This window comes from Heloderma suspectum, chromosome 6 (assembly GCF_057233095.1).
Source record: "Heloderma suspectum isolate Gila_16-S chromosome 6, 16-S_ref, whole genome shotgun sequence".
In the NCBI taxonomy this organism is placed as follows: Eukaryota; Metazoa; Chordata; class Lepidosauria; order Squamata; family Helodermatidae; genus Heloderma; species Heloderma suspectum.
In genome coordinates, this window is record NC_139463.1 from 90,294,247 (window position 1) to 90,435,778 (window position 141,532).

At 45.7% G+C, this 141,532-nt stretch overlaps 3 protein-coding genes across 3 annotated transcripts; 2 read left to right on the top strand and 1 right to left on the bottom strand.

The window, feature by feature from the left end:
- The first annotated feature begins 18,794 nt into the window (after positions 1 to 18,794).
- On the top strand, positions 18,795 to 62,860 carry LOC146341783 (vomeronasal type-2 receptor 26-like). Its single transcript, XM_084807676.1, has 7 exons — positions 18,795 to 19,073; positions 19,232 to 19,354; positions 22,494 to 22,721; positions 23,286 to 23,389; positions 58,546 to 58,666; positions 60,985 to 61,102; positions 61,956 to 62,860. The coding sequence occupies exons 1-7, from the start codon at positions 18,795 to 18,797 to the stop codon at positions 62,858 to 62,860; spliced, it is 1,878 nt and encodes a 625-aa protein (XP_084663802.1).
- Positions 62,861 to 73,013: 10,153 nt separating this feature from the next.
- Positions 73,014 to 81,572, bottom strand: LOC146341784 (vomeronasal type-2 receptor 26-like). Its single transcript, XM_084807677.1, has 4 exons — positions 80,786 to 81,572; positions 76,325 to 76,617; positions 74,415 to 74,541; positions 73,014 to 73,915 (listed from the first exon to the last, which is right to left on the bottom strand). The coding sequence occupies exons 2-4, from the start codon at positions 76,391 to 76,393 to the stop codon at positions 73,014 to 73,016; spliced, it is 1,098 nt and encodes a 365-aa protein (XP_084663803.1). The 5' UTR covers positions 76,394 to 76,617; positions 80,786 to 81,572.
- A 36,517-nt stretch (positions 81,573 to 118,089) lies between these two features.
- On the top strand, positions 118,090 to 138,244 carry LOC146341785 (vomeronasal type-2 receptor 26-like). Its single transcript, XM_084807678.1, has 7 exons — positions 118,090 to 118,128; positions 119,025 to 119,215; positions 120,117 to 120,408; positions 121,522 to 122,388; positions 124,074 to 124,301; positions 128,497 to 128,623; positions 137,343 to 138,244. The coding sequence occupies exons 1-7, from the start codon at positions 118,090 to 118,092 to the stop codon at positions 138,242 to 138,244; spliced, it is 2,646 nt and encodes an 881-aa protein (XP_084663804.1).
- The last annotated feature ends 3,288 nt before the right edge of the window (positions 138,245 to 141,532 follow it).

Consider the following 141,532-nt stretch of genomic DNA (forward strand, 5'->3'; position numbering starts at 1 on the left):
TCTAAAAATCCATGATGGATTTGAAAAGGAGACTGAACCATAGTGATTTGAGATAATGATAGGCTTCACAACCACCTCCCTTAGGTACTGCACTTTGGGAGGCATAGTATGATGCAGAATGCTTAATTAAAGGAAACATGTTTTATGATCTCATTAAAAGTAACTTTTATTCTTTAGGAGGGGCACATCAGCGAAGAACCATCTAGAGGAGGATGTCACAACTTGTGATCCTCCAAGTCAACAGTTAAACACCATCTATCTTAGGCCACTCCTTCATGGATCACTGCCTTGTTGTGGCGAAGGGGCTTGCGTAACTCAGTGAAGCCATAAGCTATGCCGCGCAGGGCCACCCAAGACGCACAGGTCATGGCGGAGAGTTCTGACAAAATGTGGTCCACTGGAGAAGGAAATGGCAACCCACTCCAGTATTCTTGCCAAGAAAACCCCATGGAACGTATCACAAGGCTAAAAGAGATGACGCCGGAAGATGAGCCCATCAGGTCAGAAGGTGTCCAATATACTACTGGGGAAGAGCAGAGGGAATTTCCAAGTAGCACCAGAAAGAGTGAAGTGCTGGGCCAAAGCCGAAAGGACACTCAGCTGTGAATGTGTCTGGTGGTGAAAAGAAATTCCGATGCTGCAAAGAACAATATTGTTTAGGAACCTGGAATGTCAGATCAATGAATCAAGGTAAGCTGGAGGTGGTCATACATGAGATGGCAAGACTGAACATTGACATCATGGGAATCAGCAAACTCAAATGGACAAGCATGGACGAATTTAATTCAGGTGATAATCATATCTACTACTGTGGGCAAGAATCCCTTCGAAGAAATGGAGTAGCACTCATAGTCAACAAAAGGGTGGGAAAAGCAGTACTGGGGTACAACCTCAAAAACAATAGAATGATCTCAGTACAAATCCAAGGCAAACCATTCAACATCACAGTAATTCAAGTCTATGCCCCAACCACTGAGGCCAAAGAAGCTGAGGTTGATCGGTTCTATGAAGACCTACAACACCTTCTAGAAGTAACACCAAAAAAAGAAGTCCTCTTCATCATAGGGGATTGGAATGCTAAAGTAGGAAGTCAAGAAATCACCGGGATAACAGGCAAGCATGGCCTTGGTATACAAAAGGAAGCAGGACAAAGGCTAACAGAGTTTTGCCATGAGAACACGCTGATCATAGCAAACCCTCTTTTCCAACAGCACAAGAGGCGACTCTACACATGGACATCACCAGATGGTCAATATCGAAATCAGATTAATTATGTACTTTGCAGCCAAAGATGGAGAAGCTCTATACAGTCAGTAAAAACAAGACCTGGAGCTGACTGTGGCTCAGATCATGAGCTTCTTGTTGCAAAATTTCAGCTTAAATTGAAGAACGTAGGGAAAACCACTAAACCATTCAGGTATGACCTAAAACATATCCCTTATGAATATTCAGTGGAGGTGAGGAATAGATTTCAGGGATTAGACCTGATAGACAGAGTGCCTGAGGAAGTATAGACGGAGGTCCGTAACATTGTTCAGGAGGCAGCAACTCAATACATCCCAAAGAAAAAGAAATGCAAAGAAAGCAAAGTGGCTGTCTGATGAGGCTTTACAAGTAGCTGAGGAAGAAGGGAAGTGAAAAGCAAGGGAGAAAGGGGAAGATATACCCACCTGAAAGCAGAGTTCCTGAGAATAGCAAGGAGAGAAAAGAAGGCCTTCTTAAATGAACAGTGCAAAGAAATCGAAGAAAACAATAGAATGGGAAAGACTGGAGATCTTTTCAAGAAAATCCGAGCTATCAAGGGAACGTTTTGTGCAAAGATGGGCAAGATAAAGGACAAAGAAGGCAGGGACCTAACAGAAGCAGATGAGATTAAGAAGAGGTGAAAAGAATACACAGAAGAACTATACAGGAAAGATCTGAATGTCCCCGATAGCCATGACAGTGCAGTCACTGAACTTGAGCCAGACATCCTAGAAAGCGAAGTCAAGTGGGCCTTAGGAAGTATTACTAACAACAAAGCTAGAGGAGATGACAGTGTTCCAGCTGAGCTATTTAAAATCCTAAAAGATGATGCTGTTAAAGTGCTGCACTCAATATGCCAACGAATTTGGAACACTCAACAGTGGCCACAAGACTGGAAAAAGTCAGTTTACATTCCAATTCCAAAGAAGGACAATGGCAAAGAGTGTTCAAACTATCATACAATTGCACTCATTTCACGTACCAGCAAAGTGATGTTCAAAATCCTACAAGCTAGGCTTCAGCAGTATGTGAACCAAGAACTACCGGAAGTACAAGCTGGGTTTCGAAGAGGCAGAGGAACTAGAGATCAAATCGCCAACATTCGCTGCATCATGGAGAAAGCAAGAGAATTCCAGAAAAAGTCTATTTCTGCTTCATTAACTATGCTAAAGCCTTTGATTGTGTGGATCACCATGAACTGTGGCAAATTCTTAAAGTGATGGGAGTACCAGGCCACCTTACCTGTCTCCTGAGAAACCTGTACGAGGGTCAAGAAGCAACAGAAAGAACTGGACATGGAACAACTGATTGATTCAAAATTGAGAAAGAAGTACAACAAGGCTGTATATTGTCACCCTGCTTATTTAATTTATATGCAGAGTACATCATGAGAAACACCGGGTTGGATGAATCACAGGTCGGAATTAAGATTGCCGGGAGAATTATCAACAACCTCAGGTACGCAGATGATACCACCCTAATGGCAGAAAGTGAAGAGGATGTAAAGAGCCTCTTGTTGAGTGTGAAAGTGGAGAGTGCAAAGCTGGTTTGAAACTCAACATTAAAAAAACTAAGGGCATGGCATCTGGCCCCATCACTTCCTGGCATATAGAAGGGGAAGAAATGGAAGCCATGACAGATTTTATTTTCTTGGGCTCCAAGATCACCGCAGACGGTGACTGTAGCCATGAAATTAAAAGACGCTTGCTCCTTGGGAGGAAAGCTATGGCACACCTAGACAGCATAGTAAGAAGCAGAGATGTCACCTTGCCGACAAAGATTCGTATAATCAAAGCTATGGTTTTCCCAGTAGCAACATATGGCTGTGAGAGCTGGACTATAAGGAAGGCTGAGCCCCGAAGAATTGATGCATTCAAACTGTGGTGCTGGAGAAGACTCTTACGAGTGCCCTGGACTGCAAGGAGGTCAAATCAGTCCATCCTAAAGGAAATCAACCCTGAGTGCTCATTGGAAGGACAGATACTGAAGCTGAATCTCAAATATTTTGGCCACCTAATGCGAAGTGAAAACTCCCTGGAAAAGACCTTGATGCTGGGAAAGTTTGAAGGCAAAAGGAGAAGGGGACGGCAGAGGATGAGATGGCTAGATAGCATCACCGATGCAATGAATATGGACTTGAGCGCACTCAGGGAGAGAGTGCAGGAAAGGAAGGCCTGTCGTGCTATGGTCCATGGGTCACGAAGAGTCGGACTTGACTGGACCACTGAATAACAACATCTTAGGCCAATCAGGTGCTTGAGCAACACCCTTGTCTTTTCATTATGAGGTCAGCAGAAAGTATCAGGTGCTCTGCCATCCAGTTGTAGGCCTCCATATTAAGCTGGTGTCCTACGTTCAAGTTCATGGGTCACTTGTCTGCAATATTAGATAGACTCTGGAGACATTGCATCATTCCTCATTAAGAAGTCTTTCAGTACACAGGTGACAGTGCAATCCTATACATCTTTCCTCATAAATATATTCCATTGATTGAATTCAATGAGACATATGTCCGAGTAAGCAGGTATAGGATTACGGTTTTAGGATTCAATCCAGATTTAGGTGTGCTGAACTGGATTGGCGGAACTGGTCTTCCTGCCCCCTCCTCTCTCCTGCAGGCCCTCTAGCCCACTGAATATTCTATGCTATGGCTTGGGGACCCTGATGAATGGATTGAGTTGTGCTGCAGGGGAGGGAACTCCAGAAAGTGGATGAAACCATGTTCCATGCTGGTTGGGAATGCTAGGATTTGTCGTCTAGCACAACTGGAGCAAACCAGATTGTGAAATGTTGCCTTAGGCTCCAATCCTATGTATGTTTACACTAGGGATGTATGAAAATCACTTACCTATTGGGGATTATGCTGATGGTTGGGGGGGAGGCGTTCCATCCCTCCACCCGGAATCCTCGCCGGGGGGGGAGGCGCTCCATTCCTCCCCCCCCCCCCGGAATCCTGGCCAGCCAGCTCTGCTCTGCAGAGATTCTGCGGAGCCGCCGGCCGGCTCCGCCTGCGGCCGGACATCCGGCCACTGGCTAGTAGGGACGGAAATGGCGGCGGCCATAGCTGCCGCCGTTTGCGTCCCTGCAGTCAGCCGTGATAGGCTATGCAGATGTTCACATAGCCTATCACAGCTGATTAAAAAAAACCAAACGTGCATATGCAAATGGTGTCGCCCATGGGCGCCGCCATTTGCGTTCTTTATTTTGGCACATCTTAGTCTACGTAAACATTTACGTAGACTAAGATGGCAAAAATAAGGGGAATTCAAATAGCATAGACGCTATGCTATTTGCGTTCCCCTTATTTTTGCTGTCTTAGTCTACGTAAATGTTTACGTAGACTAAGACGTGCCAAAACAAGGAACGCATACGCATTTTTTTTTTTGCGTACGCGCTTTTTTTGTTTGTTTTGTTTAAGTCAGCCGTGATAGGCTACGTAAACATTCACGTAGCCTATCACGGTGTTTTTTTAAAATTTTGCCGTGATAGGCTACGTAAATCTTTACGTAGCCTATCAGGTTTTTTTGTTTGTTTTTTGTTTCTTACTGGAAATGGCAGTGGTGGTGGCCGGTCAGAAGACTGGCCGCCGCCGCCGGAGCCGCCGCTCCCAGGAAGATCCGCCCAAAGTAAGTCCCATCCTGGGGGGGGGGCAGACCGTTCCGCCACTGATTTCTGGGGGCCGAATGCGCTGGCATTTGGCCTCCCTGAGATCCATGGCAGAATTATCTGACATCCCTAGTTTAAACAGAAAAGAGTCCTACAACCCCTAGCATGCCCCAGCCAGCATGGCTATCTGGGGCATCCTGGGAATTGTCGGACTTTTTTTTCTGTGTAAACATGCATAGGATTTCAGCCTTAATTGATTATTTCTCTAAACCCCTAATCCTATGCATGTGAGCTTAGGATCCTGTCATACTGATTTCACCAGGTTAAGCAAACATGCTCTAATTGCAGCTTAATTGCTTTCACTATTTCATAACTGTATTTTCACATTTTGATAGTTGCTGATTACTATTAGATAGTTATCCATACTATCATCTTTATGATGCTTTACTCATTATCATTATCAGGCTTGATCCAGTGGTGCCTTCTGCCAGTGGGAGTCCTATTTTATGAGTGGATGAGCTTTTCCTGAACTAGTGCAAGATTCTTGCATGAGAAAATTTAGCCATTTGCTTCTGCTCGTACAAGGTGTTGTGCAACTCTTGCACAAGTTCCTGCACGACATCTCAAGATGCATGCTTGCATTAAGTCCTTGTTGCTGTGAAGTCTTCAGATAGCTCTTCCACAACAATATGTAGAACATCACCTCCACTGCTGCCACAAAACTTATTTCCCTTCTTTATCTTTTGATCCAATCCATATGCCTTGAGGAAAATTACCTTTTCAGGGTTTGTTTGTTTTTTTTCTCCTGGGAAATATTAAGAAAAAAAGTTGGAAAGTTGAAAGTAACTCACAGTGGGACAAATATTCTTAATTGCGTTTATGTACTGACAGGCTTTTTAGTGGAAAATCTCTCTAGGAAAGATAGATTAGGAAAGCCTTCCCCAGCCTGGAACTCTCCAGATGTGTTGGGCTACAACTTCCACCATGCCCCAGCTAGCATGAATGTCTGGGGCATGCTGGGAATTGTAGTGCAACATGTCTGGAGGGTGCCAGGTTAGAGAAGGCTGGTTTAGGATGCTAGTGTAGATCACACTCAAAATATGAACTTCAGTAATTACAATGTTAAGAGTAATTGAGGAGGTGGTTAGAAAATGAGATTACAAAATGAAAAGGCAAACATCATAATGTTGTTATTTGGATCTGTGATATAGCAACAGTTACAATATTTCATTGGATGGAGGACCTGTTGCCCTATGTCAGGGATCGCCAACCTTTTTGGACCCGTGGGCACATTTGGGAATTTGGAAACCACAAAATACCTAAGACACTGCTCTGGCTTCTACCTTCATGTCTATGGGTCTTGGAGTATGTCTTATTCAACAATTTTCATTTGTTTGTTTTGCATCTATTGGACACTGCAAAGTCTCTTTAATAAGGGATTGTCTAATTCAGCTAAATGCTGGAAGTGCAATACAAATAATGCTTCTTTTAAACATATGTTTCGGCAATGTCCAGTAGTTGTTTCTTTTTGCGGAGAGATTATTACATGGGGGAAAAAAAATGGTTCTAGGACAGTCTTTAATGGGGCTGCAGTGGCTTAGTGGTTAAGATGCTGAACTGCAGACTGGGAGGTCGGCAGGTCAGCAGTTCGAGACCCAAGTGCTGCGTGATAGAGTGAGCTCCTGTCTTCAGTCCCAGCTTCTGCCAACCTAGCAGTTTGAAAGAAAGAAATTGCAAGTAGATAAATAGGTACCGCCTCGGCGGGAAAGGTAACAGGGGTCCGCGCACCTCGGTGTTCAGTCATGCCGGCCACATGACCACGGAAGCATCTTCGGACAGCGCTGGCTCTTTGGCTTAGAAATGGGGATGAGCACCGCACCCTAGAGTCGGACACGACTGGTTGGGGACACCTTTACCTTTTTAGGACAGTCTTTAATATTCATGATATACATGCTCTTTTAAATTATTTACCTGCTTTATGAAAATTAACAAATGGCCAATGTAAATCGATTCTCTGCACCCTTCTGACAGTTAAAAGACTAATATTACAACATTGGAAGGATAAACACTCACCTCTGATAATGCAATGGATCGAGGACCTTATAACGCTTTCAATATTTGAAAGGGTGGCATATAGACACCACCTTCAAATGCATAATAATTTGGATATTTGGTCCATTTTTGCTGAAGCCCAGCTAGAACTGCTAGAAATTTGTATGCATTTTGTACAAATCCATATATGTATATTTTTTTAAAAAACGGAAATAAAATAAAATTAATAATAATTAAAAATGGTTTTAAATCCAATGTGATTTTTTAAAATTATTAAATTCTTTGTTTCTGTTGGTTTGTTTAATTTCGTTTCAAAAAGCATCTTATAAAACATGAATAACATCTTTTAAAAAATGGGGGGCTGCAAGACCACACATTCCCCATCCCTGCCTAGATGGAATTGTGGCTGGTGGGTGGTGGTTGGATGGAGGAATGTGGTCTCAGTGGAAGGCAGAAAGAGAAAATATTAGCAAACATTTCAAGTTTGTCATGGAGCTTGTGCTGATGGTTTTATTATATTTTGAGATACAGTTGTGATTTTAGACTTAACATTTTAATGGTGTTTGTGTACTGAATTGTGGTTTATCTAGGTTGTTAGTTATGGGGGGCGGGAATCTTCACAACAACAGAATGAGAAGCGCTTTGGAGTATTATCTGAAATTTCATGCAATTTAGGGATGTTAGAGAATTCCGCCATGGATCCCAGGGATGCCGAATTCCAGTGAATTCGGCCCCCCAGAATCCGTGGCGGAACGGAGCAACCCACCCCACCACCCTGCGAAAGCCCTGCGAAACCTGGCTGTGGCTCCGGCAGTGGCAGCAGCTCCGGTGGCGGTGGCGGCAGTGGCGGCGGCTCCAGCGGCAGCTGCTCTGGCAGCAGCAACGGCAGCTCCAGCGGCTCCGGCACCTCTGGCGGCAGCTCCGGTGGTGGTGGCAGCTCCAGCAGCTCCAGCCGCTGCCAGGCTGTGGCTGCAAATGGCGGCCACTATGCTGGCCACCATTTGTATCCCTGGCAAGCCCTGATTAGGGGTGCACAAAAGTCACTTACCCGGTCTCGCAGCTTTTCGCGGTGGGGGGGAGGCACTTCGCTGCTCTCCCCCCGAAGTTCAGGCCGGGGGGGGAGGCTTCCCGCCTCGCCCGGCCGAAATTCAGGCCGGGGAGGAGGCGCCTCGCCCGGCTGTGAACTAAAAAGTAAAAAAAAAAAAAAACGCCCCCGTGATAGGCTACGTGACGATTAACATAGCCTATCATGGCTAGATCTGCAAAGTCAGCCATGATAGGCTACATAAATCGTCACGTAGCCTATATCGGGTGACTTTAAAAAAAAAAAGCGTGTACGCAAATGGCGGCCCCCATAGGGAGCCGCCATTCACGTTCCTTATTTGGTCTCTGTAGTCTACGTAAATCTTTACGTAGACTACGGCGAAAATAAGGGCAACACAAATAGCGTTGCCCTTATTTTCGCCGTAGTCTACGTAATCTTTACGTAGACTACAGCGACTAAATAAGGAACGCGAATGGCGGCTCCCTATGGGGGCCGCCATTAGCCATACGCGCTTTTTTTTTTTTTTAAGTCACCCGTGATAGGCTACGTGACGATTTATGTAGCCTATCATTTGCTGACTTTGCAAATCTAGCCGTGATAGGCTACGTTAATCGTCACGTAGCCTATTACGGGGGCGTTTTTTTTTTTTTAGTTTTATTGGAATGGCGGCAGTGGCAGCCGGTCGAAAGATCGGCTGCCACCCCTGACGAAGACCCGACGAACCACCGCCGGGACCCGTCGCCGGGAGGGACATTCGGGAAAGGTAAATCCCATCCCGGGGTGGGGTGTGGGGGGCGGGGGGGTGCGGAGAATTTCTCCCCGAAACTTGTTCGGGGGGCCGAACATGTTGGAACTCGGCCCCCCGAAGTTTCGGGAAGAAATTCTCCGCCAACCCTAGCCCTGATAGGCTACATAACTATCTACATAGCCTATCACAGCTCAGGGCAGGGATGCAAATGGTGTAGCCGCCGCCATTTGCATCCGTATCTTTAGCCATGATAGACTACTTATATATTTACGTAACCTATCACGGCAAACAACAGGGGCGCAAATGGCGTAGCGGCTGCCATTGCACCCCTGTCTTTTGCCGTGATAGGCTATGTAAATATATACATAGCCTATCGTGGCAATAGGAAGGAATGCAAATGGCGGCTGCTGTAGCCGCCTCCATTGCGTCCATGTCTTTAGCCGTGATAGGCTACGTATATATTTATAAGTATATGACATACGACATATAAAGAATTGCATGGTTAATACCATTCCATAATCTCTTCTACTCCCTACCAGCATGCCAAACAGCTGTTTGGAAGAGTCATGGTGGTGAGCCTGAATCTGCTTGGAAAAAAGCATTTACAGACCTGTTCCCTAGAAGAATTTACCCCCTCCACTAGCCCACCAAACATATATTTGTGTGTGCGGGGAGAGTGGGGGAGGCACTGAATCTACCGGGAAACAGGGCTGGGTGAAGAATGCCCTTTCACTTGCTTAACCACATTCTCAGCAATGTAATACTGGGCCCCGTATTCATAACTTTTCAGGTTCAGGTGGATAATTTCTTGAGTAGAGCTGAGAAACTTACAGAGATCTCAAGGCTTGGTCATGTTTGCTGACACAGTCTTTGTTTTCCCAAACTGCACTTTGGCACATTCAGAGGTGTACTGTGAGTGGTAAAAATAATAATTAAAAAATAAAAATAAAATCCTGCCAAACGATCTTGTTCCTGGTGCCCTATTAAACTGGGGTCTAGAAGATAGACTGATAGTTGTTGGGCTGGTTCATGTGCATTTGTCTTGATTTTTCCTCTCCTAGGGGCTGCAAAATTAATTTTTGTGGACAGTTTGAAGACGGGGTAGTTACCGTTTCTCTTTTTACCAGTCAATGCAGTGGATTGTCTTAACTTTTTAACTCCTCCCACCACACACATACACACACACACACACACAGACCCTTTGTCAACCAGAAACTGTGGAGGGGAGGAGACTGGTGCAAAGAAAAGGGTGAATGAAACTCTTTTAGTTGCCAGTTGGTGTTGACAGTCATTATATATGTGCCAGGACCCTAAGATCATCCTGAGAGGTCTTTGTCAGGGTTCCCCCGCCAAATAAGGTGAAGCGAGTGTCTACTAAGGAGAGGACCTTCTCAGTGGTGGCACTCCAGTTGTGAAATGACCTTCCCAGAGAGGTTTGCCTGGCAACTACATGGGGGGGGGGGTTGCACCAGGTGAAGTTTCCCCCCTGCCCCCACCCTTCAGTTTTAAAAATCATGTTAGTGCATTGTTAGATTTTTGGACTGCTGCTGGCCTTTATCTTGGTTATTACTTTGGTTTTATTTTGTTCTAAATGTATGGGTTTATATTATGTTTTGCTATGTTATTGCATTTTATGGTTTTAAGCTTTGTATTGTAAACTGCCCCAAGAGCTTCAGACCTCATGGTGTTTGCAGTAAAGCTGGGTATTGCAGAAAGATTCCAGAAGCTCAACACTGGGTATTGCTGTGAGTCAAATGGGGGAGTGGTAGGAAATTGGACCAATGGACCCTTTCTTGCAAAGACACACATACATATACTGAAACCCAAGAGAGGGCACAGGTAACTTAAATCCCATATCCTCTTGTTGAGAGCTCATTAGGGGTGCACGAAAGTCACTAACCTGGTCTCGCAGCTTGCTTCGCGGTGGGGGGGAGGTGCTTCGCTGCTCCCCCCGAAGTTCAGGCCGGGGGGGGAGGCTTCCCTCCTCGCCTGGCTGAAATTCAGGCCGGGGGGGAGGCTTCCCGCCTTGCCCGGCCGAAATTCAGGCCGGGGAGGAGGCGCCTCGCCTCGCCCGGCCGCAAAATAAAAAGTAAAAAAAAAAACGCCCCCGTGATAGGCTACGTGACGATTTACGTAACCTATCACGGCTAGATCTGCAAAGTCAGCCGTGAGAGGCTATGTTAATCGTCACGTAGCCTATCACGGGTGACTTAAAAAAAAAAAAGCGTGTACGCAAATGGTGGCCCCCATAGGGAGCCGCCATTTGCGTTCCTTATTTGGTCGCTGTAGTCTACGTAAATCTTTACGTAGACTACAGTGAAAATAAGGGCAACGCAAATAGCGTTGCCCTTATTTTCGCCGTAGTCTATGTAATCTTTACGTAGACTACAGCGACCAAATAAGGAACGCAAATGGCGGCTCCCTATGGGGGCCGCCATTAGCCGTACGCACTTTTTTTTTTTTAAGTCACCCGTGATAGGCTACGTGACGATTTACGTAGCCTATCACGGCTGAGTTTGCAAATCTAGCCGTGATAGGCTACGTTAATCATCATGTAGCCTATCACGGGGGTGTGTTTTTTTTTTACTTTTCTTGGAATGGCGGCGGTGGCAGCCGGTCGAAAGACCGGCTGCCGCCCCTGCCCCTGTCGAAGCCTTGCCGAACCGTTGCTGCGACCCGCCGCCGGGAGCGACATTAGGGAAAGGTAAGTCCCATCCCGGGGGGGGCGGGGGGCGGGGGGGTGGGGGGGCGGAGAATTTCTCCCCAAAACTACTTCGGGGGGCCGAATACGTTGGCACTCAGCCCCCCGAAGTTTCGGGGATTATTCTCCACCATCCCTAGAGCTCATCTTTTCTGGACATGGAACCCAATCACAGCAGAAATATTAATCTCCTTCATCCATGTAGATGGTATTGGTTGACAGTTGGGTACTTGTAATATGGAATGGTAGCTTGAGTTGCATGATAGCTTCAGTTGTTATAGACTCCATGGGCCTGTTTAGACACGTACAGGGGAGGGTGGTTAGGGTAACTTGAGGGGGGGTAGCAAAACCACAATGTGTGTGCCCATCACACAACTGGGAACCATGTGGTGTCACGTGGTTCTGCTAACCATCACCCCTCTGTAGTTGTCTGGCAATCTGCCCAGCATGGTTACTGAGCATCCTGTCATCCCCTGCAGCCCAAACAGGCTCCAGGCGCCTGGTCCAGCATCTGAAATGACTGCACAACCTTAGAAAGTTCGTGGTGGCTAGAAAGTCACCCACACCAGCGGAAGCTGTAGCTGGCGGACTCTGTGGTTGCAGCCTGGAAGTCCTCTGGAGCCTGTTCTAGCCAATGGGGAGCCCGCCAGATGACACTGCAAGCCACCCCAGAGCCCCTTAAACCTTTTGCAAGGGGGAGTAGCAAGGGTGGCTTAATAACCATAAGGAATGTTGTTTTCTTCCCCCCCGCAACATGCTAAGCCACCATGGTTAGCGGAAATTCCCCAACCATCATTGCTTAGCATGACATCTGAACAGGCCCCATTTGTCTATTCCAGTGAAAAGAAAAATGTGGAACTTAAGTCTACCACTCTGCCACTAACAGTGAAGCTGGAACTAACCACAGCAGAGGATACCATACCACATACATATTGCCTAAATAATATGTCTGCTAAGGGCATGGCCGCTAGCAGATGTAAGTTCCCAGAATTTTGTTGCTGGAGTGAACATGGAATGCCCTTAACAAAACTTGCTAAACTGAAAGTTCTATCATCATCATCATATGCAGACATGTGCCAATTCCTTTGTGCTATGGCCCAAAGCAGCAAATAGCAATTATATTATATATTTCAAGCTATTTCCCATGTCAGATGCAATAGAAAATACTGAGACACTGGGGGGCATGATTATCTCTCCTGTCATTGTCAAAATTACTGGTTTCCTTTCTTCCTGCTACTGAATGAAATTGAATTTCAAAGGGATACTTACAAGACCAACAATAATCATATGTGAATGCTGCTATATAAACATATGGATCAAAACCTGATCTAGTGATAGGCAGCTCTCAGTCTTTCATAGGAAAGGAGAGAAAATAATATGGCTAATGTAAAAATTTGGACAATATGTAGCAGAGCACTTCAGATTTGCAAGTGATCCAAAGGGAATGAATTGTTCAGAGACAGTGACAGTGAAATTGCAATGGAGGGAAACTTTGGTATGGCAGAGGCACTGATGCAAAGATATCCTTATGACAAGTTTTACATCAGTGTGTCCACAGCATCACAAGCCATTCATGTAAGGATGAAACAAAACTGTTGCTATTCAGATAATGCTGCAGATAGAAGCATAATGACCTAAATCCTGATGGAGACTGCTGACATTAAAACGGTTGGCATTAAGATGGTGGTGCTAAGAGTTTTGCTGCTTGTTTTACTGTTTGATATTGTACACAAGACACCATCTATTAATTGCACCATATCTAATGATCTGCTTCCTATACCCCATGAATTTTATCAGCCAGGTAACGTTATCATAGGTGCAATTGCTTCTCGAGTCTTCTTCTTTCACAACAGCCCCTCTTTTGTAGAGCAGCCCACACAGATGTTGATCGATGAACCTATGTAAGGAATTTTCTTTCTTTCTCTAACATCTGAAGTTCATGGTAATTGGGAAAGATAATTAAACAAGCGTTTGCTTATATAATATGACCTACTTTCCAGAGTGAGAAAAGAAGCATTCTAGAACACATTGTGGGTTGTCAATTGTTTTGTTTGCCCTGCCTTTTGAATTATGCTGTTGAGCATAATACACTTCCAAAATATCCTGACAAGACCTATTGAAATGAGAATTGTACTGAACAGCTGTTAGGTGGAATTAGGGATGTCAGAGAATTTCATCACGAATCTCGGGGAGGCCGAATGCCAGCGCATTTGGCCCCCAAAATTGGTGGTGAAACGGTCTGCCCCCTGCCCCCCCCAGGACGGGACTTACCTGGGGCGAATCCTCCTGGCGGCGGCAGCTCCGGGGCCGGTTCGGCAGCGGTTTGGCGGCGGCAGCTGCGGTGGCCGGTCTTCCGACCGGCTGCCACCACCGCCAATTCCAGTAAAAAAAAAAAAACAAAACCCAAAAATGTGATAGGCTACATAAAGATTTACGTAGCCTATCACGGCTAGATTTTTAAAAAATACCATGATAGGCTACATAAATGTTTACATAGCCTATCACGGCTGATTTAAAGGGGAAAAAAACCTGCGCGTATGCAAATGGTGGTGCCCATGGATGCCACCATTTGCGTTCCTTATTTTGACACGTCTTAGTCTACGTAAACATTTACGTAGATGAAGACGGCGAAAATAAGGCGAACACAAATAACGTAGACACTACGCTATTTGCATTCCCCTTATTTTTGCCATAGTCTACGTAAATGTTTACATAGACTAAGACATGTCAAAATAAGGAACACAAATTTACGTACGCATTTTTTTTTCTTTTAAATCAGCCATGATAGGCTACGTAAACATTTACGTACCCTATCACGGCTGACTGCAGGGATGCAAACGGCGGCGGCTATGGCCGCTGCCATTTGCACACCCAGCCGGCCAGGATTTGGAGCGGGAGGGACGGAGCGCCTCCCCCCACGGCCAGAATTTTTTGGGGGAGGGACGGGGCACCTCCCCCCCCACTGCGAATCAATTTCGTCATAAGGTAAGTGACTTTCGTACTTCCCTAGGTGGAATATACTGGCAGTTGATTTTAAACACTTAATTCACTTTCACTAGGGATGTACAAAACCCACTTATCTTTTTGTGGAATCTTTCACGGTGGGGGGGGGATGAGGGGGATGCGATCCAGTCCTCCCCCCCAGAATCCTCGATGGCCAGGTCTGCTCTGTGGCCAGGCCGCGGAGCAGCTGGCCAGGGCCGTTGCAGCCGGATTTCCGGCTGCGGACGGGCTGCTGCAGACGCAAATGGCGGCCGCCATAGCGACTGCCATTTGCGTCCAGCCAGGCAGATGTGATAGGCTATGAAAGGATTTACGTAGCCTATCAGGGCTAACCCCCCCAAAAAAACCCACAGCTTACGCAAATGGAGGCGGCTATGGTGGCCGCCATTTGCATTCCCTATTTTTCACCAATTTATCTTAAATAAATATTTATGTAAGATAAAATGGCGAAAAAAAGGGGAAGGCAAATAGCGTAGTGGGTGCTATTTGAGTTCCATTATTTTTTGCCGTTCTAGCCTACATAGTATTTACATAGGCTAAAATGGTGAATAAAAAAGGAACGCAAATAGCGCCGACTACGCTATTTGCCTTCCCCTATTTTTTCAACATAATAGTCTATGTAAATATTTATGTAGACTAAAACGGCAAAAAATAAAGAACACAAATGGTGGCCGCCATAGCTGCTGCCATTTGCGTATGCCATTTTTTTTTTTTGTTACCCAGACGTGATAGGCTACGTAAGCCTTTACGTAGCCTATCACGTCTGGGTAAAAAAAGAAGAAGACCAGACTGGAAATGGCGGCCACAGCAGCCAGTCGAAAGACCAGCTGCCGCCGCCGCCACCGCTGAAGCCGCTGCCATCTGGAACATCCGCCCCAGGTAAGTCTCATCCTGGGGGGGATCCATTGGGGGGCGTGGGGATCTGCGGGGTGACGGGGGTGGCAGGCCGTTCCGCCATGGATTGGTTCTCCCCCCGAAGTTCAGGCCGGGGGGGAGGCGCCCAGCTTCGCCCGGCCGAAATTCAGGCCTGGGGGGGAGGCACCCCACCTTGCCCGGCCGAAATTCAGGCCGGGGAGAAGCGCCCCGTCTCCCCGGCCGCGAAATACAAAGTGAAAAAAAAAACCATGATAGGCTACATAACAATTTACGTAGCCTATCACGGCTAGATTTCCAAAGTCAGCCGTGATAGGCTATGTAAATCGCCACGTAGACAATCACGGGTGACTTCGGGAGAGTGATCTGGTAGTCGGGGGTATATCCACCACACCCTTGTCAAGGCAAGATCACTATCTGGTGATGTTAGACTTCTCAGTTCCACAACCCTTCCACAGGGGTGGAGGACCCCATTAAAATGGTCCGCCCCAGGCGTCTTATGGATCCGAATGGATTCCTGAATGCTCTTGGGGATTCTCTGGAGCACGCAAACAGCCACTCGGTCGAGACCCTGGTGGGTGGGTGGAATGCCGCAATCACTGAGGCATTAGATTGGGTCGCTCCGAAACATGCTCTCCCCCTGAACAGGGCTCAGACTGCACCATGGTTCAATCTGCAGTTACGAGCTCTGAAACAGGAGGTGAGGTGAGACAGCTAGAGCACCGGTGGCATAAGTCTCGCTCCAAGAACAATCAGACACAGGCTAGAGCTGTATCTTCAGCCTATCACATGGTGGTGAAGGCAAGAAAAAAGGAATATTATGCTGCCTCTATCGCATCTGCAGAGTGCTGTCCCAGGAGGCTGTTCCAAGTGGTCCGGAGCCTGGTCAGTCCAGTTGCTCCAGAACTGCTGGAGCATTCTAAGGCCTCCTCTGAGGCCTTGGCAAGGCACTTTGCAGATAAAATTGATCAGATTAGGGTATTATTATTCCATGCACTGTGGACACAGTTAGTGAGCAAGAGGTGGCCTGTGGCAAACCGGTTTTGTAGGGTTGGTTCCAGCTTCTTCCTTCTGATGAAGTGGACAAGGTGCTTTCATCTGTAAGGCCGACTGCCTGATTACTTGATCCCTGCCCATCTTGGCTCATTATGAGCTGCAGAGAGAGGCTGGGTGAGGGGATCAGGATGGTGGCGAACGCCTCCCTTGAGGAGGGAGTGATGCCATCAGCTCTCAAGGAGGCAGTGATAAGACAGCAAATATTTGTGTAGCCTATCGTGTGAAAAAGCAGGGACGCAAATGCAGCCCTTTGCATCCAGTCAATTAGCCCATCCAGGGATATGGCAATGGCGGCCGTATTGCTGACGCTCAAGAGCTGGCCAGCGGGGAGGATCCGGCCGGTGAGGATTCCTCCAGGAGGTGGAGGTAAGTCTTCTGATCCTCCACGGACTCAAGAGGCAGAATTCTTTTGAATCCAGCCTCACTGGGGTCTGTGGAGGATTTCTCCCCCGTCCCTACTTGATCTAGCAGATTACCTAGATCCATTTCAATCAGGCTTCAGGCCTGGGCATGGGACAGAAATGGCCTTGGTCACTTTGGTGGATGATATGAGGAGGGCTTTGGATAGGGGCGAATGCCCCTTCCTTGTTCTCCACCTCTCGGTGGCTTTTGATACCGTTGACCATGGTATCCTCCTGGACTGCCGGGAGGGGTTGGGCATTGAAGTCACCATATTACGGTGGTTCCGGTCCTTCCTCCCTGGCAGGTACCAGAGGGTAGCACTGGGAGAGGAGGTTTTGGACCCATGGCTGCTCACTTGTGGAGTGCCACAGGGTTCCATCCTCTCCCTGATGCTATTTAACATCTATGTGAAGCTGCTGGGGGCTATCATCAGGAGGTTTGGGGTGCAGTGTCATCAATATGCAGATGACACGCAGCTCTACCTCTCATTTAAATCTTCACCAAGGTTGGTTGTAGAATCCCTGTCCAAAAGTCTGGAGACGGTGAGTGGCTGGATGGGGAGGAATAAGCTGAAGCTGAACCCTGACAAGACCAAGGTACTTTTGGTGGGAGCCCAGAGGAGGTTGGGGGATGTTGACCTTGTGTTGAATGGGGTATAGCTACACTTGAAAGACCAGCTCTGCAGCCTGGGGGTCATTTTAGACTCCCAGCTGTCCATGGAGGCTCAGGTGTCAGCTGTGAGTCGGACAGCGCTGTACCAACTCCATCTGATACGGCAGCTGCGCCCCTACCTTCCTGACCATTTGCTCCCATCAGTAGTAGATGCCCCGGTCTCCTCTCATCTAGACTACTGTAATGTGCTCTATGTGGGGTTACCCTTGAAGACGGTTCGGAAGCTGCAGCCGGTACAGAACTCGGCAGCTCGCCTGATTAAAGGCAGCCGCCAGCATGATCACATCACTCCGGTGCTGAAGGAGTTGCACTGGTTACCAGTTGTTTTCTGGGCCAAATTCAAGGTGTTGGTTTTGACCTTTAAAAACCCTATATGGTTCTGGCCCTGCCTATCTCAAGGAGCGCCTCCAGCAATACCAGACAGGCCACTTAACAAGATCAGCCTCAGATGGCCTTCTCTCTGTCCCATCAGCCAGGACAGCTAGGCTGGTGAGGACAAGGGAGAGGGCCTTCTCTGTGGTGGCCCCCACTCTGTGGAACTCCCTCCCTAGGGAACTCTGCCATGCCCCCTCTTTAATGAGCTTCTGCCGTGCATTAAAAATGTGGTTGTTCAGGCAGGCTTTTGGGGTGTGTTAGGGTATATTTAGAAATATGATGTTTTAGTGTAAAATTGTATTGTTTTAAAACTATTTGTATTGCTGTACATCGCTCAGAGTGGCCGGGTGACCAGCCAGATGGGCGATTAAGAGATTAAATAGATAGATAGATAGATAGATAGATAGAGATAAGGAAGGGTTTCCCCCACTATGTTTGTATAGCTCTGAGTCTAGGATATATAACCACTTCACACTTGCTTGAATTTGCTTCATTTTATTGTATATTTATTGTTTGATTCATGTTCCCCATACAGAGATTTTAGGTGGAAAGCAATAAGCATGTATAATGTCAAATTACAAGAATAAAAAGATATAGGAAGAGAGTTCCATGGTACATTTTTTGTCTGTTTAGAGATTACTTTTTAAAAAGGTTTGAATGTAGCACATTTCATACAAATGACCAATCTGATTTTGCCTGTGTAGTTTCTGTATTGAAACATATTTATTCCAGTGAGTGTAGAAAGCATCAATGATAGCACAACAGTAGCAATGATTTTGAGCATTTAGAGTTTAGAATATTTCTTTCCTCTTTCCTTTCTTTCCTTTTTTTTCTACTTGGCCTACAAAAATCTGATAATTACTGCATCCTCTGAATTAACTTGACTCTAAGATTCCGTGTGGATTTAAGCTGCGCCTCAGCCTTAAAAGCCTGCTGAGATATGATGATGAAGGGTTAAAGTGCACTTTCTGTTATTTCATTGAGCTGGCAACTGTCATTGCAGTTCCACGCCAAAGATGTACCAGCACATCCTGGCCCTGTCATTTGGTGTAAAAGAGATCAGTGAGAATCCCAAAATCTTACCAAACATCACTCTGGGTTTCCACATTCTCAACAACTGCTATGTTGCAAGGATGACCTATAAGGCTACCCTGAGTCTACTTTCCACACATGATAGATTTGTCCCGAACTTCAGGTGTAATGCTCAGAAAAAAATAACCGCTGTCATTGGAGGACTTGTGAGTGAAGCCTCTGCCATTATGGCTGACATCATTGCCATCTGCAAGGTTCCACAGGTAGGCCATTTGCATTGAGTTCTAGAAATTCCATGGCATGTAAATAAATGTTCCCTTTTAATTGATCTGAACACCACTTATACATTTTCTTTCAGCTCAGTTACGGGTCATTTTCCCCAGCACATGGAGACAAAACATGATTCTCATTTTTGTACCAGATGGTCCCAAATGAATCACATCAGTACACAGGGGTTGTCCGGTTACTTCAGCATTTTGGATGGGCATGGGTTGGGCTCTTGGCTGTGGATGATGACTACGGGGACAGTTTTTTGCAGACAATGGTACCATTGCTTTCCCAGAATAGCATATGTTAAGCATAGGGATGTACGAAAGTCACTTACCTTTTCGAAGGGTGACATTGGCGGTGGGGGGAGGTGTTCCGTCCCTCCCCCCGAAATTGTCTCTGGCCAGCTCTGCTCCGCAGAGATTCTGCAGAGCCGCCTGCCGGGGCCGCCTGCAGCCGGACATCCGGCCGCTGGGCAGCCTGCAGGGAAGCAAATGGTGGCTGCCGTAGCCACTGCCATTTGCATCCCTGTATTTTGCCGTGATAGGCTACATAAATATTTACATAGCCTATCACAGCAAAACAAAAACAAAAAACAGCAGACGCAAATGGCAGTGGCTACGGCGGCCGCCATTTACGTTCCCTTTTTTTTTGCCGTTCTAGCCTATGTAAATATTTACGTAGGGTATTATGGTGAAAAAAAAAAAAGGGAATGCAAATGGTGTAGTGGCCGCCATTTGCGTTCCCTTTTTTTTTGCTGTTTTAGCCTACGTAAATGTTTACGTAGGGTAAAACGGCAAAAAAAGGGGAACACAAATGGCATAGTGGCCGCCATTTGCATTCCCTTTTTTCCCACCGTAATAGCCAACATAAATACTAACGTAGCCTATCACGGCCTCCACAGGGACGCAAATGGCCTCCCTGCGTTAGCCGTGATAGGCTACATAATTTGTAATTATGTATGTAGCCTATCACAGCTATAATGAAGAAGCAAATGGCAGCCGCAGACGCGGCTGCCATTCGCAAGTCAGTGCGGACGGCAGCAGGTAAGTGCTCCGTTTCACGTGCCTTTCGTGGGGTGGGGGGCTTCATTCTGCCATGGATTTTGGGGGGCCGAATGCACTGGCATTCGGCCTCACCGAGATCTGTGGCAGAATTCTCTGAGATCCCTAGTTATGCATTCATTCTTAGATTACCGAAATGGACCTATGTGGATGAGTATACAGGCTTGATTTTAAGACTATTAAAGAAATATCCAGTTCTCCTGGACAGAAAAGCCACTGCATGTTTTGTACATGGAGAACCTCCATCTTGGCATGATTTGAGATTTATGTTCTTCTCAGCACCAATTCATTCATTGCCAGCCTTGGGTAAACTGTGGATTGTGACATCCCAATGGGATTTTGAATCACTGTCTGTTGAAAAGATGTAGGATATGCAGAATTTCCATGGTGCCATATCCTTCACAGTTCACTCAAACCAGCCACTTGGATTCCAAACATTTGTTCACACTGTAAAGCCTAACTGGACAGTAGGAGATCATTTTTTTCAGGATTTCTGGGAGCAGGCATTCAGCTGTCCATTAAAAATTCCCAGTGTGAATATGAAGAGCAAGAAATTCTGCACAGGGGATGAAAAGCTGGAGACTCTTCCTAATGCTTTCTTTGAAATGAACATGACTGGCCACAGTTACAATGTCTACAATGCTGTTTATGCTGTGGCACATACTTTGCATGCCATATACATATCCAGCTCCAAATGCAGAAGATTAATGGCCAGGGAGATGCTGGCCTTTCATAATGTAAAGCCATGGCAGGTGATAACAGCTCAAGCCTATTTTTGACCAAGGAAATCAGCCATCCCGCCCACCCCCTGAACACACACACATAGACCCTACACACAGAGGAAACAATGTTCCTTAGAATAATGCTACATCATAATATACTGTAGTTTGTATGGGACATTCTGGCCCAAATTAGAAGGGAACAATACTGCTGTGCTGAAGGCAATATAGCTCACACTTGAAATAGTGGTGACACCTTTTTTCCTGTAAAATGAAAAGGAGGAAGGGGGGGAGACCTCAGCCAGCTCATCAATAATTAGAGAGAGAGAGAGAGAGAGAGAGAGACTTGAATGCTTTGAGACTTCACCACCCACAAGCATTAATCTAAATTTGAGGGCTATTCCCCTCCCATGGCCCCCAAACTCACTTCACCAAATACTTCAGTCCAACACTAGTCTACAATGCTTATGCTGTGGCATATGCTTTGCATGTCTTATATATCCAGCTCCAAACATAGAAGGTTGCTGGAAGTAGGGAGACTCACATATTAAAATGTGCAGCTATGGCTGATAATTACACACACATGCTTACGTGCACACACACACACACACACACACACACACATGCAGGCTCGCATATGATTTAGACTTAGAGCAAACTATGCCATCTAAGTATGTAGTGGGGAAAAACTGTGGTCTCAAATCCCGCTGGATAAGTATTAGTTGAAAGAGGGAGGCTGGACTTTTGGAATGTGCAGCCATGGCAGATAATTACATCTCAAAGTTCCAGCTCTGTTTTTCAACAGAGCAGCATAGCATCCAGAGTTGGACAGAATTATGTCTAGTTTTCCAAGATATAAAGAATATTCACTCAGCTTTGTGAATATGTTTGGTTAAATAGCCTAATTAATACATTATTTCAGGTTGTTGGTTTGTTTTTTAACACACTTCACCACCAATCTAGAATCAAAATGAGGAAGACAAATTAGCAAAATCAAATCACTACATATGCAATCTGGAACAGGAATAATCAGGACCATCTCAAAATGTTGCAACACCTGAAGCAGAAGGACCCAATTCCTACTTCTCCTCTCCTCCTCTGCTCACCCTTTGGTAAGTTTCATTAGCAGTGGCAGCACAGGTGATCTCAACCATGAATGCTGTCCTCAGACTGAAGCACGATGAGTAAGGTAGCACATATTGTTTGGAGTAACTTTAAACAGTGCTTTCCAACGTTGTCGCAAAGGTGCAACAGAGGTGGTCTTATTCACAGTGCTTCACTATGAGGAAGTGAATCACAGGGCGGGTGATCCAGAGAGCCATACAGGAGCCACACTGGCCACTTCTATGCTGTGGCTAGTGCTCCAGCAGCACATAGCAGCTCTCCACAGCCAGGGGACAGGTAGGCATGCAACTTGCTGGCTTTGATAACAGTGTTCACAGGAGGAGCCATCTGGGGGGCATGCACCACCTGTCCAGATGCATAATCTGAGGCACGTCTCTCAGCATGCCTTATGGGATGGCCAGCCCTATGAACCATGTGCTTTTAGATGAGTTAGTAGTACTTTGTTAAGCTCCTTGTAGATATTTCCACACCTTGTGCTTCTTCTCTTTTTTTTTCATTTTCAACCCAGTTCCATCATTTCCTAAGGAGCATCTTGTTCAACAACAGTGCTGGAGATATTGTGAGTTTTGATGAAAATAGAGAATTAGAAGCTGGTTTTGATGTCACAAACTTGGTAACATTCCCAAATAACTCTTTTGTGAGAGTAAAAGTTGGAAGACTGGATCCTCAGTCTCCTCCAGGGGAAGAGTTGACCCTTGATGGCAATCAAATTGTGTGGTACAGAAGTTTTAATCAGGTGAGACAAAGAGGCAGTTCTACAAAACTGCAGTACTCCAATATATGAAATAATTGAAGGAAGGTTCATTTTGGCCAGATCTGAGTTCTGAAGTCCTTCAGCTACTATACTGTGCTGGGTACCTCCCCCCCCCCCTTTTAAGTAGTTCTTCCCTATGCAAGAATCTTGAGATCTAACTTGTATTCTTCACCAGAACATTGCCACTATTCCGGGGAAGATCACATTCAACTTTTAACTTCACAAACACATGTCAAGCTATAAACTCAAGACTTTGACTTCCTTTCCTATGACCAGGTTCATTTGATTATTTTATGTATTCAGTGTGTGTGTGTGTGTGTGTGTGTGTGTGTGTTTATACCAGGGCATAATAATGCTAAGAGAGAGCTCATTTGCATGCAAAAGGGGTGGGGTTTATGTGGTTAATCTAAAGTGAGGGGTGTAGGCTAGACTTCCTTCCTGTCTCCACCCTGAGGCAGCATATAAGCAGCTGTGCTGCAGAGCTGAAATCACTCTGGTCTTCAGATGGACACAGGCTACACTCATGCTGTCTATTCCTCTGTCCAGCAACACCACTTCGAGAATGTCTTTCTCGAGGACGATGAGGACCTGGACGTCTCCTGGTCCCGAAACAATCAAGAGTGGCACACTGAGCATCTGAAATTTAGCAGGTGGGATCCCTTCCATGGGGGCAGAGAGGTCCCCAAATTCCATGTACTTCTGTGGAAACAGAGCAAAGTTATAGGCCTTTGCTTTGAGAGTTTTTGTTGAAAAAAATCAAATTTTACCTGTGCCTAGCACAAAAACTACTGGGCTAAACTGTCTGAAATTTGGCAGGTGAGATCCCCTCCATGGGGGCTGCAGGTCCCCAAATGTCATGTATTTATCTTAAAAACAGAAAATGTTATGGCCAATTGTGTTTCCCGATGCAAGTCAATGGGAGAATGTCAAAAACGAGTGATTCGGATATCCGAATCTCGCGTCAGACTTGGATCTGAGTCAGATCTGAGTGATGTGAGGGTCTGTGCACAGCCCTACTTTTTAGGGTTATGCCCTCACAACGTGATGTACAGAACCAATGAGACAAGGTTCAAAAGACTGTCTATCTATCTATCTATCTATCTATCTATCTATCTATCTATCTATCTATCTATCTATCCATCTACCACACAATACTTGAAAAAAATCTGCTCTTGACATCCTAGTTCTTCAAAGTCTTAATTCAAGACAGCAATGGAAAGGAAAGTCTTCAAGGCCCATCTAAATGTGAGGGCTGAAGGGGCTTGGCGAAAGTCATTGAAAGGGAGTTCCACAATGTTGGGGCCACCATGAGAAGGTCCTGTCTGTAGTGTGTGCCAACATAACCTGCCTTAATGATGGGCACTGGAAATGGATCCCTGAGGAAGACTTCAGTGATTATGTGGGTGGAGAAGTTTCTTCAGATAATGTTGTCTTAAGCTGTTCGGCTTTGAATTGGGATTGGAAAACCCATGGGTAACCAATGTATGATGCACTCAGACATTCTGTCCGCCGCCCAAATCATCTGGGCAGTTACATTTTGTACCAGCTGTAGATTCCCAACCAAATTCAGATGCAGTCCTACCCCATAGTATCCTAAAACCAAACTAAATACATAAGGGGAGGATAGTTCTGTTCCTTCACAGACACCAAGGATATTTCTGTTTCTGTCCTGAAGTGTCATGGAACAAAATAACCAGTTTTCTTCCAAACTTCTTGGTCTTGAAAATCTGCCCATGTAAGCCAAATCAACCTCTTTGAAATCTTCTGTGTAGATTCCAGCTTTAATTCTGCTAAAATGTCATCCTACTTCTATTATAGGTACTACACTGGTTTCCCAGCAGATTCAGTCTGCCTGCTAAACAGCTGTTTGGTTGTCTTGTTGGCAGGGCTTTAGAATTCATCTGAGAAACCGGCAAATGAGATGGACTCACATCCATCACATAACTTCTTTGAACCTCTTTTTCATTTAGCCATGCAATCCTATATATGTCTACTCAGAAGTAAATCTCACTGAGTTCAATAGGGCTCACTCCCAGGTAAGTAGGTATAGGATTGCAGCCTAAATGAAAAAGAGGTTCAAGGAAGCTCTTTTTAGGGATGACCTGAAAACAAAAAAGGACACATATAGGAAGTGGAAAGAAGGCCAAGTAACAAAGGAAGAGTACAGGCAGGTAGCACAGAATTGCAGGGATGGCGTCAGGAAGGCTAAAGCGGAGAACGAGGTGAGGTTAGCGAGGGATGCTAAAAACAACAAAAAGGCTTTCTTCAGCTACGTGCATAGTAAAAGGCAGAGGAAAGAAATGGTTGTTCAGCTATTAAATAAGGATGGCAAAATGATAACAGAGGACAAAGAAAAGGCAGAGGTGCTCAATTCCTACTTTGGCTCAGTCTTCTCCCAAAAGAGGGTCTATGACCCCCCTGGCAAAGGCGAAGTACAGGCTGAAGGGGCAGGATTGCAGCTTGAGATCGACAGGCATATGGTCAAGGAACACCTCATTACTTTGAATGAGTTCAAATCTCCAGGGCCAGATGAACTGCATCCTAGAGTAATAAAGGAACTGGCAGAAGAACTCTCAGAACCGCTGTCTATTCTCTTTGAGAAATCATGGAGGACCGGGGAAGTGCCAGATGACTGGAGGAGGGCTAACGTTGTCCCTATCTTCAAAAAGGGTAAAAAGGAGGAACCTGGGAACTACAGACCAGTCAGTCTGACATCAATCCCTGGGAAAATTCTGGAGCAGATCATAAAGCAATCCATCTGGAAGCACCTTGACAACAATGCCGTGATTACTCGAAGCCAACATGGATTTGTCAAAAACAAGTCCTGCCAGACAAATCTGATCTCATTTTTTGATCAAGTCACCTCCCTTGTAGACCGTGGGAATGCTGTAGACATCATATACCTTGACTTCAGCAAAGCTTTCGACAAAGTGCCCCATGATATCCTGATGAGCAAACTTGCTCGAAGTGGGCTAGATGAAACAACGATCATGTGGATCCACAGTTGGCTACAGAATCGGACTCAAAGAGTGCTTATCAATGGGACCTTCTCAAGCTGGGGGGAGGTAACGAGTGGGGTACCGCAGGGCTCAGTCCTGGGCCCAGTGCTCTTCAACGTTTTTATTAATGACTTGGAGGAGGAGGTGCAGGGAATGCTGATCAAATTTGCAGATGACACAAAATTGGGAGGGATAGCTAATACTTTGGAAGACAGAAACAAAATTCAAAGTGATCTGGATAGACTGGAGTGCTGGGCAGAAAACAACAGAATGGCATTTAATAGGGACAAATGCCAAGTTCTGCACCTAGGAAAAAGAAACCAAATGCACAGTTACAAGATGGGGGATACGTGGCTCAACCACACTACGAGCGAGAAGGATCTTGGAATTGTCGTCGATCACAAGCTGAATATGAGCCAACAATGTGATGTGGCTGCAAAAAAGGCAAATGCTATTTTGGGCTGCATTCATAGAAGCATCGCTTCCAAATCCCGGGAAGTACTAGTTCCCCTCTACTCAGCACTGGTTAGGCCTCATCTGGAGTACTGTGTCCAGTTCTGGGCACCACACTTGAAGAAGGATGCAGACAAGCTGGAGAGGGTTCAAAGGAGGGCAACAAAGATGATCAGGGGACTGGAAACAAAGCCCTATGAAGAGAGACTGAAAGAACTGGGCATGTTTAGCCTTGAGAAGAGAAGACTGAGGGGAGATATGATAGCACTCTTCAAGTACTTGAAAGGTTGTCACAGAGAAGAAGGCCAGGATCTCTTCTTGATCATCCCAGAGTGCAGTACACAGAATATTGGGCTCAAGTTACAGGAAGCCAGATTCCGGCTGAACATCAGGAAAAACTTCCTGAGTGTCAGAGCAATACGGCAATGGAACCAATTACCTGGGGAGGTGGTGGGCTCTCCCACACTGGAGGCCTTTAAGACGAGGCTGGACAGCCATTTGTCAGGGATGCTCTGACTTGGATTCCTGCATTGAGCAGGGGGTTGGACTCGATGGCCTTGTAGGCCCCTTCCAACCCTACTATTCTATGATTCTATGATTCTATGAAGCTAGCAAGTATGGATAGCAGTGATATTGGAAGCATGGGTGCAGACCTTCACACTTGGAGGGAGAATGGATTGATAAATCAGGGAAAAAAAATAATTGTTTTATTAAATTATAATTAATATTTTATTTTACTGTTGTAGATCTGGTACTAAATCTTATCAATGGCACTTTAAAGTGCCACTGATGATAATTGACTTCCCTTTCATTTACACTAAAGTCATATATGCGTCCACTCAAAAGTAAGGCCCGCTGGATACAATGGGGCATCCTCTCAAATAAATGTATATAAGATTTTGGTCTCGTTATATTATTATGAGATGGGGCATATCTTCTGGGATCCATTAATTAATTTGAACTCATAACCTTGGCATTAATTTTATATTTAGAGTTGATATGGGGTAAGGTCTGGGCTGCTTCATTGCCAGCTGAATGATATCTGCAATTCCATTTTTCCATTAAAGAAACCTATGAAATTTGACTTCCGGCCAGGACCGATGTTGCTGTGATAGCTTCCCATGGGGCTCTGTGGACGCTTTCTCAAATAGTTTTTTAAAAGGTTGAAAAACCTTTTCATTCCCCCCTGGAATGGAAAGGGGGGGCAAGGCATCAGCTCTGGGCAACATCTTGGAGAAAGGTAACTCCCACGTGATGGGGGGGGGGGAGGCTGGATTCCAGGATTATCTCCCTAGAGCTTTACCAACACTGAGAGCCAGTGTAGTGTAGTGGTGAGAGTGACGGACTGGGAGCCGGGAGATCCGGGTTCTAGTCCCCACTTGGCCATGGAAGCTCACTGGGTGACTTTGGGCCAGTCACAGACTCTCAGCCCAACCTACCTCACAGGGTTGTTGTTGTGAGGATACAACGGTGAGGAGGAGGATAATGTAAGCTGCCTTGAGTTCCTTGCGAGAGGGAGAAAGGCGGGGTATAAATGCAATAAATAAATAAATAAATAAAAAGCTGTACTGAGACTCCTATTTTATAGGAGAAAAACAGGGCTGACGTGTTCCATATAATATATGCTTTAAGAAATATCAATAACCTTTGAGGGATGATTTTAACAATATTTGAGAACATCTGAGGTCCTGTAAGATCTGTTTGAGAAAAACATGTCTGTGCTGAGGAGAAAAAAGGAGCTCGCATCTACTCCCCCCGAACCCTCTGTGTCAAAAGTGTCAAGAAGAGAAGATATAGGTGAATTATTTATGCTGATGAAGACCTTATCTTCGCAATTTATGGAGCAAGTCAAGAGACTGGATTTAATCCAAAATTCCATCACCACCCTGCAAGGAGCTGTAGATTTGATTAATGCATCACGGCAAAAAATGGAATAGAAAATTAATGAGCTTGAAGACCATGTGGCTGGAAACGAAACCATGACACAAATTTATTTTAAAAACACCTCTGACAGAATTTCTCAACTGGAGGCCTTCATGAAGAGATCCAATGTATGTATTTTTGGGATTAAAAATTTGCCTAACAATGTAAAATTGCTTGTTTTTGTGGATAAACTTTTGCATGAAATACTCCCTACCCCATCTGATTATTTACTTGATATTGAGCAGGCATTTCATGTGCCAAATGCTAAAGGGACTGATTACACCATCATAGCTCAATTTACAAAAGTCTCCACAAAGACTGTTATCCTGTGACTGGCTAGAGAGGCTTGAAGCCTTTCCTGGAAACAAGATAAAGTTATGTTGTTTCCAGACTACACCAAAGAGGTGGCGAATAAAAGAAGGCAATTTATCAAAGCAAAGAACTTGGCAAAACAAATGAATTTACAATACTACCTAAAATATCCTGCTACTCTTTGTATTGTGTCTGAAGGTCAGATGAAGAAGTTTCAAAATTATGAAATGGTGAAGGCTTGGCTGAATGTAAAAAAGCGTGAGAATTTTGTTACAACCCCATGAACTGGAATCTTTAAACAAGCTTTGTTAATGGTTTCTATTTAGCCTATATGATCCAGGCTAACTCAGAAGATAAATGATTATATATATATTTGCTTACTTTCTTTAATTTCTATTTTTTTTCTATTTTTTTCTTGCTTTTATCTTAAAATAGATAATATAACTAGTATAAAATATATTACTGAATGTTGAAGGTTTCTATTAAGTCTTATTATTATATAATATAATATAATATAATATAATATAATATAATATAATATACACACACACACACACACACACACACTCACACACTCCTAATAATACTAGGCTTTGGGGAATGAATTTTAGACCTCTTTCTTTGATATAAGATTGATGATATGATATAGAAGTGTAAGGTTGTTTATTAAATTGTAAAATGGTTAAGGTTATAGATATAGTCTTTAAAATAGAACAACATTGGAGACCGGGGGTTATTGGAGCTTAAACTCAATTTGTTAGGGGGGAGGGAGAGGGAGAGGGGAGGGAGGGGGAAGGAATTTTATTCTTTTCTCTTTGCTTCCTTTCCTCCTCCCTTTTCCCTTTATCTTTTTCTTTTTTCTTCTCTTTTTGTTATTGTGGTGTCCTCATCAGAATATTGTATTGTGGGGAAATTGAAGCATTGATGAGGTTGTTGGTAATTTTGGTACTGTTTATTTCATTCATATAAAATAAATAAAAATATATTAAAAAAGAAACCTATGAAATTCAATAAACAACAACAACAACAAAATAAGGTTCAAATGAAAACAAAAGAAAAGGAGAAGTTAAGTCTCTACAGTTTTCAACCAAGCACTGAAACAGAGGGAAATTGCCACTAGGGCTCACAAGGCTTAACACCACATCCTCCCTAAGGAGGCAGAAAGTGCAAGTGAAATTCTCATTCTCCCAAAGCAAATAAACAACGCAGACAGTATGGGGACTATGATATGCAGAGGTGACTGTGGAGTTGTAGAAAACTGATAATGAACAATTTATGAGTATCTACTTCTTTCTCTCTCTCTCTCTCTCTCTCTCTCTCTCTCTCAAGCAGTCTTCCTCAATCTGGTTCTCTCCAGATGTGTTAGACTGTAGGTCCCATCTTTACCAGCCAGCATGGCCATTAGATATGTATATGGCATGCATTGGAGGGCACCAGGTTGGGGATCCTCTTTTCTAGAATTTTGATGGAACATATATGGTCCACAAAGTAACTCCAAAACAGGTGCAGAACTTTATATAGACTATCTTAAACCAAATGAAGAGACAGTTAATGGATCTTGAAATCCTTAGCTTTAGCTCACCTTCTTCCTGGTTTTGGGTGCTTGGTTAAAACTGTGTAGTCTTAACTCTTTCTTTCTTTCTTTCTTTCTTTCTTTCCTTCTTTCTTTGTAAACTGTAGGTCTTTTATTTACAGAATTATTTCTTGGGGAGCATGATTTCTGCCATGAAAGTGGTCTTCTTCTTCTTATATAATATATATATATATATATATATATATATATATATATACACACACACACACACACACACACACACATACACACACACACACACTCCTAATAATACTAGGCTTTGGGGAATGAATTTTAGACCTCTTTGTTTGAAATAAGATTGATGATATGATATATGATATGATATGAGAAGTGGGGGGCTTCTCAGGATCACCTTTGACATCTCACTGACTAATTAAAACTACTAGGCAGTACTTGTAAGCAAGCATTTGTTCTGGTCACTATCCATGATCAGTGAATCACTATTTTATCTCAGCATCAGTGTGTGTTTGTTTGTTTGTCTGCAATAGCGTTTAAGAAGTACTAACTGCCTTCTCCATACAAATGCCCTCACCCGGCGCCAGCTTGTCTGGCTAAAAGGGGGGGGCATTGAGGGTGAGTGGGGTGACATGACGCAGGGGCCTTTGATTGGTGCACCCCAGTGGCACCACCATGCAAGGAGGGGCAGGCTGAGTTGCCTTAAACTCAGCCCCCTTCTCAAACTCAGCTCTCTGGCTCAACGCAGCTAGAGAGAGCTACAGCTCCGCCAGAAACGACCAAGGACACCGGCCTGCTGGAGACCGGTGACGTTGCGCACGCTGAGGGCCCCGGCTCTTGAGGCTGCAGTGCGCCCCTCCTTTCTCCTCGGTCACGACGAGGGACTCTGGCCTGCTGGAGAACGGCTTCGTCCTCGTTCCAGCCGCCTGGACCCAGCGTGCTTCTGCGTGCCAAAATCTTCACTTGGTGATATTGTTCGCCTCCCTCCCTCCATCGTCGGCTCCTTTCCTCTCGCCCGCCCATCCGCTCGGTCTCCTCGTGTACTCGCTTTCCTGCCAGCTCGCCCGCCCGCCCGCGTGCTCACTCACGCTGCCCGCCCGCTTGCCTGACGGGCCCGCCGGGCCGGATCACAGCCCGCCTGCCGGCCTGTCTACCTGGCTGCCAGCCTTGCTGGCCTCTTCCTCCTCGCCTTGCCAGCCTCCCTGAGGTGTTGCTCCCGGCGGGAGGCATTGGCGGGCGGGTGAGCACGGCGCCGGTGTTTGCCAGCGGCACACTCCAAGCGACGGTCTGACTGCCCCCCCCACTGGTCAGCCGAGCCTGCCTGTTGGAGGGGCGCCTGGCTGCTGAGCCGAGTCGGGGCGTGTATATCACGGCCCGATTGGTCTCCTCCCATGGGCTTGGGACGTCTCCCCCTCCCACCCAATAAATAAATAAATAAATTAATTAATAATAATAATAAAAAAATAGGAAGAGCTGCGGCTCAGTGGTAGAGCACATGCTTGGCATGCGGAAGGCCCCAGGTTTAATCCCCAGCGTCTCCAGGTAGGGCTACGAAAGAATCCTGCCTGAAACTTTGGAGATCTGCTGCTGCCAGTCAGTGTCAACAATTCTGTGCTAGATGGGCCCAGGGTCTGACTCAGTATAAGGCAGCTTCCTATGTTTGTATGAAAAGAAAGCTTTAATTAAATAAATAATATTAATATTAATAATAATAAAAATTCATTAAATTACAATTATTAAATATTTAATTAATAAAATTGCGTAACAGCGGCCACTGCCTGTTTGGCACCTCCCGTGACAGGGTGCCCTCGGCTGTGGGCGCCCACGCTCAAACGCAGCTCCATCACCTTTGGCCCTTGGCTGCGCCTCTTGAAAATCTGATTTTCCATCTAAACGGTAGTGCAGCGCTCCCATCTTCATCCCCAGGCCTCTCTGTCTCGGTCTGGAACTCATACCCACAGATCTTAAGACTGTGGGGCGGCTGCCTATTGTCTGGGGTGCCCAGTGGCTTTATTAACTCTTTGATGGTGTCAAGAGCTCCTTAGAGGGCTCTCTCAGTCTAATCCAGTAGCCAAGTCCAGACACAGACAAAGGGATTCTTTTCAAAGATTTATTCTTCCTTTGCAACTTAACCACTCTACAGGTATCAACTAGATCTGAGCAGCAGCATCCCTATGCCCTAAGTTGGAACAGTTGGTCCCCGTTTGAAAAGCAATTACTGGCAGACCACTGAATATAAGGACTAGGGAGAATCCCTCCCCTTTTCCCTTGGATCCTCGGGGCGCAGCCGTTGAGTGTGCGCCTTCGCTAAGTCTGCTATCTGTGCTCGGTCACTCCCTTGACTGCTAACTAAAACTAGGAATGTGGGGGGGAGGAAACTCCGTCAGCTGTTGGTCCTGGGAAAGAGGAGCGTGCTCCTCTCCCAGGAGCGACTGCTCTTCCTCAGCATTAGAACTACTCTGGGATTCTATGGGCTCAGTGTCCACCCTGACAGATAGCTTGCTTAATTCACCTCCTGCATCATGCCTCCTAAGAAGGGCCAGGGTGGTAAGAAAGGGAATGGGAGGGCCCCTCCCCCCCTCCCCAAATGTCAGCTGCCAGGGCCCAATTCTGACTCTGATGTGGACGCAGACCCGGTACTGGCATCAATTTTTTCTCGTTTGGAAGCTGCTGAGCGTTCCTCGGGGATCCCTCCTCCTCCCCTGGCCAGGCACAAAAAATCCTCAGTGGTCCAGCACAAGCGAACACAACAGCAGACCCAACGCTCGTTGCTCCTTTCTATTTCAGATCGCCTGGGTGCTATTGAGGCATCCACCTCCTCTTCATTGGCTCTTCCAGAAGGCTCACCGCCTTCAGCGGAGCTCTTCCCTTCTGCTGCCTCATCTTCTCTGGGCACACAAGCAACAACCTCAGTTTTTTTTCCAGCTGGGGATCAGAGTGTGCCCATGATTGGTACAGCTCGTCTCTGGGTTCAGGGCACCCGGACGCCATTGAGGCCTCCATCTCGCCTTCGCAGGTTCACCATGGCAGCACCCCACCACTGTAGGCAGTCCACCTTCCTGCAGCATCTCCGTCAGCAGTGATCCAAACAACATCCTCCTCCTTGGGGTTTTGCCCAGGCGACACAGCACACCTGAAGGCGGTCCGCCCTCATGAGGCATCTCCATCAGGAGCAATGCAAGTGGTACCGCCTCCCTTGCTCCCGGGGACCCAGACACGGCTGCCCTGGATATGGGTGAGATGACTGCACCTCACCCCAGTTGTTCAGACGGGTGACCCTTAGGGCTGTGGGGTTGCTGCCTTAGCTTACCTACCTGGGGGCGGCTGTCCCTCCCAATGTCATCTCCCTATATGACGCTCGGGCCACCTGCAGCTCCGTCAGTCACACCCCAGTAACCCCAGCCACTTAATGCATCATCTCACAGGGTTTTTTCCTGGATTAATTAGGATCCCTCACCTGCCCCCGCCCATTTTGGACATCCATGTAAGGGGCATATCAGATCCTTACGCTAATCTGGCAAGTTGTATTGTCACCAGGGCTACTCCTTCTTGTAATGTCTTTCGCCCGAGGAGATGTGTGAATGGCTTGTTTAGGCCTCTCGCAGGAGGGCCGCCATTGCCCTTCTCTGCGTAAGGACCTGTTTGACCAGGACCTTTCACTCCAATTTTGACTCCTTCCCAGCTGGGGTCGGCAACAGATCTGGCAGTGGCCACATTCACCAGGTGGTCTCCCGCGCTGGCCCTCGGCCTATGGCGGGTCTGCTGCTTCAGCACTGCTATCTCTGCTGGGAGTAAAGCCCCAGTGTGCACATGCTCCCAGGACACCTGCAGTTTTCATCGTGAATGCTCCCTTGTCGCAGTCAGCACTCTTGCACCTCTTGTCCAATGCTCGGGGAGGGTAGGGTCCCCTTGGAAAAGCCAAGGCAGTAGGAAGCTCTGGATGGCCAGTGCCTCGTAAGGTTGGCGCTGATACTCCAGCTTTAAGACACTACCCAACTGGGGGAATGCGTCTTAACTTGGAACACGGTTTATGCTAGGTTCTAGGGCCCCTAGTATTTTTTCTTTAGGTCAACATAGACCATCCCTACCTTGTAAGCAACATTTCTCCTCGCTAGGCGTTGACAGGTTCAGGAGAGGTTAACAATGCAGTACTGGCAGAAGGGTTTTAGCCCCCCCCCCTTTTTTTCCACACCCCGTTAGCTATTCTAGGGATCTCCCTTCTCAAAATGGTGCCCAGGAAATCCTCTAGGGAGTTTATCCTGATTCGTAACCTCTCTTTCCTGAGGGCCAGTCAATTATCACGAGATCCCTGATCATCTCTGCTCAGTGTGTCACACCTCTTCGATGAGACAGCTGTCTTTGTCTGGCATCCCAGCCACGGGTCCCTGATGGGCATGTGCTACATGGAGTCCAAAGATGGTGGTCATTGTTCTGACCTAACACAAGTATTGCTTCCCCTTTTCTGTTACTTTGGTGCCCCTTAGCTCACAAAGGCTGAGGGCCTGTCTCCCACAGCAACATTCGGTGAAGCCAATCCGATACCCTTAGGTGTTATTCTCACCTCCCTCAGGACAATTTTCAGGTCCGTTAGGCACAGCTCCAATTAGTTACACATCAGGCACGGCTTCAACTTAGTAGGGCTTTAATGGCACCTCCTTTCGGAAGCGTAAGCCTCTCCTCAAAGCCGGACTGCGGACTCACATGGTTCCGCCCCTACCCCAAGGGCTTTCAGATTCTTAGGGCAGGTCCAATAGTGCAGTGGGTAAAGGCCTGTAGAGTGGAGGCTGCCGCCCCTGCCAAGCACATTGAGGGATAACCTTATAGCCAAGTCAGTAACCCCCCCCCTTCGCTATGACAACATGACCACGTTATTCATTCTCCGTCCTCCCGAAATTGGAGGGTCATGTCATGTGTCAGTGTGTTCGCGCTCCAGAGTCAGTATTACAACATCTGGTTCTGGGTCCACCATGTGCTGGGTTAGGCAAACCCAATTGTCGATGCCTTGTCATGAAATTAGGTCAACATCTTCCGGGCCTTAGCCCCGTGGGTGCTCCATTCCCAGATCCTATCCTTGCAGTACTATGGGAGATCGGGATACTGAAGCCAGGCATGCCAGCCTGCATTCCATGGCTCTCCGTACAGGAGCCGCCTGCGACAGAGCAGGGTGTGTGTGCCGCGCATTAGGCAAAACCTCAGCAATAGGATTCATGGCCCTTATCTATATATCATTGGCCACAATTTCATGCCTCCGTAAGGAACAACAGACTATTTGGGACCATAAGTCGCAAGCTGGCCATTTAGCCTTCCAGCCCACAAAGGTGGGTTTCACTGACTCTGTGTCAGAATTTAGGTTTCGGCGTGCAAGATAGTGTTGGGCACAGATGTTTGCCTGCATTAGTAAATTAACCACCCTCTCTCTCCGGATACCCCTTTCGGGCTCCGGGGGTAATGGCCCTCCATTTGAGCTTTCCAATAAGACGTTTCCCTGTTCCACGTAGCAGCCCTAACGGAATGCAGGGTTGGTCTGGGCTCACAAGGCCGACTTGTCCCGGAGGGCCTTGATTTGCTGCAAGGTACAGGTCTGGCCCAAAGTAATCCATTTACATATTTGGTGATCAAATTGATCGGCATGGCAAGGGCACGGCAGTGGCCCACAGCCAAATGCAAGTCAACGGATTATGCTCTGGCGGCACCTTATGGGTTTTATGGCATGCCACGGGTCTGAGGAGGGGCCTCCGTTTTTATCACCTCAACCGTTTGCTGTTGACTTAAGGGCAATTGTGTAGTTTCCCTTAATGTGCTTCTTCCTGAGACCAGCAGACTCATTGTACGCTGGTACGGGTGCTCTTACATGGGCAAGTTTTGATGTTTGGATCTTCATGAAGAGCTTGTATGTCTTCTTCAGAATTCACCTTCTGTCACCCTGTCACATTAAGATCCAGTGGCTCCATAGACGTGGCATACGGTGGGAGTCCCCTCCTCACTCTGTCCCACCAAGTTTGTCAGTCTTCCTCCTCAGGTCCAGGTGCTGCACATTGGAGGGAATGACTTTGGCTGTAAGCCAGGTGAGGACCTGATGGAACAGGCCTTGGTTGAGATACAGGTGGTCCGGCATACCTGGCCGGAAGTAGCCTATTGCAGCCCTCACTGCTCCCATGGATCAATGGGAAGGAATGGAATGATGTTGCCAGTGGCGGGGCACATTGGAAAGTGCACAGAGAAATGGCTTATTGCCAGGTGAATGAGGTGATGGAAGCACCACCCGCCAGGGAATTCTGTGGACATGGAGGGAGCGTTACAGGTAGGACGGTGTCCACCTGTCTCATTTAGTGAATAACATATGTCTGTCTGATCTGCAAAGGGGCCTGCGGGAAGTTCTTCTGCGCAGGTGGGGGGAGTTTCACAAGCTCTAGGCTTGTGACTCCTGTGGCGGCTAGGATGGGCAAAACAGGAAAGTAGGGATGGTGTGCATGCAGAGGCACCTTATGGTGACAGGTGACGCTTGAGGGCCCCCCGAACGGGTTGTGCAGCTCGGCGAGGGGATAAGGGTTGCCTGGGAAACCAACCCTACTCACTCACCCAGGTGTTTCGCGGCACGGGGTTGGGGGTGACACCGGAAGGTCTACCTCCCCCAGAAGGGGCAGTCCGGAGGGATGGCGAGATCACCGCCACCCCTCAGGCTGGGTATGTTTTCGCCCAAGAAGTGCCAGCTAGCCGCTGACACAGTTAGATGCCCGTCCTAGTTACCCCTTTGCAGCTATTTCAATAAATGTGGCCCAATTTTCAACCCAAGCTTATTGTCTGCATCTTCTTTAACCCATCTCCGCTCACAAGGAGCACAGACTAAACCCAGTGAAGTCATCGTTCTTTGTCAACAGCCTCTCCTTACTGATGAGTCTTTCTCAGTACACATTTCCTTAATGCTAATTTCCCTCTGATGTTTCTGGACAGGTGCTGCCCCTTTCTGTGTGCAATGACAATTGCTTTCCTGGCTATAGCAGAAAAAAAGAAGGAAAGAGAGAAATTTTGCTGCTATGATTGTGTTCCCTGTCCAGAAGGGATGATCTCAGACAGGAAGGGTAGGAGACATAATGTTATGTATGTTAGCCAATTGGCCAGAAAGAAAATCCAGTCTAGCCTACTTTTTATTACTGTTTGATATATGGAGTTCTGCAAGTGAAGCATTTTATAGCATTCAGAAATAAAACCATCACTTAATAACTGCTGAAGAACAACCTGGTTATAAAGGCATGGTTAAATGTGCTGATCTAACAACCTGAAGAAAGAAATATTCCATATACATCTCACCAAAGGTTTTGTTAAATAACTCAGATATAATTATTCCTGCAATTTGTGAACTGACTGTGCGTGGATGGGAACACCCTCCATTCTTTTGTTCTTCTGCTTATTAACAGCATACCTAAGCACAGGAATATTAGTATCACTGTAAATTAAACCCTATTTGGATGGTACGATTTTGAAAGAGCAACCCTCAGATGTCAGTATTGGCCCAGGCTCCTGTCTTTCCATCCCTAAAGTGGCTCCAGGCAAATAGAGCTGAAGAGACAAGATAGCAACAGATCATGGCCCAGCCTACATTTCCTGGCTTCAGCTGCTGTTCTCAAAATTGCAAATGCCCCCCGCCACACACACACACACACATACAAACACACAATTACCAGAGCTACCACCAGGTTTGAAGGCTCTGAACAAGGTGCTCTCCAGTGACTCCACCAATGCTACTCTAGCGCCCACATTTTAGGTGTTCAAAGTGCATTATACAATATCCCAACAACCCTAACAATTAAGGTTTAATATAGGTCTGTATTATTTTCCCATATTTCAAATGGAGGGAGCAGACAGAGAGATAATGGCATGCCAAAAATCACAGTTAATGCCTGCACTGAGATCTGAATCATGTTCTTTCTGGCTTATTGACAGTGTCACCTGCTCTTTTACACCAGCTCAGTATAATTGTAAAAGAGGTTTTGATTTGAATAGCTGGAATGCAAATGTTATATCATGAAGGATATCAGACATGGGTATTTCCCTAACTCCACAGATTAGTCATTTTATCAGAACCACTTAAGGGCAAAGTATTTGCTTTGGGGTTAGCTTCATTTTCCATCATGTTTGCTAGTTGCAGTTAGTTTTGTCCAGGCAGAAACTTGAAGATGGCTTGGATGAACTCTAATAACGTTCTCAATCCCTGTTTCACTGAGTGTGGAATTATTGCAGTAGGTGGTCCTTCAATAATACCTCTTTCAGGATGAGTGACTCCATGCCCCCAACAGATTGGTGGAAGTCTTGAAACATTTAAACAGCACTTTCTCTCTCTCTCTTTTTCAGATATGGATGCCTATAGCAAATGTCCAGAAGATCAGTATCCCAACAAGTGCCAAAACCAGTGCATTCCCTGTGTTCTGAGCTACTTCTCTTACAAAGAACCTTTAGGAATCATCTTTATTATATTGGCTATTTCTTTCTCTTTGATTACAACTTCAGTATTTGGAGTGTTTATGAAGCACCAGGACACTCCCATAGTCAAAGCCAGCAATCATACCCTTACCTACATCCTCCTCATATCCTTCCTTTTTTGTTTCCTCTCATCTTTGCTGTTCAGTGGACAACCTGAAAAGATTACCTGCCTTCTCCAACAAACGGTTTTTGGCACTGTCTTCTCTGTGGCCCTTTCCTCTGTGTTGGCAAAAACCACCACTGTGATTCTGGCATTCATGGCAACCAAACCAGGATCCAGAATGAGGAAATGGGTGGGGAAAAGACTGACAAGTTCTATTGTCCTTTCTGGCTCCTTTATCCAAGCGGGCATTTGTACAGTTTGGCTAAGTACATCTCCTCCAATTCCAGATATGGACATGCACTCACTGAATGGCAAAATCATAGTGAAATGTAATGAGGGCTCAGCTGTCATATTTTACTGTGTCTTGGGTTACATGGGCTTCCTGGCCATTGCCAGCTTCACAGTGGCTTTCCTAGCCAGGAAGCTGCCAGATACTTTCAATGAAGCCAAATTTATCACAGCATGTTGATTTTTTGCAGTGTTTGGTTCTCCTTTGTTCCAACCTACCTGAGCTCCAAGGGAAAATACATGGTAGCTGTGGAGATCTTTTCTATCTAAACCTTCAGCGCTGGTTTATTGGTTTCTATTTTCCCCCCCCAAATGTTACATCATTATTCTGAGGCCTCAGCAAAACAATAAGGGACATTTGATAAGGAGAGAAAAGCACAAGATGTAGGGTTGTCTCTGTATTCTGATCTAATACATAGTTCATTGGACATGTCAGCTGAGTGAAGACATAATTACAACCTTTGGCAACTCTAATTCCTAAAGTTCCCTGGTTGAATCTAGTATGATTAAACTGACTAAGAATTTGTTTAAATTTCAAGAGTATGCTCTTCTTCAGTGTAATAATAATATAAACTATGCTGTAGAACTTTCCCACAAATATATTTCAGCGTGATCTGTCTTTCTTCTAGGAACATGGGAAAACCTCTCTAACCCTGTTGCAGCTCCAGTCATAGGCAACTCACTTTTTCAACATCTCTCTGCTTGGTTCTTTAATGACTATATATTGAATGGGAAACTGTAGTTGAATCAATTCTCTTGCCTTGTCTGAGGATTGGCTTCACTAATGTCCTCTAATGCTTGATAGAAACATGCTAACCTGTTTTTTAAAGAGTGTAAAAGAAGTACTGAAGCAGGGGTCTATACTTCTCCACTTATAAAAGCCAGGAATCGCTTTGAAAATGGTCTGGAAATTTCAGCTGGCCCAAAATATGACAGAAGGATTGTTAACAGGGACTGGTCAGGGTAAATCATATTATGCCAGTACTTTTCCATGTTCGGTCCCAATTCAAAGTGTTTGTATTAATATCCAAAGCCCCAAACAGCTTGGGGACAGGTTACCTGAAGGATAGTCTCCTCTTACATAGACCTGTCCAGACCCTAAGATCAACTTCAGTGGTCCTTCTCTGGGAACCTCTGCAAAAGGAAGTGAAGTGGGTGGCTACTAAGAAGAGGGCCTTTTATGTTGTGGCACCCCGGTTGTTGAGTGAGCTTCCCAGAGAAGGGTCTGTTAGCATACCTATGTCGTACTCTTCCTGGCACCAGTGAAGATTTTATTTTCCAGGCATTTTAGGCTTTCAGATAATGTTTTAAATGCATTACTGTGTTTTAAAATTTTGTATTGCTGCTAAGTTGTATTTTGGCTTTTACTTCTCAGTACACTACTTATACTGTGCTTTTAAACTTTTATAGTGCATCTTATGTTGTATTTTATCATTGTAATTGTTGTGAACTCCCAAAGAGCTTTGGCTACTAGGCAGTTTATAAATGCAATAAATAAATAAATAAACAAGCAAGCAAGCTTTTTTTTTTTTTTACGTGTAGGCTGCCTGATGGATATTAAAAATAAACATGAGTGCTGGTGGTGTTACGTCTCAGGAATATAGACAAAGGGAGTCCTATTGGATGGGGTTGGAGATGTAAGCATGCTGGTTTGTCATGTCTTGCTAACAAGAATTGTTACAACATACAAGATGTTCTCTATTTCACTCTTCCTACTTTGGTAAGTAGGAGCTTGTGTAAAAGAAGACTGGATCTCTGGTCTCAATTAACCCCCTTTGATCCACTGACCCCTGTCTCTCAAACCAGCTCAGCTTGGCCTGTGAGTACACCCCAACCCCCTCCCTTCCCAGTGGAGGAGATGGTAGCCACTGAATTTAGCACTGACCCAGAAAAGAGATAGCAGCAGTGATTCTGAGGTAGGTGTTTATTTACAAATAAGGGGTAAGAGAATTAGAAGAGAGACAAGACAAAATACAATTTATAATTTCCCCAAATATCAACTCCCTGTTTGGAAACCCAGCATAGACTAAAACAATAAAAGACTACATAACGCTAGTCTACTCACACCTCCGAGTAAGATCATTAGTTAATGCCAACGCTCCAACACCTCCCACCAGGACCAGATGGAAACCAAAGGACGAAGAAGAATGGCTGCAGGTCTATTCCAAAACCAGTCCTTCACTCTTTCATCCCCCGTCCCTTCACTCAGGGAGGATGAGCTGGGTTTTTCCACACCTCTCCAGCTGTGCTGGCCTCTTGGCAGGCCAAGTTATTTTTCAACCTTGGGCCCCTGATAAGGCCTCCGTCCTGGCACCTTTGATAATATGATGCTACGATTCTGTGATTCTGGTATGCCCACATCTCTGCCTCCCTCCAGGTGGCCTGGCTTGTAAATCTTCCTGCAGGATCCCATTGTCTCCTACCCTAAAACACTAAAAACACCATCTAAAACTATGCAAGGTAAAATAGCAGACGCTACGCTATTTGCGTTCCCCTTATTTTTGCCGTCTTAGTCTATGTAAATCTTGACGTAGACTAAGACGTGCCAAAAGAAGGAATGCAAATGGCAGTGGCCATGGCCGCCTCCATTTGCGTACGCGCGTTTTTTGTTTTTGTTTTAAGTCAGCCGTGATAGGCTACGTAAACATTTACGTAGCCTGTCATGGTTTTTTTTTTAAAACTTAGCCATGATAGGCTACGTAAATCTTTACGTAGACTATCACTTTTTTTTACTTTTTTTTTTTTAACTGGAAATGGCGGCAGTGGCAGCCAGTCGGAAGACCAGCTGCTGCAGCCACCAGAGCCGCTGCCACCAGGAAGATCCACCCCAGATAGGTCTCATCCCGGGGGGGGGGGGGCGGGGGCAGACCGTTCCGCCACTGATTTCAGAGGGCCAAATGCGCTGGCATTTGGCCTCCCTGAGATCCGTGGCGGAATTCTCTGACATCCCTAGTAGCCACCGCCATTTGCGTAAATGTTTTTTTTTAAAACCCAGACATGATAGGCTACGTAAGTCTTTATGTAGCCTATCACATCTATGTAAAAAAAACAAACAAACCAGAAGCGACCAGACTGCAAATGGCGGTGGTGGCAGCCGGTTGGAAGACCAGCCGCCACTGCCGCCGCCGCCGCTGGAGCCACCGCCATCCGGAACATCTGCCCCAGGTAAGTCTTGTCCCAGGGGGGATCTGCGGGGGCGGGGGGGTGGCAGGTCATTCAGCCATGGATTTCGGGGGGCCGAATGCACTGGCATTCTGCCTCACTGAGATCTGTGGTGGAATTCTCTGACATCCCTAATCCTGGCCCTGTTATTTGCTGTGAAGGAGAGCATCGAGACTCCTAAAATATTAGCAAACATCACTCTGGGTTTCCACATTCTCAATGGCTACTACATTGCAAGGATGACCAATAAGGCAACCCTGAGTCTACTTTGCACACAGAAAAGCTTTGTCCCCAACTTTATGTGTGATGCCCAGAAAAAAAACAAAACTGCTCTCATTGGAGGACTTGTGAGTGAAGCCTCTGCCATTATGGCTGATATCATTGCCATCTACAAGATTCCACAGGTAGGCCATTTGCATGGGGTTCTAGAAATTCCATGGCACATAACTTTTAATGCATTTTTATCCATTTGAACACCACTTATACTTTTTTTTTTCAGCTCAGTTTTGGGTCATTTTCCCCAGCACATGGGGACAAAACATGATTCCCATTTTTGTACCAGATGGTCCCAAATGAATCACATCAATACATAGGGGTTGTCTGGTTACTTCAGCATTTTGGATGGACATGGATTGGGCTCTTGGCTGTGGATGATGACTATGGGAACAGGTTTTTGCTAGGGATGGCGGAGAATTTCTCCCCGAAACTTCGGGGGGCCGAGCGCCAACGTGTTCGGCCCCCCGAACAAGTTTTGGGGAGAAATCCTCCGCACCCCCCCCGCACCCCCCCCGGGACGGGACTTACCTTCCCTGAATGTCCCTCCCGGCGGCGGGTCCGGCTGGCGGTTCGTCCGGTGTTCGAGTGGGGCGGGAGCGGCAGCCAGTCTTTCGACCGGCTGCCGCCCCCGCCATTGCAATCAAAGAAAAAAAAAAAAAACCGTCCCCTGATAGGCTACGTGACAATTCACGTAGCCTATCACGGCTAGATTTGCAAAGTCAGCCGTGATAGGCTACATGAATCGTCACGTAGCCTATCACGGGTGACTTTAAAAAAAAAAAAAAAGCGCGTATGCGAATGGCGGCCCCCATAGGGAGCCGCCATTCCCATTCCTTATTTGGTCGCTGTAGTCTACGTCAATCTTTACGTAGACTACGGCGAAAATAAGGGCAACGCTATTTGCGTTGCCCTTATTTTCGCCGTAGTCTACGTAAAGATTGACGTAGACTACAGCAACTAAATAAGGAACGCGAATGGCGGCTCCCTATGGGGGCCGCCATTTGCGTACGCGCTTTTTTTTCCTTTTTTTTAAAGTCACCCGTGATAGCCTACGTGACGATTCACGTAGCCTATCATGGCTGACTTTCCAGATCTAGCCGTGATAGGCTACGTAAATCGTCACGTAGCCTATCAGGGGACTTTTATTTTTTACTTTCGTGTTCGCGGCCGGGCGAGGCGGGAAGCCTCCTCCCCGGCCTGAATTTCGGCCAGGCGAGGCGGGAAGCCTCCCCCCCCGGCCTGAACTTCGCGGGGGGAGCAGCGAAGCACTCCCCCCCCACCGCGAAAAAGCTGCGAGAAAAGGTAAGTGACTTTCGTTCACCCCTAGTTTTTGCAGACAATGGTACCATTGCTTTCCCAGAATAGTGTATGCTATGCATTCATACTAATACACTCATACACATGGGTGGTGGTGGTACTACCTCTCAGGAATATAGACAAAGGACATTATGTAGCCTGTCCTATCTCATGGGGGTGAAGATGAAGACATGGTGGTTTGTCATGGCTTGCTAACAAGATCTGTCACAACAAACAACACTTTACCCATATCACTCTTCCTAGGTTTGCGTAGGGATGTATGGATTCCCCACTGCCCATTCCAGTGAGAAATCTGTGTGTGGGGGGAGGCAATCCATTCCTCCCCCCTGGAATCCTCGTGGAGAGGCTCCGCTCCATGAGGATTCCGCAGAGCTGAGGGCCACCCTGTTCTGCCGTCCGCATGCCCCTGATTCCCCCATTTTTTTCAGCTCCCCGAGTACTGCCAAAAAATCCTTTTTGCACACCCGCTGTCATTCTCCATAAGAGTAAAGCCCTTCGTGAGAATTCCCCATGTAACTTCCGGTCACCTGACCTCACTGGACCTCACTGCACCTGACCTGACCTCACCTGACCTGACCTTACCTGATCTCACCTAGGGATGCATGAATCCCTTACCTGGCTCCACGCCAGGGCATCTGCTGTGTGGGGGAGATGCTCTGTCACTCCCTCTGGAATCCTCCACGGGCTGCCATTTGCATCCTTGCAAGCAGCCGTGATAGGCTACATAAGTAATTATGTAGCCTATCATGGCAAAGAGCAGGGACACAAATGGCAGCTGCTACGCAAGTATTTATGTAGCCTATCACAGTAAAGGCAGCCATGCAAATGGAGGCCGCTATGCCATTTGCGTGGCTGCCTTTACCGTGATAGGCTATATAAATACTTACGTAGCCAGCACGGCTGCAAGAACGCAAATGGCAGCCGCAGCAGCCCTGCCGCAGCCAGCCGGAAGACCAGCCGGAGCTGCCGCCAGAGCCACCACTGCCACATCTGCCCCAGGTAGGTTCCATCCTGGGGGGATTCTGCAGGGTGGCGGGGGGCAGGAGGCCATTCCACGATGGATTCTGGGGGATTCTTTAGAATCTGGCCTCACTGGAATCCGGGGCAGAATTCTCTGACATCCCTAATCTCACCTCACCTGACCTCACTGGACCTGACCTCACCTCACCTGACCTCACTTCCACAGACAATAAATTGAAAAGATGGAGGATTTCCGTGGACTTTGCGACTAGGGATGTCAGAGAATTCCGCCACGGATCTCGGTGAGGCCGAATGTCAGTGCATTCGGCCCCCCGAACTCTGTGGCGGAACGGCCTGCCACCCTCCCGCCCCACGCGGATCCCCCCTGGGATGAGACTTACCTGGGGTGGATGTTCCGGACTGTGGTGGCTCCAGCGGCAGCTTCGGTGGCAGTGGCAGTGGCTGGTCTTCCGACCGGCTGCCGCTGCCGCTGCCGCCATTTGCAGCCTTCCGCCCCATTCGTGATAGGCTACGTAAAGACTTATGTAGCCTATCATGTCTAGTTTAAAAAAAAACAAAACAAAAAACAACGTGTACGCAAATGGCAGCAGCTATGGCCGCTGCCATTTGTGTTCCCTATTTTTGGTTGTCTTAGTCTACGTAAATATTTACGTAGACTAAGACGGTGAAAATAAAGGGGAATGCAAATAGCGTCTGCTACGCTATTTGCGTTCCCCCTTAGTTTCGCTGTCTTAGTCTACGTAAATATTTTCGTAGACTAAGATGGCCAAAAATAAGGAACGCAAATGGTGGCTGCCATAGCCGCCACCTTTTGCATACGCATTTTTTTTTTAACCCAGACGTGATAGGCTACGTAAGTCTTTACACAGCCTAATACGGCTTAATTCAGGGACGCAAACATTGGCAGCTATGGCCGCTGCCATTTGCATCCCTGCTAGCCAGCAGCCAGATGTCCAGCTGCTGGCCGAGCCAGCCAGCGGCTCCGCAGAATCCCCACGGAGCGGAGCTGGCCGGCCAGAATTCCGGGGGAAGGGACGGAGCACCTCCCCTCCTCAGCAGAACCCGGCGGAGCCAGGTAAGTGGGGTTTCGTACATCCCTATTTGCGACTCAGCCCCACCGAAAGAAAGCCTTGGGTCACAGGGAAAATGCCTCGTAAAAAAGGTAAAGCCATTTTCATTCTTCTTCCTCCATTTCCGATTTACAGATTTATTTTCATGATTATTTTTGTAAAATCTGCCATTCAGAGGATTCACAGTCAGGTCTATATTTGCCTTGTTTACCTAATTTATTCAGGTCACAAAATTCAACTTTTTTGCATAGAATGTGAATGTTTCAAGAACATAGACACCACTTTCCTCATAAATGGAGTGGCCTAGCAGGGTTAGAAGTGACAGTGAACTAGACTGGACTGGAAGGTCTTAACCAAACTTTCTCATCTGAATTGAATCAGCAACCAAAAGTTCTCATCTCCCTTAATCAGTGGCATTGGCTGCAAACTGTTTGTATCTGAACACTGACTTCTTGCCATTAGTGCTAACCCCCAGTGGGGCATCTCCCCTGTATTTTTTTCTTTTCATAATTTCCTGGACAGCATTCAGCTCTTCTTGGCACATGAATTGGATGATTGGAGCACAATGTATATGGCACCATAATCATAGTTGTGGCCTCTAAGGACCAGAAAAGACAATGACCTCATTTGCAAGGCTTTGATGCCTCATTCATCGACAGCTCAAAGCTCTGGTTTGGTTTTTGAGTAGCATTAGCTGAAAACTATATTTACCGGAACTGACATTTCCAGCAAGTGCCAACTCCCAAAGGAGCATCTCTCAAAAGCACAAACCAAGCCAAGACCCTGCAATTAGGTCTAATTGTCACAGATCCAGCAAGTGCAATTACAGCTGACATTCACCATTCTAAATAATTTTGAAATAAACCTTGTCAAGTGGCTTATTATCAGGCAGCCCACTGCTGCAAGTAGAAAGACCAACTCTTCAGTCCCTTGGAAACAGCTGCTGTGTCTCACACACTTTAGTTTAATAATATCCACAAGCAAACATCACACTGGTGGCAAAATTCAGACAAAGAAATATTCAGACTGAGTTAGTCAATACAATTTTTCAAAAAAGTTTCTCCTTGATCCATACGAACATTCCACACGAATCTTGTCACACTGATATGCTTTTAACACAATCACTTATTAATCTGTCCATTAATATGTAACTATCTTTGAAGATTGTTCAAAAACTTCAGTGGGTCCAGCTGTGTGTGTGTGTGTGGGGGGGGGGGGGGTTGTTGACCAGGGCCAGTTAACTGGAACATATCACTCCACTGTTAAAGCAACTTTACTGGCTGTTGGAATGTTTCAGGTTCTGATATTTATGGCTCTCAGAAGAATCATACTATTTGAAGGGCCACCTTATCCCATACAGCCCTACCTTTGTTTTAAGATATTCAAACAATGCCCTTTGGTGGGACACAAGGAAGAAACTAGCTGCTGCACTTAGGCTTTGGAATTCTCTTCCCAGGCAGGCCAGTCAAACTCCCTCTGTCTTAGCCTTTCATTCAACAGATGGAAACCAATTTGTTTAGACAGGGCCTTTGAGCTGCTACACCAGGAGTAGGCAACTTGTGGCCCTCCAGATGTTTTGTCTAGGGATGGACGAAAGGGACTTACCTCATCCCGCAGCTTGCTTCGTGGTGCGAAGTTCAGGCGAGGGGGGGGGAGGTGCCCCGCCTCACCCAGCCGAAATTCAGGCCGGGGGGGGGCAGGTGCCCCATCCCTCGCCATCGAAATTCAGGCCAGGGAGGAGCGCCCCGTCTACCTGTCCGTGAAAAAAAAAAAAGTAAAGTAAAAAACACACACACACACCCGTGATAGGCTACGTAACGATTTACGTAGCCTATCATGGCTAGATTTCCAAAGTCAGCCATGATAGGCTATGTAAATCATCACGTAGCCTATCACGGGTGACTTTGAAAAAAAAAAGAGCGCGTACGCAAATGGCGGCGCCCATGGAGCACCTCCATTTGCATTTCTTAGTTTGGCACGTCTAGTCTACGTAAAGATTTACGTAGACTATGGCGAAAATAAGGGAACGCTATTTGCGTTGCCCTTATTTTCGCCGTAGTCTACATAAATCTTTATGTAGACTAGATGTGCCAAACTAAGAAATGCAAATGGCGGCGCTCCATGGGCGCCGCCATTTGCATACGCGCTATTTTTTTTTCAAAGTCACCCGTGATAGGCTACGTGACGATTTACGTAGCCTATCACGGCTGACTTTGGAAATCTAGCCGTGATAGGCTACGTAAATCATTATGTAGCCTATCACAGGGGTGTGTGTGTGTTTTTTACTTTCCTTTTTTATTTTGCAAAGGCGGCGGCAGCAGCCGGTCAGAAGACCGTCCGCCGCCCCTGCCCCCGCCAAACCGCCGCCGAACCACCACCGGGACCCGCCGCCGAGAGGGACATTCGGACAAGGTAAGTCCCATCCTGGGGGGGGGCAGGGGGCCGGCGGAGAATTTCCCCACCAATTTCGGGGGGCTGAATGCGTTGGCATTCAGCCTCCCGGAGATTCGTCGAGAGATTCTCCGCCATCCCTAGTTTTGTCCTATAATACCCATCAGCCCTAGACTGTATAGCCAAAGGTGATGGATGAGGTAGACACATGACAAAACATCTGGAGGGCCACCAGATTCCCTTATCTGTTCTAAACTAATCTATTTTCTTCTGATGGTTCTTAATGGACTGCTGATTGATTCTGCTCTTTTCTGCTTATGTTTTTGATCCATTGTTGTTTTATTTCCCTCATAAAATCTGATAATACCAAAGCTGGAATTTCTACATCCATAGAAATAATATGGTGTGGCAGAGACAAGAGAGCACAGTGGGGCAGGGAAAATGTGGAGCAGATATCCAAACATGACTTCACTGAATGTGTGAAACTGCATTATTTCTTCTCATAAAGCTGAATGCACCCTAGATGTTTGCAATTTAAATAGCATGCAAGGAATTAGCACAATAAGAAACATCTTGAATGTGTTTATCTGGGGCCGTATCCCCATGACAAAGGAAGGAGAAGTCAGTGGAGGAGTACTAGAATTTTTAAAAGGATTAAGCTTTGCTGAGATTTGGTCCATGCGGGGCTTCACGAGGGAGTGCTCCACACCAGTAAAAATCACTTCACATAACATATTTCTGGGGGTGGGGGGGTGAGTGATCTGACTGACAAGGGCTGCTCAACAATAGAAGAGGCTTCCCCCTCCCTCCCCTTTTTCTCCTTTCCCCTGAAAGTCCACATACACCTAGGGATGTACGAAAGTCACTTACCTTTTCACGGATTATGCTGATGCTGGGGGGGAGGCGTTCCGTCCCTCCCCCCGGAATCCTGTCCGGGGGGGAGGAGCTCTGTTCCTCCCCCCCGGAATCCTGGCCGGCCAGCTCCACTCCGCAGGGATTCTGCGGAGCCGCCGGCTAGCTCCGCCAGCAGCCGGACATCCGGCCGCTAGCTAGCAGGGACGCAAATGTCGGCGGCCGTAGCTGCCACCGTTTGCGTTCCTGCAGTCAGCCGTGATAGGCTACGTAAATGTTTACGTAGCCTATCATGGCTGATTTTTTTTAAAAAAAGCACGTACGCAAATGGCGGCGCCAATGGGTGCCGCCATTTGCGTTCTTTATTTTTGCACGTCTTAGTCTACGTAAACATTTATGTAGACTAAGACGGTGAAAATAAGGGGAACGCAAATAGCGTCCGCTACGCTATTAGCGTTCCCCTTATTTTCGCTGTCTTAGTCTACGTAAATATTTATGTAGATTAAGACGGCAAAAATAAGGAATGCCAGTGGTGGTGGCTGTAGCCACCACCATTTGCATACGTGGTTGTTGTTTTTTTTCCCCCCAGAGCCCTCTGCGGCCGGAAATCCGGCTGCGGACGGCTCTGGCCTGGCTGGGCCTGGCCGACTGCTCTGCAGAGCTGCTGCAGAGCACAGCCGGCCGTGGAGGATTCTGGGGGGGAGGAACAGAGCACCTCCCCCCCCGTCCAGGATTCCGGGGGGAGGGACGGAATGCCTCCCCCCCCACCATCAACATAATCCGCGGAAAGGTAAGTGACTTTCGTACATTCCTATAATCAGGACAGATAAAGAGGAAGTACTTCTTTACACAGTGCATAGTCAAACTATGGAATTTGCTACCCCAAATAGTGATGGCCACCAATTTGGATGGCTTGAAAAGGGGGTTTAACAAATTCCTGGAGGGGATGTCTATGAATGGCTACTACTCCTGATGGCTATAGCCTACCTCCAGTATCAGAGGCAGTATTCCTCCTCCTTTCCCCCCTTATCTGAGTCTTCCATGTGTTTCATTATACAGATACTAGATGGTGCTGTGGTCTAGCTCCTCTTATTTCAGGTTTTCCTTTTTTTATGAGGGAACTCAAGCACTGTAATTTGATAGCTCATTATCTCCGACCTTTTAAAAAAAATGGAATGAAGGTCATTTAGTGTGGGAGATGCCCTGGAGGTTGATGATGTCATCTAAAGGACCCACAAACTTCCATGAGTAACCAATCTCAATAGCAGGATAAAAGCTCCATGTGAAGAAGCCCTTAGAGGGAAGCACACCCAACAAAATAGATTTTATGGTTGTGGTAAATAGCTCAAGAGCAGCATTGACTCATTGTGCAGCAGTTGTGAAAAATATGAATTCCATGCTAGGAATTGTGTCCCAAGGAGGGATGTATGAAAGGCACTTACCTTTCGCGGATTATGTTTATGGTTGGGGGGAGGCGTTCCATCCCTTCCCCTGGAATCCTCGCCAGGGGGGGAGGTGCTCTGTTCCTCCCCCCCCCCGGAATCCTGGCCGGCCGGCTGTGCTCTGCAGAGATTCTGCGGAGCTGCCGGCCAGCTCTGCTAGCGGCCAGACATCCGGACGCTGGCTAGAAGGGATGCAAATTGTGGTGGCCGTAGCCGCCGCCGTTTGCATCCCTGCAGTCAGCCATGATAGGCTACGTAAATGTTTATGTAGCCTATCACAGCTGACTTTAAAAAAAAATGTGCGTACGCAACTAAAATGTGCGTTCCTTATTTTAGCACGTCTTAGTCTAAGTAAAAATTTACGTAGACTAAGACGGCAAAAATAAGGGGAACACAAATAGCGTAGCGGCCATGGCCACCGCCAGTTGCATACGCGCATTTTTGGGTTTTTTTGTTTTTAAAGTCAGACATGATAGGCTACGTAAACATTTACGTAGCCCATCATGTTTTTTTTAAAAAAACCTAGCCGTGATAGGCTACGTAAATCTTTATGTAGCCTATCTAGGGATGTCAGGGAATTTCTCCACGAATCTCGGGGTGGCTGAATTCCAGTGCATTCGGCCCCCCGAAATTGGTGGAGAAATTATCTGACATCCCCCCACCTCCCCGCCCGGGATGGGACTTACCTTTGGCGAATATCCCTGGTGGCAGTGGCTCTGGCAGCGGTTTGGCGGCGGTTCGGCGGCAGTGGCTGTGGCGGCCAGTCTTCTGACCAGCTGCTGCCGCCACCATTTCCAAGTTAAAACAAACAAACAAACAAACAAAAGTGATAGGCTATGTAAAGATTTACGTAGCCTATCACGGCTAGATTTTTAAAAAACACTGTGATAGGCTACGTAAAGATTTACGTAGCCTATCACGGCTGAGTGGGGGGAAAAAAAACCCGCACGTATGCAAATGGCGGCGCCCATGGGCGCCACCATTTGTGTACACGTGGTTTTTTTTCCCCACTCAGCCGTGATAGGCTACGTAAAGATTTACGTAGCCTATCACGGCTGACTGCAGGGACGCAAACGGCGGCGGCTACAGCCGCCGCCATTTGCAGTCCCGGCAGGACAAGATTCACAGTGGGAGGGACAGGGCGCCTCCCCCTGGCCAGAATTTCAGGGGGGAGGGAAGGGGCGCCTCCCCCCCAACCAGAATTTCAGGTGGAGGGATGGAGTGCCTTCCTCCCACCACGAATCAACGTTCGGGTTCAGGTAAGTGACTTTCGTACATCCCTAAGCCTATCACATTTTTTGTTTATTTTCAAATTGGAAATGGCGGCGGCAGCAGCCTATCGGAAGACCGGCCGCCACCACCGCCGCCGCCGAACCACCACCGGGGTTGCCGCCGGAGCCTCTGCTGCCAGGAAGATCCGCCCAAAGTAATTCTCGTCCCGGGGGGTCAGGGGGGCAGGCCGTTCCGCCACCAATTTCGGGGGGCCGCATGCGCTGGCATTCAGCCTCTCTGAGATCCGTGGCGGAATTTTTGTGCATCCCTAGTCCCAAGTGCCTATTGGGTGGCTGCCCTGGGAAGGAGAACCAATAACACACGGAGACAGCATTGGGTTATAAACTGGCAACAACTTTATTGGTTACAGCACACAGGTTGACATGGTTGGATTCCCTCACTGGCCAGCCCATCTGCTGACCAATTCACATCTCAGTGAGTGCTGGATAGCCATTCACATCCCAGTCCAAGTGCTGGGTGGCCCTGAGGCGGAGGCTTATTAGGCCCAAGCCCCATGCCCCCCCAGGGTCCCCCCATTCCACTGGGGAGTGAGGTGTGCAACCCATCTCTCCTTGACTTGGATCCAGCCCACTGCCATGTGCCCCAACATTGTGACTCTGATACATAGTAATTACATTTTCAACCATATTATATTGCTATGAGGAAGGCAGAAAATCTGAGAAACAGTCCAATTGGTCCACAGGTAAAAGTCCTTCCCAGCCCCATCAACTGGTGGCTGACTGCCATCCATAGCAATAAGCAAACCTACTTAAGGGGAGGGTGTGTAGGGCAAGCCCAAAGCTGCAGACTGTGGGGGGAGGCCCAGGCTGCATCCCCCTAAAATAGCTGTGGAGTGGACTGGAGGGAAGACTCCCCACTCCAGCCCACACTTACAGGCCCCAAACCCATAAATCCATCCAGTGCTGTTGCCTGGGCCACTCATGTGAGCCCAAACAACGCAGCTGCAACTCAGGTCCCACACATGGCCTCCAAGATACACTAGGACTTCCTCCTCCCACTGCAGTGCCCATGCCATGGCCAAACTGGGACCCCGGTAAGTCAGGGACCCGGGCTCATTAGAGAAGGCATTGGAAATCAATAGACAGTAATATGATGTCATAGAAATCAGTGGTGAATACTGTGCATACATCTGTACACTTCCAATACTGTGCATACATCTGGTTCTAAATCTCAAAATAGATCCTGTAGAGCTGGAAAAGGGCCAGGCCAGCCCAAAAAAGGGGGCATCAAAAATGATTAGGGGGCTGGAGCACTTTCCCCATGACAAAAACCTGATGTTCTGAGCTTTTTAGCTTAGGAAAAAATGTAGCGGGGCGGGTATGATAGACGTTTATAACATTGTGCATAGTGTTGAGAAACTGGATGGAGAGAACATCATAATACCAGTACTCTGGGTTATCCAATGAAATGAATTGTCAGGAGATTCAGGACCGTCAAAGGGAAATACTTCATTGTACAGTAAGAGCAGGTGTTGTGTGTGTGTGTGTCCCACCCAAATCCATGTTTAAAATAACTAATAATTTCAACATATGCAGACTATTCTCTGAACACATTTGGAAGTCTAGTTTGGCAGGCTTGTGATGGCAATCTTAAATATCTCTGTGTTATAGGCAGCCTGTGTATTATAGGCATCATTTGGGGGTGAAGAAAAGACTGACAAAGAACAAAAAGGAGCTTGTCTTTAGCATACCACCCCCAGTCAGGTGGTCAAACATATAGGACCAACCAGACTCTGGAGCAATATTTATACTGCCATTGTTGTTGTTCAGTCATTCAGTCGTGTCCGACTCTTTGTGACCCCACGGACCATAGCACGCCAGGCCTTCCTGTCCTGTGCTCTCTCCCGGAGCGTGCTCAAGTCCATATTCATTGCATCGGTGATGCTATCTAGCAATCTCATCCTCTGCCGTCCCCTTCTCCTTTTGCCTTCAGTCTTTCCCAGCATCAGGGTCTTTTCCAGAGAGTTTTCTCTTCGCATTAGGTGGCCAAAATATTTAAGCTTCAGCTTCAGTATCTGTCCTTCCAATGAGCAGTCAGGGTTGATTTCCTTTAGGATGGACTGATTTGACCTCCTTGCAGTCCAGGGGACTCGTAAGAGTCTTCTCCAGCACCACAGTTCGAAAGCATCCATTCTTCGGCACTCAGCCTTCCTTATATTCCAGCTCTCACAGCCATACGTTACTACTGGGAAAACCATAGCTTTGATTAGATGGACCTTTGTAGGCAAGGTGATGTCTCTGCTTCTGACTATGCTGTTTGGATTTGCCATAGCTTTCCTCCCAAGGAGCAAGCGTCTTTTAATTTCATGGCTACAGTCACCATCTGCGGTGATCTTGGAGCCCAAGAAAATAAAATCTGTCACTGCTTCCATTTCTTCCCCTTCTATATGCCAGGAAGTGATGGGGCCAGATGCCATGATCTTCGCTTTTTTAATGTTGAGTTTCAAACCAGCTTTTGTACTCTCCTCCTTCACCCTCAACAAGAGGCTCTTTAGATCCTCTTCACTTTCTGCCATTAGGGTGGTATCGTCTGCGTATCGGAGGTTGTTGATAATTCTTTTGGCAATCTTAATTCCGACCTGTGATTCATCCAACCCGGCGGTTCTCATGATGTACTCTGCATATAAGTTAAATAAGCAGGGTGACAATATGCAGCCTTGTCGTACTCCTTTCCCAATTTGGAACCACTCAGTTGTTCCATGTCTGGTTCTTACTGTTACTTCTTGACCCTCGTACAGGTTTCTCAGGAGACAGGTAAGGTGGTCTGGTACCCCATCTCTTTAAGAATTTGCCACAGTTTGTTGTGATCCACACAATCAAAGGCTTTAGTGTAGTCAATGAAGCAGAAATAGACATGTTTCTGGAATTATCTTGCTTTCTCCATGATACAGCGAAAGTTGGCAATTTGGTCTCTAGTTCCTCTGCCTTTTCAAAACCCAGCTTGTACTTCTGGTTGTTCTTGGCTCGCATACTGCTGAAGCCTAGCTTGTAGGATTTTGAGCATAACCTTGCTTGCATGTGAAATGAATGCAATTGTGTGGTAGTTTGAACACTCTTCGGCATTGCCCTTCTTTGGAATGGGAATGTAAACTGACCTTTTCCAGTCTTGTGGCCACTGTTGAGTGTTCCAAATGTGTTGGTATATTGAGTGCAGCACTTGAACAGCATCATCTTTTAGAATTTTAAATAGCTCAGCTGGAATACTGTCATCTCCTCTAGCTTTGTTGTTAGTAATGCTTCCTAAGGCCCACTTGACTCCACTCTCTAGAATGTCCGGCTTCTGTTAGATCCCTGCCTTCTTTGTCCTTTATCATGCCCATCTTTGCACAAAATGTTCCCTTGAGATCTCCAATTTGCTTGAAGAGACCTCTAGTCTTTCCCATTCTGTTGTTTTCCTCGATTTCTTTGTATTGTTCATTTCAGAAGGCCTTCTTGTCTCTCCTTGCTATTCTCTGGAACTCTGTGTTCAGTTGGGTATATCTTCCCCTTTCTCCCTTGCTCTTTGCTTCCCTTCTTTCCTCTGCTACTTGTAAAGCCTCATCAGACAGCCACTTGGCTTTCTTGCATTTCTTTTTCTTTCGGATGGATTATGTTGCTGCCTCCTGAACAGTGTGACGGACCTCCGTTCATAGTTCCTCAGGCACTCTGTCTATCAGGTCTAATCCCTGAAATCTATTCCTCACCTCCACTGTATATTCATCAGGGATATGATTGAGGTCATACCTGAATGGTTTAGTGGTTTTCCCTACGTTTTTCAATTTAAGCCGAAATTTTGCAACAAGAAGCTCATGATCTGAGCCACAGTCAGCTCCAGGTCTTGTTTTTACTGACTGTGTAGAGCTTCTCCATTTTTGGCTGCAAAGGACATAATCAATCTGATTTCCATATTGACCATCTGGTGATGTCCATGTGTAGAGTCACCTCTTGTGCTGTTGGAAAAGTGTGTTTGCTATGATCAGCGTGTTCTCTTGGCAAAACTCTATTAGCCTTTGTCCTGCTTCATTTTGTACACCAAGGCCATGCTCGCCTGTTATCCCGGTGATTTCTTGACTTCCTACTTTAGCATTCCAATCCCCTATGATGAAGACGACATCTTTTTTTGGTGTTAGTTCTAGAAGGTGTTGTAGTCTTCATAGAATCGATCCACCTCACCTTCTTCGGCCTCAGTGGTTGGGGCGTAGACTTGAATTACTGTGATCTTGAATGGTTTGCCTTGGATTCGTACTGAGATCATTCTATCGTTTTTAAGATTGTACCCCAGTGCTGCTTTTCCCACCCTTTTGTTGACTATGAGTGCTACTCCATTTTCTTCTAAGGGATTCTTGCCCACAGTAGTAGATATGATTATCACCTGAATTAAATTCACCCATGCTTGTCCATTTTAGTTCGCTGATTCCCAAGATGTCGATGTTCAATCTTGCCATCTCATGTTTGACCACCTCCAGCTTATCTTGATTCATTGATCTGACATTCCAGGTAGGGATGTACGGAAATCACTTACCTTTCATAGATTATGTTTATGGTTGGGGGGGAGGCGCTCCGTTCCTCCCCCCCCCCGGAATCCTGGCTGGCTGGCTCCGCTCCGCAGGGATTCTGCAGAGCCGCTGACCAGCTCCGCCAGCAGCCGGAGATCTGGCTGCTGGCTAGCAGGGACGCAAATGGCGGCGGCCGTTGCCGCTGCCATTTGCATATGCGCGTTGTTGTGGGTTTTTTTTTAAGTCAGCCGTGATAGGCTACATAAACATTTACGTAGCCTATCACGGTTTTTTTATTTTTTTAACTGGAAATGGCAGCAGCGGCAGCTGATCAGAAGACTGGCCGCCGCTGCTGCCTCCAAACCGCCGCCGGAGCTGTCGCCGGAGCCACCGCCGCCACGAAGATCAGCCCAAGGTAAGTCTCATCCCGGGGGGGGGCAGGCCATTCCGCCACCAATTTCGGGGGGCCGAATGCGCTGGCATTCGGCCTCCCCGAGATCCATGGCGGAATTTTCGTACATCCCTAATTCCAGGTTCCTCAACAATATTGTTCTTTACAGCATCAGATTTTCTTTTCACCACCAGACACAACCACAGCTGAGTGTCCTTTCAGCTTTGGCCCAGCTGCTTCACTCTTTCTGGAGCTACTTGGAAATACCCTCTGCTCTTCCCCAGTAGTATACTGGAAACCTTCCTACCTGAGGCACCCATCTTCCAGCGTCATCTCTTTTAGCCTTGTGATATGTTCCATGTGGTTTTCTTGGCAAGAATACTGGAGTGGGTTGCCATTTCCTTCTCCGGTGGACCACAGTTTGTCAGAACTCTCTGCCATGACCTGTCTGTCTTGGGTGGCCCTGCACGGCATAGCTTATGGCTTCACTGAGTTACGCAAGCCCCTTTGCCACAACAATGCAGTGATCTATGAAGGGATTATACTGCCATGCACCCTGTCAAAAAGACAACAGTGAGGACCTCCTGCCAATTATAACAATGTTCTACATTCCTCTTTAATCCAATTCCCATTTTTTATCAACTATGGCTACCATTCTTGGTATTTCCCTAACCAGACCCCCAGCACTCATTCCTGACCTAACTTTTATTAGAGGTTCAATCCAATACACCTCCTTCAATACGACTATCTCTGCAGTATAAAACTATAGAATGGGGTTGTTAATAGGAAAGTGCACCATCAAATCTACATTTTGCTTCCAACCAGTTCACCAGGAGGAACTCAATCTACTGTACTTCTTACTTGGAGGCATGTTCATACACAAAGTGCTTTCCATGGGATTCTCAGTTCCCTATGCAGCATTTTCATCACAGTTCTTGAATGGGATCTGTTGGAGAAAGCCAGGGTTAACAGAGCCACCCTTATCTCAACAACTTTCTTTTCATTAGGCTCAGAGGTAGGGATGGCGGAGAATTTCTCCACGAATCTCCGGGATGCCGAATGCCAACGCATTTGGCTCCCTGAAATTGGTGGAGAAATTCCCCGTCCCCCTCCGCCCCCCCCGGTACAGGACTTACCTCTGTCAAATGTCCCTCTCGGCGGAGGGTCCCGGCAGCGTTTCGGCAGCGTTTCAATGGGGGCAGGGGCGGTCGCCGGTCTTCCAACCAGCTGCCACCGCCACCATTTCCCCGTAAAATTAAAAAAATAAAAATCCGTGATAGGCTACATAACGATTTACGTAGCCTATCATGGCTAGATTTTCAAAGTCAGCCATGATAGGCTACGTAAATCGTTATGTAGCCTATCACGGGTGACTTTGGGGGGAAAAAAAGCGTGTATGCAAATGGCGGCGCCCATGGGCGCCGCCATTTGCGTTCCTTATTAGGGCACGGGTAGTCTACGTAAAGATTTGCGTAGACTACGGCAAAAATAAGGCGTTGCCCTTATTTTCGCTGTAGTCTATGTAAATCTTTACATAGACTACCCGTTCCCTAATAAGAAACGCAAATGGCAGTGCCCATGGGCGCCGCCATTTGCGTACGCGCTTTTTTTTTTCAAAGTCACCCGTGATAGGCTATGTAACGATTTACGTAGCCTATCATGGCTGACTTTGAAAATCTAGCCGTGATAGGCTACGTGAATCGTTATGTAGCCTATCACGTTTTTTTTTTTTACCCCATAACTTTTTTATTTCACAGCCGGGGAGACGGGGCACTCCCCCCCGGCCAGAATTTCGGTGGCGAGGGATGGGGCACCTCCCCACCCGCCAAGAATTTTCGGGGGGAGAAACGAAGTGCCTCCCCCCCACCCCGAAAAAAGCTGTGGGATGAGGTAAGGGACTTTCGTCCATCCCTACTCAGAGGAATTGAGCAGTGTGCAATCATTGCAGAGGCTGATCCAATCCTGGCTAGTGACCTGGAGATCCTCCTATCTGAGGAAAAGGACATACTGTATGTGCTGGCACCATGGTTGTCTCTTCTGGGGATTGAATAGAGGTATGGAAAAGGATCTCTCTTGGCTCCTGGCTCCATTGGTGGACCTAATAAAAGAATCCAGTTTGGTCCAGAATTTGGCATTGAAGGAACTGCAGGAGCTAATTGATCACCTGAATTTTGTAAGTCTGGCAGTAGCATCTGATTATTCTGTGGCAGTTCGCTAATGCCATGAAATGTCTCCGCTCTCTCCTCCATTACATACCATGAAGGCAGGTAACAAGAGTGATGGGGGCTTACTTTCAGAACTTGAAATAATTTTATTTCTCTAAAAGGGGATGTCATTTCGGAGACAAATTATTGTGGTGGAAAAAAACTAACACCTGAAGACTGCTGAGTTTAGGGATCTGTTTGAGAGGGGATAATACGTGGAGTCATGACCTCACAAATGGGTGGAGGCAGGGATGCCCAGTTACCTTATATTCCATGAGTGCTTCCCTATATTAGTGACAGTATATATGTGGAATAACACTACAGGGAATAACATACAATTTTGTTGTAACAACATCAAATGTGATGTGGCCGCAAAAAAGGCAAATGCTATTTTGCATCTGAGTGCTGGGGGTCTGGTTAGGGAAATACCAAGAAATACCAACATCACACAATGTGATGTGGCTGCAAAAAAAGGCAAATGCTATTTTGGGCTGCATTAATAGAAGCATAGCTTCCAAATCCCGGGAAGTACTAGTTCCCCTCTACTCAGCACTGGTTAGGCCTCATCTGGAGTACTGTGTCCAGTTCTGGGCACCACACTTTGAGAAGGATGCAGACAAACTGGAGAGGGTTCAGAGGAGGGCAACAAAGATGATCAGGGGACTGGAAACAAAGCCCTATGAAGAGAGACTGAAAGAACTGGGCATGTTTAGCCTTGAGAAGAGAAGACTGAGGGGAGATATGATAGCACTCTTCAAGTACTTGAAAGGTTGTCACAGAGAAGAAGGCCAGGATCTCTTCTTGATCATCCCAGAGCGCAGGACATGGAATCATGGGCTCAAGTGACAGGAAGCCAGATTCCGGCTGAACATCAGGAAAAACTTCCTGACTGTTAGAGCAATATGACAATGGAACCAATTACCTGGGGAGGAGGTGGGCTCTCCCACACTGGAGGCCTTCAAGACGAGGCTGGACAGCCATCTGTCAGGGATGCTCTGACTTGGATTCCTGCATTGAGCAGGGGGTTGGACTCGATGGCCTTGTAGGCCCCTTCCAACCCTACTATTCTATGATTCTATCATGGTTGTTCTGGTTGCCTCAAATACAACATCCTTTGTGGTTTCCAAGGGAAACTGAGTTCAGAGGGAGTCTGGAATTCCAGAAAAATGCTCCATAGCATCCTTGGTAGCAGGATTAGTGGGAATTGTCATTGTCAGATTTTTCCTCCAATGGTGTTGGGGGGGCATCTTATAGAAGCTCTTACTTTTAAGGAAAAACTCTCAGAGCCCATGTCACACTCTTTAACTCAGAGAGAGTTAAAGTTTTTTACTTTTTGGGTAAAAAAGTCTAATGAATACAATAGTTAAGGGTTTTTTTTAATGTATTTTGCCACCCATATAGAATCAAAAGGAGGAGGAAGACAAATCTGCAAAATCATATCAGTACATATGCGATCTCAAACATGAATAATCAAGGCCATCTCAAGAGATCACACTACATGAAGCAAAAGGACCCAATTCCTCATCCTCCTCTCCTACTCCCACCTTTTTGAATGTTTCATTAGCAGTGGCTGCACAGGTCATCTCACCCATGAATGCTGAACTCTAAGGAAGGGGCCCTTTATTGGAGTCTGTCACTGTGAGTGAGGTGGTACCTGCTTTTAAAGTAACTATAAAGAATGTTTTCCACTTTGATGGCAAAGCTGCCACATAGGTGGTCTTCAGGGTCATGTTATTGTGAGGAAGGACCCCTTCCTCAGAGCGAGTCGGGGGATGGGTGCTCCAGAGAGCCCTGAAGGCAAATGCCCCAGCAACAAGTGGCAGCACTCCATAGCAAGTGGACAGGCAGGCAGGCAACTGGCTGGCTGGGGATACAGTGGTGGCAGCAGGAGCCCTGTGGTGGTGGGAGTATGCACTCCTCCACCCCTCCTGATCCATCATCTGAGGCAAGTCATTCAGCATGTCTTATAACAAGGCCAGTCCTAATAACAATCTGGTTTTAGGTGTGTTAGTACTTTGTTAAGCTCATTGTAGATATTTCAATACCTTTCAGAAGAACATCGGAAGCCGTCTTCTACTGAGTCAGACTATGGGTCCATCTAGCCCAGTATTGTCAACACTGACTGGCAGCAATAACTCTCCAGGGATCCCAGCAGGAATATTTCCAGCCCTACCTGGAGATGTCAGGGATTGAACCTGGGACCTTCTGCATGGAAAGCATGGACTCTGCCACTGACCTACAGTTCTACCTTTGTTTTACCCTTGTTTCTTTTTCTTTTTCATTCTAGTTCCATCATTTTCTAAAGAGCATCTTGTTCAACAACAGTGCTGGAGATACGATGAGTTTTGATGAAAATGGAGAATTAGTAGCTGGTTTCGATGTAATGAACTTGGTAACATTCCCAAGTAACTCTTTTGTGAGAGTAAAAGTTGGAAGACTGGAACCTCAGGCTCCTGCAGGGGAAGAGTTGACCCTTGATGATGATAAAATTGTGTGGCACAGAAGTTTTAACCAGGTGAGTCAAAGAGACAGTTCTACAAAGCTGAAGTACTCCAATATATGAAATAATTGAAGGAAGTTTCATTTTGGCCAGATCTGACTTTTGGAGCCCTTTGGGTGTTATATTGTGGCATGCTGGGTGGCATGCTATTTTTATTTAAAAAAGCAAAAAAAGCAAAAACAAAACTCAGTTCCTTTCCTATGCAAGAAAAAATATTGAGAACCTACTTGAACATTAACACTATTCTGTGGAAGATTACACTCTCTTTTTTTTAACTTTAGCAGTTGGTGTCAAGCTAAAAACTATCAGCTTAATAATTTGACTTCTTTTGTTATGGGAAGGTTCAGTTGTTGTTGTTGTTGTTGTTGTTGTTTTTAATGTTTATATGGTTTTTAATGTTATGCTCTCACCAAGTGACGTACAAAAGCAATGAGACAAGGTCCAATAGACTATCGTCTGTCTGTCTGTCTGTCTGTCTGTCTATCTATCTATCTATCACACAATACTTGGGTGATACAATACTTAGCTTCACTTTCAATTACATTTGTAAGTTACTGTTAGTTTTGTCTAGGCATGAACTGGAAGAAGGCTTGGAAGAGCTTTAATAGAGTGCTCAATCCCTGTTTCACTGAGCATTTGTGGAATTAGTGCAGTAGGTGCTACTTCAATAATATATTTTTCAGGATAAGTGATTCCTTTCCCCTGACACATTCCCTGAAGTCCTGAAATATTTAAACAGCACTTATTCTTTGTTTCAGATATGGATGCCTGTATCAAATGTCCAGAAGATCCCAACAAGTACCAAAATCAATGCATTTCCCGTGTTCTGAGCTACTTCTCTTATGAAGAACCTTTAGGAATCATCTTTACTATATTGGCTATTTCTTTCTCTGTGATTACAACTTCAGTGCTTGGAATGTTTATGAAGCACCAGAACACTCCTATAGTCAAAGCCAGCAACCAGACCCTTACCTACATCCTCCTCATCTCCCTCCTTTTTTGCTTCCTTTCATCCTTGCTGTTCATTGGACAACCTCAATATATTACCTGCCTTCTCCGACAAACAGTTTTTGGCACCGTCTTCTCTGTGGCCCTTTCCTCTGTGTTGGCAAAAACCATCACTGTGATTCTGGCATTCATGGCAACCAAACCAGGATCCAGAATGAGGAAATGGGTGGGGAATAGACTGACAAGTTCTATTGTCCTTTCTGGCTCCTTTATCCAAGCAGGCATTTGTACAATTTGGCTAAGTACATCTCCTCCATTTCCAGATATGGACATGCACTCACTGAATGGCAAAATCATAGTGGAATGTAATGAGGGCTCAGCTGTCATATTTTACTGTGTCTTGGGTTACATGGGCTTCTTGGCCATTGCCAGCTTCACAGTGGCTTTCCTAGCCAGGAAGCTGCCAGATACTTTCAATGAAGCCAAATTTATCACTTTCAGCATGTTGATTTTTTGCAGTGTTTGGTTCTCCTTTGTTCCAACCTACCTGAGCTCCAAGGGAAAATATATGGTAGCTGTGGAGATCTTTTCTATCTTAACCTCCAGTGCTGGTGTATTGGTTTCTATTTTTTTCCCCAAATGTTACATCATTATTCTGAGGCCTCACCTAAACAAGAAGGGGCATTTGATAAGGAGAGAAAAGTATGATATGTAGGTTTGTCTCTGTATTCTGCTCAAATACATAGTTCACTGGACATGTCAAGTGGGTGGAGATGTAATTACAACCTTGGACAACTTTGATTCCTAAAGTTGAGTAAAAGTTCCCATGTTGAAATGAATATAATTAAACTGTCTTAGGAATGTTTCAGATTTGGCAAGAGTATTCCCATCTTCTGTGAAACAGGGTCTTTAATCATTTAGAACTATGCTATACAGAATTTCCACAAATATATTTCAGTGTTTTCTGTCTTTGTTCTGGCAGTGTGGGAAAACTTCTCTAACCCTGATGCAGCTCCAATCATGGGCAACTGATTTCTCGACATCTCTCTGCTTGGTTATTCAATTAACATATTGAACAAGAAACTGGAATTTATTCAATCCTTTTGACTAGTCTAAGGTTTGGGTTCACCCATGTCATGTGCTGTACATCTTCATAGAAACATGCTAACCTTGTTTGCAAAGAGTGTTTGTAAAGAGAGGAGACACTGACACTGATACTTCTCAGCATGTAAAAGCCATAAGCATGTCCTCTCACAAGGGCTGTGTAATGGATATTAAAAATGCACATGAGTGGTGGTGGTACTACCTCTCAGGAATATAGACAAAGGACATTGTGTAGCCTGTCCTATCTCATGGGGGTGAAGATGAAGACATGGCAGTTTGCCATGGCTTGCTAACAAGATCTGTTAGAACAAATGACACTTTACCCATATCACTATTACTAGGTTTGTAAATATGAGCATAGCACCACCAGTTAGTGTGATAGATTTTACCTTACGGGGTTTTATTGCCCTACCTATGCACTACATCAGGGGTGGGGAACTTTGGGGGGGCAGGGTATGACATTGCCCCCCTAGACCTCACCAGTGGCCACACCTCTGCCCCTTCCACCTTCAAATGATTGGGAAATTCAGCAGTATGGTACTGGCAATGATTGGAGGCCACAAAAAATGGGGGGGTGCACTTGGCCTGTGAACTGTATCTTGCCCATCCCTGCACCACATAGAGGACCCTTAAATTAATCTTAATTCACATGCACTGTCTCAGACTATGGATCAGACATTTTCTCCTGGGAACCCTTGAAAATAGATGTCCCAGCTTGCAGCCACTGCCCTGCAGAATAATTTAAAATGACCTCTATCTGGTGGCTGTATTAGATGCCTGAGATATGGTAACACCCCTGTTCTCCAATAGTCTAGCTGAGACATGAATCAACAGATTTGCTCACAGAACAAAATAGATTGTGAAAACAGGCAGCCATGTCTATATTTGCCTTGTTTACCTAATTTATTCAGGTCACAAAACTCAACTTTTCATGGCATAGATGTGAATATTTTGAGGACAAAGCAGCCACTTTTCTCATGAAAGGAGTGTCCTAGAAGGGTTAGAAGTGGCATTGAACTAGACTGGACAGGAAGATCTTGACCAAACTTTCTCACTGATGGCAGAATTCAGACGATGAAATGGATTATTTGGCAATGAAAAAAATAGTCAGAGGGTGGCAATGAAAAAAAAAAGGTTTCTCATTTGCCCACACAAACATTTCACATGAATCCCATCACACTGAAATGCTTTTATTACAAAAATGTTAACTGGTCCATTAATGTGTGGCTGCCTTTGAAAATTGTTCAGAAGTTTCAGGTGGTCCAGCTGTGTGGCCAGGTTATTGACCAGGGCCAGTTACCTGGAGCATGTTATTTCATTGTTAAAGCAACTTCACTGGCTGATGGCACATCTCAGTCCTAAACATTACAGCTCTTAACAGCTAAGTATCACAGTATTTGAAGGACTGCCTTATCCCATATAGCCCTACATTGGTTTTAAGAAATTCAAATGATGCTCTTTGATGGGACACTAGAAAGAGACCTCTCAGCTGTTGCACCTAAGCTTTGGAATTCCTTTCCCAGGAAGGGCAGTCTAGCCCCCTCTGTCTTAGACTTTCATTCAACATGTGGTAACAAATTTGTTTAGAAAGGCTTTTGACCCGCTAAACGAGGAGGAGGCAACTTGTAGCCACCCAAATGTTTCAGCCTATAATCCCCATTGGCCCTAGACTCTATAGCCAAAGGTGATAGATGATGAAGATGTAGGACAAAACATCTGGAGGGTCACAACTTGCCCAACCCTGTGCTAAACTGATCTATTTTCTATTGATGGTTTGTAATTGGTTGTTGATCGATTCTGCGTTTATCTGCGCATGTTTTTCATCCATAGTTTTTTGTTTGTTTTTAACAAGGCTTCATTCATTTCTAATATTTGGTTTTACTCTTTTTATTGTATCTGCATATTGCTTTTGCTCTTGTTAGCTGCATTAGTATGGCCACTAGTCATAATCATGCAGGTCATTTACTCTCTCTGAGATCACAAGCACCATGCTTCTGAATACCAAACACTGGGGGACAACACCAGAAAAGAAATACTGCCCTCATATCCTGTTGGCATATTTCCCAAATGTATCTGGGTTGTCACTCTGGGAAACATGATGCTGTCTATATAAGCCTGAGGTCTGATTCTGCACAGGTCCTCTTATGTTAATATGTTGAAAGATGGAGTATAAATGTAATAATAGAGATATTGCTCTAGAATTTACTCTTTGCAGCTAGTATTCAATGTTATATTAATGAATACTAATTAATGTTATATTAATGAATACACAGGTCAATGATTATCGTAATTGCATTATACTGTGCATTAAACCATTACAAGTGGAACACTTATCCAAAGAGCAGAGGGGGGCAAGGCCATATGTGGAGCACATGTCTCAACATGACTTCACTGAATGTGAGAAACTGCATTATTTCTTCCCATGAAGCTGGAAGTTCATTGCAAATTAAGTAGCATGCATAGCATTAGAACAATAAGAACCATCTTCAATCTCTTTATTCTGGTTTGGTTTCCCTGTCAGCCATTAACAACATTGTTTATGTTAGCATAATCCGAAAAGAGCTTCATGAAGGAAGTGAGAGGCTTGTTTCTTGTTTCCTCCTCAAAACACCAGCATTATTCTTTTCTGGTAGGAGGCCTTTGTACATGTTATGGTGCAATCTATTTCACAGACCAGGCCTGGGAAAATAAGAACCATTGTGTAGATCCTTGGTGAATAAACCTTATATCAAGTATTTCCCCATGAAATACATAGTACTTGTCTTAAAGTCCATAGATATCTAGATGAACCCCAACTTTGAGAATAACTTCTGCAAAATAGATATAAGATGCTTGTGTAATGTAGGAAGGCAATATAAAACTTGTACTTCAATGTACAGAACTGGAAAATTAGCAGGAAAAAAAGGGGGTAACCAAACTAATTAGGGGGATGGGCATCTACCCCATGGCAAAAGCTTATAATATTTTGGGCTATTTAATTTAGAACGAAATTGTGACTAAGGGGGTGGCATGAGCGAGGTTTATAACTTTGTGTATTGTATCAAAAAAGTGGTTTGAAAAAAGTTCATAATACTAGAACCGTGGGCTATCCGATGCAAATTATTTTCAGGAGATCATTCTTCTTCTTCTTAAGGTGCCATCTCCTGTCCAATGTAAGCTATCATTACAGCTATTTTCATTTTTGATGCCCACTACACCATTTGCATCCCTGTTCATGTGATAGGCTTCGCAAATATTTGGGGAAAAACAGGGACGCAAATGGTGTAGAGGATGCCATGGCTGCATTTAGGCTAATCTACCAGCTTTACAGCCACCAACAGCACCCACTATGCCATTTGTGTCCGGAGACTCACTTACCCTACCCTAGCGATACGGCATGGCATGGCAGTCTGCTGTATCACCAGTGAAGCCAGTGGCCAGCTCCGCAGGATCAACGCACAGAGGGAGCTGACCCGCACGGATTCTAGGGGGAGGCAGAAGTGAGTGCTCCATTCCACCACAGGCCCCAATGGGGCCAGATTCTTGAAATCTGGCCTCATTGGGGTCCATGGCAGAATTCTCCCCCATCCCTAGTGACTCCATCTTCTGGCCTTTGTTTGCTGCTCTACAATGCTGGCTATCCTTGAAAGACCAGGTCCACAGCCTGGGGGTCATTTTAGACTCCCAGCTGCCCATGGAGGCTCAGGTGTCAGCTGTGAGCTGGACAGCATTGTACCAACTCCATCTGATACAGCGGCTGCACCCCTACCTTCCCGAACATCTGCTCTCATTGGTAGTAGATGCTCTGGTCTTCGCTCACCTAGACTACTGTAATGCGCTCTATGTGGGGTTACCCTTGAAGATGGCTCAGAAGCTGCAGCTGGTGCAGAACAGAGTGGCTTGCCTGATTAAAGGCAGCCGCTGGCGTGATCATATCACTATGGTGCTGAAGGAGTTGCACTGGTTACCAGTTGTTTTCCGGGCCAAATTCAAGGTGTTGGTTTTGACCTTTAAAACCCTACCCATTTCCAGCTCCTTATCTCAAGGAGTGCCTCCAGTAACACCAGACAGGCCGCTTAACAAGATCAGCCTCAGATGGACTTCTCTCTGTCCAATCAGCCAGGACTGCTAGGCTGGTGAGGATGAGGGAGAGGGCCTTCTCTGTGGTGGCCCCCACTCTGTGGAAATCCCTCCCTAGGGAATTCTGCCATGCACCCTCTTTAATGAGCTTCCGCCACGCACTGAAAACTTGGTTATTCAGGCAGGCATTTGGGGTGGGTTAGGGTATTTTTAAATAATGTTTTAATTTATAATTTTTCTGTTTTAAATTGTACCATTGTACATCACCCAGAGTGGCTGGGTGACCAGCCAGATGGGGGATTAAGAAAACAAACAAACAAACAAACAAACAAACAAACACAGAGACCATTATATAGAAATCTAGGTTGGCTGGCTTGTGATGACCTTCTCATTGTGATGCATGCAAGCTTTACAACCCTCAGAAACTTCTTCTCAAGAAATACAACAGTGGAAAAGGCTTTCTCTGTGTTGTAAGCAGCCTTGAGATGAAAGGCACCATTTGGAGAGAAGAATAGACCACAAAAGAAAAAAAGGAACCTGGAAATATGTTTCTGGGACTTGCTTCTAGATTTTTCTTGAAGTATTTGAAAAGTATACAATACTGACATGGACTTCAGACACAATTTATCCTGGAAAAGCACACTGAAGACCATTGGATTCAAGAGATACCCAAACACGTGTTAAATACTCACACTGAAATAAAAAGAGCTTCAAAGATCTTATCATGGTTTGGATTTTTCCTCTTACCCCTCCTTTTTAGCAAATCCTTACTGTTTATGCCAGGCCACAGGATGAAGTGGTGGGGTTTTCCTATAACCTTTTTCTGCTGGGAGTACATCAGAATGCAGCTTCATCAAACTAATTTGACACCAATATTAGAGGATGCTTGGAGTAGGGATGGACGAAAGTCCCTTACCTTATCCCGCAGCTTGCTTCGCGGTGGGGGGGAGGTGCTCCGTCCCTTCCCCCGAAATTCTGGGCGGGGGGAGGCACCCCCATCCCTCCCCGCTGAAATTCTGGCCGGGGGGGGAGGCGCCCCGTCCCTCTGGCCGCGAATCTCGTCTTCTGCTGGGATGCAAATGGCGGCGGCTATAGCCGCCGCCGTTTGCATCCCTGCAGTTAGCCATGATAGGCTATGTAAATCCTTATGTAGCCTATCACGGCTGACGTTGGGGAAAAAAAAGCGCGTACGCAAATGGTGGCACCCATGGGCGCTGCCATTTGCGTTCCTTATTTGGGCACGTGTAGTCTATGTAAACATTTACGTAGACTACGGCAAAAATAAGGGCAACGCAAATAGTGCTGCCATTTGTGTACGCGCTTCCCCCCCCCAAAGTCAGCCATGATAGGCTACGTAAGGATTTACATAGCCTATCATGGTGTTTTTTGAAAATGTAGCCATGACAGGCTACGTAAATCTTTACGTAGCCTATCACGTTTGTTGTTGTTGTTGTTTTACAGGGAAATGGCGGCGGCGGCAGCTGGTCGGAAGACCAGCTGCCACCGCCGAACCACCGCCGGGAGCCGCCAGCGCCAGGGACATTCGACAAAGGTAAGTCCCATCCTGGGGGGGGCAGGGGGGGCGGACCGTTTCTCCACCAATTTCGGGGGGCCGAATGCATTGGCATTTGGCCTCCCAGAGATTCGTGGAGAAATTCTCCGACATCCCTAGCTTGGAGTAGTATCCAATATGAGCCATGCAGACATGGCCAGCCCCACCGGCCCCAGTCTGTGCATAGCCCAACATAGTGCTTTTGGAGGCAAGCCCCAAAGTGAGCTAAAATGCTGGTTTCTGAAAGGGGCAGGTTGAGTTCCTTCCAGAAACAAAGAAGCAATGTAACAAAGAAGCAATAATAATTATTACAGCTATTACTGTTTTCAAGAAAATGTAATTTGAAGTTTGCCCAGGAACAGCAGAAATAGAAAATCCTTCCTGCCCCCCGCCAGACAGAATGATGACATCACTGCTCTCTTTCCCCAGCTAGTAAAACACTTTGTAGGTATTCTATTGAGATTTCTCTCTCATCTCTACCTTTGTTTTTATAGCTCTGCCATCACTTATCAGGCCTCAAAATTCTGTCAGACCTTTAAGGTGAGCAAGTTCAAGTATTTTAGATGACAGAAAAAGCTCTGTTCCTTCATCTACCATTACTGAGCTGTGTCTCTCCTGGACTCCTGACCAATCTGCTGACCAAGCCCACATACATCTTGCCCTAACATAGCAGGCCTTTTGAGGGTGAAATGGTTGCAGCCTTCATTGGGTGGGAGGATGAACTCTTTGTCTCCCAACCCCATCACTGGGAGATGGGAGTGGAGTGGTGAACAGAAGGAACAGCATCCATGGAAAGGAATTATTGGAATTAGATGAAAGGAGAGGCCATGTAAAGTGTGTAGTCTGGTGTTTTGATTGTCTCCCATATTATAGGGAGGAAATCCCATGGGTTGTTGGGGAAACAAAAAACAGAGAGAGAGCAGAAGATCTGTCCTGTGAACTGTGGGGAGATTAAAGCGGTGGGTGGATTGATGCTAGTTTCACTTGCTGGCTCAAACCCAAGTTGATAAGATGAAGGGAGACAGCAAATCTTAGGGCACTTCAGTTTGGGCCCAAAGAAGTACCATAATGGCTTGGGGTAGCATAAAGGGAAGACACCATCTGTCCTAGAATTCCTGCTCCTGCACATGAATCCTTGTGAGGGAAAGCTGCAGTTATTGGTGCTGAAGGAAATACTCTCAGTCTCTCTCCAGACTGCAGTTTTCAGCTAACTTTAAAGTGCTTTTTAATGAAAATTAGAACAGGTAGAGTGAGTGATTATTCTTTTCTCTATAGCTATTGGCTAAGCAACTGTTGACAGCACACTGCATTCTGAAATGTAGGAGAAAGCCCCATTACAAGGTGAGTGTATATTGTTCACAGTTGCATGCTTGATAAGAGATTTGAATATATTTCCATGTACTGGATTGCATCTTGAGGTTCCTTGTAACTATCAGTATTGTGGCTTAGAACTCAAGAGGTGTTGAATTTTTAAATGGTATCTCATAGTTATAGTAGCATGAGAGCTAGCATGAGTGACACAGTGTTTCCCAGCTAGACCAAAGTTACAATTCCTACTTTAGTAGAATGTCCCAACAAAATTGTCCACCATCACTACCAGCAGTACATAAATGGCTGCTTTCTAGGAAATTTTCCCAAAAATTTTGTGAATTTTTTTCACAAAATACGCCATTTGCGTACGTGCTTTTTTTTTTTTTTCCAAAGTCACCCGTGATAGGCTACGTAACGATTTCCGTAGCCTATCATGGCTGACTTTGGAAATCTAGCCATGATAGGCTACATTAATCATTACGTAGCCTATCACGGGGTTTGGGGTTTTTTTTACACTTTACTTTGTAATGGCGGCGGCAGCAGCTGGTCGGACGACCGGCTGCCGCCCCCGCCCCCGACGAAAGGCTGACGAACTGCCGCTGGGACCCGCCGCCGGGAGGGACATTTGCCAAAGGTAAGTCCCATCCGGGGGGGCGGGGGTGGAGAATTTCACTGCCGATTTTGGGGGGCCAAATGCGTTGGCGCTCGGCCCCCCGAAGATTCGGGGAGAAATTCTCCGCCATCCCTACAGTCAAGAGTAGGGATGCACGAAAGTCACTTACCTGGTCTCGCAGCTTGCTTCATGGTGGGGGGGAGGCGCTTCGCTGCTCCCCCCGCGAAGTTCAGGCTGGGGGGGGAGGCTTCCCGCCTCACCCGGCCAAAATTCAGGCCGGGGAGGAGGCTTCCCGCCTTGCCCGGCCGCGAACTCAAAAGTTTAAAAAACAACAACAACGCCCCCGTGATAGGCTATGTGACAATTAACGTAGCCTACCACGGCTAGATCTGCAAAGTCAGCCGTGATAGGCTACATTAATCGTCACGTAGCCTATCACGGGTGACTTAAAAAAAAAAAAAATAGCATTGCCCTTATTTTCGCCATAGTCTACGTAAAGGTTTACGTAGACTACAGCGACCAAATAAGGAACGGGAATGGCAGCTCCCTATAGGGGCTGCCATTATCTGTACGTAGGGATGGCGGAGAATTTCTCCCCGAAACTTGGGGGGGCCGAGCGCCAACGTGTTCGGCCCCCCGAACAAGTTTCGGGGAAAAATCCTCCACACAACCCCACACCCCGCACCCCCCCCCGGGATGGGACTTACCTTCGCCGAATGTCCCTCCCGGTGGCGGGTCCGGCCGGAGGTTCAGCAGCTGTTCATGCGGGGCGGGAGCGGCAGCCGGTCTTTCAACCGGCTGCCGACGCCGCCATTCCAAGAAAAGAAAAAAAAAACACGCCCCCTGATAGGCTACGTGATGATTAACGTAGCCTATCACGGCTAGATTTGCAAAGTCAGCCGTGATAGGCTACGTCAATCGTCACGTAGCCTATCATGGGTGACTTTAAAAAAAAAAGCGCGTACGGATAATGGCGGCCCCCATAGGGAGCTGCCATTCCTGTTCCTTATTTGGTACGCCATTAGCGTACGAGCTTTTTTTTTTTTTTCCTAAAGTCACCCGTGATAGGCTACGTGACGATTGACGTAGCCTATCATGGCTGACTTTGCAGATCTAGCCGTGATAGGCTACGTTAATCGTCACGTAGCCTATCACGGGGGCGTTGTTTGTTTGTTTTTAACTTCCGAGTTCGTGGCCGGGCAAGGCGGGAAGCCTCCTCCCCAGCCTGTATTTTGGCTGGGTGAGGCGGGAAGCCTCCGCCCCGGCCTGAATTTCGGCCGGGCGAGGCGGGAAGCCTCCCCCCCTGGCCTGAACTTCACAGGGGGAGCAGAGAAGCGCCTCCCCCCCACCGCGAACAAGCTTCGAGGACAGGTAAGTCACTTTCGTCCACCCCTAGCAGCGGTGGCAGCCGGCTGCTGCTCCCGCCCCGGATGAACACCCACCGAACCGCCGGCCGGACCCGCCGCCGGGAGGGACATTCGGCAAAGGTAAGTCCCGTTCCGGGGGGGGGGCGGGGGGCGGGGGAGGCGGAGAATTTCTCCCTGAAACTTGTTCGGGGGGCCGAACACGTTGGCGCTTGGCCCCCCGAAGTTTCGGGGAGAAATTCTTTGCCATCCCTACAAAGAGCAGGGGCGCAAATGGCAGCCTCTATGACGGCTGCCATTTGCAGCTGCAGCAGCCCGGCAGCAGCTGGAAGATGATCTCGAGCCACTGCCACATCCGTCTCTGCATCTGCTGCCGCTGTCATCTTATCCGCTGCCAGGTAAGTCTGTTCTGGGGGTATTTCGGGGGTTGGCGGGAGGGGAGGCCGTTCCGCCATGGACTCCGGGGGGGCTGGATTCTAAAGAATCCAGCCTCACTGGAGTCAGTGGCAGAATTCTCCAACATCCCTAGCTGGGGCAGAGATAGGAAAAGGTATAAGCCAGCCACCCCGGACTCTTCCCCATCTGCCCCCAGAAATGCCTTCTTTCCCCATCTCCAAGCTTCATGTTTCAAGCAGTTGGCGCAGTTTTCTCTGTGCTGGCTATATGAGGGAGGGAAGTAAAGTTTCCTTGCTCTGAGCTTGGAGCCCTGTCTTTGAGCATGGAGCCAGGAAATTGAAAAACCTTATGTTCCCAGTCAGTGTATCCAGACATAGGATTACTCCCTTAATATGTTTATCTCATTTTCTTCCATAAAGTATTATCACTTTTGAATAATAAAGCAAAAAATATCTGAATTAGTAGATACTTACAAAGTTCTTTTAATTAGCTGCTCTTTTCTGTTCAACTCAGGCTTCAACATAATTATGTAACATTTTGGGGAAAAGATACAAACAAGTAATGCAGCACTAGAGGCCAAGATAGAAAAAATTTCCACAGCCACCGTGTACTTCCCCTTGGTGCTCAGATAAGAGGGAACAAAAGACAACCAAACACTACAAAACACCAACATGCTGAAAGTGATGAACTTGGCTTCATTGAAACTATCTGGCAACTTCTTGGCTAGGAAAGCTACAGTGAAGCTGACAATAGCTAGAAATCCCAAGTAGCCCAGGACACAATAAAACATGGTGACTGACCCTTCTTTGCATACCACTACAATTTCTCTAGCTAGAGAATGCATGTCAAAATCTGGGAATGGAGGAGCTGTACATAGCCATACAGCACAAAAACTGACTTGAATAAGTGAGCAACCAAGAAGGATAGAATTTGCTAGTCTTTTCCCCAACCATTTCCTCATCCTGGATCCAGGATTGGTGGCTATGAAAGCCAGAGCCACAGTCACTGTTTTTGCTAGTATGCAGGAAACTGCCACTGAGAAGATGATGCCAAAAGCAGTTTGTTGTAGGAAGCAGGTCACTCTCCGAGGCTGGCCAATAAATAGCAAGGATGAGAGGAAGCAGAGCAGGAGGGACATAAGTAGAGAGTAGGTGAGGTCCCGATTGTTGGCTTTGACAATGGCAGTATTCCAATGCTTAGTGAAGACACAAAATACCAAAACTGTGATCAGAGATAAAGACAGAGCCAAGAAACCCAAAGTAATTCCCAAAGGTTCAGTGAAAGAGAGGAAGTGTAGTGTCTTTGGAAGGCAATGATCTTGGTTCTTGTTTGGATATTGATCTTCTGGGCACTGGAAACAGTTATCCATGTCTGAAGAAAAGGACATATTCTGTGTCAGTATTTCCAGAAAGCCATAATTTCCATAGTTTACTGTGAAATATTACTCTACTCTAAATATACAAAATTGAGTAATTGGATTATTTTGCTTTTCATTCTTAAAACATTAATGTTGACAACATGATTGAAATAGTATAGTGAGAGTCCTTAAGTCAGAGGTAAGCCAAGAATTCTCAGAAAATACTTCCCTGAGAAATTCTCTGTGGATTTTTTTTTTTTTCAGGCTCCCCAAAACTGTTGAATAACTTGGTCACTCTCCAACTCAGAGAGCTGGATTGAAACTTAGAATTAGAGCAATTCCAGTGAAATCAATGGAACTTAATGCAGTCATGCAAGTGTATTTCATGTTCATGACCTGTGCCATGACTGTAATCATCACTCCTTTGTTTTGGAGAATTGAATAGGTGGTAATGCAAACTTACTGTAGGTTATAATAGAGTGTATCATTACGTGTGCACATAATGTTTCCTACCCTTCCAGCCTGAAATCTCCCCGTCTGGACATGGTTCACAATCATAGCAACAAAAAGGTTTCCCCTCCTTCTTTCTTCTGCTGTAACCCGGATGGCAGTTGTCATTACAGACTGAAAGTGGTAGCACCTATTTATGAAAGGGGAGAACATATATGGCTATTCTGACTTATCAACAAAGTAGTGCATGTGGCTAATACCAAAGTTGTTTCTTATATCATCTTAGGGTCCTACCTGAATATTAGAGAACATGGATGATTTTATATATTGGATTTGTTTTTGTTTTTATATGTTGTGTACACTGCCCTGGAATCCCCTGTGGATGAAGGGTGTTTTATAATTATAATTATAGATAAATACAATATATATCAAGAAGAGGTTAAACAAGTTTTAAAAGTGCTTATGGAATTCATTTGTAAATGTATGTGTGACTGCTGCATAGGGATGGGCAAATCTTGTCAATGTCACCTTTTCCTGCATTCAGATGGTTATCATCTCAAGTTCTTTCTCTCCCAAATATGAATAACTTTGCAAATTTTGATAGTTCCTTGTTTAAAAAAATGATCTAAAACAGAATTATCATGCATTGGCAAATGATTTTAACTCAAATCATTTTTGCCCCAAATATGGAAAATATCTTTGTGAAACCAAACTGAAATGAAATTCTCACCCATCCCAACTCAAAAGAGGCACTCCAATTGGGTGGCAATTAGAAATTCCCTATTAATGGCCAAGACAAACATATATCAAAAAGAGGCTCAAAGTGCATTGAAAGTGCTTGTGTGGCTCATTTGTTTGTGTATACATGAGTGTTTCGACTTTCGAGTTGTGAGTGCAACTCAAATGCTGCAATGCCAGAACCACTAGGCTGGTTGCTCCATCGTTCCCCTCACCACTTTCTGCTCTTCCCTCTCTTCATCAGGGGTTACAGACTGCCAGGCAGAAACTTGCCTGGGACAAGAGGAGGTTGCAGACATGGGATGCTTTTCCCCCAGCAGCAGGAGAGCAACAACAAATGCTTCTTACCCCTCTGCATGCTGCTTCTTGTTTTCGAAAAGAAAGCTTTCAGAAGCCCAGTCTCCACCCCATCAACAGCAAGAGCAGCATCAACAGCAGCATCAACAGCAACATTTAGCAGCACTGACATCAACAGAAGTAAGAACAACAACAATGAAACAGAAAGCAACTAAAATATACTTAAATCTAGAAATGCCCATCTTGTACCATTTAACTCAAACATTCCATTGCAACACAAAAAACATCTTGAATGAGGCATTTCATTCTTCAGCCTTCCTGTGTTGTTCATTACGTCTTCATGACTTAAGCACTTATTGGCCAGTCCAAATAAGTGCTTACGTCAATTAAACTATTGGCCAGTCAGGCAACACACTGGCCTTGAGTGGGTCGAGACAGCCCAAATCCCAGCAATTTTGAATGTTACTGGCTATATGCATCATTTTCAGTCTGGATTCCAACCTGGCTTGGGAAGTGAGATGGCCTGATGAATTATTTGCACAGTAGATAGGTGCAGGTGTGTGTCCCTGTTGACTCTCCTGGACTTCTCAGTGGTATTCAATAACATGGCATCTTTCTGGATTGATTTATCAGGCTGAGAGGGGAGGATACCATTTTGCAGTGGTTTCATCCAAATAGGATGTGATATATTTAAAGTGTTTTGTTTGTTTTTAACAATAAAAAAGGAACAAATGGAGATGCATGTTCCATGTAAGGAACATAAAAAGATACTCAGCAGGGATGTCAGATATGATTTACTTCACACCTTACTCATGGTAACAGACTACCCTGAGCTTCCACCTGAGTGCTAAAGAATGGAATAATCCCAGCAAGACTGAGCTGGGATTGCCAAATTTCAATATTGGAACATTTCCCATTTAGCTAAAATTGGATCTCACCTGATTGAACAAATTGTGCCATGTGATGGCATCCTTGTGAATGATGAGTTTTCTACTCTGTGGATCCATCTTCCCTACTTTCACACTTAAGAATGATTGATTTGGGAAAGTAATCCAGTTTAAAATATTATATCCAGCGGCTAATTCACCATTCTCATCAAATGAGACTGTGTCTCCAGCACTGTTGTTAAATGCAATGCTCCTCAGGAAAGGATGAAGCTGGAATGAAGAAGGGGGGGGGGGACAGATTTTACAAAATGATAACAAATGGCAACCCTGCCCCTTTCTTTAATCTTGTTGCCATGCTTGCTTGGGTTAAGTGTCTCTCAACACATCTAAAATCTTTCTCTCTACATTCAGCAAATAAGAACTTTTGGAAAACAAATGATTGAGGAGGAGGTATTTGTTGAGATGTGTATTTGTCTGGTTTGTACTCTGAATTTCTACCCCCAAAAATGACATTTCAGACAACTTAAAACCATAGATAAAGAAAACCTGAGTAAAACAAATATAATAAAACAAATATAATAAAACACAATTTAATAAAACAATAACAACAGAATAAAAACAGCACCCACACTAACAGATCTGCTTAAATGCCAAAGGTCTGCTTCAATAAAAAACATATTTGCCTGCTTGCAGAAGGACACCAGAAAGGGACTCAACCTAGCCTCTCTTGGCAGGGAGTTCCACAGCCTGGGAGCAACCAACATGGAGGCTCTCTCTATATTACTAAACTATTACCATTACTATTATCCTTACCTTTATCAAATAGAATTAGATACCTAATATCTGTCCAACATTTCTCCCAAAAATTTGTTTTTGCACAGCTTAATGATCACAACCATTTTCAAAATGTGTTAGCTTGTGTGAGCCATACTATGATCACCTGTGGAAATATAATCCAACATTGTGCCCTTTTTGAGCTCTTATGTAATATTTTATTATTATTTTTTTCTCAAAGACAATTTGAATTTTAACTTTGTATATTGTAAATAGGCTGTTTTCAATGTCATGTTTCAAGTAGAAAATTATTTGGGGTTGGGGAATGTGTAGTCCTCCAGAATTTGTTGTACTGCAATTCCCATCAGCCCTAGTCAGCACAGCCAAGAAGGGATAATGGAAAGTTGCACTCCAACAACATCTGGAGGGCACACATTCCCCAACCCTGATTTATAGAGTTCATGGCTTGAGCAAAACTAGAAGTACGGACTTCCTAGAACACAGTTCATAGTCCAGGGTCATAGTATCTAAGTATTGTGGATGCCACTGATGTGGTGTGTCACTTTCTCAAGCAACTCTAGTTAAATCCAAATCCCAAGCTTATATGACAGGAGACAAGGATGAAGTTCCTTCCCATGCCATACTTCTTAGAGGAAAAAGACACATAAAGGCAGTGCCAAAGGTGGTGAAAAGAAAGTCTGATGCTGTAAAGAACAATATTGTTTAGGAACCTGGAATGTAAGATCAATGAATCAAGGTAAGCTGGAGTGGTCAAACATGAGATGGCAAGACTGAACATCGACATCTTGGGAATCAGCGAACTAAAATGGACAAGCATGGGTAAATTTAATTCAGGTGACCATTATACCTACTATTGCGGGAAAGAATTCCTTAGAAGAAATGGAATAGCACTCATAGTCAACAAAAGGGTGGGAAAAGCAGTACTGGGGTACAATCTCAAAAACGATAGAATGATCTCAGTACGAATCCAAGGCAAACCATTCAACGTCACAGTAATTCAAGTCTATGCCCCAAACACTGAGGCCAAAGAAGCTGAGGTTGATCGGTTCTATGAAGACCTACAACACCTTCTAGAACTAACACCAAAAAAAGATGTCCTCTTCATCATAGGGGATTGGAATGCTAAAGTAGGAAGTCAAGAAATCACCAGGATAACAGGCAAGTATGGCCTTGGTGTACAAAATGAAGCAGGACAAAAGCTAATAGAGTTTTGCCAAGAGAACACGCTGATCATAGCAAACACACTTTTCCAACAGCACAAGAGGCGACTCTACACATGGACATCACCAGATGGTCAATATCGAAATCAGATTGATTATGTCCTTTGCAGCCAAAGATGGAGAAACTCTATACAGTCAGTAAAAACAAGATCTGGCTCAGATCATGAGCTGCTTCTTGCAAAATTTTGGCTTAAATTGAAGAACGTAGGGAAAAAAACACTAAACCATTCAGGTATGACCTAAATCATATCCCTTATGAATATACAGTGGAGGTGAGGAATAGATTCAAGGGATTAGACCTGATAGACAGAGTGCCTGAGGAACTATGGATGGAGGTCCATAACATTGTTCAGGAGGCAGCAACTCAATCCATCCCAAAGAAAAAGAAATGCAAGAAAGCCAAGTGGCTGTCTGATGAGGCTTTACAAGTAGCTGAGGAAAGAAGGGAAGTGAAAAACAAGGGAGAAAGGGGAAGATCTATCCAACTGAATGCAGAGTTCCAGAGAATAGCAAGGAGAGACAAGAAGACCTTCTTAAAAGAACAATGCAAAGAAATCAAGGAAAACAACTGAATGGGAAAGACTAGAGATCTTTTCAAGAAAATTGGAGATCTCAAGGGAACGTTTTGTGCAAAGATGGGCATGGTAAAGGACAAAGAAGGCAGGGACCTAACAGAAGCAGATGACATTAAGAAGAGGTGGGAAGAATAACAGAGGAACTATACAGGAAAGATCTGAATGTCCCTGATAGCCATGATAGTGCAGTCACTGAGCCGGACATCCTAGAGAGTGAAGTTAAGTGGGCCCTAGGAAGCATTACTAACAACAAAGCTAGAGGAGATGACAGTATTCCAGCTGAGCTATTTAAAATCCTAAAATATGATGGTGTTAAAGTGCTGCACTCAATATGCCAACAAATTTGGAACACTCAACAGTGGCCACAAGACTGGAAAAGGTCAGTTTACATTCCAATTCCAAACAAGGGCAACGCCAAAGAGTGTTCAAACTATCACACAATTGCACTCATTTCATATGCCAGCAAGGTGATGCTCAAAATCCTACAAGCTAGGCTTCAGCAGTATGTGAACCGAAAACTACTGGAAGTACAAGCTGGGTTTCGAAGAGGCAGAGGAACTAGAGATCAAATCACCAACATTCGCTGGATCATGGAGAAAGCAAGAGAATTCCAGAAAAACATATATTTCTGCACTGACTATGCTAAAGCCTTTGATTGTGTGGATCACAACAAACTCTGGCAAATTCTTAAAGAGATGGGAGTACCAGACCACCTTACCTGTCTCCTGAGAAACCTGAATGAGGGTCAAGAAGCAACAGTAAGAACCGGACATGGAACAACCAATTGGTTCAAAATTGGGAAAGGAGTACGACAAGGCTGCATATTGTTGCCCTGCTTATTTAATTTATATGCAGAGTACATCATGAGAAACGCTGGGTTGGATGAATCATAGGTCGGAATTAAGATTGCCAGGAGAATTATCAACAACCTCCGATATGCAGACGATACCACCCTAATGGCAGAAAGTGAAGAGGATCTAAATAGCCTCTTGTTGAGGGTGAAAGTGGAGAGTGCAAAAGCTGGTTTGAAACTCAACATTAAAAAAACGAAGATCATGTCATCTGGCCCTATCACTTCCTGGCATATAGAAGGGGAAGAAATGGAAGCAGTGACAGATTTTACTTTCTTTGGCTCCAAGATCCCCGCAGATGGTGACTGCAGCCATGAAATTAAAAGGCGCTTGCTCCTTGGGAGGAAAGCTATCACACACCTAGGCAGCATAGTAAGAAGCAGAGACATCACCTTGCCAACAAAGGTTCATATAATCAAAGCTATGGTTTTCCCAGTAGTGATGTATGGCTGTGAGAGCTGGACTATAAGGAAGGCTGAGCGCCAAAGATGCTTTCGAACTGTGGTGCTGGAGAAGACTCTTATGAGTCCCCTGGACTGCAAGGAGGTCAAATCAGTCCATCCTAAAGGAAATCAACCCTGGGTGCTCAATGGAAGGACAGATACTGAAGCTGAAGCTCAAATATTCTGGCCACCTAATGCAAAGAGAAAACTCCCTGGAAAAGACCCTGATGCTGGGAAAGATTCAAAGCAAAAGGAGAAGGGGACAGCAGAGGATGAGATGGCTAGATAGCATCACCGATGCAATGAATATGAACTTGGGCACACTCCGGGAGAGAGCGCAGGACAGAAAGGCCTGGTGTGCTATGGTCCATGGGGTCATGAAGAGTCAGACACAGCTTAACAACTGAACAACAACAACAACAAAGTTGTTGGTGTTCTAGGTACTCCTCACCTAGAACACCATTATGTCTGCCGCTGACCCTTACTACCTTTCACATCATCCATTATCCATTGGACTGGAATTGATAAGAACTGTCTTGGAAGTGAAACATTACCTGCCAAGGTTGCAGATTTAGAGGAGCCAGTATACATCTGTTCACCATTGCTCTGGTTTTTAGCCTGGATGCACACATCTTATGCAAAGCATGTGCTACCGCATGGACTGCATTGTAAATGCTGTAGCTTTGGCTGGTCATGCTCATTTCAAATAGTACCCCAGGGAGGCTATCCAGTTTCTCTTGCCCAGTGCATTTGTAGCTTGTATCCTTCTCCTCATTAGAAACAGAAAATAAACAGTTGAATGCCTGTTCCCAAAAACCTCTGATAAAAGTGTCATTGTTTTGTGGGTTAGGATGTAGGAGTTGTAGGAATTCTGTAAATCCCAGCACTTCATTTGAGTAAATTCCAAAAGACAAGGTGCCATGGAAGACTTGTATATCCAATTCCCTGTGAAATGTCTCTGATGAGAAGTCCCAGTGGGCGGTCATAACCCACACCTTACCTATAGATGTCTTTGTAATGCCTTCCAACATTTCATAAATACATATCAACCATTTCAAACATGTTATCGTTGTAGAGTCTGCATTTACAACAAATATATTAACTTTGGAGTTGATAAGTGAAATGGTCTTGGGGGATATGTGTTTTGTTAATTCCAACAAGTCTAAAGCGTAAGACATGTCTGGTATTTTTGTAGTAATGGCTGTGCAGATGTTACATTTGTAGAGCATTGGAGCCAAGGTCTGCACAAACTTTTCTCCGTCATCATCATCCGTTGCAATGATCCCAACCCACACCCATTGGAAATGCAAAAGAAGCTGGACAATCCCTGAATACTGAAATGCATCATTGGGAATCATCCGGTAGAATGAAGGGAGCTGTGTTCTAATGCTTATCACTGGAGCAAATACACAGTAGGCAATCTAAGTAGAAAAAGACATGGATTTTCAAAAGGAGAAATAGAGATTGTATTCACTTCTAATAATTTATTTCAAATACCTTCAGCCATGAAGCCCAATGATAAATCCTAAATCAAAAGAATAGTTTAGTATTCCACTTGGGAGGAGATTGAACAAATTTAGTAACACACAAGTCTATATGTGCATCTGCCCCAACCCCCTGGTCTGTGGTTTCATTGTTTCTTTGGAGTAAAGGTTTAGTATAAATAAACCGTCCTGATCAGTGATTCATATGATGCAAACCGCTAGGCCATACCCCTTCTTCTTCTAAGACAGAGGTGGGAACCTCAGGCCCAGGGGCCAAATCTGGCCATTCTGTGGTCCCAATCCAGTGCTCCAGTGTTCCCCAGGTAGCCAGACTCCCCTGCCCTGGCACCATCCCCTTTCCCCTGATACCTATTATTTGCTGGTTTCCTGGCTTTTGTGCAGTTTTTTTCTCCATTCTAAAAGGTTGAAATCTCACTCCTAAAGCTTAGTTACTGGCAAAAAGAACATTAAGCTAAAGTAAGCTGTTTTGTTTTTGTTTTGCATTTTGGCCTAACCCCTTTTGCCTTCAGCCCACCCCATTTGCCTTCAGACCAACCCACAACTGGAATGCAGCCCCCAAGTGCTTCTCTGAAGTTGAATTTGGCCCTCAGGATGAAAGAGGTTCCCCAACCCTGTTCTAAGAGCTCAGAAACTTCAAAAAATTGCAACATCTCTGATATGATGTCCATTTTCAGATTCTGCAGTCCCACAAAGTCCCATTCTATCCTGACAAACACACACACATTCTGAAGAAATGGTCACAACCGTTTTCATCAGCACGCACATTTCATTGAATAACCAGGAAGGTATGTCATTTTGATGTGAGAAACACAACTTTCTTGCATGGTCACGCATGCTTAAAAAAAATTAAAAAGAAGGATGACTGAGGAAGAACTGAGAATATAATATAAAGAAAAACATATTGAAATCGAAAAGCTATGTGAACCATACATTCATTCTACCTGTGGAATTTTGTAGATGCCTATGATAGTAGCTATGTGGAGGGAGACTGAAGAGTCTAATCCTCCAATGAGAGCTATCAATTTATTTTTCTTGTCACAATTGTAACTTGGAACAATCCTTTTCCAATTGGAAAGAAGTTTTAGGGTGTTTCGATATGTCATCCTTGCACTGAAGTAACTGTCATAGATGTGGAATCCCAGAGTGACATTTGGTAACATCTTGGGGTTCTCATTGATCTCCTTCACTGCAAATGCCAAGGAGAGGACATGCTGGTAGTTCTTCAGCTTTGCACTAAAGATAGAGTTGTGTTATGGAGGAGACAATTATTCTACCCTTCATGAACCATTCATTTGGAAGCATGCTACTGTATGCATCCTGACAGCTAACCTTATTTTCTTTAGGATATTTATTTATTTACTTGATTTGTACTCCTCCTTTCTACCAAGAAAAATGTCACTTGGCAGGTTAAAATCATAAATAAAATGTAATTAAATCCATAATAAAATAAAGTATTGAAACACAATAAAAACATAACAATAGCAGAACAAAAACAGCACCCGACTTGACAGACCTGTTTACAAGCAAAAGGGCAAAAAAGGATTTTTGATTTGCCGTTTTAGCCTATGTAAATATTTACATAGGCTTTTACGGTGAATCAAAAAGGAACGCAAATAGCGCCCACTACACTATTTGAGTTCCCCTTTATTTTTGCCATAATAGTCTATGTAAATATTTACGTAGACTAAAATGGTGAAAAATAAGGAATGCAAATGGCGGCCGCTGTAGCTGCCGCCACTTGCGTATGCATTTTTTTTTTTTTATGTAGCCTATCACGGTTCAATACAGGGATGTAAACGGTGGCAGCTATGGCAGCCACCATTTGCGTCCCTGCTGCCCAGCGGCCGGATGTCTGGCTGCGGGCGGAGACGGCCGGCAGCTCCGCAGAATCCCCGGGGAGTGGAGACGGCCGGCCGGGACTCTGGGGGGAGGGAAGGAGAGCCTCCCCCCCATCGAGGATTCTGGGGGAAGGGACAGAGTGCCTCTCCCCCCACTGTGAAGCAGATCTACAAAATGGTAAGTGACTTTCATACATCCCTAGCCTTGGAGTGGCCACCAAGATGGTCCTTTCTTGCGTTGCCAACAAACATCCCTCTGAAGACAGCAGTATCAAAAGAAGGGCCTATCCTAAAGTTCTTAAGAGCTGGACAGGCTCATATGGTGGAACGTGGTCTTTCAGGTAGCCTGGCCCCAAGCCACATAGGGCCTTATAGGTCATAAACATGAATTGTGCCCAGAAACAGACTGATAGCCAAGGGAGTCACATGCTTCCTGTAACGGGCCCCAGTCAACAGTGTGGCCTCAGCATTTTGGACCAGCTGACATTTCTGAACACTGTTCAAAGGAAGACCCACATAGAGCATGTTACAGTAGTCCTAATGGGAAGTAACTAAGGCATGAGTGACTACTTCCAGTTCAGACATCTCTAGGAATCGGTGGAGTTGGCAGACTAGCCTCATCTGTGCAAACACACTCCTGGCCACCACTGAAACCAGGACATCCTGGTTCTGGACAAGTCCAGAAGTAAATCCAAACTTTGAGTGTAAACCCTTCTAGGACAGGTTGAGTCCTATTTGTTAGTGTGCACTACTACCCTTACCCACTCAGACAGTTCCTGCTCCCCTGGCTGCTTTTATAAGCCTGGAAGGGTCCGGCACACAAGTGGTAGGCCATATCTCTCCAAGGATCCTGTCCACATCCTTGGACTATACAGTTTGAAATTACCTATTGTAACTGGACAAGTAGGGGCCATATCTTCAAATGTATAAAACAGGGGTCCACTTCTGTCTTCTCCCTTCTTTCAGCTGACACCCACATGATAATAAACATGTGGTTAGCTTTTTAAATGAATTCATACATATGGTCCAGCTGAAGTGAAGCACATGCAAGCCCAATTGATTGTTTGAAGGCGGAATAAAGGATAGGATTACTTCCTACTCCCCACTGAAACTTTTGGTATCAAAAGTATGTAATTTGGGGAAGGAAATTCCACAGGATAACTGGCTCTGCAGATAGGAGAACAACATGAAGTTTGTATATCTATGGACCTAACATAAAATGTATTAAAGATGGATTATCTGTGGCATTTCATGGATAATTTCACATATGAACACACACACGTGTGCACGCGTGCGCGCACGCACGCACGCACACACAACACTGCTCTTACCTGTGATCATTAGATGACATATACAATATAAGGCCATCATAGTAATGGAATGGATCTTCGTAAACATCACTGATATGTTAGGGTGAAATGGACTGATTATAAGTAATATATAATTACTAGTCAATAACCTGTTTGTGATTTTAAATTACCTATATAACACAAACAATATAAATGTGAGGCTGGCCTTTAGCACTGAGAGAAAAAGTAAAGGGAGTTAAAGACTAGCAGCTGAGAACAAAGGATGTGAGAGCGATGCTGTGATGTTATGTGCAACCACTAAACAGAAGGTCAGAACTCCATGAGAAGATGCAGAGTGTGCAGCTGCAGATGAAACAGGAAAGAAATGGTGAAATACATGATTGACAAATATAGAATGGACAAAATTAGGAAGAACACAAAATGCAGGCTTTATGAAGGACATTGGATTGGATCCAGGGTTAGGCTTTCTTCACACAGAGCTTTTATCCTACAATTGAGATTGCTCTGACACGGACGTTTGCATGCTCTTTTCATGATGCCGTGAATCTCCAGGGCTTCTCCTTCACTAAATGCCCTTTGTTCTGTTTTTAAATAGATCGCAGAGAATGAGCTATCAAATTACCTGATTGTGTTCTGCTTGAGTTCCCTCTTGAGTGAAAGTGGCAAGAAGATGAGCGAGATCAGTGAAAGATAATGGAAGACTCAGATACGGGGAGAAGGAGGGGGGAAGGGGAGGGGGAAAAGAAAGTGGGTGAAAAAGGGATCCTGCATTTAAAATGTAAGCAGAAAGCCCCATTTTAAATGCAGTACTTTAGGCTGGTGTAGAGATGCCCTTAGTTGTATTTAGAGCACACCTACTGAAATTAATGGGACTTAAGGTAGTAATCTCTAACATAAGTTCAGTTGACTGGAATGGGTTCGCCAGGAGTATGACTAAGTCTGGATCCCTCATAATGCAGAAGGAAATAGATATACACATTTTAACATGCTTACTGCACATTCCTTGCTTGCACAGTCTTCTTTTCTCAGGTATGACACAGTTTAGTGAATTTTATGGAAGCAATTTTTAAAAAATCCTTACGTAAGCTCACAAAAAGGCTTGGTTTGAGGGTCTTCACTGAAGTATATTCCATCAAATAAACAGCTATACTGAGTTGTAATTGCTCCAGCTATTATGTCCCCTGTCTGATAATACTCATTTGGGATCTGGAAGGGATCAGTCATGGTACAAATCATACTCCGTCCCTTGCACTCAGCTGAAGGCTGTTGCAGCCACAGTATGAGCAAAAGGACCAGACTTATCCTGTTCATCTCAGGAAATCTTGATACAAAAATCCACATATCTATCACTCATTATCAGCCTGGTTATACCTTCCCTCCGTCAGTAGCTTCAGATTCTTTCAGTAAAGGGAAAGTGCCAAAGAACAAACTTGGGTAGCCTTGCAGGCTCGCAATCTTTTAGCCTAGTGTAGAATAGCACAGGAATATTTAAACGGGATAGAAGCCTTCAGACTGTGTTAAGCTGTGTGAGTGACCTCAAGAAAGCCCCATGGGGTTTGATACAATGAAATGATGAAGAGCACTTTGAGGTAATTGCAGGGCTCAAAGCCCTCTCCCAAGAGGATTGCACAGCGCAGGGCACTCTGTGCAACAGAAGAGCAAAATAAATCATGTTTGTCTGATCTCACCATAACATGGTGGGGTGCATATGGCATAGAGTCTCAAGAGGAGCATGACAGCAAAATAGTACAGAAGTGTCAGAAACTTCAGCTGGTGCAGAATGAGGCTGCCCAAGTTCTGCTGGGGGCAAGGGAATCCAATCATATAACACCTTCACTGAACCAGCTCCACTGGTTACCGATGTGTTTCCAAGCCCAATTTCAAGTGGTGGTTTTGACCTTTAAAGCCTTAAATGGTTTTGGAGGAAATTACTTGAAGGACTGACTTTATTTATTTATTTATTACATTTATATCCCGCCTTTTTTCCTCCAAGGAACTCAAGGTGGCATACATAATCCTCCTCCTCCTCCTCCATTTTATCCTCACAACAGCAACCCTGTGAGGTTGGTTGGGCTGAGAGTCTGTGACTGGCCCAAAGTCACCCAGTGAGCTTCCATGGCCGAGTGGGGACTAGAACCCGGATCTCCCGACTCCCAGTCCAGCACTCTAGCCACTACACCATGCTGGCTCTCACCCATATTAGGCTGCCCATGCTTCAAGATCAGCAAGAGAGACCCTTCTCGTTTGCCCACCTGTGAGAGCAGTTAGGTGGGTGACCACATATGACAGAGCCTTCTCTACAGTGGCCCCATACCTCTGGAATAAGCTGCCATTGGAGGTCTGCCATGTGCCAGCATTGAAAGCTTTTCAGAAGGCCTTGAAAACATTTTATTTTACCCTTGACTGTCTCCTGATACGATTGCAATTGCTGCTGTTTTCATTGCATTTTTGTTGGTGGTTTTTATAGCTGTTCTGGTATGGAAAACTCACTGTAAGTTGTAATGGAGTGTATCATTCTGTCTCCTACTTTTCCAGTCTAAAATCTACCAATCTGGACATGGACTACTATCATAGCAACAAAATGGTTCCCCTTCCCTCTTTTTTCTGCTGTAGCCTGGATGGCAGTGGTCATTACACTGTGTGATGGGCAGCACCTATAAACAAACAAACAAACAAACAAACAAATGAGAATTTATGGCTCTTCTCCCTAGGAAACAAAGGACACTATATCCGAAGTGCCAGCGATACGGCCGCCATTGCCGTATCGCTGGTGGGCTGGATTGACTGCTGCCGTAAATGGGTTTAAATGTTAACAATTGCATTAACAATTTAAATGTTGTTAAATGAGATGCTTCTCGGGAAAAGGTCAAGCTAGATGGAAAGTCGCATACATCAGTTTTACAAAATGATAGAAATTCTATCATCCTTAGATGATAAATCCTTTATCCATCCTTTAATACTTATAAAGATCAGCCTTTTCAACTGATATGAAAGTACACTAAATAAAATAATATAATTTAAAAACATATTTTCTCTCTTATGGATGCAGTCCTGAGGGTTTGGCGTGGGATATACAGAGAGCTCCGAGATGGGAGCCCTCTGCCTATCCTATGCCCTGCCATCAGGAGCCAGGCAGGTGAGAGAACAATTCCTCTTGGCTTGTCTATCTGACTTACCTCTTGGTGGGTGGGATGGTCAATAGAGTGGCTTTAGCATCATGCACATCCTAGCGCCTCCTCCTCCTTTCCCTCCCCACCCCCACCCCCCACTCTCTCTCCTTTTCTCCCTTTCCAAATTCTCTTATCAGGCCACAGTTGTGACCTCATAAAAGAAGCCTTCCATGATAGCTGGGAGGTGGGGAAGAGAAGAACCACAATCAGATCTCCTCCTCTGTGGTTGTAGCTCTTTCTACAGCTATGGAGGAAGAGATCTGCACTCTCCTTCCATTCCCCGGGTGCCATCCGCTGCGCCGGAAGCCATAGAATTGCTGTGTAAGGCTAAGCATTATATGTTTCATCTGAAACCTTTTGGTCATGCAATGCAAACAGTATTTGTGAAATAAGACAAAGATCATTGGTAGAAATGTGATGAGAACCACAAAAAGAACATAACATAATAGGTTTTCAATGGACTGAATTCAGATTTATTCATGATTAGAGCAGAACCATTGAAAGCAGTTCCTTCCAACCCATTGTTTCAGTGGTTCTCCTCTAAGAATGATTAAGTCTGGATCCAAACCAAAAACTAAATGGAATAATAAGCTTGCAAGATATTCAGTCTGCAAACCAAAAAATACTAGTAATAAATTATTTAAAAATAATCATGAGCCTCTGTATGATGAACAGCAAAAAGCATAGACTAAAAGCAAACTTTATCCATGACAGAAAAGGTGGTTTATTTTCTGTAATGTAAAAGTAGAATCATATAGTTGGAAGATCTAGTTGAACCGCCTGCTTTGTGCAGGATCTGACAGATCACTGTCTAACCTCTACTTAAATACTTCCTGTGAAGGATCACCAACCACCTCTTGAAGCTATCTATTCCACTGTCAGTCACTTCTTATTGTCAAGAAGCTTCTCCTAATATTTAGCTGAAATTGGCTTCCCTGTAATCTCCACCTCTGGGTTCTAGTCCTGCTCTCCAGAGCAACAGCGGGCAGCTGTTCCCCATCTTCTGCACAACAGCCTTTCAGATATTTGAAGACAAATATCGTGTCTCCCCTAAATCTTCCCTTCTTTAGCCCTGTCAATTGTTCCTCACAGGACTTTGTTTCCAGACCCCAATGACCCTGTTGGCTCTTTTCTGAACTCACTTCATAGTAATTAAAGGATCCCTATATGGCACTATAAATTGCAGGCATGGGCCCCCCAATCTAGATTGGGACTGCTGTATGCGGGAAAGGGAAAAAGGCACCCTATCCCTCTGTGCTTACTCTAGAGTAAAATGAAAAAGAAAACAAAAAACATGTTGGACATGCTTGTTATGTCTTTAAAGTAATGTGTGCTTTGGGTCTTAGAAGTCAATAGAAAACAACATATAAAAGGTTCATGGGAAGAGGAAGTATGGCAAACACCAGAACTTGTGGACTTCTATGGTGTCATCATAAGAAGGCAGGGAACAGATATGTGTTTTAAGAGGAATGTTCTGTGCCAGTTTAGGTCTGTGGGTGTATGCCCTGTCAAACATGTCATTTTGCATTAGATTACCCATTACAGGGTACCTGAGGTTAGCTGCCAGGGTAGCAGATTTGGAGCAGCCTGTCTACCTCTGTTCACTTTTGCTCTGTTTTTGGACTTGGATGAATACATCTCCAGTGTGTTGCAGTGGCCAGACTGTTGAACTAGGAGTCGGGACATCCGGGTTCTAGTACCCAGTTGGCCATGGAAGCTCACTGGGTGACTTTGGGCTAGTCACAGACTTTCAGCCCAGCCTACCTCACAGGGTTGTTGTTGTGAGGATAAAATGGAGAGGAAGAGGATTATGTATGCTACCTTGGGTTCCTTGAGGAAAAAGGCAGGATATAAATGTAATGAATAAATAAATAAATCTCACAGAAAGCATGTGCTATGGCATGGACTGCTTTGTAGATGCTGTAGCTTTGGCCAGCCATGCTCATTTAAAAAAGAATCCCAGGAAGGATCTCCAGTTTCTCTTCTCTAGTGCAAGTATCAAAGCCTTCCTACTCCTCATTTGAATCAGAAAATAAACAGTTGAATGCCTGTTTCTAGAAAACCCGGATAAAATAATCTTTGGGTGAGTTAGGGTGTAGGAGCTGTAGGAATTTTGGAATCCCTAGAACTTCATTTGGGTGAATTGCAAAAGACAAGGCACCATGGAAAACATGTATATCAAAATCCCTGTGAAATGTCTGTGTAGCAAAATCCCATTGGGCTGTCATAGTCCACACTTTACCTGCTGGCAATTCTGTCAGTGCCTTCTGATGTTGCATAGATACATATATCAACCATTTCAACCATGTTATGGTATGAGGGTCTGCATTCAAAACAAAGACTTTGACCTCAGAGTTGATTAGTGAAATGGATTTGGACTCCGTACCTCTCAAACTTTCCTGAACATTTAAAGCTTGATTTTTTTTTTCAATAACAGCTGTACAGATGTCACACTGGAAGAGCATTGGGATCAGGATCTGCACAAACCTTTCTCCTTTATCATCATCTGGTGCAATGATCCCAACCCATGTCCACTGGAAATACAGGAGAAGCTTGTAGGGATGTACGAAAGTCACTTACCTTCTTACGAAATTGATTCGCGGTGGGGGGGAGGCGTTCCGTCCCTCTCCCCAAAATTCTGGCTGGGGGGAGGTTCCTCGTCCCTTCCCCCTGAAATTCTGGCTGGGGGGAAGCGCCTCATCCCTCCCCCCCAAATTCTGGCCAGGGGGGAGGCACTCTGTCCCTCCCCCCCCGAATCCTGGCCAGCCGGGTCCGCAAATGGTGGCGGCCGTAGCTGCCGCCGTTTGCTTCCCTTTGGTCAGCTGTGATGGGCTACGTAAATGTTTACATAGCCTATCATGGCTGATTTAAAAGAAAAAAAAACTGTGCATATGCAAATGGCAGCACCCATGGGCGCTGCCATTTGTGTTCCTTATTTTGACACGTCTTAGTCTATGTAAACATTTACGTAGACTACGGCAAAAATAAGGGGAACGCAAATAGCGTAGCGTCTACGCTATTTTAGTTCCCCTTATTTTCACTGTCTTAGTCTACATAAATGTTTACGTAGACTAAGATGTGTCAAAATAAGGAACACCAATGGCGGTGCCCATGGGCGCCGCCATTTGCATACGCACAGGTTTTTTTTCTTTTAAATCAGCCGTGATAGGCTACGTAAACATTTATGTAGCCTATCACGGTATTTTTTTAAAATCTAGCCGTAATAGGCTATGTAAATCTTTATGTAGCCTATCAGTTGTTGTTTTTTTTACTGGAAATGGCAGCGGCGGCAGCCGGTCGGAAGACCAGCTGCCACCACTGCTGCCGCCAAACCGCTGCCGAATCGCTGCTGGAGCAGCCGCCGCCAGGAAGATTCACCCAAAGTAAGTCCCGTCTTGGGGGGGGGGCAGACCATTTCACCACCGATTTCGGCGGGCCGAATGCACTGGCATTCGGCCTCCCCGAGATTCGTGGCAAAATTCTCTGACATCCCTAGAAGCTTGACAACCCCACAGTGTACTGAGACACTTCACTGGGGATCATCCAGTAGAAAGAAGGGAGCTGGGTTTTAACATTCATTAGTGGAGCAAATGCACAGTAGGCAATCTACATCAAGAGAAATGAATTTCATGATGGATAGCAGAGATTGTACTGACTTGTAACGGTTTGGTAAATTCTACAGTACAATCATTCTTATGTTTGTCATTCTGTGTGTTTGTCATTCTGTGTGTTTTTTGACCTGTAAGGTATGGTCAGACTTCATGAAACATTCTTTTTTCTGTCAGAATTACACCCTTAGCATCATTTAACAGGGTGAAATGTTCAATGTACAGATGGGCCTTAACATAACTGCCACTGCTGTGACAGGTAAAATCTCCTCAGAAATTCATACTGTATAACTCCAAGGTAGAGTGCTATATGACAGCTGAAGCTTCTGAACACTAAGACCAGCCCCATGCAGAACACCTCAATTGATTCTAATCTTTTGGTTCAATGTAGAGGTGAAAAGGGAGATCAATAAGAAATGCCAGTTCTATCCCAAATATGTGAGATCCCTCAAAAGGGCTTAACGTGTTGCTATCAGTTCTCTCATCGAGTCGTACTGAGATGGCATGTTCCACAGGATCCACTAATAGTACAATTGTATATATGTTTGCTTAGGAGGATGGATGGATGAGAATTTAATTTTAGTCCCTTTCTGATTAGAATTTACAAAAATGCCCACACTTCTTGATATTTGAGTTGAAAAGAACCTGAGATTTAAACATTCAAATGTGGGAGAAACTGAAATTTAAACCTGTGTCCATCACACCCAGGGCTTTGAGTGCTTAAATCATAAAAGTCTGCATTTGACTCTGTCCTTTTTTCTCTGACTGGCTCCTCATCTTTAACAGTTATGTGGCAGGCAGGAACAACATGGTTCTCTCCATGCTCAGAATAGCTCTACCTATTGAATTTGGCCAGTGCAGAGGGATGAAAATTTTGTTTCAGTTCATTTTTTTCAGTTCCATAATTTTCAAATCTATTCATATTCAAGATTGGGAAAAGTGAGGTGTTTTTTTTTTAATGAATGTGGGAGAAGGCAAAATTGAGAGATTTGACAATCCCTACGCATAAGTAAGCCCAATTGAGTTAAATGGGATGTATGCTAAGGTAAGTGTGTATAGGATTGCACAGCAAGGGCATAATCCTATGCAGGTTTAGACAGAAAAAAGTCCTACAACTTTCAGCATACCCCAGCCAGCCTTGCTGGGAGTTGTAGGACTTCTTTCTGTCAAAACATGAACAGGATTTCACCTTAAATCCCTTGGGGTCCAACAAACATTTTCTCCCTCTCTTCTGCTGCAAATGGTGCCCCACTAAGTTGTTGTTGTCGTTCAGTCATTCAGTCGTGTCCGACTCTTCATGACCCCATGGACCATAGCAGACCAGGCCTTCCTGTCCTCTGCTCTCTCCCGGAATGTGCTCAAGTTCATGTTCATTGCATCGGTGATGCTATCTAACCATCTCATCCTCTACCATCCTCTTCTCCTTTTGCCTTCAATCTTTCCCAGCATCAGGGTCTTTTCCAATGAGTCTTCTCTTCGCATTAGGTGGCCAGAATATTTGAGCTTCAGCTTCAGTATCTGTTGTTCCAATGCACAGTCAGGGTTGATTTCCTTTAGGATGGACTGATTTGACCTCCTTGCAGTCCAGGGGACTCTTAAGAGTCTTCTCCAGCACCACAATTCAAAAGCATCAATTCTTCAGCCCCACTAAGACACAGTGACAAATATGTATTATTCTTAGGGATGGGTGAGAATTCATTTAAGTTGGCTTTTTATAAAGATGTATCAGAATTTGTAAATTTCTTCATATTAGAGGCAGAGAGAGAAAGAGAGAGAGAGAGAGAGAGAGAGAGAGAGAGAAAGGAATGTGAGAGAAACAGACAAAGATGAATCCATATATCCAGGACTTTGTATGCTTAGTTCTTTAAAGTCAGAAGCAGTGCTCTGAACTCAGAGCCACAAAATCGTACTCCCCTCCCACTCCTCCTTGCAGTTGGTGTGGAGAGAAACGTGCTGGCTACCTTTTCACGCTCGGAAAATGGAGTGAGGAGACAGAGAAAATGAGGCGTTCCTCGGGGTGGGGAGGGGAGCAAAGTGGGATGCAGCCATACAACAAATCCTGTGGCCACCCCAGTCTCCTTTCCTCCCTCTCCCCAAAGCCTCCACTAGACACAAACTTCCCGTCTAGCTTACATGCAGAGCAGGAGGCAGGATGTGCCCCCCGCTCTGCTTGGGATACTCAGAAGCCTCTGAGTCCAGAGGCTTACGAGGACCCACGATAGAATACATAGGGTTACCCCCTTAGTGCTTAACTAGGGTTGCAGCCATTTCATTCTGACAGGCTCCTCATCTTCTACAGCTATGTGGAATTAGGGATGGGGGAGAATTTCTCCCCAAAACTTCGGGGGGCCGAGTGCCAACGTATTCGGCACCCCGAAGTAGTTTCGGGGAGAAATTCTCCGCCCCCCCTGCCCCCACCCCCCCCCGGGATAGGACTTACCTTTCCCAAATGTCCCTCCCGGCGGCGGGTCCCAGCGGCAGTTCGGCAGGTCTTCGACAGGGGCAGAGGCAGCAGCCAGTCTTTCGACCAGCTGCCGCCGCCGCCATTCCAATAAAAGTAAAAAAAAAACAACGCCCCCGTGATAGGCTACATGACGATTAAGGTAGCCTATCACGGCTAGATTTGCAAAGTCAGCCGTGATAGGCTACGTAAATCGTCACGTAGCCTATCACGGGTGACTTTAAAAAAAAAAGTGCGTACGGCGAATGGCAGCCCCCATAGGGAGCCGCCATTCACGTTCCTTATTTGGTTGCTGTAGTCTACGTAAAGATTACGTAGACTACGGCGAAAATAAGGGCAACGCTATTTATGTTGTCCTTATTTTCGCTGTAGTCTACATAAAGATTTACGTAGACTACAGCGACCAAATAAGGAACACAAATGGCGGCTCCCTATGGGGGCCGCCATTTGTGTACGCGCTTTTTTTTTTTTTAAGTCACCCGTGATAGGCTACGTGACGATTAACGTAGCCTATCACTGCTGACTTTGCAGATCTAGCCGTGATAGGCTACGTTAATCGTCACGTAGCCTATCACAGGGGCTTTTTTTTTAACTTTTTATTTTGCGGCCGGGCGAGGCGAGGCGCCTCCTCCCAGGCCTGAATTTCAGCCGGGCGAGGAGGGAAGCCTCCCCCTCCGGCCTGAATTTCACGGGGAGCAGCGAAGCGCCTCCCCCCCACCACGAAGCAAGCTGCGAGACCAGGTAAGTGGCTTTCGTGCACCCCTATGTGGAATGCTGGGATTAGCAGTACTGGCTGAATTTGACAAGTGCAGGTGAGTGAGAATTTCACTTCAGTTTGGTATTAGTCAGAATTTAGCAACATTTGCAAATGTTATCATATTTCAGATGAAAAGAATTTGAGGTTAAAACAACAACAACAACAACAAATGTGAGTGAAAGCAAATGTGTCCATCACTAATTGTTCTCTTGCAGCTAGTTATGTCTTGCACAGCACAATGCACTGAGGAGATTACTTTGAACCCTGCAATTTTCTGAAATTGCTCAGTTTCAACATCAATCTTGCCAAATCCCATGTGGATTTTCTTAGGCCTCAGATATAATCAACAACAGAGTTTAAAAACTGTGTCGTTAGGGATGTACGAAAGTGACTTACCTTTCGTGGATTATGTTGATGGTGGGGGGGAGGCGTTCCATCCCTCCCCCCGGAATCCTGGCTGGGGAGGGAGGCGCTCCGTTCCTCCCCCTGGAATCCTCGAACGGCCGGCTGTGCGCCGCAGCAGCTCCACAGAGCAGCTGGCCAGGCCCGGCCAGGCCAGGCCAGAGCCGTCCACAGCTGGATTTCCAACAGCGGAGGGCTCTGGGTAAAAAACGTTTTAAAACATTTTAAAAACATTTGCGTTTCTTCTTTTTGGCCGTTTTAATCTACGTAAATATTTACGTAGACTATGACGGCGAAAATCAAGGGGAACGCAAATAGCGTAGCTATTTGCGTTCTGCTTTATTTTTGCCATCATCATCTATGTAAATATTTACGTAGATTAAGATGGTAAAAAGAAGGAATGCAAATGGCGGTGGCTGTAGCCGCCGCCATTTGCGTACGCGTTTTTTTTTTTTAAACCCACCCCCAACCATGATAGGCTACGTAAAGATTTACATAGCCTATCACATCTTTAAACCTAGCCATGATAGGCTACGTAAATCTTTACGTAGCCTATCATGTCTACTTTTTTTTTTTCACAGGCCTGGAAATCGTGGCGGCATCAGCCAGTCAGAAGACTGCCCGCCACCACCACTGAAGCCGCCGCCGGAGCCGCCGCCGGAGCCGCCACCAGAGCCGCCGCCGCCGGAGCCGCCGCCGGAGCCGCCGCTGCTGCACGAGCCGCTGCCACCCGGAAGATCCACCCCAGGTAAGTCTCTTCCCGGGGGGGATCCACAGGGGGGGGCAGGCCGCTTCGCCACAGATTTTGGGGGGCCGAATGCACTGGCATTCGGCCTCACCAAGATCCATGGCGGAATTCTCTGACATCCATATGTGTCATTCAACGCTGGGGTGAGGAACTCTGAACACACACAAATACGTGAGTCTGATCATTGGCAATTTTTCTTTATCAAAAGAATCTAGAGCCATTGAAAGAAAAATCTTTTGACCCGGCTGATGGTGGATGATAGAGACAAACTGAACATCCTTCATCACAGTATGGCCCAAGATCGTAGGGCTATTTCTGTTGCAGATTGTTTTCTTTCTATGGCTGCAGCTGACTCCAGATGAAACCAAGAAACACACTGTTATATGCACCATGATTCCAGCTTCCACACCAGTATTATCAGATGGGGGACCTCATCATTGAAATAATTGCTTCTCAGTTTGGTTGTGTATTTCATAAAATATTTTTCCATGACCATCCTAAAACAAGCTTTGTAAATGAACTTCGGTAAGGAAATAATGTCCCCCTCAATAACATATCCAGCTCATATATCCAATGCATGTATGTCATACAAGCAATGATGTGTTTAGAAAAAAGTCTGCACATAACTGTTTTCTTTTTAGGCTCTTTAAAACTATACATATGTTTGCCTTTTACATCATGACCTTGGGATTTTCCTCGTTCTTGCTTTTCTCCTCCTCTTGTCCATTCTTTATTTTTCTACCTGTTGGGCTTTCATATCACAATATTCCATGCATTTCACCACTTCCTTCCTACTTTATTTCCATCCTTCCTCTAAGTGACCTGTCATATAATCTCCATATTGTTCCCTCTTACAACAAAGCTCTCTTCTCCCATTGAATCTCATCTATGCTCATTCACTCTGTCAGTCACCGATGGTGAAGTATCTAGGGATGTCAGAGAATTCCGCCATGGATCTCGGTGAGGCTGAACGCCAGTGTATTCGGCCCCCCAAAATCTGTGGCGGAACGGCCTGCCCCCCCTGCCCCCCCGTGGATCCCCCCCCCAGGATGAGACTTACCTGGGGCAGATGTTCTGGGCGGCAGCGGCTGCGGCGGCAGCTGCGGTGGCTGCGGCGGCTGGTCTTCCGACCGACTGCCGCCGCCGCCATTTGCAGTCTGTGTGGGTTGTGTTTTTTGGGTTTTTTTTTTTTACAGAGACGTGATAGGCTATGTAAAGACTTACATAGCCTATCACATCCCGGTTAAAAAAAAAAAACGCGTACTAAAATTTTTATGCGTTTTTTGCATTCCTTATTTTTCGCCATCTTAGTCTATGTCAATATTTACATAGACTATTATGCCGAAAATAAAGGGGGAATGCAAATAGCGTAGTGGGTGCTATTTGCGTCCCTTTTTGATTTGCCATTTTAGCCTATGTAAATATTTACGTAGACTATTACGTAAGCCGCCGCCATTTGCGTACGCTTTTTTTTTTTTTTACCCAGAGCCCTCCATGGCTAGAAATCCGGCTGCGGATGGCCCTGGCCTGGGCCTGGCCAGCTGCTCCGCGGAGCCGCTGCGGAGCACAGCCGATTGTCGAGGATTCTGGGGGAGAGGAACGGATAGCGTCCCCCCAGTCGAGGATTCCGGGGGGAGGGACGGAACGCCTCCCCCCCACCATGAACATAATCCGCGGAAAGGTAAGTGACTTTTGTACATCCCTAGACGTATCCTGATATTAGTAGCCTTTGGATTAAATGGGTCCATTTTAAATCACATAAAGGTTCTGTTCTTGGTCTGCACCTGCATACATTCAAGCAAATAATGTCCTTAATTTTTGTAAATATCCATTTCAAGTGGGAAGCATGGTTTCCCTGTATTTTATATTTCCTGATTTGCTGTAAATAATAGTACAGAAATTGCCAGGGAAAAGGGCAGTGTTGAATTTATTTATTTATTTATTTATTTATTGTCCAAAATGTATTTTCTTGGAAGAAAGGTGAGGTGGAAATCCCAGTTCAATGGTGAGAGGATAGATTCTGTTGTTGGTAATACATTCATCTCTGTACTTCACACCTACCTTTCTTCTAGGCAGTGAATACTTGAGAGATGCCAGTCAAGAGTTTCTGACCTGGGAACCCTTCACCAATGAGCAACTGCTATTTTTAGATTTCAAAAAGAAAAAAGAAATATGAGGAAGAGGAGGCAACCCATTTCCCCAAAGTGCAGTACACAAGGAACAAATTTGCTGTTTTTAGCAATCTGTGAGCACTCATTCTTTCAGGCACCGGTGATGATTGGGCAACTAGATTTTCACACCCTCAGATAACAGGCTTCATGTATATTACAACTATCTGGGAATAAACCACATAAATTGAAACTTATTAGGCCTATCAATTTTAGCAGGGAGGGACAATGTTCTTCTTAATGCTTCCACTGTAATTGACTGGAGTGACTTTGGCTTATGGAATGTACCCATCGTTTTCATCACAAAAGCAAGTTATGTGCTTTTCTCAGTATTTTTTTGAGTTGTTTTTGTTTATATGTTTGTTTTAATCTTGTGAGGCTTTCTTGGGCAGTGGAGGGGAAAGCTTTGAAGAAAAACAGCCTAGACGTGAAGTTACTTACATGCTTAAAAAGTAGAAGGGAGGGGTTGACTATATATTGGACACATAATTTAACTCTTTTTATTAGTGCAATACTGAAGAACTACCAGCATGTCCTCCTCTCCTTGCTATTTGCTGTGAAGGAGATCAACAGGAACCCAGAGATCTTACTAAATGGAAGCCTGGGGTTCTACAGCTATGAAAGCTACACAAATGCAAGGATGACCTTTCAGAACACCCTACAATTTCTGTCTACCACAAAAAGGATTGTCCCCAACTTCAAATATGGCAAGAAAAAAATATGATAGCTGCTGTAGGAGGACTTGTCTCTGAAATCTTGCTTCATGTGGCTAGTATCTTAGGTGTCTATAAGATTCCACAGGTATATGGGCCACAATGTTTTTTGATACTGATATAATAATTATACTTTTTTGGTATATTTGGACTTTCCATCGGTTTTGTGCTTTTTATGAAAGGAAGTGAGCAGGCAAAATAAATAAATCTATAACTGACCACAGTGTGATACACACATACACACACTCACACTCACAGTGTCATACACACATGCACACTCACACATGGCCATGGGAGTACCCCTTTAGTAAAGGTGAGTCAAAAAACAACAAAAAGGTCCCACCATTATAAGCTTCACAATTCTACTGCTTATAAAAATTACACCTGTCATTATGGCATTCATAATCTACCATAATCAGCCATACACAATTTCAAACCAATCTGACAGAAAATGCCACAAATACAGCAAGTTAAAACGTGCTGAAAATTGACACATTTGTACTTTTCATTGATGCTGCAGTTCGGCATCTTATATTTCTTTCACATTCCAGGGAAAACTACTGTTGAGCTTTATTCAGGTTTATCGAGGAGGTGTGCCTTGCACTGCTTTGGTGAAATTCTGATCAGCAGGTTAAAAGTTATCAAGCTTTTCTTCCCCATGAAACCTTATGGCAGCACCTTCTGGCAAAGTTACATCAGGCAAGCTAAGTTTCAGTCTGAAGCACGAATGAAGGCAATACCCCAGTGTTTTTAACTCCAGTGTTCCTATCAGCATTCTGACAGTGTGGGAGGTGTAGCAGGGAACTGTCAACTGAGATAAGAGTGAGGTAGATTTGAAGGCTGAGGAATCACTCTCACTGATTGACAGATCATTGATGAAGAGAGGGAGGAAAAGGACAGAGGTTTTTCTGCAATTCTGTGCAGGCTTACTCAGAACCAAGCCATTCTGAATATACAGGGACATAACTAGCAATCTGTACACATCGACTCAGTTAACGACTTACAGTATGTGTGTGTGTTTTCAGAATTCTGTAATCATACATTTCCTTTTTAAAAACCAAGGAAATTCAATGAATGGAAAACCTGCCACTTGAATAGCAGGGTTAAAGCTATCTCATGTTGGCTTAGGCTCCAGAAAGCCAGGAAACAGGAAGTTTATGATGATGCCTTAACAGATATGCCCCATGACCTGAATTCAAAGAAAGAAAATATGAACTTCTCAAGGTGAATATGACTTCCCTCCAAGATACCAATTCTAGAAGAAAGACTAAGACACCATTTCTACATCAGCTTATGGAACAATCCTATGTTCTCTTGGAGGGTGTCCATAGGATGCTGTGGACCTTCTTCTCCATGGATGGAGAGGGAGGTGTGTGAGTGGAGACTTCTCTGACAGCAAACTACTCTACCATTCCTGCTTCAACAGCAGGGAGGCCAGGAATAAGGCATTTGAGAAGCATGCTGTTGGGCAAGCCTATGGTCCACAGGATCCTATGCCCCTCATTTCCCCAACATATCCAAACAAAGGTCCAGGAACTACACCAGCCCTGGAGCTGGTGTAGTTATTTTCCCTTCCACTGTTATCAATAGGAGGGAAATGAAGTAAATACCTCTGCATAGAGGGGAGAAATAAGAAAAAGGTCCCCCCCTCCCACCACCATCTTCTGTCCTGGTCAGTGTGAGCCAACAGGACTTCAGAGGGGTCAGTTCCTTAGCTACAGATTCAACCACCCCAGACCCATAGGACTATTCTGTTAGTGTTATAGTGGCTATTTCTGCTTCCCATGGTTATTGGCACTATATTTACTAGCATGAAGGAAATGCTACTGTTTCCCATGGCCCAATAAATCAGGCCTTACTTGAAAAGGAACTCACCACAGAAAAATGTAATATTCCCCTGCCCGCATGCACGCGCCGTTAAAATTCCACATGTACGCAAGCACTCAAGAATAGAACCAAAGGATAGGGATGTGAGAACCCATCCCATCTTGGGTTCTCCGGGCACGCATAGAAGCGCAGCCCCTGCTCGCCTGGACCTGAGCTCAGGCCCCCCACAAACTTGGTGAGTTGCCATGATTCTGTCCAGTGAGTGTCTGCCATTTTCCCACCTTCGTTGTGTGTGCAAAAAGGAAGTAAAAACTGCATATTTAAATATGTGCAGTTTGGGAGCCAGGAAGCCTTAATATGTGCAATATTAGAGGCTTGCGGTGAGTCATGGAGAAGGTGAGCAGAGCACACTCTGGCATGAGTGGGGGTGAGCTAGGACAGCATCTCGGTGGGCATAGTCCAGGAGTCATGGGCAGGGAGGGCAACGGACTCCCGGACCCAGTCGGGTGCCCACAACATCCCTACCAAAGGAAATATTGCTTGAAATTCTGACATATTTTATGGAATTCACTAAAATTCATCTAGTATTCTAGCAAGAAGGAATTCATTCAGACTAGACATTTTGACCAAAAAGACAACAAGGATGTTGCATCAGTGAAAAAAGGGATGAAGCATTTCATGTACTCAGCTCTCATGCTGCCAGAACAAGTGCATTTCCCAGTAAACAATTTCATATATCTCCAATGTAAAACCAATTCAGATGCTTTTAACCCGTTTGTTTCAGTTCAGTAGTAGATATTTGGGGTGAATTGTTACAGTTTAGCATAAATTATCCCTATTATTCCTTTTCTTTTCCTTTTAGGTTGCCTATTCTATATTATCTCCAGTGACAAGTGTTGAATCCCAGCTGCCTTTCTTCGAGCGAATGGTCCCCAATGAATTATATCAGTCTCAAGGGATTGTCTATCTTCTTCTACATTTCCAGTAGACATGGGTTGGGATTAGGGATGGGCGAAAGTCCCTTACCTGTCCTCGAAGCTTGCTTCGCGCTGGGGGGGAGGCGCTTCGCTTCTCCCCCTGAAGTTCATGCAAGGGGGGGGAGGTGCCCCGCCTCGCCCGGCCGAAATTCAGGCCGGGGGGGGAGGCGTCCCATCCCTCACCAGCGAAATTCAGGCCGGGGAGAAGCGCCCCGTCTACCCGGCAGCGAAAAAAAAAGTAAAAAACAAACAAATATACCCCCGTGATAGGCTATGTAACGATTTACGCAGCCTATCACGGCTAGATTTCCAAAGTCACCCGTGATAGGCTATGTAAATCATCACGTAGCCTATCACGGGTGACTTTGAAAAAAAAAAAAAGTGCGTACGCAAATGGCGGCCCCCATGGGGTGCCTCCATTTGCGTTCCTTATTTGGTCCCTGTAGTCTACGTAAAGATTTACGTAGACTATGGCAAAAATAAGGGCAACGCAAATAGTGTTGCCTTTATTTTCGCTGTAGTCTACGTATATCTTTACATAGACTACAGGGACCAAATAAGGAACGCAAATGGCGGCGCCCTATTGGCGCCGCCATTTGCGTATGCGCTTTTTTTTTTCAAAGTCACCCGTGATAGGCTACGTAACGATTAACGTAGCCTATCATGGCTGACTTTGGAGATCTAGCCGTGATAGGCTATGTTAATCGTTACGTAGGCTATCATGGGTTTTTTTCTTTTTTTACTTCACTTGTAATGGCGGCGGTGGCAGCCGGTCGAAAGACCGGCTGCCGCCCCCGCCCCTGACAAAAACCTGCCAAACTGCTGCCGGGACCCGCCGCCGGGAGGGACATTCGTGAAAGGTTAGTCCCATCCCAGGGGGGTGGCGGGGGGGTGGCGGAGAATTTCACTGCCAATTTCGGGGGGCCAAATGCGTTGGCACTCGGCCCCCCGAAGTTTCGGGGAGAAATTCTCCCCCATCCCTAGTTGGGATCATCACTTCGGATGATGACAATGGACTGGAATAAAGTTTATGCAAACCTTGATGCCAATGCTTTCCCAGAAAGGAATCTGTACTGCTTTCAGTGAAAAAACACCAGCCTTATCTCATGCTACAGAGATGTTAAGTTTTGAGTTTGAATTCATTGGCTCAGACACTTTTTATTACACAACTCAAAAGTCAAAGTAGTGGTTTTAAATGCAGAACCTCAGACAATCAAGTGTTTCATGTGGATCTTGTATTTCTATTCAATAGTAGAAGATATTATAGAGACTTCCATAGGTAAACTATGGATTATGATGGCACAATGGGATTTCTCAAGACAGAGAATGCAATTTGTATTTGTATTTTGATATACAAGTCTTCCATGGTGCCTTGTCCTTTGCAATTCACTTAAAAGAGGTGCCTCGATTTAAAAAATACCTGCATAGTCTACACCCTAATTTGCCAACAGGAGATGGTTTTCTCAGAGACTTCTGGGAAGAGGCTTTCAGCTGCTCACTTTCTGGTTCCAATGTGGGAATGGGGATCAGTGTTCCTTGCATGGGGCAAGAGAAACTCAAGAGCCTCCTTGGAACTCTCTTTGAAGTGAGAATGACTGGCCAAAGCTACAGCACCTACAATGCAATCCATGCCATAACACATGCTGCTCTTTTCCTTCTGCATGGCTGTAAAGCTCACCAGATGCTCCTGAGAGCTCCAAATGAATTGAGGGTGTGTGGCCTGAGTATTCCCAGCAGCTGTGTGGGCAGGAAGTTTCAGTCTGTTTCCTCCCTCCCAGCTGAGCAGAGCAGAGCAAGATTCTACAGCTGGTCTAGGGACTATAGAAGCAAGCAAGATCCCAGAGAGCCAGCAAACAGGGAGAGCAAACAGGAGTTGGCCAGGGGTGTCGCAGTTGAAGAGGAGACAAAGATGACAAAAGCAAAGAGGTAAGTGGGCTGGAGTAAGCCCAGGGGGCTGTCCTTTTCCTTCTGAGTGGCTGTGAGATCACCAGGTGCTCCTGAGACTTCCAATTGAATTGAGGGGCTGTTGAATTTAGCCAAATAATTAACCATGCCCAAGAATCTCTATAATTCTACCGTATTTTGAGGACTTGTCATTTCAACTATTGCTTCCATTTTAGTTCTATTAGGTCTTATTCCTTCTGCAGTTAAAATATGCCCCAAATAACTCATTTCAGTCAAAGAAAATTTGCATTTCTCTGTATTCACTTTCAGATCCCTTGCTCTACACTGTTCTAACACCTGCATAACTCTTTCACCATGCTCTTGTTGTGTCCTTCCCCATATCAGGATATCATCAATATAACACGTCACTCCTAATCATTCACATAATATTGTTCATATTAAGCTTCCCCGTCCCCAAATATTGCATACTTAAATAACTTTTAACTTCCTTTTTTATGTAGAAATCAAAGGTGGGAAAATGGTTGGCGCTCCGTCCCTCCCCCCGAACTCGTGGGCCACCCAAGTGTGGGTCTTGGGGCATGCAAGCAGGGGCGCTGCTTCAGTGGGTGCCCAGAGAAAGCCGAGCTGGGGTGAGTTCTCACATCCCCAGTTAAGCCTCTTTCCATGCCTGCCCCCACCCCCCCGGCAGCTTACTGGAAGAGTGAGTGGGCTGCTTGTCTCTAGGGATGTACGAATCACTTACCTGTTCCAGTTGGGGCATCCGCTGGGGGGGGAAGGTGCTCCGTCCCTCCCCCTGGAATCCTCGACTGGGGGGTAGCGATCCAGTCCTCCCGCCCCCCGGAATCCTGCCCGGCCGGCTCTGCTCCATGGCGGCTACACTGAGCAGCCAGCCAGGTCCGTCCGCAGCTGGACTTCTGGCCACGGACGGGCTGCTGCGGATGCAAATGGTGGCTGCCATAGCAGCTGCCATTTGCATACTTCCAGGCTGCTGTGATAGGCTATGTAAGAATTTACGTAGCCTATCACAGCTACCCCCCCAAAAAAATGGCGTACGCAAATGGCGGCTATGGCGGCCGCCATTGCGTTCCCTATTTTTCACTGTACTAGCCTACGTAAATATTTACGTAGGCTAGAACGGCGAAAAATAGGGAACGCAAATGGCGGCCACCATAGCCGCTGCCATTTGTGTACGCCATTTTTTTCAGGGGGGTAGCCATGATAGGCTACGTAAATTCTTATGTAGCCTATAATGGCAGCCTGGAGGGTCGGCAATGGTGGTTGCAGCAGCCCAGCCATGGCCGGCCAGCCATCGCCGCCGCATCCGCCGCCGCATCCGCCGCCACATCCGCCACATCTGCCGAAGGTAAGTGCCATCCCAGGGGATTCCACGGGGGGGGGGGCAGGAGGCCATTCTGCCACGGATTCCAGGGGGCCAGATTCTCCAGAATCCAGCCTCACTGGAATCCATGGAGGAATTCTCGGCCATCCCTACTTGTCTCCTTACCTGCTGCAGCATCACTGAGAAGAATTCCATTCCCATACTCCCATGGAGTCACCAGCACCACTATTGTATTAACACTTTGCCTGAGTCTGACATACTGATGTCACATGGCACACCGATAGGGTAATTAAGTTGACAGAGCCAATAACTCCATGCATGTGGGCCTGGCACCCTTTTGTGTAGCCCTGCCAAGTGGCGGGGGTAAGCCAAGCAGCAGCAACAGCCCAGCAGTAGGGATGTCAAAAGAACTTGCGGAGCTTTCATCAGCTCCATCCCTTGGACTTCAACTCATTTCCCCATGAGCTGGCCTGACTCAGTCTGCATCGGGTTGAGTCAGTTCTTGCATTTTCCGGGTTTTTTTTATTATTATTATTTGCATAAATGGAAATGTGCACAAATTTTGGACATTTCTATTCTTTTTTTAATGGAAAAATTCCATACTCCTCCATTAGCTTCTCCTTCTGGTGTCCTGGAAATACGACCGAGGAGGTGGGAACACTGAAGTTGTGTGAAGGAGAGGGGAAGATGATCCTGGAAGGAGCAGTCAGGCAGAGATGAAAAGATGCACACATAAGCACCCGTTTTAGGGTCAGGAAATAAAGTTTAAGGGGGTATAGGATGCGCCAGACACAGCACTGTGATGTTTTGTTCCTTCTCTAAAGCAAAACAAAAGGGCTGGGAAGGCAAGAACAAGACTGGCCACAATACTTTGCTGTTTCGTCCCTTCGTTAATGCACAATTGCTGCTTAAATCCTCATTTTAGGGACAAGAAATAAGGTTTAACGGGGTGAGGGATGCTCCAGACACAGCACTTTGCTTTTTTGCCACTTCATTAATGCACAATTGTGCTTTAAATCCCCATTTCAGGGGCAACAAGGAAGGTTTAAAGAGGGAGGGATGCTCCAGACACAGCGCTTTGATTTTTCGCTCCTTCTCTAAAGCAAAACCAAAGGGCTGGGAAGGCAAGGAGGAGACTGGCCAGAGCAGAAAACTTCAGCAGGGCAGAGGGGGTGAGGCAGGGGGGAATTGGAAAGAGGAGGAGGAGGGAAAACAGATGAGGTAAGCAGACCCATTCAGGGACTGTGGTGGCTTAGTGGTTAAGATGCTGAACTGCAGACTGGAAGGTCGGCAGGTCAGCAGTTCGAGACCCGAGGGCTGCGTGACGGAGTGAGCTCCCGTCTTCAGTCCCAGCTTCTGCCAACCTAGCAGTTCGAAAGCAAGAAATTGCAAGTAGATAAATAGGTACCACCTTGGCGGGAAAGGTAACAGCGTTCCGTGCACCTCGGTGTTCAGTCATGCCGGCCACATGACCACAGAAGCATCTTCGGACAGCGCTGGCCCTTCGGCTTAGAAACGGGGATGAGCACCGCACCCTAGAGTCGGACACGACTGGTTGGGGACACCTTTACCTTTTTAAGCAGACCCAACCCACTCCAAAAAGACTCTGCCCAGCCATCAAGAGAACAATGTGATTATGGCTCCCTGGAAACAGCGCAGACCCCCAGGGTACAACGATGATAACTCAGGTGTTTTAGAACATGGAAACACGTGCAAGAAAAGATGCAACTGTGGAAACATCACAACAAAGTTGGACAAGCAGTGAAGCCTACAGTGTGGAAACGCACCCCTCGAGTAGGGATGTGAGAACTCCCTGCTGCTCACCTCTCCTGCCATTCATCAAAGCACTCAGTGATGGGCGGTCACTGTTGAGTGCTCCCATGAACTGGTTGCAGCTTTGCCGATCTTTTTTTTTGACTCGGCAATTCATACGTGCAAAAGGGGAAGTGCACGCACAAAGCCTCAACTTTGCACACTTTTAAATATGCGCACTTTCAGCTACTCTGGGCAACATTTGTATACAGTATTGGTCAATTATCCATTCGCCATTGCATTGACTTTGGGGAGGAGGGAACATGAGCAGTGTTGAGTTGTTGCTGCGATGTGCTATTTTTTTTTCCCCGATTGGCCGGACGGACCAGCTAACTTTATTACTGGGTGTATGGATCCTGAAGTGCTCCATTTATGCCTCCTGGTCTCCCAAGTCTGTTCCCTCTCTGCCTCCCTGCCTGCCTTCCTGCCAGGACCTGCCTGCCCTGCTGCTGACAGACACCCCATCCCCCCAGCAAAAAGAAGAAGCTGATGATGTGTGAGGCAGGCCCCCGTGTTTCCCACTGAACAATGATCATTCCATGTAGTGAATGAATGCGACCATTTTTTAACTCTGTAAGCCATTAGCATGATGAGTCATCTCTATGACCCATTCTTTCAGTCTGTCAGTGCTCATTGATGCTGCCTGCTGCACCTCTCCTCTCCTTTGTTTTGCTAATGCATTGACGTTTGATAAGGAGCCTCCGGGCCACTGGGCACTTGAGTCTTTTGTTGTCTGAGAATATGCACAATTATATGCTGGGGAGGGCAGGGGTCAGTTCAGTGCTATCGCAGATTAGCAGAGATGGGAGTTTTTGGAACTAAAAAGATTAGTGCATGGGCTTAATATGTGCAATTCTGCACCCTGACATGTCTCCTTTGTGTTTTGCTCTCAAATTCAAGGGAAAGAAATAATGGAGCAAGTTGGAGCAATAGTAAAAGAGAGTCACAGCAAACCTTTTTTTAGGAATGTATGAAAGTCACTTACCTGGTCTCGCAGCTTGCTTCGCGGTGGGGGGAGGTGCTTCGCTTCTCCCCCCGAAGTTCAGGCCAGTGGGGGGAGGCTTCCCGCCTCGCCCAGATGTATTTCAGGCCAGGGGGGAGGCTTCCTGCCTCGCCCGGCCGAAATTCAGGCCGGGGAGAAGCGCCCCGTCTCCCCGGCTGCGAACTTCAAAAGAAAAGTAAAAAAAACCCCAAAACGCCCCGTGATAGGCTAGGTAACGATTTACGTAGCCTATCATGGCTAGATCTGCAAAGTCAGCCATGATAGGCTACGTTAATTGTCACGTAGCCTATCACGGGTGACTTAAAAAAAAAAAAAGCGCATACGCAAATGGCGGCCCCCACAGGGAGCCGCCATTCGCGTTCCTTATTTGGTCCCTGTAGTCTACGTAAAGATTTACGTAGATTACAGCGAAAATAAGGGCAACGCTATATGCGTTGCCCTTATTTTCACCGTAGTCTACGTAAATCTTTACGTAGACTACAGGGACCAAATAAGGAACGCGAATGGCGGCTCCCATTGGGGGCCGCCATTAGCGTACACACTTTTTTTTTCCCCAAAGTCACCCGTGATAGGCTACATGATGATTAACGTAGCCTATCACGTAGCTGCCTTTGCAAATCTAGCCATGATAGGCTATGTTAATCGTTACGTAGTCTATCACAGGGGCGGGTTTTTGTTTTTTTTTTACTTTTCTTGTAATGGAGGTGGTGGCAGCCGGTGGAAAGACCGGCTGCCACCCCCGCCCCTGCCGCAGACCTGCCGAACCGCCGCCGGGACCTGTCGCCAGGAGCGAAATTCGTGAAAGGTAAGTCCCATCCCAGGGGGGGTGGGGGGGCTCAGAATTTCTCCCCGAACAACCTTCAGAGGACCGAATGCGTTGGCACTCACCCCCCTGAAGTTTCAGGGAGAAATTCTCCCCCATCCCTACTTTTTTAATGATTTCTTGAAAGCCAACCACACATCATTTCCATGTGGGAGTTATGCTGTTCCTTTCCTTCTCTCTGGTTTTCTTATCATTCTATCCCATTTCTAGGGATGTACGAGAGTCACTTACCTGTTCGTGGATTATGTTGATGGTGGGGGGGAAGCATTCCATCCCTCCCCCCCAGAATCCTGGCTGGACGGCTCCACTCTGCAGGAATTCTGCGGAGCCGCCATCCGGCTCCGCCAGCAGCCGGACATCCGGCCACTGGCTAGCAGGGACGCAAATGGCGGCAGCCGTAGCTGCCGCTGTTTGCGTCCCTGCAGTCAGCCATGATAGGCTACGTAAATGTTTACGTAGCCTATCACGTCTGACTTAAAACAACAACAACAACGCGCGTACGCAAATGGCGGCGGCCACGGCCGCCGCCATTTGTATTCCTTATTTTGGCACATCTTAGTCTACATCAAGATTTATGTAGACTAAGATGGCAAAAGTAAGGGGAACGCAAATAGCGTAGTCATCTTAGTCTATGTATATCATGACATAGACTAAGACGTGACAAAATAAGGAATGCAAATGGTGGCGGCCGTAGCCGCCGCCATTTGCGTATGCGCGGGGTTTTTTTAAAAAAAAGTCAGACGTGATAGGCTATGTAAACATTTATGTAGCCTATCATGGTTGTTGTTTTTTTAAACCTAGCCGTGATAGGCTACGTAAATCTTTACGTAGCCTATGATGTCTTTTTTTTTTTTTTTTTAATGGAAATGGCTGCCACCGCCGTCGAACCACTGCTGGAGCCGCTGCCGGAGCTGCTGCCGCCCGGAAGATCTGCCCTTGGTAAGTCTCGTCCCGGGGGGGTGGGGGGGCAGGCCGTTCCACCACTGATTTCGGGGGGCCGAATGCACTGCCATTCAGCCTCCCCGAGATCCATGGCGGAATTCTCTGACATTCCTACCCATTTCATTCCAAAGCTGTAGTCTGACTGTGCTTGCTACTTATTTTATCTGAAGAATCTAGGACTGGCCAGTGGAGATGGGTAAGAATTTGGAAGGCATTTTTGGACAAGAAAAAACAAGATTTTATCTAGGGATGGGCAGAAGGCTTACCTCCAGTCTGGGGGGGCGTGTCTGCAGGGGGGGAGGCAATCCATCCCTTCCCCCCTGGAATCCTAGCTGGCTGGCTTCACCCCACAGCAATTCTGCAGAGCTGCCAGCTGGCTCCAGAGCGCCAGCGATACGTCCACCATTGATTGCCATATCACTGGCTCAGCCTTGCTGGGTGGATTGACTGGGGACACAAATGGCATCCACTACACCATTAAAGGTCTTATTTTAAGGTAAATGCAGCCATAAACGCAGCTGTGCTTTTTCACATGATAGGCTACACAAATATTTGTGTAGCCTATCGCGTGAAAAAGCAGGGATGCAAATGGTGTAGTGGATGCCATTTGCGTCCACAGTCAATCCGCCCAGCCAGTGATATGGCAATGGTGGCCATATCGCTGGTGCTCCAGAGCCGGCTGGCAGGGAGGATCCAGCTTGTCTGGTGAGGATTCCTCCTGGAGGCGGAAGTAAGTCTTCTGATCCTCCACGGACTCTGGGCGGCCACATTCTTTTGAATCTGGCCTCACTAGGGTCCGTGGAGGATTTCTCTCCCATCCCTAGTTTTGACCAAATTCAAAAATGGAAGGAAATGAAATGGAGAACTGTGCTCACCCCATTATGCATGTAGTAAATACTTTAAATTTAATTTGGAGTTTGGAATCCTACCTCTGAATGTTTGCTCCACTAATACCCTCAAGTTACAGTATGTATGAGTTATTATTTCAGTTAGTAGTTGCTTATTCACACCTTGGGCAGGGCAGGCTGTGCCTGGACCTTCTTTTGTTGTCAAAAAATAGAATCCATGGAATGATAAAATAGTGCTGAGAGACTGAGAACCACCACAGAAATTTTGGCCCTTTCCTAAGACAACAGAATACTTCTGGTGCAGAAGATGTGTGGGTTGCAGTGCCCACTAGCTCCTGTCTGCAGAAGAGGGCTTCAGACAAGAAAATATATTGCTTTTGTTTGTTGGGAGGAGGCTCTTACAAATTGTAGCTTCCTCTCCACCCCTACTTTTCCTTCTCTCTCTGTGTGTGTGTGTGTGTGTGTGTGTGTGTGTGTAGGCTTCAGGCTACATAATGTGGCTTTTTATCCCTATTAAATTTCATTCTGTTGCTCTCTGTCTTCCAAAGTATTAGCTATCCCAACCAATTTTGTGTCATCTGCAAATTTGATCAGCATTCCCCCGTCCTCCAGGATTTCTCCAAGATAATAGACAGCAGTTCTGAGAGTTCTTCTGCCAGGTCCTTTATTACTCTAGGATGCAGTTCATCTGGCCCTAGAGATTTGAACTCATTCCAAGTAATTAGGTGTTCCTTGACCATATGCCTATCGATCTCAAGCTGCAATCCTGCCCCTTCAGCCTGCACTTCGCCTTTGCCAGGGGGTTCATAGATCCTCTTTTGGGAGAAGACTGAGCCAAAGTAGGAACTGAGCACTTCTGCTTTTTCCTTGTCATCTGTTATTTTGCCATCCTTATTTAATAGTTGAACCACCATTTCTTTCTCTGTCTTTTACTATGCATGTATCTGAAGAAAGTCTTTTTGTTGTTTTTAGCATCCCTCACTAAACTCAACTCGTTCTCAGCTTTAGCTTTCCTGATGCTATCCCTGCAATTATGTGCTGCCTGCCTGTACTTTTCCTTTGTTGCTTGGCCTTCCTTCTACTTCCTATATGTGTCGTTGTTGTTTTTGTTTTCAGGTCATCTCTAAGCTTTTTGTGAAGCCACATTGGCTTCTGCTAGGAGGAGGCTTTTTTTGGTTCATTAGGTAGAATGTGGGAAGAACCACTTGCTCAGAAATTAGCAATACAGTTCATCTGTTAACTGAGGGCAATAAGCAAAATGACCTCTCCCTTGTTTTAAGAATGCATTTCCATGATAAAAGATGGGCCGAGGCAGGTGACTGAGTACCTCAGTCATTCTCTTTAGCTGACAGCCTGGGGATATAATTGACTGTCAGCCACTACGGTCAGTCAGATATTCATTCACATGCCTGGCTGAGGAAAGGGGAGGGGGGAGGGGGACTGATTCAGGTGCATGCTGCTGTGTCTGAATGGAAGAGGTGCCTTTCCTTTTCTATACCTACCAAGCAATACCTCTGCTTGAGAATGTTAAACTGTACCCCTTCTGAAAATTCAATTCCCCCATTGTCTCCTGAACAATGTGACATCAGACATCACTCTAGTAGTTAGCAATCAATCAGGGATTTCATTAGGGATGTCAGAGAATTCTCCCAAGGATCTTGGTGAGGCCAAATGCCAGTGCATTTGGCCCCCCGAACTCTGTGGCAGAATGGCCTGCCACCCCCCCCCGCCTCCTGTGGATCCCCCCAGGGCTAGACTTACCTGGGGCGGATGTTCCCTCCGGCTTCGGCGGAGGCAGCGGTGGCTGGTCTTCCGACCAGCTGCCGCCACCACCGCTGCCGCTATTTGCAGTCTTCCCCCGCCCCATTCGTGATAGGCTACATAAAGACTTACGTAGCCTATCACATCTGGATTAAAAAAAACAAACAAAACAAAACATACGCAAATGGCGGTGGCTACGGCCGCTGCCATTCACGTTCCCTATTTTTTGTTGTCTTAGTCTACATCAATATTTACGTAGACTAAGATGGCGAAACTAAGGGGGAATGCAAATAGTGTAGCAGACGCTATTTGCGTTCCCCCTTATTTTCACTGTCTTAGGTTTAGGGATGGACAAAAGGGACTTAGCTGGTCCCGCAGCTTGCTTCGTGGTGGAGGGGACGCTCTTCGGTTCTCCCCCCGAAGTTCAGGTGAGGGGGGGAGGCGCCCCGCCTTGCCCGGCCAAAATTCAGGCCGGGGGGGAGGCGCCCCATCCCTCACCGGCGAAATTCAGGCTGGGTAGGAGCGCCCCGTCTACCCGGCCGCGAAAAAAAAAGTAAAACACACACACACACACACACACACACACACACAGCTGTGATAGGCTACATAACGATTTACATAGCCTATCATGGCTAGATTTCCAAAGTCAGCCATGATAGGCTATGTAAATCGTCACATAGCCTATCACGGGTGACTTTGAAAAAAAAAAAGCGTGTACGCAAATGGCGGCTCCCATGGGGACCGCCATTTGCGTTCCTTATTTTAGCACGTCTAGTCTACGTAAAGATTTACATAGACTATGGTGAAAATAAGGGCAACGCAAATACCGTTCCCTTATTTTCGCTGTAGTCTACGTAAATGTTTACGTAGACTAGACGTGCCAAAATAAGGAACGCAAATGGCGGTGCTCCATGGGAGCTGCCATTTGCATACGCGCTTTTTTTTTCCAAAGTCACCCGTGATAGGCTATGTGACAATTTACGTAGCCTAGCACGGCTGACTTTGGAAATCTAGCCATGATAGGCTACGTAAATCGTTATGTAGCCTAGCACGGGTGTCTTTTTTTTTTTTTTACTTTACTTTTTTTTTTTGCAATGGCGGCGGCGACCGCCGGTCGGGAGACCAGCCGCCGCCTCCGCCCCCGACAAAACGCCGCCGAACCGCTGCCGGGGCCCGCTGCCGAGAGGGACATTCACCGAAGGTATGTCCCATCCCGGGGGGGGGGGGCAGCGGAGAATTTCCCCAACACTTTCAGGAGGCCGAATGTGTCGGCACTCGGCCTCCCAAAGATTCGTGGAGAAATTCTCCGCCAACCCTACTAAGTCTACGTAAATATTTACGTAGACTAAGATGGTGAAAATAAAGGGGAATGCAAATAGCGTCCACTACGCTATTTGCGTTCCCCCTTAGTTTCGCCGTCTTAGTCTACATAAATATTTACATAGACTAAGAAGGCCACAAATAAGGAACTCAAATGGCGGTGGCTGTAACTGCTGCCATTTGCGTACGTGTTGTTTGTTTGTTTTTTAACCCAGACATGATAGGCTACGTAAGTCTTTACATAACCTATCATGGCTGAATACAGGGATGCAAATGGCGGCGGCTATGGCTGCCGCCATTTGCATCCCTGCTAGCCAGCGGCCGGATGTCCAGCTGCTGGCAGAGCTAGCTGGTGGCTCTGCGGAATCCCTGCGGAGCGGAGCCGGCCGGCCAGGATTCCGTGGGGAGGGACGGAGCGCCTCCCCCCCCCAGCAGAACCCAGCGGAGCCAGGTAAGTGGGGTTTCGTACATCCCTAGATTTCATTCTGTGCATAAATATGCGATTCTGAATCTGAACATTGTTGGTTGAAGTCTCCATGTTGGATTCCTCTTGCACTCAGTTCTACTTTGTGTGTGTGTGTGTGTGTAAGATTTATCACCCTTCCTTGCTCATTGATTTCTGTAATAATGGGTGGGGGTTGAGATCTGGTGATGAAGCAGTGCTCAAGGTTGTCCAGTCTTCCATATGCAAAACCAAATCTTCCATAACAAAACCACCAGCTTAACTTGCATGGGTGCAATTTCAGCCCTGCCTCCGCCTCTGGGCAATTTCTATTCAAGTCCTCCCTCTCCCAAGCACTGTACAACAGCCCTTGAGTGAGGTCCATGTGTTACGCAACTGCAGTCCCTTTTGTTTTCCCCATTCTGCAATTAGCATATGTACAGACTGCGTTATAGGTATGATATTGTTTGTCGTCTTAATGAAGCAGTTGTATACAATTAAAATATTCCTGTTCTATATATTTTAATTGACCTTGCAAAGTAAAGAGACACTGTGTTGTCATGACTTTTGCCTGAATGCATTTCTGTTTATGTGGTTGTCACAGGTTTCATGGGACTGGTGTATGGCATAAGTCACTTCAGTCATCCCAGTCACAGTGCAATCAGAGCCAGGTTGGAAATGGTATTAGTATCACTATGCTCCTTGGTTTGTCCTTGGCTCTCTTCCCATGCCTGCAATCTTCCCTGTCTGCACTGGGATGTCATCATAGAGCCAGCCATACAAGGGAAATTGGTGTTCAAGTAGCAAGTCCCCCCCCCACACACACACATGCACACTCTCCATTGTGTAGTGTATTCTTCATGCAAATGCAGAGGAATTACCCCTTGTAAAAATACAGCTAGTTGGATGCACTGCCTCTTAGAGTATGTTGAGAGAGAGAATGCCATGCAAAGAGTAAAATGCTGCCTCATAGCATCCCAACTAGGGATGGAGGAAAGTCCCTTACCTCGTCCCGCAGCTTTTTTTGGGGTGGGTGGGAGGTGCTTCGGTTCTCCCCCCAAAAATTCTTGGCGGGTGGGGAGGCGCCCCGCCCCTCCCCACCAAAATTCAGGCCGGGGGGGAGGAGCCCCATCCCTCCCCGTCGAAGTTCTGGTCGGGGGGAAGCGCCCCGTCTCCCCGGCCGCGAAAGAAAAAAATAAAGTGTAAAAAAACCCAAAAAACGTGATAGGCTACATAAAGATTTAAGTAGCCTATCATGGCTGGATTTTCAAAGTCAGCCGTGATAGGCTACATAAATCTTTACGTAGCCTATCATGGCTGACTTTGGAAAAAAAAAAAGCTCGTACGCAAATGGCGGCGCCCATGGGCACCGCCATTGGCGTTCCTTATTTGGGCACGGGTAGTCTACATAAACATTTACATAGACTACGTAGTCTATGTAAATCTTGACATAGACTACCCGTGCCCAAATAAGGAACAAAAATGGCGGTGCCCATGGGTGCCGCCATTTGCGTACGCACTTTTTTTTTTCCAAAGTCAGCCGTGATAGGCTACTTAAAGATTTACGTAGCCTATCACAGCTGACTTTGAAAATCTATCCATGATAGGCTACGTAAATCGTTACGTAGCCTATCACGTGTTTTTTTTAAATATATATATATACTTTACGGGGAAATGGCGACGGCGGCAGCCGGTCAGAAGACTGGCCGCCGCCGCCAAAACGCCCGCCGAAACACCACCGGGACCCAACGCCGAGAGGGATATTCGACAGAGGTAAGTCCCATCCCGGGGGGGGCGGGGGGAGGGCGGAGAATTTCACCACCAATTTCGGGGGGGCCGAATGCGTTGGCATTCGGCCTCCCGGAGATTCATGGAGAAATTCTCCGCCATCCCTAATCCCAACCCGGGATCAAAGCTTCTAGCTGCATTAGGATAGCGTTCTCAGCTCTCTCTATTGTATTACCAACCAAATACAGGAGCGTCTTATCATAACAGTGGTGGCCTCTGTTTTGTAGGAACACTGGAAACTTCTTCCCATTCCTTAACTAACACTCATTTCCCCTTCTCCTATTTACCTTGAACAGTCCAGGATCAGGTACATTCTATGTGTGATCGCTTGCCCAATAGTTATTGATGCAACCACGTCCTGTCCTGGCCCTGATGCGAAGTACACATTTTCCCAGCATAATGCAACTTGAACTGGACCACTGCTATAGGTCGCCTGTACTCTTCCTTCTTTCAGGAATGCTTTGTATGTTTGTGAGATGCCATGGAACCCAAATACTCATTCCAGCAGCAATCTGACTATTTGTTATTGGTGAGTAGGGATGTACAAAAGACCCATCTTCTGTTCCGGGGTGCAGGAGTCCGTTCCTCCCCCCTGGAATCTGTCCTGGCTGGCTCCACTCCACCTCATTCTCTGTGTTTTTATGTGATAGGCTATGCGTAGCCTATCGCATGAACAGGGATTTCCACTACACTATTTGCATCCCTGTTCATGTGATAGGCTACGCAAATATTTGTGTAGCCTATCATGTCAAAAAACAGGGATGTAAATGGCATAGTGGATGCCGTTTGCAGCTATAAAAAGACCCTGATGCTGGGAAAGACTGAAGGCAAAAGGAGAAGAGGACGGCAGAGGATGAGATGGCTAGATAGCATCACTGATGCAATGAATATGAACTTGAGCGTGCTCCGGGAGAAAGCGCAGGACAGGAAGGCCTGGCGTGTTATGGTCCATGGGGTCACGAAGAGTCAGACAGGACTGAACGACTGAACAACAACAACAACAATCCGTAAATGGCTGCATTTAGGCTAATCTACCAGCTTTATGGCCGCAAATGGCGCCCACTATGCCATTTGCATCCGGAGACTGACTTACAGCGATACGGCACGGCAATGGCTGCCGGCCATATCGACATTCGTCAGAGATGTGGAGCTGGCATCAGCTCCACAGGATCAAGGCAGCGACAGAGCTGGCCTGGACAGATTCTGCGGGGAGGTGGAGGTGAGTGCTCCATTCCACCATGGGCCCCAATGGGGCTTGATTCTTGGAATCCGGTCTCATTGGGGTCCGTGGTGGAATTCTCCCCCATCCCTATTGGCGAGGAGAATACTGTTCAGAACATATAGGTAGGAGGGTTGGAGTAACTCTTGTTGTGTGAACAGGCACATTTCTGTCTTCTCTTATCAATATTGGGCTGTGTTGCTGGTTAAATTCCTCACAAAACAGTACTCCAATATGTACAGCTCCAATTAAATCATAACAAGAAAATGAGAAAAAAAGGAGAGCTTTTTAATAATGCACTGCACATTCAGTGGGCCCCAAGAAACTCCAGCCATGTCCAGCAATTCTTCCTACTCATGAAAGTCTTCCAGCTGTTTCCTATGAGACATCGGGACCCTTGTTGTTGTTGGTGTGGGTGGGGTTCTGATGGCTTCCACACTATGACAGACATGCAGAAATTCAAGAAGCAGAAGTACAGAAAATGAGGTTTGTGCACATTTCACCACGAATGACAGAACTGCCGCAAGCTTAATTGCGGAAAACGAGGTTTGTGTGCATTTCCAGTCTGCATGACTGGGAAAGAGGCACTGGAGGAAAGAATTACGTAGGTATGCTGATCTGCTCCTGCTGCAAAGCCGAGCACCATGCCTGCTGCAGCTGGAAAGGGAACTTCCCATTTCTCCAGATATATATAGTATATAATTCCCGCTAGTGTGACGGTGGTATCACCATCATGGGAATATTTCTTGGGCTGTCTTTTTGGCTCTCTCACAGCCCAGTGGTCACCCCAGTCAAGCCGAAACAAAAACACACAAAATGCAACCACAACCAAGAAACCAAGACCACACTGCCCTTTTTATTATTTATGTGTGTGTGTATGTATGTATGTATGTATGTATGTATGTATTTAGATATTTCATTTCTATTCTGCCCAATAGCCAAAGCTCTCTGGGCCATCATTCACGAAAATTACAACCAAAAAGCACACAGTAAAACAATAATTTATTTCCCTATTGAAAAGCCCTGCCCAAAGATATGCACGCATATATTGATTTATGAATGAAGGAAATATCTTTTTCTTTCTCTATTTTCTGCTTTTGAACATATTCTCTCAAATGTTGGAGTAAAATTTTCAAGTTTAGGAGAGATTTGCCCCATAATAGCACATCTTCTTGCTCGGTGCCTCTCTCAACTTGCAAGTGTTAAGGAATAGTACTTTCTAATTGTTATGCAGAAATTGAGGGAAATGGCCTATTTCAATCTGAATGAAATGACCATCATTCAGGTAGGAAGGCCAGGGCTTGCTCTCATCTTTGTCTATTCCCCTCCTTGATGTCTCCCCAACACTTGGATCTCTCTGTGGCTGTAGCATTTCTCAGTTCATTGAATGCTCAAAAACAGAAGGGACCTGGTAGCTGCGCAATTTTTTTTTGCCCAGAAAATGTGCATATATGGAATCAAATAAATGTGCAAAATCAGAAGGACCCTGGCAACTGCACATATATCCAGAAAGTGCACATATATCCAGTTGCTCACATCGGGGCAAATGTGCAAAAAAAAGAAGGGATAGCTGCTGGAGCCGTTTGCTGAGCAGCTGCTTGGCGAGAGCCGGGGGAAATGTGCAAACAGGCGCACCATAGTGCCCGAGATTTCGGGGGATTGCTCGACTGCAGCCAAGCAGGGTCAGGCAAGAGGGAGGGTTCGCGAACTCCAGTTCGGGAGCTGAACTGCAAGAAGGTTGTCGAACATGAAGCAGGAAATGAATGTTCGCAACATCACTACCCTAGAGTGAGGTCCAGCCAACCAACATGTTTTATTTTGGTGTACATAGTGTCTTGCTCATGACAATACACAGGAGAGATTACTTTTAGCCCAGTGATTATCTCCAATTACTATGAGTCATTCTCCACCTTGCTAAAGTCCACATGGATTTGCTGAGACCACAACAACAATCAATAACAGGTGTTTTTTTTTTAACTCTATATAAAATACTGTTTTAAAAAGTTCCTCTTTAGAGTTGGAATGAGAGAATCTTAACCATCAGGGCTATCCTATTCTGGTAATTTCTATTTAGTAAACAAATCTGAAACCACTTAAAGAAGAATGTAACTAGACTGCTCCAAGATTTGCCCCAAGATGGTATGGATATTTCTGTTCCTGCTGCTATTTCTGTGGCTACAGCTGCCTCCAACTGAAGGAAAGGCAGACATTGCCAAGTGTGCTATGATTATGACCCATCTCCTTGAGATCCCATATGAGTATTATCAGATGGGGGACCTATACATTGGAGTGATTACTTCTCAGTTTGGCTGTGTATTTGATCAAATATCTTTCAGTGAATGCCCTGGTACAAAGCTTGCAGGCGAACTTCTGTAAGGATATTTTTAATCCTCCACAACATGTGCTGTGCCAGGTCATTTCCATTACAAACATATCCTTGGTGCAATGGAATGCATAAATCTCTCTCTCTCTCTCTCTCTCTCTCTCTGTGTGTGTGTGTGTGTGTGTGTGTGTCACTTTTAGGCATAAGAAAATGTACATGCCATTACCTCTGCAATATGTTTTTCATCACCAATCCACTGATTTAACTCATTTTGCTCTTTCTTCAGTGAGTTGCTGCTGTTGCAGATAGGCAGGAAGTGAGAGGAAAAGTTGGCCAGATAGAACATACAATTGTACACAGTTGAGGAATCTGAGGAAGTTATATAGTCCTTTCCATAACACTACACTGAAATCAATCAGAATGCCATTTGAATGAATCATGGGTTGTATTTAAAACTGGCAGGATACAGTGGGTGACATAAATGGACTTCTGCTTGCACAATGGAGCTTTCTCCAGCTCTCCTCCCTCTTGCAACCCTCTGTCACCCGCAAATCTGCAGCAGAGGCTTCCCCAGCCCCTGGCAGATTTTCAGGGTGTGTGGGACTGCAGAGGGAGGGAGAAATCACTGCCTCCCTGTTCTGCTGATAGAAACCATGCCGTTGGAGGGAGGGGTTAGTTGGTTACAACAAATATATATTATTTGTTTTGTGGAGTCTGCTAAAGAAAGCTGGGGAAAAGGTAACCTGGTCGTGAAGCATATACATGTACTCAAATGCTAGGAAAGTTTGTGATTGTTTAAATGATTCATCTGCTTTTACTTAATGGGTTTGAAGTTATGAAAACTTCAGTCCTAATAATATTTGCAGCTTTCATTATACATACAATGACATGCTGTCCGACAGATACTTCATGAAGGGTTTGCTATCTGACACACAATACCTCTTCTTTAGTGCAATGCCAAAGAACTATCAGCATATTCTGTCCTTGGTATTTGCTGTGAAGGAGATCAATGAGAACCCCAAGATCCTACCAAACGTCAGCCTGGGCTTTCACATTTATGACAGCTATTTAAATGCAAAGATGACTCATCAGAACACCCTGAAGCTTCTGTCCACCTGGAAAAGGATTGTCCCCAACTTCAGTTGTGACAATGAAAAGAACCTGATCGCTGCCCTTGGAGGACTTAACTCTGACACCTCCCTTCACATGGCTACTATCTTAGGTATCTACAAGATTCCACAGGTAAAGGGGATGTGTGGGCCATAAAACTTTTCAGAAAGGGTGTGAGAGTGATGTGTAACTGATGCAAAAGGACAGACCTTGCTCATTTTTTAAAGAAAAGATCCTGAATGAGGAAAGCAGTTTTTAAATTATTTTCATTGCATGCACATGGGACCAGGGATCTATTTTATTTTATCCTGAGGTCAACAATGCAACCGAAACTGTAAGTAACATGTAAGTGACATCTGTGCTTTAATCTTGATGATGCACTTCTCAAGAATGATGAGGAAGCAAATCTCAAGCATTTTCAATCAGGTGACTTCCTGTGTACATGTTTCTGACCAGGATGATTTAGACCAAGCCTTTCACCCACAGCAGGAATGAAACATAGAAAAACAAACCCACTGATTTGTTTCCAGAATTACAAGTGTAGAAGGAAGTCTGCAGGCCAGTTCTTGCATTATATCAGTTGTTATTTTGCTGCTTCCTCTTCCTATGGTAAAGAAACCGAAGACACAGTGGGGGAGGGCATATGCAGTAGTTCATTCTCATACAACTGGCCCAAGGAATGTGACATTATTTGGCACTTCACTAACAGGCAAAATAAGGAATTCACTGTTGCTCCTTGTGAACAAAATCCCCAGTGAATCAAATTGAGATTTTCATGCTCTAAGGCAGGGGTGGGCAACTTCTGGGCGTCAGGGGGGCATATTGCCCTCCAGTACCTGCCAAGGGGTGCACCCTTACCCCTGCTACCACAGACTCTGAAGTTGCTGTGGTGGTAAAAAAAAAAAAAGCAATTATTTTGCTTGAAAACAAGGCACACAGAGAGTAAGTGCCTTGTTTTTCAGCAAAAACGTTGGTTTTTTTGCCACAACCATGGCAAATTTGGTGGTAGCAGGAGGTGGGGGTGGCTGCAAAAAAGACCAGGAGGCTGTATGTGGCCCATGGACCCAAAACTGAATGTCCCTAATATCCTTAAATGCCTTCACATCTGTCCTATATGCAAACATTAAAGAAATTCTTTACTTCAGGATTTCCCCATGGAGTTAATCTTAAAAAAATATTTGAGATAAATTATTACAGTTCAGCCTAATCTCTATTCATTGAGATATGTGTTTTATGTTTCCTTAGATTTCCAGTTGTGTAATAGCTCCAGTCATGGATGTTAAAACACAACTCCCTTCTTTCTATCAGATGATCCCCAATGTAATACATCAGTACAAAGGGATTGTCCAGCTGCTGTTGCATTTCCAGTGGACATGGGTCGGGATCATTGCATCAGATGATGATAATGGAGACACGTTTGTGCAGACCTTGACACCCATGCTCTCCTGGAATGGAATCTGCACAGCCCTCAATGTAAAAGCACCACCTATATCTCAAGTGATAGAGAATTTGAGTTCATTTGAATCCATCCTGACCAAGGCCATGTCACTCACCATGACTGAAATCAATGTACTGGTTTTAAATGCAGAAGCTCAGACTATGGCATGTCTGCAATGGATGATATATTTTTACTTGCTTGCAGAAGGTGTTGCAGAGACATCTATAGCTAAAGTGTGGATTTTGACAGCCCAATGGGCTTTCTCATCAGAGACGTTGCACAGGACCTTTAATATTGATATCTTCCATGGTGCCTTGTCTCTTGCAATTCACTCCAATGAGATACTGGGATTTACAACATTTCTGAAGATCTTGCATCCTACCTTGCAAAAAGAAGACAATTTTCTCAAAATATTCTGGGAAGAAGCATTCAACTGCTCATTTTCTGATTCAAATGTGGGAAAAGGCAGCAGTGATCCTTGCACTGGGCAAGAGAAGCTAGAGAACCTCCCTGGAACCCTTTTTGAAATGAGCATGACTGGCCAAAGCTACAGCATCTACAATGCAGTATATGCCATAGCCTATGCTTTACATAAGATATGCACAACTATGCAAGAGGTCAGAGCAATGGTTGACAGAGATAGTCTGTATCATCGAAATCTTAAACCTTGGCAGGTAATGTTTCACATCCAGAACAGTCCTTTTGTCACAGCTAGGCTAATGTAGGATGACAGTCGGTTCAGGAAAGACACCAAGTCTAGATCTACACTAGTGCTTTTTACTGGTATTGAAGTGCACTGATAACTGTTACACACTCCATTTATTGCTTTTGTAGCATTACGTCCACCTTTTTATTCCATATTATCCAAAATACCACAGCGGATGTCATTGCATGAACTACAAGTTATAAATCCGCAAGGAGGATATAGTGTTACCATGATGAGATCAGTATGACATGAGGTATAGATCTGGCCTAAGACACCTAGGGATGTAAGAACCTCCCACTGTCTGGTCTGGGGGGGGTGTCCACTTCAGGGCAGTATGGGCCACTTGGAGCCCCATGGAGTCCTCTGGGGCCTTGCCACATCCGCTGGAGTTGGTGAAGCAGCCCTCCAGCTTTCTAAAAAACGTGATACGTTACTGGCAGCTGCCATTAGCCAATCGTGAGAAAATTACATCCATAAATGGCATATTCTATGCCTTTTGCGGCTGTAAAGGACTTACTGTTACCTAAATTGAAGCTGCTTACACCTTTATTTAGTTAAAAGTAAGTGCTTTATGGCCTCAAATAGCATACAACATGCCATTTACACCTGTAACTTTCCTGCGATAAGGAAGTATAGCATTTTTTAGGAAGCTGAAGAGCTGCCCCGCTGTCATGTTCCTTTGGCCCCATCCTTCCTCATGCACACACACAAGAAGAGGCCTCAGTCTTATGCCTTTAATCCACTATCAACAGGTTCATTACAGATGCAAATCCTTGAAGACTCTCAGGCTACAAAGGAATACAGCTGCTTCATTTACAAATGGCAACAGGGGATCCAAGTGGGAGCTACGACGTTGCCAGCAGTTTGAAACAAGAACTTGCTGGCTAGAATAACTTAGAGAGGGATGCCCCTCCCTTCCAGTGATGCTCCCCTGCGTCAACCATCATGCATCGCCAACCGGGTCAACCATCTGAGCTCCGCCTCTACCTTTTCCCTCTTCACTCTGCACCGCAGTCTAGCATCCCTCAGGTCACACCCCACACTCTCCTCCTCCTCCTCCTCCTCCTCCTCCTCCTCCTGGGTTCCCATGGAGGAGTGGGGCTTCAGGCCCAGACATCTCTGTGTTAGCATCCTAAGAAGCATGCCTTCTGAACTCTGAACTCGCTCAGGAAGATGCCTCCCCCAGTTCTGGCTGTTCCCCTTCTGAGTCTGAACTGCTAACTATCTCCATATGCTCAGAATCAATCCTGTCACCTGCAGGAACACCTACAGACCTGGAGGCAAGTGTGGCCACTCTGCTGCAGACCCCAGAGGTCGGATTCTTTGGAATTTGGCTCATTTGAGTCTGCAACAGATTTCTCCAGCATTCCTAAAGACACCTAAACCTGTGCAGAACCAAAATTTCCCTACACTACAGATGGGAGAGAATTCTGTTTCAGTTCAATTTTGATTAAAAAATACTGAAATTTGCAAAGTTCTCCATATTTTAGATGTATATATATATAATGGGGGAAAGTGAAACAGACAGCTTTATCCAACCAGGCTCAGTACTTTTAGTGGTCAGGAATGCTGGAAGTGGTAGTCCAAACAACTGATTGACAACAAGTTGGGCAAGGCTGCTCTAAAAACTGCCTTTGCCTCTTTTCATTCTAGCTTCACCCTTTCCTGAGGAATATCCCATTTAACAACACTGCTGGAGACTTGGTGTCTTTTGATGAGTATGGTGAACTAGCTGCTGGATTTGATATTATCAACTGGGTTACATTCCCAAACCAATCCTTCTTCAGAGTGAAAGTAGGAAGGATGGATCCACAGGCTGTACCAGGGCAAGAGTTCATCATGAATGAAAAGGCCATCACATGGCACAGGGTGTTTAATCAGGTGAAATCCAAATATCAGTTCTGCCAGACTAAGCATCACACATATTAGAGCCAAATGTGATGGATTTCTTTACCATCATGTAAAGAAGAAGAAAACAAGTGTCCCTATTCAGATCAGGACCATGATGCTCCAGGAGATAGGGGGCTGTAGGGGGAAATGGGGAGAAAAAGTTTACCCCACACACACCAAGTGCCCTGATACTGATCTGAATTGGGTCCGTTCATGTTGAAGAGGAACCCTTTCACAACATTTAGCCAGGTCAGGACCACTCTTGCAGAGGTAGGCATGTCATTGTTAACATCTACAGTCAAGTAGGGATGTACAAAAGTCACTTACCCGGTCTCGCAGCTTGCTTCGCGGTGGGGGAGAGGTGCTTCAGTTCTCCCCCCAAAGTTTAGGCCGGGGGGGAGGCGCCCCGCCTTGCCCGGCCAAAATTCAGGCCGGGGGGGAGGTGCCCTGCCTCGCCTCGCCTGGCCGAAATTCAGGCCGGGGAGAAGCGCCCCATCTCCCCGGCTGCGAACTACGAAAGTAAAAAAAAAAACTGTGATAGGCTGCATAACGATTTACGCAGCATATCACGGCTACATTTGCAAAGTCAGCCATGATAGGCTACATTAATCATTACGTAGCCTATCACGGGTGACTTTGAAAAAAAAAAAGTGCATACGCAAATGGTGGCCCCCATGGGGCACCACCATTTGCGTTCCTTATTTGGTCCCTGTAGTCTACGTAAAGATTTATGTAGACTATGTCGAAAATAAGGGCAATGCTATTTGCGTACACGCTTTTTTTTTTTCAAAGTCACCCGTGATAGGCTACGTAACGATTAACATAGCCTATCACGGCTGACTTTGGAGATCTATCCGTGATAGGCTACGTTAATCGTTACGTAGCCTATCATTTTTATTTTTTTTTTTACTTCAGCTGTCATGGCGGCAGCAGCAGCCGGTCGAAAGACCGGCTGCTGTCCCCGCCCCCGCCGAAAGCCCGCCGAACCACTGCTGGGACCCGCCGCTGGGAGGGACATTTGGCTACGGTAAGTTCCATCCTGGGGGGGAAGGGGGGCGAAGAATTTCACCGCCAATTTCGGGGGGACGAATACGTTGGTGCTCGGCCCCCCGAAGATTCGGGGAGAAATTCTCCGCCATCCCTACAGTCAAGCGTAGGGATGCACGAAAGTCACTTACCTGGTCTCGCAACTTGCTTCACGGTGGGGGGAGGCGCTTCGCTGCTCCCCCTGAAGTTCAGGCCGGGGGGGAGGCTTCCCTCCTCGCCCGGCCGAAATTCAGGCTGGGGGGAAGGTTTCCCGCTTCACCCGGCCGAAATTCAGGCCGGGGAGAAGCTCCCCGTCTCCCCGGCCGCGAACTTCAAAAGAAAAAAAAAACGCCCCTGTGATAGGCTACGTAACGATTAATGTAGCCTATCACGGCTAGATCTGCAAAGACAGCCGTGATAGGCTACGTTAATCGTCACGTAGCCTATCACGGGTGACTTTGAAAAAAAAAAAAAGCGCATACACAAATGGCGGCCCCCATAGGGAGCCGCCATTCGCATTCCTTATTTGGTCTCTTTAGTCTACATAAAGATTTACATAGACTATGGCGAAAATAAGGGCAACGTTATTTGCGTTGCCCTTATTTTCACCGTAGTCTATGTAAATCTTTACGTAGACTACAGGGACCAAATAAGGAACGCGAATGGCGGCTCCCTATGGGGGCCGCCATTAGCCATACGTGCTTTTTTTTTTTTTAAAGTCACCCGTGATAGGCTATGTGACGATTAACGTAGCCTATCACGGCTGACTTTGTAAATCTAGCCGTGATAGGCTACGTTAATCATCACGTAGCCTATTACGCATGACTTTGAAAAAAAAAAAAGCGCGTATGCAAATGGCGGCCCCCATAGGGAGCCGCCATTCATGTTCCTTATTTGGTCCCTGTAGACTTTGCAAATCTAGCCGTGATAGGCTACGTTAATCGTTACATAGCCTATCACAGGGGCATTTTTGTTTTTTACTTTTCTTGTAATGTCGGCGGCGGCAGCCGGTCGAAAGTCCAGCTGCCGCCCCCGCCCCTGACGAAGACCTGCCAAACCGCCGCCGGGACCCGCCGCCGGGAGGGACATTCGTGAAAGGTAAGTCCCATCCGGGGGGGGCGGGGGAAGGGGGGCAGAGAATTTCTCCCCGACCAACCTTCGGGGGACCGAATGCGTTGGCACTCGGCCCCCCGAAGTTTCGGGGAGAAATTCTCCCCCATCCCTAGTCAAGAGACAGCTTTATGAATGTAAATACAGAGGCTTCACAACAAAGTGCAAACCACTGGTTACGCTCAAGAACCAAAAGGCCAGATCAGCCTTTGCCAGCAAACACCAAGAAAAGCCTGCCCAGTTCTGGAATAAGATTCTTTGGACTGATGAAACCAAGATTAACTTGTACCAGAATGATGGGAAGAGAAAAGTATGGAGAAGGAAAGGGTTTCGGGGGGCATTCAGCCTCACTGAAATCCGTGGCGGAATTCTCCGCCATCCCTAGTTTCCTTTCAACTTCAATGTGGTGGTGTACAGAGGCCAACTGCCAAAACAGTTATCCTTGTTCCAATATTTCTGGCGCTGACTATATTTAACTCACATTGCACATGTTCTCATAGAAGCCCTGATAATCCATATCAAAAAGAAGGCTGGGATGATTACAAACAAGGGTGCTTTTCCTTTGAATATTTGGATGTGGCTGTTTCGTTATGTACACACTATGCTGTTAACAAGGAATTCTACCTCCGTGCCTTCCTGCGGTGCAGATGCCTAAATGCTAGGGATGGCGGAGAATTTATCCCTGAAACTTCAGGGGGCCGAGCGCCACCGTGTTCGGCCCCCCGAACAGGTTTCGGGGAGAAATCCTCCGCACCCCCCCGCACCCCGCACCCCCCCCCGGGACGGGACTTACCTTTACCGAATGTCCCTCCCGGTGGCTGGTCCGGCCGGCGGTTCGGCGGGTGTTCGAGTGAGGCGGGAGCGGCAGCCGGTCTTTCGACCGGCTGCCGCCGCCGCCATTGCAATGAAAGGGAAAAAAAAATGCCCCCTGATAGGCTACGTGACGATTCACGTAGCCTATCACGGCTAGATTTGCAAAGTCAGCCGTAATAGGCTACGTGAATCGTCACGTAGCCTATCACGGGTGACTTTAAAAAAAAAAGCACGTACGGCTATTTGCGTTGCCCTTATTTTCGCCGTAGTCTACGTAAAGATTTACGTAGACTACAGCAACCAAATAAGGAACGCGAATGGTGGCTCCCTATGGGGGCCGCCATTTGCGTACGCGCTTTTTTTTTTTAAAGTCACCCGTGATGGGCTACGTGATGATTCACGTAGCCTATCACTGCTGACTTTGCAGATCTAGCCGTGATAGGCTACGTGAATCGTCACGTAGCCTATCAGGGGGCGTTTTTTGTGTGTTTTTTTTACTTTCGCGTTTGCGGCCGGGCGAGGCGAGGCGCCTCCTCCCTGGCCTGAATTTCAGCTGGGCGAGGCGGGAAGCCTCCCCCCCGGCCTGAATTTTGGCCGGGCAAGGCGGGAAGCCTCCCCCCCTGGCCTGAACTTCGCGGGGGGAGCAGCGAAGCGCCTCCCCCCAATCGCAAACAAGCTGCGAGAAAAGGTAAGTGACTTTCGTCCACCCCTACTAAATGCGGATTTTTAATTAATTACCTCATGTGTTTGCTCTTTTTAAGGGGAATAAATCTCACTATCGACCACCTAGAATAGTACCCCATTGCAAAGAGCAGCCATCTTAATCTGGAACGTGCTTATCAAGATCAGTGACTGTGTTGCCATGGATTCTGGCACTGAGCTTCACTTCCCTTGCAGAAAACCAGCAAATATCAGAAGATTACATCAAGGCACTGCTTTGGAAAGTGTTTGGTTCTTTTTGAAACCACTCCTTTCAAATTCAGTGTGAAGCCCTCTTCACTTTTTCTGTTCATTGGCTTGGTATTAAATTCCCAAAATCTGATACCTTCCATTCGCTCATTCATTCGTTCTTATTTTATTTTGTTTATTTTACTAAATAAAATAATCGTATACCATTCTTTAACACAATTAACATCCTTATCTCCATTTACGAGAGGAACTTTGATGTTAGCTGAGTAGAGTACTTTGTTGTTACACTTCAAGATCCATATATTTTTCTCCCCCTTTTTATCAATAGGTGCTGCCTTTTGCCAAGTGTAATGACAACTGCCATCCAGGCTACAGCAAAAAGAAGAAGGAGGGGGAGCCATTTTGTTGCTATGATTGCACTCCATGTCCAGCGGGGAAGATTTCAGACCAAAAGGGTAGGCAATATTACGTTTAGTTTTAGGAATGAGTATGTATGTATGTATGTATTGCATTTATATCCTGCCTTTTTTTCCTCTTGCAAGGAACCAAAGGTGGCTTACATTCTCCTCCTCTCATTTTATCCTCACAACAACAACCCTGTGAGGTAGGTTGGGTTGAGAAATAAATGCTGTAAAATAGTTTGTACTGGTTTTCCTTTAGCTCCTGTTGAGTATTCCAAAACAGAACAGTGACAGTCCATTCATGACACAGAGACGTAACACGTTATATACATACCACACCAAGAAAATGTCTTCAATAAACAACCAGGTTATATCTTCTTTCTGACCTTTTCCTAGGGATGTTGGAAAATTCTGCCATGGACTCCATGGATGCCTGGAGTCCATGGCGGAACAGACTACCCCCTCGCCTAGGGATGTACGAAAGGGACTTAACTTGTCCTGCAGCTTGCTTCGCGGTGGGGGGGAGGCGCTTTGCTTCTCCCCCTGAAATTCAGGCTGGGGTGGGGAGGCGCCCCGCCTCGCCCGGACGAAATTCAGGGCTCCTTGGAGGGCTATCTCAGTCTAATCCAGTAGCCAAGTCCAGACACAGACAAAGGGATTCTTTTCAAAGCTTTATTCTTCTTTTACAACTTAACAACTCTACAGGTAGCAACTAGATCTGAGCAGCAGCATCCCTATGCCCTAAGTTGGAACAGTTGGTCCCTGTTTGAAAGGCAATTACTGGCAGACCCCTGAATATAAGGACTAGGGAGAATCCCTCCCCTTTTCCCTTGGATCCTCTGGGCGCAACCATTCTTTGAGTGCCAACCGGGAGCTACACCTCCTTTCCGCTCCCTCCATTTGGCACCGCTCTCTGCGTCTGTGCCGCGCATCCACCCAGTCTGCTATCTGTGCTGGGTCACTCCCTGGACTGCTTTCTAATCTAGGAATGTTGGTGGGAGGAATCTCTGTCAGCTGCAGGCCCTGGGAAAAAGGGGCGCGCTCCTCTCCCAGGAGCGACTGCTCTTCCTCCGAATCAGAACTACTCTGGGATTCTATGGGCTCAGGGTCCACCCTGACAGCCGAGGGGGGGGAGGTGCCCCACCTCACCCAGCCAAAATTCAGGCTGGGGAGAAGCACCCCGTCTCCCCGGCCGTGAAAGAAAAAGTGGGAAAACAAAACAAAAAACCCCATGATAGGCTACGTAACGATTAACATAGCCTATCATGGCTAGATTTCCAAAGTCAGCCATGATAGGCTACGTAAATCATTACGTAGCCTATCATGGGTGACTTTGGAAAAAAAAAAAGCACGTACGCAAATGGCGGCGCCCTATGGGCACCGCCATTTGCATTCCTTATTTGGTCCCGGTAGTCTACATAAAGATTTACGTAGACTACGACAAAAATAAGGGCAACGCAAATAGCGTTGCCCTTATTTTCGCCGTAGTCTACGTAAATCTTTACGTAGACTACCGGGACCAAATAAGGAACGTAAATGGCAGCGCCCATAGGGCGCCGCCATTTGCGTACGCACTTTTTTATTTTTTTTTCAAAGTCATCCATGATAGGCTACGTAATGATTTACGTAGCCTATCATGGCTGACTTTGGAAATCTAGCCATGATAGGCTACGTTAATCGTTACGTAGCCTATCACGGGGTTTGTTTGTTTTTAACTTTACTTTGTAATGGCGGCGGCGGCAGCCAGTCAGAAGACCAGCTGCCGCCCCCGCCTCCGACAAAAAGCCGATGAACCGCCGCCGGGACCTGCTGCTGGGAGGGACATTCGCCAAAGTTAGGCCCATCCTGCGCGGGGGGCGTTGGGGGCGGAGAATTTCACCACCGATTTCGGGGTGCCAAATGCATTGGCACTTGGCCCCCGAAGTTTCGGGGAGAAATTCTCAGCCATCCCTACCCTCGCCACCCCACAAAATCCCCCCTGGAACGGACCTACGTGGCAGCGGCGGTGGCTCCAACAGCCGCTCCGGCATCAGCTCTGGCAGAGGCTCCGGCGGTGGCTCTGGGTCATCTTCCAGCTGCTGCTGGGCTGCTGTAGCGGCCACCATTTGTGTCCCTGCCAAGCCATGATAGGCTATGTAAGTATCTACATAGCCTATCATGGCAAAAGGCAGAGATGCAAATGGCAGCCATTGCATCACTTGCATCCCCGTCTTTTTCTGTGATAGGCTACATAGATACTTACATAGCCTATCATGGCTTGGCAGGGACGCAAATGGCGGCCGCTACAGCAGCCCGGCAGCAGCTGGAAGATGACCCGGAGCCACCGCCGGAGCCTCTGCCAGAGCTGCCACCGGAGCAGCTGTTGGAGCCACCACCGCTGCCAGGTAGGTCCGTTCTGGGGGGGATTTGCGAGGACATTTGCGGCCACAGCCTGGCTGCAGCCGGAAGTCCTGCTGCAGCCTGCAGCTCTGCAGCCTTGCCACAGAGCAGAGCTGGCCGGTTAAGGATTCTGGGGAGGAGGGATGGATCGCCCCCCCCCACGGACCCCAACGCACTGGACCAGATCGGCTCCACCCTCCCGTGGACCCCAGCGGATGGAGGTAAGTGGGGTTCGTTACACCCCTACCTTTTCCAGGGAAGATATCATTCACCAAGTTATATTTTAAATGTCAAAGCCTACCAAGAGTCAGATAGGACTGAATGACTGAACAACAACAACCAAGCACTTCTATTTGAATCTATTTTTATTTTATTTTTATAAATGAAATAAACATTACCAACAATATAATCAGAATCTTCAGTTTCCAACAATACAGTATTCTAAAAAAAAGAAAAAAAAGGAGGATAGCAAAAGAAGGAAGAGAAAGAAAGAAAAAAAAACAGAATTATATTAAACTACAATAAGAACAAACCAAATACCCAAATAGCCTTATAGCACAGAAATAGAAGCAAACAATCCATTTCCATTGGCCATAAATAACCATTCAATTAATGCATATTAATAAACATTAAAGGTTTAGCCAACAAGGAATAGTAATAAGAATAATCCCATAATGGTATTAATAATACTAATAGTAATAAAAAGCGGGGGAGACGTTTAAGAAAAGGATAAAAACAGGAACAAATCATTTGTGTATTTTAAGTAATATCGTATCTAAAGATATATTTATATGTGTATACACACATACACACAAAAATATGCACTTTATTACAACATAAAAAAGAGGAGAAAGAAAAAAAATGCAAACATTTTTTTTTATTTATTTAACACGATATGCATGCTCAATATCAAGTAAAAAAATCAGATGGTAAGGCAAATAGCTCATGCAAAAGTTTATCCATAAATTCAGCCAAACCTATATCAGTAGCCACGTCTTAAATACCAAGGATACGTAGATTCGTTCTCCAAGTGAAGGCCTCCAATTGAGAGATTTGAGCAGACAAAACATTGTGAGACACTTTCATAGCCATTTCAACCCGATCTTCAAGATCATTAACCTTCACTTCCGTCTTTTGAAAATAGATATTAATTAAATCCACAGCCCTCTGAAGGGCAGTAATTGAGTCCTGAATTGTTTCAAGTTTCTTTGTGTGCTCTGTTAGCTGAGAAGACATAGTTTTTATCAAAGCAAGCAACTCCTCTTCATCTCCAGCATTTCTAAAAACCTTTGCCGAAGGAGCAATTGGGAGAGTAGATGGCGTTCCCCCGCCTTTCCTTTTTTCCTTTGGTACTGCCATCCTCCACTTTCCAAATCACAACAAGCAAGTATAATTGCAGAAACAAAAAAGCAAACACGCAGATTTAATTACAAGTCCTCAGATATTGCTGGTAGTTTAAATTCAGAAATAGTATTTGGAGCTGTTTGTCCTTGTGTCTCCTAATTAGTTAGAAGTTTCAAACAGCGTTCAGTAGATTACACTCAGGCATCTATTCTTAGATTCCAGCCCCTCTGTTTCTTCACAGAAGCCACTGTTCTTCCAAGATTTCTTCCAGATGGTACAGTAAGCTTCCCCTTTTAATTCCAGGGGAAGTTAAAAAGGTTTCTCAACCTTTTCCCAGCTGTTTGAGATAAGCAACCTGTGGAACTCTGCAAGTCACTGCCGGACACCATGGCTCCAACCAGATGTCTCCTACCAAGCACTTATAGTAACTGATAGAATATCAGCCTCGTTTCCATTTTCTATTGAGGCATAGTTTGAGGGCACATGATGCTAAGCAGGTTCCAGTCTGGTTAGTGTGCCTAGATGGGGCACTGCATAGGCTTTGGGTTCCCTGATGGAAAAAAGTTGAGATATAAATGCAATAAATGAATAAAGAATTCTAAGCCAGTTAGGTAAACATCCCAAACAATTATTTTTGTATATATCACTGTGTGTACCATCAGAACCACATCACAGTTTCTCTCTTACTTTAAGAGTAAATGTCAGCATTTACCAGAAAGTATTCAGAAGTATGAGGTGATAATTTGTTTTCCAGACATTTTCTTGACCATAGCTTCCCCAACCCAGCAAGAGATCTTCATGTGGATGCAGCCTGATGCACACACTCATGAACTACATGTACTTTTTCATCTGGATGTGTGCTCATATTGTGACCTCATCCGGGCTCCTTTGTTCTGGCATGATGCCTGTTTTTATGCTGGTGGAGATGGGTGTGCTGTCTGAACTGAATCACAGCAGCTTTGAACAATTGCCCTACAATTACTCTGGATATATTAATTAATGTATTCATTCTAACAAACTGGAGTCAGTGCAATGTACTTATTGCTATTTATAAACCTATTCTGGAAGATACAGATTTAATACTCCCTCCTCTTCTGGAAGGCTACTTGTTCAGGTGACTTCTTGACTTCTTTCACATGGATGACAAGCCCACCATTCCAAAATACTAATTGCTCCTTTGATGTCTTCAGGTAATATCATTGGTGAATGTGCATTTCATGGTATTTGCATTGCACCTTGGGTAATTTACTCTGCTTGCATCTGTTTGGGTTCAAGAATAGACACCGGTGACATTGTGAGTGCTCACTATTAGGGATGTTAAAGAAATCCACCATGGATTCAAATGAGGCTGGATTCTTTGGATTCTGGCCCCCGGAATCTGCAGCAGATTGACCCCACTTACCTCTGCTCCATGAGGATTCTGTGCAGGATGGCACTCAGCTGTTGGCTCAGCTGGAGCCATTCTCCTCTGTGCCAATCAACTTTTTTTTTTTTTTTTTAAAGGCTATCGGCAGGATGCGCCCATAGACTTATACACAAAATAGAGCCGTGAATCTTGCATATAAGCCTATGGACACATAGACTTATATTCAAGATTCATGGCTCTATTTGCATATACGTCTATGGGCACATCCTGCTGATAGCCATTTTTTTAAAAAAAAAAATGTCTATAAGCTTCTACCAAGGTTATTTTATTCAAATCTCTTTTCACGAAATCTATATATTTTTGCCAATCCTTCTTGAAGGTATCTCTTTTCTTTTTTCCTCTGTGCACTCTTAATTCAACTTTTTGAGTTAAGTGTGTGTCAACTTTTTATTTATTGCTATGTTCCAGATTTTCTTTTTCCACAAAATTATTGTCAGCATCAAGGGTTTGCCAAATTTCTAATGTCCCCATCTCCAAGGGGTTTTGGCCTGTGTTCGCAGCAGTTTATGAACAAAGCACCATCACATCCTGAACACATTCCAAAAATGTCTACATGAAAATGTGTACAAATTCCTAATATAAGCATTTTGCATGCAGTTCCCCTAGTGTGCACACCTTTCAGAAGCATCATCCCTATTCTATTGCATTTTCATTCACAATTTCCCCTAGTATGTATTTTGGGTGCCCTTATGCTCAATGTATGCATTTTTATGTGCATGTTCTGAGTAACTAGATTACAAAAGAATGAGAACTCTGGATTTTAGTATGCAAGTGTTTTCCAGTTCACTTATGGCTTTCCCCCAAAAAAGAGGCAATGCAGGTGCTGGACATTGCAAATTGTTTGATATTTTGGAATCCTGGACTTCTTCCTGAGGAACTTGAAAGATTTAGGAATTCCTTTAGATATAGCAGTATAAAAGAGCGATAGAATGTTTTCTTTGGCTAGATCTACACTACTGCTTTATAGCAGTATTGAAGTGCACTGATAACTGTTGGGGAATATTACACATTCAATATACTGCCTTTGTAGTGCTATTTCCTGCTTTGTATTCCACATTATCCAATATACCGCAACAAATGTCATTGTGCATCTTACGAGGTATAAATGCCCAAGAGGGATGTAGCGTTACCATGATGGGATCATAATGATATGACACAAGGTGTAGATCTGGCCTTTATCTCCAGAATTATGAACAACATTTGCAAATGTTATTCTTAAATGGTGGGCAGCAATTCTAAATCTTTCAACCTCCTGAGATAGGGGTCCTGGACTCCAAACTGTGTCAAGCTATATTAAACATTTTTCATTGTCCAGCACCTGTGTTTGCTCTTTTTTGTGGTCTTAATTTTGGGGTGCTGTTTATTCTTCTTCTTTCCATTTCATTTAATGTATGTACCACAGGTCCAAATTTGGTAAAATTCATACAAAAATTCAGACCTGACAAATTTCTCCTACATCCGTATTCCTCAAACGAAACATATTTCACACATTGATGGATGTCCTTTGACCACTATTTCTTTGATCATCACATCATCTCATCCTGCAGCCACCAGGCATGTGGGAGGGCTGAGAAAGCAATACAATTGTCAAGAACATACCAATCAGCCCTACAGACTAAGCACTAGCACCTTTTTTTGTGTACATAAGCTGCTACTCAGAGGAGGGAATTACTGTCAGTTCTAGCTGGGACACTCACAGACAAGATTCCCCATCAATGACATGAAATGTTCAGCCTGCTTGTTGCCTGAATGACAGTTGCCTGCTTCACCCCTGCATGCCAATCTTTCTGAGGTATCTGCCCATCCTTGAACTACAGCAACTGGCTGCCAGGCTTCCTGATCCCCCCAGCACACACGCTCATGGAATCTGACACCCAAATCAGTGAGATTTATTTACTGCAGGAAATCCCATGGCAAAAGCTTAATGGTTACACTCTTCAGAAATCATATAGCTGATGGTCAGTAGCTACAGGCTCTATATAATTCCAGAACAGTCCAAAGCTAAACACTACTGCCATGACTGAGATCCTCACCAACATGGTTTCCCCATTGTCCATGGTTCTGAACATTCCTGGGTACCTAACCGAGGCAATCCTTTCATGGGTTCCAACCCCAGACATGGAAAGGGAATGATTCCTGGAATTAACGCATGAGGCATTCAAGGGATAACTCCTTGAAGGGGCTAAACAAACGACACCCACAGAGAGTTTGTCCAACTTTGAATCTTTTGTTGATAACTCCAGGCTACATGGTCAAGGCCTATCAAGATCAAAGGAAGGGTAAACAGAGAGGCGAACCGAGTTCCATGCCACCACTTTCACATTGGTAGCTCCACACTGTATGCGTCCAGGCAGAGGAAAGTCCAAAAGTCGTAGATCAAACCCAGCCTGCCAATGCACTGAGCTGATGACAAACGGACACACACAATCCACAGAAACAAGAGTTCAAGTCTATGAAAAACCTCATAGTACTTTTGATAGCAAGTCCTTAATGTTCCAAAGTTCCAGTCCATGTGCACAGTGCCTCCAAAAGCCCAGACGATGATGGATCCAAACAGAGGCTTTGGGCAATAAAGACGAGATGTTCCTAGCAAAGGCTCTTTGCCTTTGTGCCAGCTTAAAAGGGAAGGTGTGACTATAAGGCCCGCCCTCCAGATCCCTTGACAGACAAGGGCCTTTAGCCTTTCAGCAAGGCCCCTGTCTAAATAGGGCATCACTGCTCAGCCATCCAGCAGTGACGCTTCAACCTAGGCAACATTTCTGCAAACCCCACCTCTGTCAGGCTCTCATGGAGAGCTTCCAGCCTCCCTGCCTGCCAAGGCCAGACCAGCAGGTGGACGGGGAGTTGGGTGACTCCCCCTGGCTCTGCTCTGGGAACACTGACAGAGATAAGCTCACACTGATTCTGACAATCCAGAGGCTGAAAAGGCCCAAGCCCTTCCAGGCTACTTCTAATCAAATCCTGGCTATAACTTACAAGGCCCTGACACTAAAACCATTGCATTGAAGGATCTTTTTAATAATAATTTATTTTAGTTCTAAAAGAAAAACAAAACATAACAACAACATAAACACACAATACACAAACACTAAAATATCTCTTAAGATTGTAAGATATCTACCTTTGGCTCCCCTTGCCTTGGCTCCCCTTGCATCGGAGGATCAAGGTGATGCTCTTTACTAAAATAATACAGCAGATTTGGACCATGGGAAGAAAGGGAGGATGAGCCTCTGCTTTAAGCCTCTTTGTCTTGTATTACTTCAATTGTGATCATGGCTAGGGAAACCAATTACTTCAGAAGAAATTAGTGACACTGTGGAGAAAAGTCAAACTACAGCAAGCATAGAAAGTGGGGGGATGTTTGTTTGGCTGATGCACTGCACACTATAAACAAACAAAAGCAAAAGCAATGTCTGTGATGTTTCCATGGTTTCTCTTTATATGTGATACTATCTTTCAAGTATCTGATGATCCAAATTAGTAGAGCAATTTTCAAAAAAGTGTAGCTTATGAAATGAACAACAAATGTTGGTGGTGGGTTGATATATTTTATTTGACACAGCATGGGGAATAAAAGGATGGCATGATTGAGGGATTGACAAATAATTTGTGTTATTTTTTTAGACATGGATGATTGCTTCAAATGTCCAGAAGATAAATTTCCAAACATGGACCAAGATCAATGCATTCCCAAGATGCTAAATTTTCTCTCTTTCTTAGAACCATTGGGCATCACATTATTTTTCTTAGCTCTCTCCTTTTCTCTGATCACAGCTTCAGTGCTAGGAATTTTCATTAAGCATCAGAATACTCCCATCGTCAAAGCCAATAATCAGAACCTCAGCTACTCTCTGCTCATCTTGCTATTGCTCTGCTTCCTCTGCTCCTTGCTGTTCATTGGCAAACCTCACACAGTGACCTGCTACGTACGACAAACGGCTTTTGGTGTCATCTTCTCTGTGGCTCTTTCTTGTTTATTGGCAAAAACCATCACTGTGGTTCTGGCTTTCATGGCCACCAAGCCAGGATCCAGGATGAGGAAATGGGTGGGAAAAAGACTAGCTAATGCTATTCTTCTTGGCTGCTCCCTTGTTCAAGCAAGTATCTGTGCTGTATGGCTATGCACTGCTCCTCCATTCCCAAATGTTGACATGCACTCGCTCACTGAAGAAATCATAGTGGAGTGCAATGAAGGGTCAATCACAATGTTTTATATTGTTCTGGGCTACATGGGATTTTTAGCTATTATGAGCCTCATTGTGGCTTTCCTAGCCAGAAAGTTGCCAGATACTTTCAATGAGGCCAAGTTTATCACTTTCAGCATGGCGGTATTTTGCAGTGTTTGGTTATCCTTTGTTCCTGCTTACCTGAGCACCAAGGGAAAATATATGGTGGCTGTGGAGATCTTCTCCATATTGGCCTCTAGTGCTGGATTACTGGGTTGCATTTTTGTCCCTAAATGTTTGATTTTTATCCTGAGGCCTGATATGAACAGCAAAGTTCAGATAATTCTGAGAAATCAGTAAATACACACTCATTTGGAATTTTTATTATTATTCTAAACTTCTGGTGTTTATTTGAAGAAAATCCAAGAAACATATCAACATGCCCCTCTATATTCCCCAGTTATTGTTCTCTTTATACCAAGTGCTTCATTCCCTCTCTAGTTTATTGAGGTTTGTGAAGTAGTATGCTTTATACTACAGTCCTCTTAAGAATGGCCATAGGGAAATGTTGTCTTGAAAGCAGTCCTTTGGGTAATGAGGTTGAAATAGTTGAGATGTTCATGGAGGATATCTTGTAAACAAAAAGTGGTAATCAAATATCATGGTGTTCAGTTGAGCAGTCTCCAATACACACTCTGGTACAAGGAAACAGCGTGTACCAGACTGTGTCTTGGAAATTGCTAGGGGTGCACGAAAGTCACTTACCTGGTCTCGCAGCTTGCTTCACGGTAGGGGGGAGGCACTTCGCTGCTCCCCCCGAAGTTCAGGCCGGGGGGGGAGGCTTCCTTTCTCACCCGGCAGAAATTCAGGCCGGGGGGGAGGCTTCCTGCCTCGCCTGGCCGAAATTCAGGCTGGGAAGAAGCGCCCCGTCTCCCCGGCCGCGAAGTTCAAAAGAAAGAAAAAAAACTGCCCCTGTGATAGGCTACGTAACGATTAATGTAGCCTATCATGGCTAGATCTGCAAAGTCAGCCATGATAGGCTACGTTAATCGTCATGTAGCCTATCACGGGTGACTTTGAAAAAAAAAAAAAAGCACGTACGCAAATGGCGGCCCCCATAGGGAGCCGCCATTTGCGTTCCTTATTTGGTCCCTGTAGTCTACGTAAAGATTTACGTAGACTACGGCGAAAATAAGGGCAACGCAAATAGCATTGTCCTTATTTTCACCGTAGTCTACGTAAATCTTTACGTAGACTACAGGGACCAAATAAGGAATGCGAATGGCGGCTCCCTATGGGGGCCGCCATTAGCTGTACGTGCTTTTTTTTTTTTTTAAAGTCACCCGTGATAGGCTACGTGACGATTAATGTAGCCTATCACGGCTGACTTTTCAAATCTAGCCATGATAGGCTACGTTAATCATTACGTAGCCTATCACAGGGGGTGTTTTTTTTTTTTACTTTGCTTGTAATGGCGGCGGCAGCTGGTCGAAAGACCGGCAGCCACCCCCGCCCCTGACGAAGACCTGCCGAACCGCCGCCGGGACCCACCGCCGGGAGGGACATTCGTGAAAGGTAAGTCCCATCCCGGGCGGGGGTGGGGGGCGGGGGGGCAGAGAAGTTCTCCCCAATCTTCGGAGGACCGAATGCATTGGCGCTCGGCCCCCCGAGGTTTCGGGGAGAAATTCTCCCCCATCCCTAGAAATTGCTCAGTATTAGAAATATGGTCCATCTACAATTACTTCAAGAAGATGCTAAAGGAATCAGATCTTTTCAAGTTCATGTATGAATTGACTTCATCTCCACCTCCTAGACTCATGTTCAAATTGCAAATTAACTATCCACCATCTTTGCACCTCTTCAAATGTTGAGAAATAGTCTGGGCAGTTAAAATGTATCAAAGTACACATACTGTATGAATATGTATTTAAATAGTGCGCTGTTGTTGTTTTAATGCAGATTGATTAGAAAATGGATCAGAATGGATTTGTGGTTAAAAAACAAACCCCACACATATGAAGTTGACAGAGACTGGACGTGGACAAGTTGGTCTAGGGATGGGCCAAAGTCCCTTACCTGTCCTCGAAGCTTGCTTCGCGGTGGGGGAGAGGCGCTTCGCTTCTCCCCCCGAAGTTCATGCGAGGGGGGGGAGGCGCCCCTCCTCACCCGGCCGAAATTCAGGCCAGGGGGGAGGCGCCCCATCCCTCGCCGGCGAAATTCAGGCCGGGTAGAAGCGCCCCGTCTACCCGGCTGTGAAAAATAAAGTAAACACACACACACACACCCGTGATAGGCTACGTAATGATTTACGTAGCCTATCACGGCTAGATTTCCAAAGTCAGCCATGATAGGCTACGCAAATCGTCACGTAGCCTATCACGGGTGACTTTGGGAAAAAAAAGCGCGTACGCAAATGGCGGCCCCCATAGGGAGCCGCCATTCGCGTTCCTTATTTGGTCCCTGTAGTCTACGTAAAGGTTTACATAGACTATGGCGAAAATAAGGGCAACTCAAATAGCATTCCCTTATTTTTGCCGTAGGCTACGTAAATCTTTACGTAGACTAGACGTGCCAAAATAAGGAATGCAAATGGCGGCGCCCATGGGCCACCGCCATTTGCGTACGCGCTTTTTTTTCCCCCAAAGTCACCCGTGATAGGCTACGTGACGATTTACGTAGCCTATCACGGCTGACTTTGGAAATCTAGCCGTGATAGGCTATGCAAATTGTTACATAGCCTATCACGGGGGCGTTTTTTTTTTACTTTACTTTTTTTTTGCAATGGTGGCGGCGGCAGCCGGTCAGGAGACCGTCCGCCGCCCCCGACAAAATGCCGCCGAAACGCCGCCGGGACCCGCCGCCGAGAGGGACATTCGGCCACGGTAAGTCCCATCCTGGGGGGAGCGGGGGGCCGGCGGAGAATTTCCCCACCAATTTCGGGGGGCCGAATGCGTTGGCACTCGGCCTCCCAAAGTTTCGGGGAGAAATTCTCGGCCATCCCTAAGTTGGTCTATTTTTACATTTAGTTGCAAACCCCACCATTTTAAATGACAGATAATGTAGTAAAAAAAAACACAGTCCCCATAAACCATGGCACGTAGCTGCCACAGAATAGTCTTGGCACTGCACTCCAATGGCGTTCTCAGGCACAGCACAGAAGGAACCAGTTCACACAAAGCAATGAGTGCCTCCATGCTGCCACCTTATCCCAGCACAGAGTCAAACACAACCTGCGAAGCACAAATGAACTGCACAACCCATTCCACAGATAATTTGACTGTACCACAACGACCATAAGTCCAGCCTGAGTAATGTAATTGTCACAGATGACCACAGTGTATCTGGCCTTTCTCATAGTGGAGGCTGGTGGCTCTGATGTCAGTGGGGCTGTGAATCTGCTCTGCTCAATCAGAACTCTAAAGTAGCTATCCAAGGTGCTGACCCCATTTTGGGGGATATGGTTCAACACCTTGGATAGCTTCTTTAGCGTTCTGATTGAAACCCAGAGTGGATTTACAGCCCCAATGACATCAGAGCCACCAGCCTCTACTGCTTTCTCACTAAGCAAGGGTATCACATTTCCAGGTGGGATTTCAAATAAATGAATAGAAATTCAGTGATTATCTCATAGCAAACATAAACATTTTG

What these genes read in the sequence shown, in the direction of transcription:
- LOC146341785 (XM_084807678.1), top strand. Translation starts at nt 118,090, where the DNA reads ATGGCCTATTTCAATCTGAATGAAATGACCATCATTCAG. An exon ending in ATGAAATGACCATCATTCAG is followed by an intron (nt 118,129 to 119,024) that starts GTAGGAAGGCCA and finishes CTGTGGCTACAG; the next exon opens with CTGCCTCCAACTGAAGGAAA. An exon ending in GGCACAGGGTGTTTAATCAG is followed by an intron (nt 124,302 to 128,496) that starts GTGAAATCCAAA and finishes TTTTATCAATAG; the next exon opens with GTGCTGCCTTTTGCCAAGTG.
- LOC146341783 (XM_084807676.1), top strand. Translation starts at nt 18,795, where the DNA reads ATGTACCAGCACATCCTGGCCCTGTCATTTGGTGTAAAAGAGATCAGT. An exon ending in ACAGTTTTTTGCAGACAATG is followed by an intron (nt 19,355 to 22,493) that starts GTACCATTGCTT and finishes TTTTCAACCCAG; the next exon opens with TTCCATCATTTCCTAAGGAG. An exon ending in TAATTGATCACCTGAATTTT is followed by an intron (nt 58,667 to 60,984) that starts GTAAGTCTGGCA and finishes TTTTCATTCTAG; the next exon opens with TTCCATCATTTTCTAAAGAG.
- LOC146341784 (XM_084807677.1), bottom strand. Translation starts at nt 76,393, where the DNA reads ATGGATCCACAGAGTAGAAAACTCATCATTCACAAGGATGCCATCACA. An exon ending in GGCACAATTTGTTCAATCAG is followed by an intron (nt 74,542 to 76,324) that starts GTGAGATCCAAT and finishes TTTCATAAATAG; the next exon opens with GTGCTACCACTTTCAGTCTG. An exon ending in GGAGATTTCAGGCTGGAAGG is followed by an intron (nt 73,916 to 74,414) that starts GTAGGAAACATT and finishes CCTTTTCTTCAG; the next exon opens with ACATGGATAACTGTTTCCAG.